Source organism: Lagenorhynchus albirostris, chromosome X (assembly GCF_949774975.1).
Source record: "Lagenorhynchus albirostris chromosome X, mLagAlb1.1, whole genome shotgun sequence".
Classification (NCBI taxonomy): domain Eukaryota; kingdom Metazoa; phylum Chordata; class Mammalia; order Artiodactyla; family Delphinidae; genus Lagenorhynchus; species Lagenorhynchus albirostris.
In genome coordinates, this window is record NC_083116.1 from 18429412 (window position 1) to 18573590 (window position 144179).

Here is a 144179-nt window from a genome sequence, read left to right on the forward strand (position 1 = left end):
TTTTTAACATCTTTATTGGAGTATAATTGCTTTACAATGGTGTGTTAGTTTCTGCTTAATAACAAAGTGAATCAGTTATACATATACATATGTTCCCATATCTCTTCCCTCTTGCGTCTCCCTCCCTCTCACCCTCCCTAACCCACCCCTCTAGGTGGTCACAAAGCACCGAGCTGATCTCCATGTGCTATGTGGCTGCTTCCCACTTGTCACATTGATTTTTAAGTTGAATTTAGAGATTTATAGGGATCCTGTACTCACATGAAGACTATTTCAATTCCTTCTCTGTTTGGGGATTTCAGGAAACATTACCCATCTCAGTACCATGAACGACAGTGCAGGTCCTCACCAGACCTCTTCTATGATGTGTCAAAACAAGTAAGGTTTTTGAAAATTCCTTCTTCTTTATATAAATGTAATACATGCACATTTCAAATGCTTCCAGGAATTAATTCTGCCAGAATCTCCCAGTATGTAAAAAGGTTACTCTGGTCAAGTTGTGTTAGCCTCCTGGGGAGGTCTGTCAACTCAGTCTCCAGCCAATAGAAGACCATTGGGTAAACTGGTGTGTGTGCCTTATAGACTGGAAAGATCTGGCACGTCTTTAAATTGCAACCTGTATTGCTAACATCTTGCAAAATGCAGATCCAAACGAATTTCTATGGCTTTGTATTTTTAAAACTAAAAGCTGCTTTTTTACCTATGAAAATCTTAAGGCTTAGAGGAAGCTATAAGGTCTTGGGTTAAGTTTTTTTTTTTAAGGTTTTTTTTTTTAATAAATAAATTTAGGGCTTCCCTGGTGGCGCAGTGGTTGAGAGTCCGCCTGCCGATGCAGGGGACATGGGTTCGTGCCCCGGGCCGGGAAGATCCCACATGCCACAGAGCAGCTGGGCCCGTGACCCATGGCCGCTGAGCCTGCGCGTCCGGAGCCTGTGCTCCGCAACGGGAGAGGCCACAACAGTGAGAGGCCCGTGTACCACAAAAATAAAATTTAAAAAAGTAACTTTAAAAATAAATAAATAAATTTATTTATGGCTGCGTTGGGTCTTTGTTGCTGCGCATGGGCTTTCTCTAGTTGTGGCGAGCGGGGGCTACTCTTCATTGTGGTGCGTGGGCTTCTCATTGCGGTGGCTCCTCTTGTTGCTGAGCACAGGCTCTAGGAGCGCAGACTTCAGTAGCTGTGTCACACAGGCTCAGTAGTTGTGGCGCACCGGCTTAGCTGCTCCACAGCATGTGGGATCTCCCAGGACCAGGGCTTGAACCCGTGTCTCCTGCATTGGCAGGTGGATTCTTAACCCCTGCACCACCAGGGAAGTCCCTTGGGTCAAGCTTTTAAAGTACTTTTGCTATGTAATTTTGTTAAGAACAAAGTACTATTCTCCTGGAACTGTGAGATGATGGCTTCATTTGAGTTTTATAGTATGAACCATTGCTCTCTCTTGAAAAAAATTAATTAGAGGTCTCATAAACTCTGTCTTCATTCAAGTCAGAGGCAATTTTTATCTGAAAGGCATCACAGAGGTATAATGCTGGAAGGTACCATCTATTGATTGACCATCTCATGCCATTTACAGCCCTCCTCCCCACCATTTTACAGAAAATAGGGAGGAGGCTGGAACAGGGAGGTTAGGAGACTTGCCTAAGGTCACACAGCAAATAAAGGCAGAGCCAGGACCAAAAGGCAGAACTCCTAGCTCATGAATACAGCTACTTAACCATACTGCTTGAAGTACACTGCTGGCTCAAGTAGATAGAGAATGCGGAGGCTGGGAGTGTGATGGTGTTGAGAAAGGAAAGTGTCATGTGTATTTTTCAGCACATAAATTGGGAAGTGGTACAAGTTATTACCTTTTATGTATCTATTTATCAACCCTGGCATAGAACATGGGTTGAAAGGCCTTTGTGAAAAACTACCTTTGAAAATTCAAGGCTGATTTAGATCCCTGCCCCCACCCCAACCAAATGGCTTTTTCCTTCTTTCACCAACATGTTCTTTCTCTCAAGGTGGAAGATTTGAGACTAGCCTGTGGCAGTGGGTACTACCGAAATGTGAATGGAGTGCACGCCTCTGAGCCTGTGCTGGACAGCAGGAGGAGAAACTCTGCAGTGGAGGTGACCTTTGCAGCCGAGCTGGAGCATTCCAAACCGGAGGCAGAGCCCACGTCATTACATCAGTCCCAGAGCAGTTCCTCATTCCCTTTTATTTATACAGACCCTGTCTTTACCACTGACCCCGATCCTGACTACTTTGAGGAAAGGAGTCCTCTAAGCTCCTTCCAAACAAGCTGTAAGTTTGCTGACAATCACACGAGCACATCTTCTGCCCTTATAAGCAAAGTGAGTCCAGCAAGGCAGCTAACTTACACAGATGTGCCCTATATTCCTTGTACTGGTCAGCAGGTTATTATGCCTCCCCAAGTCTTCTTTTATGTGGACAGACCACCCCAGGTGCCCAGACAGTCTCCAATCATGGCAGAGGAAAGGGAAAGGCCAGACAGCTGTCTACAGCCTACCGCAGTGAAGCCAGCCAAAAGAAGCCCAAGGAACCTCAGAATGAAGAGCTTTCAGCAAGACTTTCAAGAACTCCATGAAGCTATGGCCCAAACTACTGGCAGGGGCAACCTCAGTGTAGATCTAGAAGAGGAAGATCCAAATTTAGAAGATGCATTTGCATATAACATTCAAGAGCCAACCCCTAAACGGTCCCAGAGCCAATCAGACATGAAAACTATCCGTTTTCCTTTTGGATCAGAATTTAGACCTTTAGGGCCTTGTCCTGCTCTGAGTCATAAAGCTGACCTGTTTACATATGTGTTTGCAGAGCAGGAGTTTCCAACAGTTTTAGTGGATCAGGGAGCAACAGAAGGGTATGTAGCTAGTGAATCCAGTGATTCTGAATCAGAGATTCTTAAACCAGACTACTACTCTTTGTATGACAAAGGAATAAGTTCACCCACGGCCAGAATCCGCTTGTCTTCTGGTAGCCTACAGCTAGATGAAGAAGATGAAGATGTCTCTTTCAATACATCAAGTGCTGAAGATACGACTTTGTGAAAACCACGTAATTACTTTTTAGCTTAAAACGTGAACCCTATGAACATTTCCAGGCCAATTCCATGTTACTAACTTAGGTGAAACATAAGGAACCTTCTGCAAAAACCACTTTCTTTGTTACTATGCATTGGTATTAAGGGACTCTTCTAAGATTAGGCACTTAGCTTATGAAAGATCCAGCTCTGCCCCATTCCTCAAGCCTCACTCTTCTATTCCCTCTGAATCATTCTGGAACATGCCATTTCCTCACCAGCCCCATAGCAGAGTGAGGTGGGTATTTGTCGTCTCCATTATACATTTCCCCAAAGAGACATTATAAACGAAGGTCAGCCTCTTCAACACTGAAGAACAGTGACAGTATGGATTGACCTATAGAATTGGGTTCTGATATCATTTAGCGATTTAGTAGACTGTGAGTGTGTTGGTCATGTTGTTCTTAAACAATACTACAACTAAAGGTTTCAGTCCTCATTATTCATGTGGGACCCAGTAAAAATGGCCCTGTTTTATGTTAAAGACTTCAATTTTTTTTTTTTTTTTTTTTTTTTTTTGCGGTACGTGGGCCTCTCACTATTGTGGCCTCTCCCGTTGCAGAGCACAGGCTCAGCGGCCACGGCTCACGGGCCCAGCTGCTCCACGGCATATGGGATCTTCCCGGACCGGGGCACGAACCCGCATCCCCTGCAATGGCAGGCGGACTCTCAACCATTGCACCACCAGGGAAGCCCCAAAGACTTCAATTTTTATAACATATGTTAGGGGGAGCATGGCTCTCCTATATTTCAGGAACAAGAAGGAACACAGATCCTCTCAACAGAACACAAGTTTATAATTAATCTAGGACTTGGCAGAATTCTAAACCTCAGGAATTGAGGAGTTGATCAATTTCTAAAGCCAGACATCTGCCTGATGGGGATAATATGATGTTTGACTTACTCTCTATTCTTAACTAGCTGTAATATGTAGTGAAAGATAAAAGTTAACATGTTTATGTAATCTCTCCTGTAAGCATTTTTTTGCCATACCTTGTTGTGTGCATGTAGGCAAGGAAATGAGATGAATAGCATTTTAATAAAGAGTGATGGAAACCCATTTATTTGAAAATTAAGTTGTAAGTATGAACTTCATTTTGTTTCAGTCAGTTTCAGAAGTAATTGGCTCTAGCCTATAATTAAGGGAAGGGACATTTAGAGAACAAGGAAAAGGAGGGAAGCAGGTAAAAATGTATAGTCAGGGATGGAGAAGTGGTAGAATTGGGGTAGCTGAAAAAAAAAGGATAGTACTCCAGGCTGAGTTAATGAACTAAAATTCTATTCTTTTTTTTTTTTTTTCAAAATTCTACTCTTGGCCGATTCAAAATTTTTCTATTATTTCCCTTGGAAGGTATAGCATTCTATTTGAGAACTTTATTTTCTTTATTGATTTTAATGGTAAGTAAAACATATTTATAAGATAATGTTAGGTAGTGACTTCAAAGAAATGATGCAATTATGTAAGCAAGCTATTTTTATATATGACTGAATGGAGAAAAGATGGATAGAATAGTTTTCTTACTCTCCTAGTCCTTACACCACAAAAATCCCTTTGAATATACCTCACTCTACCTCTTTCCAACATGCTAGCACTTTCCTTCCTGCTCCTGGAATCGAATCCGGTAACTCACAAGTCTAGAATAGCTATTTAATAATAAGAATATATTGAAACCCAATCACCTATATATTAATCCTATAGATACTCAAAGCTATATTAAGTTCATCTTTGACCTTTTCTCTAGGAAAAACTCAAATTCTTTTAGGATTATATGCTATTTCTCATCTCAGTTTCTAGAAATCTTTGTGAAATTTGTTTCCCCCAGAGAAATACAGCGTTCAAATCTGTATAAAATTTCCTAATAAAACTATAACTAGGGTGACCATAAAGTTTATTGTGTAACCTAGGAAGGACATTTTTGAGTGAAAGAGGACTCTATTAATAATTTTGTCAGGACGGGAGGCAGAAATCAGGACATATTCACTGGAGCTATAATCAATGTTTAATAAAATGTGAAGAATACCTTCTAGTTTCCAATGGAAACACTGGTGTAAAAGTTCCAACAATAAATGAAAGGGGACAGGAGAAATGATTTGAAACAATTAAAATACCACACCATACCCCCACCTCAAGAAAACTAACACTGGGGACCAGGAAATTTAAATATTTATTTTTAACCCCCCGCAAAACACTGAAGTTTGCTTACCCAGAAACAGTTTACAGGACTAATAACTATAATGAATAAGCAATACAATTTTCTATCTATGGTGCAGCTGTGCTGTACAGTTTCAAATAATCAATTTAAAAATTTGTTGCTTTTATTTTTACAAAAATATTCATTTGATACATGATATGAGCTGCAAAATTACCACCAGACCTCTACAAATTATAAACTGTAATTGAGTTTCAGTTACATAGCAGGTGAAAAATTTAACTGAACTATTACTTCAAAATACAATGTGTTAAAAGTAATTATTACAGTATAGGCACCAATGACAAAATTTTCTTGGCATATGACACAAAAACAACTTATTCAAGTGTCTGTATTATTACAAAAAAGGAAGAGGTAATGGCCACTTTGACTAAAAACTGTATTCTTCACTTGAAGAAAATCTTTCTTCTAATATTTGGCAATTATTCAGGTTTATTAAAATGACTTTTGTGCAAAAACCAAATTGTTCAGACCGAAACGATAAAACATTAACTATCAAAACTAATTAATATCAATGATTCTACAACTACTGAAATATAGCCCCACTTCAGAACTTAGGCAGGCATAATATATATACTGGGCTTAAAAGAAAAAGGTATTACCCATGTAACAGTACCATAAATATAACTGAAAATTAACTGTACAGTCTAACTTACCTTTGTACAGACAGAAATCATCCTGTACTATGGTTATTTTCATATGAACTAGAAAATGCTTATTTAAATACCCTTTCAAAAATGAACAAATGATGTTTATGTATTGGATAGTTATGAGGAAAAAAAATGTATAAATAGTTTATAGGACATTTTATGACCATGACAAAAATATGCTGGTGTAAATTATATTCATACCTGTTGATCAGGTATTTATAATCACATGATAATCAGCTTCTTTTAAGCTCCCCAAATCCAAGCATATAATATGCGATTTGAGTTGATTTTAAAAATGAATTAAAAACTAATTCTTCTGGTATTACCAAAAATCCATCCTTGGCTAATTAGTACTGCTTTAACTTTCCAACCACGTTAAATAAGGGTCAATTGTGTCTTCTATAAGAGAAAGTAAATACTGCACACCAAGAGGTACCTCTGTTGCTACATGTTGCCTCTAAATGTTTCAAACACAGGGCTCTCAGATGTAATCATCATTGAGCTGCCTGGAATATCATACCCACTTGGGAGAAGAGTCAATAGTTTTCCAGGTTTCATTTCTAAGAGCTTATTAAAAACTTCTGCTTTGGGCTTCCCTGGTGGCGCAGTGGTTGAGAATCTGCCTGCTAATGCAGGGGACAAGGGTTCGAGCCCTGGTCTGGGAAGATCCCACATGCTGTGGAGCAACTAGGCCCGTGAGCCACAACTACTGAGCCTGCGCGTCTGGAGCCTGTGCTCCGCAACAAGAGAGGCCACGATAGTGAGAGGCCCGCACACCGCGATGAAGAGTGGCCCCCGCTTGCCAAAACTAGAGAAAGCCCTCACACAGAAACGAAGATCCAGCACAGCCAAAAATAAATTAAAAAAAAATCTTCTGCTTTAAGAACGTGTGACTTGTTTCCGCCTCCCCACCAGTAGTCATTTTTAGAATATGCTTGTGTTTTAAAAAAAAGCTTTTTGAGGCTTGATGATTACAAAAGTTGAATATTTAGGATGACTTTGAAAGACCTGTATGTTTCATAACTGTACAGTTAACTAAAGATCAAAACATGAAAGGTATTCATCCTAGTAACTTAAGTAATAATGATACCTAAAAGCAAAACTGCATCTCAACATTTACTAGAATACAGGTGAAACTATAGTATTAAAAGTTATCCCTTACAAAATAATCTCTTTAAAATATAAAATGATAAACACCATCACAAAATAGTTGAATAGCTTCTTCCAAATCTTCAATGTCGCAAAGATCCAAAAGGCACGTGGAGCTCATGAGTTAAGCATTGTTAAGCTTGAAGTAGCTTTGGTGGGTTTCTCTGGGTCCATATGAAATAGAAGCCACTAACAAGGAGTTTCTTAGGGGGATTCATCTGCTGAACACCTATAAAATTAAGAAAAACTTAAATTGATATATAACTATGCATGTGTCTATTTTACATCTGTATGAACTCTGCAATGAAAGAATTGATTCAGCAAACAAAAATTGTATTGCGTCTCATCATGTAAACGTTAAAATGTAAAGCAGTTCAAAAATCCCTTCTGGATCTGATTTTACAACTTCCAATTGATTTGTTTGCAAATTGGAAAAGAGGGGAGGTTTCCACTAAAAACTAAGGGATTTTAAGAGGGGCTTTAGCTGATGAGTATAAATAGGCTTTATCAGCCAGAAAGATCTAGGAGATTATGTGTTTTACAGGCTGTATGGTTTGTTCCAACTTGATCCCAGCGGCATCACAAATACAAAGGAATATAAAGATGCACTGAGACGCAATATAATGGGATTAAGGCTAAGATTAGTAGTGCTTTTTATAACTTGCTTGAGCTAAGGAGTTGTGTTTGTATATGCATACAAAAGTCTTGTTTTTAAAGGGAATTTAAAAATTAAATGTAAGAACTTTATTGAATGTGAACAAAGTTAAAGCAACAGTTCAAGAGGCAGTATAGAAACTGAAATCAAACATAAGAACCTTTTAGAGTCTTCATTTGAGTTTCTCTACCTAAAATCCTTAACTTTTCTTATGGGGGTTAAACTTAATGAACTTTAGCACTGAAACAATGTGAACAGCAGTGTAGTAAGAGTAGTGGCAAGAATGAAAGCATTCCTCAATGGTATTTACAAGGGTCCAAATAAGAATATGTCCCCTGACCTTTTGTCTGTACTCCTACTAACAGGGAGAGGAAAAAAAAAAAAAAGCCAGGCCATTTCGTTCAGTGGAAAACTACCTTGTAATGCCCGAAGATAATAATTCCAAAAGCTAATGTTTAAGATGGGCAACAAACAAACAGTTTTCAAGCATATGACTATTAAGAATTGACTTTGTTAGGAATAAACAGAATGACTCAATCAAGTAGGTAATTATATTATCACATCATAAATGAACATGCAACAGAAAATGTCAAAATAGTTTTTTTAAAATGACATTTCAAGCTTACTTTTGAAATTTTTCAATTAATTTCTTCACCATTTTATCTGTGATGCCAGGGCAGGCAGCTTCAGCCACAGCAATACTTTTCTCCAGTTCTTCGATTGCCTGATTCCTGCTAGCATTATTCTCATCCTGCTGTTTAAGCTGAGAAAGATCAATAGCTATAACATTTAAAATTATTATACTTCTTAAAATAGATATCCAAAGCTAATGAATCTGTACTTACTTCAGCAAATGCAGGTGTGATTATCATAGACAAACAGCTCAGGGTTTGTACAAGATCTTGCTCCTTTGAACAAATATTATAGATTATACACATGACATTAAAATAATCATTCATGTGCATTCATTGGAATCCTCCTCCCAAAAGACCCAATACAGGGCAAGTTTCCATGCTTTCTTCCCATCACTAATTCCCATCCGTCATCCAGAAGTTCTCTAACTTAGAGGATTACAACTGATATACATGATTCCACTGGGTTTAGATATCTCTAGGTAAAATGCATTTTAAAACATACCAATGGCCACTTAAATGACTTCTATGACCTTTTCTTAATTAGCTCAAAACGAATGGCAAATGAAACCTACTATGGACACAGTGAGGTAGATGAGCGTTTAGGGGTATTAAATTCTAACAATTTTTGGCCATCATACTCTCACTATATAGTTCGAAAAAGTCTACCAAGAGGAAGTGATCATCTCCATATACATACTGCCCCATTCTGTAGTTTCTTTGGATCAGGCTTCTTTCGCACGGTGGTAAAGCTCCATTCAGGATGAGTATTATTTTCCCTGCTGGTGGATTCCCTAAAGAGATTGCCAAAGATACTTCTATAAGTTCCTAAATGATACAGCTTGGTGAAAATACCTAATCAATGCAGCCAGACTCCGAACGGAGAACTGTCCCGATGTATAAAAAATCATTTGATCTCAGTTTCGAATCGACGCTGCTTTTTACTGAAGAGTAGCAATGGTTCTCAACTCTAAGTGTGTACCAGAATCCCACGTGAAGGTCTCTTACTATATATAAAGCCCTGCCCCAACCCCTTCCCACTGACTAGATCAGGATCTCCTGTAGTGTGGTTTGTGATTTTTTTTAATTTTTATTTTATATTGGAGTATAGTTGATTTACATTTTTGAAAGGCTCCATGGGTGACTCTCATTGGGCAGCTAAGGCCAACAACCATTAGAACAGAGTAAAAACAACTATCCTGGTATTTTTCAGACCTTTTAAAAGTTGGGCGATTTCTCATAAATGCAAGTAGTATATCTAAAGAAATTTGGTGTTGCCTTTGTGTCAATTCAGCTAGCGAAGGAGTAAATTAAATTATGGACTTAGAGGTTAAAATGTTAGTATAAATGCTGCAGTTAAAAAACAATGCAACTTTTTAGGGTGTACAAATGAGATATAAATGAATATTTCAATGTCCCGGTCTGATCACGGTTTGGTACATGGCCAAGAGCTGGGAAACGTTAGTTCTCCAGAGGGATTTTGCAGGTTGCCATCAAAGTAAGAGAAGACATTGCTCCTCATCACTTTGGGCAAACTAGTAAAACACCTTAAATCGAATCTTGTTCCAAAATTTTGTAATATACTCAAGTATCCACTAGGGGTTAGACCGAGACCATTTAAAACTAAAGCAATTCACTTCTAAGAAAAAAAACGTGTTTCCAAATTCATTGTACTTCACAGACGGTGATTTTAAAAGATTTTCACAGTTTCTAAAGTCAGACTTTAGAATAAGGTTTATATTTTATGCTAGAGAAAGCATATTGGATCACAGTTAAAATATATGCAATATTAAAATGGGCTATCTACATAAAAATTAAATAATTGGTACATACGAATCAGAGCCCTCAGAATCAGATTCGTCATCACTGTGTCCTTCCGCCTTCCATCTCTTAAATCGATCTATCAGTTCAGTCAGATAAGAAGTCTTCTTTGAATTTTTTACAATGAATTTATGTTTCAGAAGTTCTTTAGCTGTAGGACGCTAAGGAACAAAAAAGAAAGGATGCATGAATATTTCTAGGCTCTTTTGATTGCAAGGAGTGATAAGAAATCACTTCAGCTATTAAGCCGAAAGGTGTAAAAGTATGTCTGCAGATATGAGGATAACGAAAATGCCACAGGACAATAGCTAATTCTATTTTTGAAGTGGCTCAAGGCAACCAAATTAAATTCACTACTTTGGTACCAATTTGCTAAAGCCCAATGGGCAAAAGGTGGCCTACCTACTAGCAACAGGCAGCAGGGCTTTCTTAAAAGCAGAGAAACACATGGCAGGACTTTGATAATTAAGTAAAAATTTTAAAACGTTTCAAAATAGTGCTTTAAAATACTTTTATTATATTTACTGTAAATTGGAAAAAAGAGTGAAAACTAGCAAGGCTGTAACTTTGTTAATTATCTGCACATACCATATGACCCCCTTCTTCATCACACATTAATTCATATCGCATCTAAATACAAACACCAGGTGCTGCGGGGGATACTTTTCCCCCTAGTATTTTATTACTATGAGAATATCCATTAGCAACTTAAAAATTGTCACATCAAATTCAGTTCTTGTATATTTCTAGTTTCTCGAAGTCATCGGGCAGCTTTATTTTAAAAACAGTAGAACAACTGTAATCAACTTTGCCAAGTAAATGAATGGAGCTCATTAGACTTCAGGAAACGTATACAACTTCATGTTGGAATTTCTGAACATTAAATTAAAAATAGTGAAACGCAAACAACTTTTCATGAAAAATGAAAACACAGTTGAATAAAAATCATTGTGAATAGTTATACATATACTTTCATAATGACACCCTAGAAAATGAACTTTATTTCCCACTGAAATAGGAAATGATCAACAGAATAAAGAAGAAGCTAGGGACCATAGAAAAAAGAGAAAAAGATGCAGGGGACGGAGAGAAGGAACTACGGATCTTGTCAACAACTAAACAAAATTAGCAACATAGAGGGAAGAATCACGTTCCTGGGTGGATCTTAGACAGTTTTCACAGGCACTGTATTCCTCACTGTTGAACAAACCACACTGGCTCTATGTAGATCTGATCATAGAAAATAGTAGTCATAGCATATATACTCACAAATGACGGATCTTTGTTCAGGCAAGCGTCAATAAACTCCTTAAAGGATTTAGTAAAGTCTCCGACAAGAGTTGGAGGATTGTTTTTTGGAATAAGAAACAGAACTCTCATAGGATGCATATCGGAGTTAGGTGGCTCTCCCTTGGCTAGTTCAATAGCAGTAATTCCCAGTGACCAAATGTCAGCCTAAGGTAAGGAGGAAAGAACAATTACCTTGAAATTCCATTCCAACATAATGCCACAAAATAACCTGTGGAGTCTAACGGTCATACAATATGAAAATGTCTCAAGAAATGTGATGTTAATAAATTTTTATTAATATAATTCATTTATTTAAAAAATGATCAAATATTCTACTTTGTGCCAGGTACTGTATTCTAGGCACTGAGGACTCAGGTGGTGACCAAACCAGACAAAATCCCTGCTCTCAAGGGGCTTATGTTCTAGTAGAAGAGACAGATAAATAAATAGATAATAGGATGTCAGATGGTGCTAAGTTCTGTGAAGAAAATAGTAAATCAGGATAAGGGAATAATGAATAAGGTAAAAGGGCTGCAAATTTACACAGGATGGCCAGGGAAGACTGTTCTGTGTAGGTAATGTTTAAGCAGAGACCTAATTGGGAGAAAGGCTATTCCAGATAGAGGGAGAGGCAAGTGCAAAGGTCCTGAGGCTAGAGGGGACTTGCTGTGTTTATGGACCAGCAATGAGGCCACTGTGGCTGAAGCAGATAGAAAATAGAGGGCCAATACAAATTAATTAAAAAAAAAGTGGAAGTGAAGAGAGATCAAAAAAAAAAAAAAGAAAATAGAGGAGAGTGATAAGAGATGAGCCAGAGGTAGACAAGGGCCAGACTGTAGAGAGACACATATGTGATAGTAAGAACTTTGGATTGTATTCCAAGTAGGATGAAAGGCCACTGAAGGGAAGAAGGTCCAAATATTACCAGCAACAAGGGAACGTATGATTTACCAGCAACAACTGACGTGACTCTAGCTTTAGGAATACTTTAAAAGGAAGGAGTATTAAGGCAGTTTATTAAATAGGATAGTATGCTATATAAAACTTAATATTAAAAACAAAATAGTTTGTACAGGTAACACTTTACTTTTGAGTCATAAGCTGACTGCTGGATAACTTCAGGAGCCATCCAAAATGGTGTTCCCACAAAGGTATTTCTTTTAATTTGTGTATCTGTCAGTTGGCCAGCAACTCCAAAGTCAGCAAGTTTCACATCTCCTTGTTCTGAGAGCAAGACATTGGCAGCTAGGAGGGAAAAAGAAATGAAAAAACCCTCAGCTTCCTCAGAATGCATCTGTTTTTCTCAGGTTCACATTAGACTTCTGTATACCTTTTATGTCTCGGTGAATTTTCTTTTCTGAATGCAGGTAGTCCAGACCTTTCAAAATTTCCTTTAGCATGGTAGCGATCTGGAACTCATCAAATGGACCAGCTCTCAGCTTAGGGGGAAAAACACATACATACATATACATGTAAAAGTTTGGAACAATGAAGTTCGAACTTGACATTCTCTTTGAAATAAGAGAATCGCTTAGATATATGAAGCAGTTCTGTTTATTAAACCAATATTTAAACAAATGAGAAAATTTTAAAAGGTGAGGAAAGTTAAGTCAAAGGGCAGAAAGGGTTTTTTAATGATTAAGTTTAATCTTGAAAGATAGTACAACCTATATACTAGCTCCAAATCCTAAGGTTCTTAAATATTTACATCAAAGATCTAAGAAACATGCTTAAATAATGACAGAACTAGCTTTCTTTTTCTCAGATAGGAAAAAAGAGATCAGCTACTTAAATTTTGGCATTTGCTGTTTAAAACTTATTAAATATTTACACCGAACTGATTTTTAGATCAGACGGTCCATAAGATTTTTGCAGCAACCAAATTTGATCATATAGGTCAGCTGTAGCACAGTTCTTAGCATTTGTGTATTTCAAAAACATTGTAAAGCATAGAGCCTTTTTTGAGACTCAGATTTAAATTTTAGCTAGGAATATAATAATTAAACTATTCAGACTTTCATTGTAAAAAAATATCAAATCATGGAGGGATACGTTTTTTCAAATAAATGTAACACATTTCCCTGTACTAAAGCCAGTAGTTTTAACTGCAATACAAGGAAAGCAATGATTAGGTTTCAGGAGAATTTGTAATGGAATATCTGAAAATCTCTCCTTAAAATAAATGGTTATTTTAAAATTCTGGTACCTCATAAAGCACAAACAGTGGACTGTACAATATTATTACAGGAAAGGGTGGGAATCTAAAGTCAGAGCTGAGGTAGAGTTCTGTTTGCTGGAAGGAGGGAAGAGGTGGTGAAAATCAAATATTGCCCACTATGCCTCACACTGGGAGGGATTCACAGCTCTTTGGCACCTTCTGTATTTCATCTTTCATGAATGCCATATTTATTCTGAATAAAGGGCACTTTCATGTTGAAATTTAACAGCTTAAAATAGAAACCACACTTCAGTCTCACCATTTAATATTAACTATGCTCTGGATATATAGTATACTCCAGGGATGTTCATAGTTCAATAGGTGCCTTTCCTAAGTAACATTATCTGTTTACTTTCAAATATATCAACTTCCACCCCAAAAGTTTCTTTTTAAACAGCAGTGATTAAAGTCATCTAAAAGGTGAAAATGGCATATTATTTTATTGATTGCTGGCAATGAAATTCTGAGGTACTACCAAATAAGTTAAAGATAAATGTCATACTACTTAAGATTAGTACTCAGTATCACTGATTATAAAATGTTGACAGGGCCAGAGGAGGTATACCCTCAGTCACTTAGGAAATTGGGCAAGGTCCATATAAAAGATACTAGCTATCATTCTGAAGGATTTCTAAAAGTGCCCTGGATAATACAGAATTTTTAAAATATATTTAAGTAAAAACAAACAGAAAAGTGGTCCGTCGCTTATCTGGTATACTTAGGTCCAGTTTAAAATTCAGTAAAAGTAAAATCTCACTTAACTGGGTACCGGAGGGGGATGGTAGGGGCGCCTGGGTGGCAGGGAAATGGGAATGGGGTGGTGGTAGAGCTGCGTTTTTCTTGTTCACTATCAGACAGAAAACTGTCCCAAACCTTGTGGTTAAAATGTTTCCTTAGCCATGATGATAATGATCAGAAAAGGAGAAATAAGGGAGTTGGAAAGAGAAGGAAGGTAAAGTAGATGGAACACAGATTGCTTTTTTAAAAATTTCCAATGCAACCTTGGGAGAGATGACGCAAGATCTTGGTCGACTGTCCCTGGAGCGCACAACTGAGCTTCTCTCCAAAGACTGAAGACCATATCACGTCTCTAATAGCTAACACTTCTGCCCCCAGGGCAGTGTACTGGCCTTGTGTGATTTGCCTCTGTTGTCAACTGAGGATATTCAAGAGAGGGACATTTTCCCTTTCAGAGACTATCTACTTGTGGGCTTGGGGGTGTTCCCCATACTCTTTTGACTTCCAGCCAGTCCCTAATGCACCATGTTTTGTTATGCTTTCTCTTACAGTTAGCATATTGTTTCCAACTTTTTCCCTTGGTGCTCATGTTTTATTCTCTTAACCTTATTATATGTGTTTTTGTTGTAAGTCACTGCAATTCTATTTGGAAAGAAGTAAGGTATAATCAATTCAATAAAATAACGTACAGTATGCTCAAAGTCTGTTCACATACAACTAATTATTTTTGTTAGAATGGGAGGGAATCTTGAGGTATACACTATATAATGTTGACATCAATACTGGTCATAATCATGTTCCATTAGTCAGGCACCAGTTTAAGGGATGAACACTCTACCCAGCATCCCTCCTGATTTCTCTTGTCCCTGGTAGCAGTGCCCTTCTCTAAGCCTGATCCTTTCTTAGATTCCCCCAAATGATAGCATTCATTCGTACAGGACTATATATGAAGAAGAAGTAGCACATTTTCTCATCACTTGCTCTGCCTACAAAGTCCAGTCAAATGAGGTTTATAATTAAATCACAATATCATTAAGCGTTAGGGCTAGAAAAACAGATTTAGAGAGATTACTCATCTAATTTCCTCATTGAATATTTGAGGCACAGGTTAAATGGCTTGCCCAGTATTAGCCAGCTAGTCAATGGCAGAACCAGGACTAGGATCTAGGTCTCTTGATTTTAAGAACATTTTAAGTTCATTGAATTTATGCTAATAGGTATTTGTTGTATTTAGGTGGAGATCAGAATGGCAGAATAAGATTATGATCTCACAATCATTTCATTCAGAGATTTCATAAAACTGACCAAACTACTACTGGGGATACAGATTGTATTAGTTAGGGCTGGGCCAGTGTCCAGTGCTTCACATTGCTATCAGAAATCCGATGAAAGCAGTGCACTAGCTTTGCCAATGCCTACAAAACAGGGAAGTGACATGGTGAGCACTTTTGGGGGCAGTTAACTGTGATAAATTTGGAAAGGGTTCTTAATATTTAAGAAGTGGAAGGAGGCTCGTGGAGCAATTGTGAGGCTTCTTGTGGAGCTAATGAAAAAATTATTGTGTAATCAAACCACGTGACAAGAGAAATAGAGCTGAGATCATTTAACGGCAAGAGGAGAATGAGACCTGACTCCATAGGCATGAAGGATTATTATCCAAAGAAACACCAGTTATGTTCTCTCACTAGAGAGGAGAGAGAAAGAAAAAAATGAACTCTAGCTTTAGGATATAAGAATTACATTAGACACAAGGAAGGATGACCTAACTCAGCAACTGATTAAACTGCAATGAATTCCTAGAAGATGAGGCTCTACATCAAGTTTAATTACCATTTCTTTAGAATGGTTTAAGTATGGTTCTGTTTAAAGGGAAGAAAATCGCTTATGGTCATTTCTGTTCACAGGATTATCTGAAACTTTGGAGTCATTGGCAGTCAGGATGAAAGCCTTTAAAAAATATTTGATTACTTTCAGTCAGAAAAACTCATCTCCACTTTAAAATATAAGAATTAAAATTACTTTTAGAAACAGCAGACTCTATAATTTCAAAGGCAGAAGCATATTATATAAAAGTCATATTATATTAAACATGGAAGAGGAGCTTAGTGCAAATTCTTTGTTTTATAGGACATCCAAGTCCAAGGAATTTATGTGTCTGGTTCACAGTCACAGATTTAGTTATAAATAGAGCCAGCGCTAGAACCTCAAACTCCCACAGGCCAGCCCAGTGGTAATTCTACTACACAAACTTGTCTCTAGTCATTCATATTGCATTTTAAATACAATGTCATATTAATAAAGATTTAAAAGGCGGGGAACAACACTGACAGAATCACACCACTTGGGGAAAACAACCAGTGTTTCTCAAAAACATTTCATGCACGAACATATCTTCATTGGTTAGAACTTCTCCCGCATACTGCAGGGTTGTAGCAGCCTGGTCCCTGCCCACTAAAATGGCTGTGGCACTTCCAAGTCATTGTGACAAAGATGCCATCACATTTCCAAATGACCTATAGAGGGGCAGAGAGAACTCTGCAGAGAGCTGGGTCTGTAGGCCTTCTTGGTCAGAACCCAAGAGCCAATTTTAGAGAGAGTTATCTGAATGATATCTTTTTTAAAAATCTAAGAACACTGAGTCTTCTCAGGGATAAGCATGTAAAGTAAAACTCTAAACTGACGGCAACTGTCACACGCTCATTCCTAATTTGGGGGGAATTTAATTTTATTAAGCTGTTTGCATTTCTTATATACTTTAAGAATGCCAGCAACGTGCAGAAGCCTGCAATATAGCTGAATCTATATAAGAGTAGTAGTCCTGAAGACAGAGTGAACATATTAACTAAACACCTGCTTAGCTTGTCCAAAAACCATTGCTTACTCCAATTAAAAGAAAAAAGTGCAAGTATGGATATATGTGTGTAATTATTTAAAAATACTTACAAGATCCAGTGCTGAACCGCCACCCAGGTATTCCATTATTATCCATAATTTTGAACCCTGCAAAAGCCATGAAATAGTTTAATAATTATAAACCTGAGCCAAGTAACATACTAGCATAAATGTTAAATCTGACATACTAATGTACTGGTTCTAAAATACAGGTTTAAAATTAGTTGTTTGGAACTCAGAATATATTTTTCCATAGACTATTACAGATGAAAGTCAAGTTCTGAGTCTTGGCCCTCCCTGAAACCGATTTACCATATGATATAGCTAAATAAATAACACATTATTGTTCCTTATTGTTTAACTGTTAGCAACTTTTATAAAACCCAGAAAAAACCATCGCTTTAAATTATTTTGAATAATGATACTGAAAGGAAAAGATAGTTACACTAAAGAATGAGGAGGAAAAAAAAAAAGAATGAGGAGGTAAATAGAGACTTGTAGAAATTTTGAATGGGGCTTCTGGGTACTTCCCATGTGATTTTAGAGTTTGAGGACACTGGGTATTGTGCCTTATTTTAGTTTTTGTTTTAATGTACTTTACAACTTTTACCAACCAGGATTAACGGGGATTTTTCGTACACATATGGAACCTAGAAAGAACATTGACCCCCCTCTCCCCAGAGGTAAATGGATAAGAGAAAGGGAGTGTGTAGCTTAAAAAGCATTATGATTAATTCACGTAGAATTAACTTCACTGTAAGTTGTACAAGAGGAAATGGAGTTCATAGGGGGAACACGTGTGTTTGAATTACAAAACAGGTGTACACACACACACACACACACACACACACCATTCAACTACATCAGATAAAATTTGGAATAAATCATTAAATCATTTTTCTTTCAGCTATACTTTGAAGTACGGAAGACATCTCTCTCTCCATACCATTTCATGAGTGGTATTCTCTCAATTACTGTAGGACCACAGAATTGACTGAAAGCGGAATGGTTGGTTTTGCTAAACTGGCCAATAGCCAAGTTGTGAATGGATTGTGTTCCAAAAGTCCATTTTTAAGTAAGATGTTTGGAATTTGGAAAGCAAGCATTTTCCCATAAAAATAATGCCTAGGTTCCTGGAGCAGTGTCCTCCAAAAAGACAATTTAACACAAAGGTATCCATAGTATAGCAGAAAGGATACCAGAGACACTACCATTTATACCATAACAATGTTTCTAGGGGAAAATATATTCAGTGTCGTGCTTCGATTTGGGATGCCAGGAACACATCTCTCACCTTTACAGTCCCAGCTGTGGAATGAAGATTCTCAAGCTGTTGCCAGTAGTCCTCAAACTCCAAAATCCCTGGGAAGTACTCAGGAGTTCCATTCAAAATTTCCAAGTGTCTCCATGAGACTGGGGCTTTATTATGGCAGAGAATGGACTCCAATAACATGATGATGAGTGTTTAGGGGACACTGTAGTCGGGGGGAATGGGTTGTGGTGTAGGGTAAGGGTCCGGGGAGGGAAGGCTCAGTTAAATTAAGATGCTGACATTATGTAGAATGTATAAGAGAAAGAAAGGAACAATGTCCCCCGCCCATCTTGACATCAACTCTCTCCTGTCACAGCAGGCCAGCTTGAACTGAGAAGAGAAAGAGTGGTGTACACAGTAGGCAGGAGAGGAAATAAATCCCCATAACAGTGGGAGAGGAGAAGAGTTCCAGGAGTGGTTCATGTAACTTGTTTCCATGTATAGAAATTAGGACTCAGAACATGAGAACTGTGAACCTGATGAGTCTTCCTATTTTTTTCTACAGAAGAAAAAAGTGTTTCTCACAATGCCGTACAGCCTGAGAAGTTTATCTTTTGCCACGTTTTTTTTCCTAAGTACTACATTCTACCTCATGAATTCAGAATGCTTCCCATTCACCTGACATTCAAAGAAAAATAAAAAGATCTTATAAAACATGTTTATCTGTTTTGCAGTTCTGCATGAATGAAAGCGCCTGTTTTCCAAGTTAAAAACAATGTGTGTCTTTTTTTTGGTACCGATTCAAAACAGAAACCTACCAAAATGTATTCATAGAAAGCTTAAAAAGTCAGTAAACTTATGACTAAGCAAATTCCCGATCTGAAAAGAAGGCTTCCTCTTTGCAAGCGAGCTATTCAGTGGAACTAGGACTCTTCTGAAACAGGCAGGGAACCAGAGCTGCCTCATAGCTTTTCTGGCTGCTTCCTTCTGATTGTCACTTCTGCAGACAAACCTCACTGGAGGATGGTCATAGGTCCAAACATTCAGAAGACTGCGAGGCAGGCAGGGGAATTGAAGCGAGGCCTGAGTGGGCACAGGCAGGAATGGCGAGCCAGTGGGGCTCCTCCCTACTCAAGGAAGCTTAACCCACACAGGCTCTTACTTGTTCCTTGTCCACAGCAGGTCTTAATGAAAACACCAATCACAAACCAAACCCAAGCAAAAAACCTAGACGCTGTGTTTGTATTCTTTTGGGGGACTACAATTTCTATCTTTGATTTCTGGTAAAAGATGTCTGTGTTGGAGAATGCAAATATGTATGTTTGGTTTGTTCTTAAATAATTTAAAAGACTAAGTTGATATCTACATACTGGTTTACAAATCCAAAAGAGTCAAATGACTCTAAACCTCTAAACCATAACCATATATCTGGCACATTTAAGTATAGGAAGTCCCTGAAGGAAAAATGTCACTTCTCCAATTATAAAATGATCCAAATGTTTTAACAATGGGTTGGAGGAGTTAAGTTTAAAGTCCTGCAGCAGGGACTTCCCTGGTGGTGCAGGGGTTAATAATCCGCCTGCCAATGCAGGGGACACGGGTTTGAGCCCTGGTCTGGGAAGATCCCACATGCCTCGGGGCAACTAAGCCCACGCGCCACAACTACTGAAGCCTATGCGCCTAGAGCCCGTGCTCCGCAACAAGAGAAGCCACCACAATGAGAAGCCCGCGCACTGCAACGAAGAGTAGCCCCCGCTCGCCGCAACTAGAGAAAGCCCACACGCAGTAAGACCCAACACAGCCAAAAATAAATAAATAAATAAAATAAAGCCCTGCATCAACATGGGTGGTCACTTAGGGGTTAAGAAATGGCTCTCTGTTCCAAAATTCAGAACGCCTAAAGAGTAAGTACTTCAAGAAATAGTTACAGATGTAGAAAACAAAGTTATGGTTACCAGGGGGTAAGGGGGGAGGAGGGATAAATTGGGAGATTGGGATTGACATACACACACTACTATATATAAAATAGATTACTAATAAGGATCTACTGTATAGCACAGGGAACTCTACTCAATACTCTGTAATGGCCTATATGGGAAAAGAATCTTAAGAAGAGTGGATATATGTATATGTATAACTGATTCATTTTGCTGTACACCTGAAACTAACATAACATTATAAATCAACTATACTCCAATAAAAATTTGAAAAAAGAGTTAAGTACTTCAGAGTTATACTGTTTACTGGGGAGAAGTTGGAGCCTAGTTTTAACAAATCACTGGTGTCTGGAGTATCAACTCCATCACCCCATGGGGCCTTTGAATTTGCCACTAAAGCAGACACTTGGCTATAGGGGGGAGAAATGCTACTGTGGAACTTGGAATTCATTTGCTCATAGAAAAAACGTTTAAAAAAACATTTAAAATACCCATTATATATATTTATGAGATAATTATTGAACATAGATCAAGTACATGTTGAATTAAGTAGGTTGGTCTATGAAGCAGATAGCCAATCATAACACTGACCACATAAACCAGCATGTGTAAGTAAAATAAGCCAGTCACCAAAGGGCAAATGTTGTATGATTCCACTTATATGAAGAGTCTACGGTAGGGAAACTCATAGAGACAGAAAGTAGAATGGTGGTTACCAAGGACTACGGTGAGGAGAGAATGGGGAGTTATATAGTTTAATGGGTACAGAGTTTCAGTTGAGGAAGATGAAAAAGTTCTGGAGATGAATGCTAGTGATGGTTGCAAAATCACATGAGTGCATGAAATGCCACAGAACTATACATTTAAAATGGTTAAAATGGTAACTTTCGTGATATATATTATACCACAATAAGAAAAGAAACAGAATGTGAAATCTTATATAACTGCAAGGAATAGTAGAGATCATCTTGCCAGATACTTTACCACCTTGGAATCGTTTTCTTCCAGTCTAGAATGCCTTGTCTATACCCCACCCTCACATCCCAAACCCTATCAAAATCATACTCAAGACCCACTTTAAATGCTATTCCCCACGTTTTGGGTTATTGCACTTGAGGTATCTACCCACAGATAAGTGGGAGATATGAGACAAGTTAGATATACCTATCTGGGGCTAAGGAGAGAGGCTGAAACCAGAGACATGAATTTAGAAATTGTCAGAATAAAGTAGATGAGACCGACCAGGGCAAATATGCAGAATGAGAGGAGTGCACAGAGTAGTGACGGAAAAATAAATATCTGCTGAATTGAATCTAATATGGGGCTTCTTAGAGGTGTATTATAGGAAGTTTAAAGCTATTCTTATTTTGAGAGAAAAAACCACTGTACAAGGAGGAAATATTTCCCTCTCCAATTTCCTTCAAGTTTTATAAGAAAACTATGATTTTTAAAAATTAAAGAATATTCCAGAAATATTCCAGAAACATTCGCCATACTTCGGAAATAAGCACACACAAAAGTCTCAGGAAAAATAATGAGAAGGAAACAAAACTGTACAGACTCTATTCTGGAATATTTTACTTCAATCATTCAATTCTTTTTTTTTAAATAAATATCAGTCGTTGTGGTATGTGGAGGGGGGCATATTTCCTTAACATAAACAGAAATCTAAAAGCAATTTTCAGCAGCAAATAAAGGCATGATTCAAGTTCTATTCAATGCCTGAGTGAGCTTCATTTTAAGATTTACATCGAACTAGAAAAATATTTAAAGATTATAAAAGATTCTTCCAATGTTATGAGATCAGAAGGGAAGGGTTTGCTTATTTTAGCACTCGTCATAAAGACTAACTTTGTCTGTCAAGAAAATCTGCAGTGAAGTAAAATTAAAGGAAAATATTGTGGTCATACTGATGTGTCTGTCTGGTTTTTACTCTTGTTTTTAAAAACGAAGTTATACAGTGAGCTCAGTCAAAATGAATACCTAGTACATTTCTGCATGTCTCAAGGAAAGTGCTACAACTACATACAGTTGCAGAGAGCATATAATTTTCTCTCAAGTGCAATAAATTTTCCTCCAGCTAACAGTGAGGGTCTTGGTTATGTCCTGTGTTAGGACAACCTGAGAAGAACCTGTATCCTACTTTACTCAATTAACTTGACTCACAAAATCTCCCGTGTCATCTGAAACGGAAGGATGGGCCACAACAAGAACATAAGTCGATTGATGATGCAGTTCTCCGATGGTACTTAGAGGATGTAGCCTTGATTTCACTGACTGAACTAAACAGAACCCTGTTATATTTGATGTGATTTTAGTTTAAAACAATTTAAGCCTGTGAAGTCACACTATGGTTTAATATAAATGGAAAATAAACAAGTGGTCAATTTAAGAAAGTAATTTAAATAAATGGTATTAAAGAGTTATAAAATCGTATTTCTTTTTCTCTGTGCATATATATGTATATCCATATAGAGATAATATGTGTGTGTACAGATAATCTAGATACAAATGTAATCAGTAGCAGCCATCTGTGAATTTCTACAATTTTATCATGAAGTAACATGTTCTTCAAAGTAGGCTTTCTCATCATGTATTTTAATTAATGACGGGTAAACGAGATAAAAATAATGCAGTTTAATTCTGTAAGAAGACATCTTGGATAACAGTTTTGTATCACTAACTGGCCTGAGAACATTCAACAATCAAGATTTGGAGAAAACAAACTATCAGTTGGATTTATTAAAAGAGTAAGTATTTTTTGGGTGACCAGTACATGTACACTATGAGGAAAATTTTTTTAAATGTGAAATCTTAGGAATAAATAATAAAAACAGAGTTATAATTCATTTTCCATGTGAGTACTGAATATGAATAAAGAAAGGTTGTAAGCAAACAATAAAACTCAATACCATGTCAGTACCCATTTTCAATATAATATACAATAGCGCATTTTAAATAGGGCTTCTTTAATATAAGTCAGTCACCAAAACTAGCTTATCTGATACAGGTGCCTAAAAATAGCAAGTGTTCAGATTTGCTCTAGAGTGGGTCTGGAATTACAAGGATTCAATCCAGAAAGAGTAAACCAGAATAAGCAAAACACACATACACATCACCACCACCAACAACAAATTCCCTGGGCTGCCTACAACCCCGCCTGCTATGGAAATTAGAAGGGAGACTTAAAACCACTGAGATTGAATGACCACCCCCATAGGATTCCTAAAAAGGAATCTGACCCACTAAATAAGCTTTTTAGGAAAGAATATAAAAGCAAAGTGAACCACAAAGAATCAAGTAATTAGGTATACAGTAAAATAGAGTAATGGCTAACACTTAAAAGTATATTGTATAGGAGCTACCAGCAGTATCACCTCCTCTTGGAAGCCTTTCCTTCATACCATCATGGAAAAAAAGGGTAGAGGTGACCATTTTCTTATTTATGCCTCATCTGTACCTTGTACACATTCAATCACAAAATCTACACTATTTTAGTGCAATATGAGACTGTGAGCTCTTTAATGGCAGGAGTTGTTCACTTTTACATCTCCATAACCTAGTACAGTGTGTGACACATAGTGACTGTTTGGCTATTTAATGATTCATTCTACTATGCATTAATGCCACAGTCACCTAATTCACGTACTATTAGAATAAATTAGGCTCTATGGGGAACTCCCTGGCAGTTCAGTGGTTAGGACTCTGTGCTTCTCCTGCAGGGGGCCTGGGTTCAATCTTGCAAGTCGTGCAGCGCAGCCAAAAAAAAAAAAAAGGTTAGGCTCTGTAAAAAGCCAGGGAAATCGATGAATTTCTATATCAGTATTAACTAATATAGATAGTTTATCCTAGGGTATATTTGATCAGCAGAACATAAAAAGACAGCATCAATTTTTGTGCAGGCCAACAGCCTGATGGGTTATAAACACACCCTTTTGGCCTAGAGATAGATGGACAAACAAACAAACAAACAAACAAACAAAAAAAACCTTCCCCCTTGTAAGCTCTGAAAATCAAAGATCTAACTAATACTGCCCTCCTTTAAAAAATATCAATATGGGGATACATTTTTTAAATTTTAAGATAATTTAAACTCTAAGCTAGATTTTTCTAATTATGTATTGTTTTATATTTCAATAGACACAAATCCTGACTCTATAAATATGGAACCCAAGAACTCGGGTTTTAGTCACCAAAGAGTTTTCTGTGATGCAGTAATAACTCCATCTGCTGGAACTTCAGGTGTCTGCTAATTCCATAATCCTAGAAACTAAAAATCCAACTTTTTTTTTGGTGGGGGGGAAAAGATATTAATCTATTTAATTCCATTTCAACAAATATTTATCATGTACTTAAGATGTGCCATGCTCTGTGCTAAGGGATGTGAAAACCAAGACGGGTTGAACTAAACTCCCTGCTGTCAAGAAGCTTACAACCTAGAGGGAGAGAGAGATGTGTAAATAACCACCATAACTCAATGGAATAGTGACATGCTTACATATGCCATCCATTCTGAGGTTGAGACAGACTGGACCGTTGAGAATAATGTGTTAAAAGCCCAGGGAGAAAGCTCTTTCCAGGCAAAGGATACGTCTCAAGGCTCAGCTGCCTTTCTGTTCCTCCATCAACCCAAAAGTTCAGGTGTGGAAAAATGTTGCAGCTGAGTACTGGGATGCATTCAGGATACAGCTGCTAAATCTAAAACCAGCCTATTTTGGCACTACAAATGGAGCTGAGTTCTGTCTGGAGGCCAAAGGCTGTCAAATCCTAATTTAAGACATTGCCTTTCGAAAAACAGAGTTAAAAAAAAAGAAATACTTATAATGAAAATACCTTATGACTTAAATAATCCAGCGTACACATTACCTTTAAATATGATCCATAGTATTTTGTTACATATGAGCTGTCACACTGACTCAAAACAGTTATTTCTTGCTGAATGTCTTCAATTTCATCTTCGGCTTCCTCAAGGTCTATGATTTTAATAGCAACCACTTGCTGGGTACGGTTATCAATACCTTTGAACACTTCTCCAAAGGAGCCTTTTCCAATGCGTTCTAATTTTGTGAACAGTTCTTCTGGATCGGCTATATTATTCTAAGGGGGGGCGGGGAGAGAAAGAAAGGAAAGAGCACAAACATTTTGCATCAAGTTTTTAAATGAAGGAAAATAAATCACATAAGACAATACCACATTTAAAAAAAAAAAGCATACAAACTCCCTTGACTCTCCGCACGTGCTTTGTTAGAACAACTGTATCCCAAATGGCCAACTAGTCCATATTCTATTGGATCACCCACACTAAGTGGGCTTAGCTGATCCTGCTAAGGATCACAATCTCCTATAGCAAATGTCTCTGGTGCACACCAAAGGGCCAGACTCTTTAGAATAAAGCAGCTGAATATACACAATTTGCACATTAATGCAATGGTAGTGATAATGAGAGAATACCTAATCTAAGCTCTAGGTAGGTGAGTTGTTAAAATTCTTACATTCCACCAGCAAAATGTTACCTTTTAAATCTCTCTCTCCAACTTGGACATCCTAATCACTGCACCTATACTTCTAAACCACCATATAAACAACACAGAGCACAAAAGATGCAAGAATCTACGAGTCTTTTTTTTCTTCTTTACTTGGGATCCTATCTGTATGTAATGGTCTCATCAATGGCTGAAATAAGATTCTATGCTTTTATCATGATTGCAAGTACTCATAAGGAAATGGTAATATGTTGAACTTTCACAACACATCTCACAGTAGGAATCCAGAATAAATCAATATTTTGCTACAACAAAATCTGAATCAAGCATAAGGTTTTAGGTTAACAGATGTATAGGCATGACTTAGATTTATAAATTCACTGCCCTTTCCTGATTCAGAAATATCCTTTATCTAACAGTGTACAATTCTGAATTCAAATTTTACTCCCACAAGATAACCTTTGACCTTACTTAAACTCATATTCCTGAATATATACTACTGATCAAGTAGAAAAAAAGATTTCCAAACCTCACAGAAATGGCAAGTTATTAATTTATTATTTTTTATTTATTTTTTCATGGGAAGGTGTTTTATTTTAAATATAGCAGTGTATACATGTCAATCTAACTTATACTTAAGTGCTATATTAGTCCAGACCTAAAACCTTACTTTGAGTTCCTTCAAAATATAGAAGGATGCTATATAGTTCTGATGAACTGTTTATATTTAATTTGTTAATTGGACCTAGATTATCTGTTCATTTATTACAGTTGAACCTGGTCATCAATTTCAGGGGACAAATTATTGAGATAGCATGTTCCCTTATATCTTCTTTTATTAGACAAATAGATCATTAAAGTTTATTATTTTTCTGTCAAGTTTGTTGCACCATCATCACCAAATAGACCCAGTAAACTGCCTGCTTTTGAGTAACTTAAAAACTTATGACTGATTTTAAAGAATTTCGCCAATTTTTCTTTTTTCAACCAACCTAAATGACAGTTCGCACATGACCTGCTAAATGTATAAGCTTCCCCATTCTCCTTGATTGGATTTTTTCCTATTTCTAAAAGACACTTTCCAGGTATGCCATAGTCTCTTTGATATGGCAAGCTACTTGTTTTATCCCCACCCACCTCTAGTATTCACATGGGACAAATACATCTTCAGCTGCCCATATGAGCTTTTAAAAATAGTTTAGGCTTCGTAGGTTGCAAATGTTTCTTTAATGCTAACATTTTGTTATAATACCTTCTCCAAAACTTGCGTACCATCGTTATTGATTTACTTGGTGCTTAATTTCTTACCAAGACATTGTATAATAGCTAACCCACAAGTTACCTCTTCCTACTTTTGGTGATGGTTCTTGTCTTTCTAGTACCTTGCGGCAAAAATACTCACCAAATAGCTCAGTGATAGGTTCACCACCCTGTAACTTCCTAAATTCAATGAATTTGGAAAAATAAAAAGAGCAAATCTTTCAGTTTTTCTGACGTAACTACAAAATAATCTAAAAGTTATAAATATACCATTGATTAAAAAGTAGACAGTACTGAATATGTACTTTCCGATAACACATTCTGGACTAGGAGGTATATTAACTCTATGATGAGATTTTTTGTTGTTGTTGGAAGAAACAAAGATTAAATCCTAATCTTCTTAATTCGCGTTTTAAAAGGATTTGACTGAAACAATCAACCTTAGGGAGAACACAGCTGTTCTTGATTTCTATAATAAATGGGTTCCTGAAAGTATGTAAATCAAAGATTTAAAAATCAAGTCACATTTTGAATTTTAAACATGCTCTGAAGTGAATCCTAACTCATCAATAAATATAATTTAAGATTTTCAATCAAGGAATACCAAGTTGGAAAAAGAGAAAGATCTCTCATTTACACAACATTTGCACTTCCCAATCTTTTATTTTGGGACTAAAACTTCTCATGCAAAACCCCAATTTTCAGAGTGGAGGGAACCTTGAAAACAAGTTTTCATTCATATAACCTCATCTCCCTGACTTCCTGAATCTGGGGTAGATAATACCTAAGTTCTAACTCCCCATTCACCACGTCGCCAGCTTCTTAAACCAAAGTAAGACATATTTCCTTTTGGTTTTTCACGCAAGGGCAAAAGTCAAGTAAATAAATGGTAAACACTCCAAGCAATGCAATTTAAAAATCACCTTTATAAAGATGCTGGCTTGCCCAATCATTCATATTCACTCTTCTTTAGAGCCTCTAAGAAAATCAAGTCAGCTCCCTCTCAACACAAATCAAATAGTCTCTTAAGAATATTAAAATTTCTAAATCTTTCTATCTCTATTGCAAAATTAGTTTACTTCTATATCTGTGTTTGCATTGCCTTCTTAAAGCCATAGCCCAGGAAGGAGCTCTAAGTTCTGCAGCAGCAAAAAGGATGAATGGCTAAATTAATGTCACATTGATTTACAACTAATGGTAGATGACTTATACATGTTGCACAAAAATGCATCTGTGAAAATGAAAACCTCAGAGATCCATCTCAGGACATTCTCATTATTCCTTGACCTTCATCACCTGTCCTTCCTTAGCTTGGATTTGGACTCTTCAGCTATAGGTAGATTGTTACAAATTTAAGTCTTAGACAGTACCATCGTCACTAAAACAGCAAAGATAACAACAACATTTTAGTATGGAAATACTCTGAGGAAGTCCAAAGGGGAAAAATGTAGGATGATCATCTTACTTGTCTCCTGTGGAAAGTCAGGGGCAGATGGGAGGGAGATCAAGATGGCAGAGTAGGAGGATGCTGAGCTCACCTCCTTCCACAAACACATCAAAATATATCTTACATATGAAGCAACTCCTGCTGAAAACAACCTGGAGCCTGACATAAAGGCTCTTCTACAACCAAGGCTATAAAGAAAGAGTTGCACAGAGTTGGGCAGGAAGGGAGGAAAAGCGATCTGGTTGGGACAAGTGCCCAAGGAGGGGACACACAAGAGGCAGGGGATATCACAGCCTCAAGGATCCTCTGTGGGTAGTGATGGGTTCAAGCCACATGTTGGGCCTGACTCTGGGAAGACGAGTCCCCTTAGCTGGTTTGAAAACCAGTGGGACTTACCAGAGGGCTGTAAGAAACTGACACTCCACTCATGAAGAGCATGCACACACTTGCTTACTCCCAGGGAACAAGGCGGAGGAAACAGACTGAAAACTACCTGGAGCTCTGGCTGGTTTCCCGCAACTGCCACAGCCTGCTCCCCAGCCTGCACCGGGTGCCCACTACAGCCTCTCTTGCTCTGGTGCAGCTCTCCACTGCCACAAAGGCTGCTGCTGCCAAGGAGAGTGTTCACACTTAGAGAGAACGGAGCTGCCTCGGACCCAACCCTGCCTCTGAACAAGGGGAAGGCAGCCATTACCAGCATGTACACGAGGAAGCAGCAGATTGAAAATTGCCTGGGGCTCGGACTAACTTGCTGGGACTGTCCCAGCACTTACCCTGGCCTGTCCCACAGGCCCCCTCTAGTACCTGTTGCTCCAGTGCTGCTCTCCACTGTGGCAGAGGTGCCATTGCCAGGGGGGTGGTGCACACACTTAGAGGGAAAGGAACCAGCTCGGACCTGACCTTCAGGGCTTCTGCTCCAGTACCTTGGGCACCAACTCTGCCCCCAGTGAGGCGGTGACGGCCGCTGAGCATAGAAGAAGCCCTGGCTCTGGCTCTAGCCCTTCCATCTCCAGCACCACCTGCTACCAAGCTGATAGCTGCCAGCACACCCTGGGGGAAGATGTGACTCTTGCTCACGTCAGATCTGGCTCTCCTACCATAGCCACTGGGCACATGTAGACTGTATAGGGATGCTCCCACAGAAGCGTCAGATAGGTAACTCTATCACCTAACTTCATAGAGACAGAGAAAGTTAAACAAAATGAGAAGACAGAAGAATATGTTTCAAATGAAAGAACAAGAAAAAAAACCTGAAAAAAATCCTAATGAAAGAGAGATAATTAATTTACCAGATAAAGAGTTCAAAGCTTTAGTAATAAGAATACTAGCTGAACTTGGGGAAAGAATAGATGAACACAGTGAGAATTTTAGCAAGTAACTAGAAAGTATAAAAACAAACCAGTCAGAACTGAAGAATACAATAACCGAAATGAAAAATACACTAGAGGGAAGTAATAGAAGATTAGGTGATACAGAAGAATGCCTAAGTGATCTGGAAGATAAAAGAATGTAAATCATGCAATCAGAAGAGCAAAAATAAAAATGCATTTTTGAAAATGAGGATAGTTTAAGGGGCTTATGAGACAACATCAAACATACTAACATTTGCACTGTAGGGGTCCCAGAAGGAGAAGAGAGAGATAGAAAGGGGTAGAAATGTAGTTGATGAAATTATGGATGAAAAATTCCCGAAGCTGAAGAAGGAAATAGATTTCCAGGTACAGGAAACACAGAGAGTCCTAAACAAGATGAACCCCAGGAGAACCAGACCAAGAAATATCAGACTTAAAATGGTTAAAGTTAAAGATAAAGAGAGAATTCTAAAGTCAGCAAGAGAAAAATAAAGAGTCACATACAACGGAACCCCCAAAAGGCTATCAGCTGATTTTTCTGCAGAAATTTTGCAGGCCATAAGGGAGTAGCATGATATATTTAAAGTGCTGAAAGGGAAAAACCTACAACCTAGGATACACTACCAAGCAAGGCTATCATTCAGAATTGAAGGAGAGATAAAAAACTACTCAGACAACCAAAAACTAAAAGAGTTCATCAATAGTAAACTGACCTTAGATGAAGTGTTAAAGGGTTTTCTTTAAATGGAAAAGAAAAGGCTACAAGAAGTAAGAGTTTATAGGAAAGGAAAAATCCCACTAGTAAAGGAAAACATATAGTAAAGGTTGTAGACCAATCACGTAAGTAAACTAGTATGGTTTGTGAACACCTAGAGGGGTGGGATAGGGAGGGTGGGAGGGAGGGAGATGCAAGAGGGAAGAGATATGGGAACATATGTATATGTATAACTGATTCACTTTGTTATAAAGCAGAAACTAACAACAACAACAAAAAAGAAATGAACTATCAAGCCATGAAAAGACATAGAGGAACCTTAAATGCACATTACTAAGTGAAAGAAGCCAATCTGAAAAAGCTACATACTATATGATTCCAACTATATGACATTCTGCAAAAAGACAAGCTGTGAAGACAGTAACATGATCAGTGTTTGCCAGAAGTTAGGTGGGAGGGAGGGATGAATAGCTGGAGCACAGAGGACTTTTAGGGCAGCTGAACTATTCCACATGATACTACAATGGTAGATACAAGTCATACATTTGTCAAAACCCATAGAATGTACAATACCAAAGGTGAACCCTAATGGAAACTGTGGACTTTGGGTACTAATGATATATCACTGTAGATTCATCAATTAACAAATGTACCCCTTTGGGGCAGGATGTTGATAACGGGGGGAGATACTGTGCACATGTGGGCATGGGGGTATAGGAGAACGCTCTGTACTTTCTGTTCAATTTTGCTGTGAACGTACAATTGCTCTAAAAAGAAGTTTATTAATTTAAAAAAAAGACAAAAATTGTAAAATCAAGTACAATGATACAAAGGTAAGAGACAAACACAAAGATGTAACATATGTCATCAAAAACACACAATGTGGGGGAGAGGAGTAAAAAATGTAGATCTTTAAAATGTGGTTGAACTTAAATGACTACCAGTTTAAAACAAGTAGATATAGTTATAGGCCAACATATAGGAAACTGATGGTAAGCACAAATCAAAAGCCAACCATAGATTTAAAAAAAACGAAAAAGAAAGGAACACACACATACCTGTTGTAGATTTAAGAAAATCTACAAACCACAAGGGAAGAAAGGAACACACACAAGGGAAGAAAGGGAAGGAAGGAACACACACAAGGGAAGAAAGGGAAGAAAGGAACACACACATACCTGTTGTAGATTTAAGAAAATCTACAAACCACAAGGGAAGAAGAAGAAGAAATGAACAAAGAAGTACAAAAACAACCAGAAAACAAGTAATAAAATGGCAATAAATAGATACCTATCAATACTTACCTTAAATGTCAATGGACTAAATGCGCCAATCAAGAGACATAGGGTACCTACTGTATAGCACAGGGAACTCTTCTCAATACTCTCTAAAGACCTATATGGGGAAAGAATCTAAAAAAGAGTGGATCTATGTTTATGTATAACTGATCCACTTTGCTGTACAGCAGAAACTAACACAACACTGTAAATCAACTATACTCCAATAAAAGTAAAACAAAACAAAACAAAAGACATAGGGTGGTTGATTGGATAAAATAACAAGACCCATATATATGCTGTACAAGACACTCACTTCAGAGCTAAAGACACATAGACTGAAAGTGAGAGGCTAGACAAAGATATTTTATCCAAATGGAAATGACAAGAAAGCAGGGGTAGCAATACTCATATCAGACAAAAAGACTTTAAAACAAAGGCTACAACAAAAGACACAAAAAGGATGATAAATGGATCAATACAAGAGGAGGATATTAAATTCATTAACATGTATGTACCCAATACAGGAGAACGTAAATATGTAAGGCAAATATTAACAGACTTAAAGGGAGAAATTGACAATAATACAATGATAGTAGGGAACTTTTAATACCCATCTTACATCAATGGACAGACAACCAAGACAAAAAATCAACAAGGTAACAATGGTCTTAAATGACACAATAGACAAGTTGGACTTAATAGATATCGACTTACATGACATTCCATCCCAAAAGAGCAAAATACACATCCTTTTCAAGTGCACATGAAACATTCTCCAGGATAGATCACATGCTAGGCCACAAAACAAGTTTCTCAACAAATTTAAGAGACTAGAAATTAGATTAAGCATTTTTTCCAACCACAATGGTATGAAACTAGGAATCAATTACAAAAGAAAAATGGGGAAAACACAAACAAGTGGAGACTAAACAATATGCTACTAAAAGACCAATGGGTCAAAGAAGAAATCAAAGTGGAAATCATAAAATACCTCAAGACAAATGAAAGTGGAAACACAACTTTCAAAAATCTATGGGAAGCAGGGGAGACATTCAAGATGGCAGAAGAGTAAGACGTGGAGATCACTTTCCTCCCCACAAATACAACAGAAATACAACTACATGTGGAACAACTCCTACAAAACACCTACTGAATGCTGGCAGAAGACCTTAGACTTCCCAAAAGCCAAGAAACTCCCCACGTACCTGGGTAGGGCAAAAGAAAAAAGAAAAAACAGAGACAAAAGAATAGAGACAGGACCTGCACCTCTGGGAGGCAGCTGTGAAGGAGGAAAAGTTTCCACACACCAGGAAGCCCCTTACTGGCGGAGATGGGGGGTGGTGGGGTGGAAGTCTCAAAGACAAGGAGGAGAATGCAGGAACAGGGGTGCAAAGGGCAAAGTGGAGAGATTCCTGCACAGAGTATCAGTGCCAACCAGCACTCACCAGCCTGAGAGGCTTGTCTGCTCAACCACCAAGATGGGTGGGGGTTGGGACCTGAGGCTCCAGCTTCTTCAGAGGTCAGATCCCAGGGAGAGGACTGGGGTTGGCTGCATGAACACAGCCTGAAGGGGGCTAGTGTGCCACAGCTAGCCGGGAGGGAGTTGGGGGAAAAGTCTGGACCTGCCTAAGAGGCAACAGACCATTGTTTTGGGGTGCGTGAGGAGAGGGGATTGAGAGCACCGCCTCAACAGGCTCCAGAGAGGGGCACAAGCTGCAGCTATCAGCGCAGACCCCAGAGACGGGCATGAAATGCTAAGGCTGCTGCTGCCGCCACCAAAAAGCCTGTGTGCGAGCACAGGTCACTATCCACTCCTCCCCTCCTGGGAGCCTGTGCAGCCCGCCACTGTCAGGGTCCTGTGATCCAGGGACAACTTCCCCGGGGAATAAACGGCACGCCTCAGGTTGTTGCAACATCATGCTGGCCTCTGCCGCTGCAGGCTCGCCCCACATTCCGTACCCCATCTTCCCCCCAGGCTGAGTGAGCCAGAGCGCCCTAATCAACTGCTACTTTAACCCCATTCTGTCTGGGCAGGGAACAGACGCCCTCAGGCGACCTACATGCAGAGGCGGGGCCAATCCAAAGCGGAACCCCAGGAGCTGTGCGAACAAAGAAGAGAAAGGGAAATCTCTCCCAGCAGCCTCAGGAGCAGCAGATTAAATCTACACATTCAACTTGATGTACCCTGCATCTGTGGAATACCTGAATAGACAAAGAATCAACCCAAATTTGAGGCAGTGGACGTTGGGAGCAATGATATATACATACGTTTTTTCCTTTTTCTCTTTCTGTGACTATGAGTATGTTTCCTTGTGTGATTTTCTCTGTATAGCTTTGCTTTTACCATTTGTTCTAGGGTTATGTCTGTCTGTTTTTTATGTTTGTTTGGTTGTTTTTTTCTTTTTCTAATTACTTTTTACTATTTTTTATTTTTAAAAACTATATTTTTTAAGAAACTTTATTTTGTTTTTCTTTTTCTCTTTCTTTTTTTCTCCCTTTTCTTCTGAGCCGTGCGGCTGACAGGGTCTTGGTGCTCTGGCTGGGTGTCAGGCCTGTCCCTCTGAGGTGGGAGAGCCAACTTCAGGACATTGGACCACCAGAGACGTCACAGCTCCACGTAATATCAAACGGTGAAAGTTCTCCCAGAGATCTCCATCTCAATGCTAAGACCCAGCTCCACTCAACAACCAGCAAGGTACAGTACTGGACACCCTAGGCAAAACAACTAGCAAGACAGGAACACAACCCCACCCATTAGCAGAGAGGCTGCCTAAGATAATAATAAGGTCACAGACACCCCAAAACACACCACTGGACGCTGTCCGGCCCACCAGAAAGACAAGATCCAACCTCATCCACCAGAACACAGGTACTAGTCCCCTCCACCACAAAGCCTACACAAGCCACTGAACCAACCTTAGACACTGGGGTCAGACACCAAAAAGAATGGAAAGTACGAACCTGCAGCCTGCAGAAAGGAGACCCCAAACACAATAAGTTAAGCAAAATGAGAAGACAGAGAAACACACAACAGATGAAGGAGCAAGGTAAAAACCCACCAGACCAAACAAATGAAGAGGAAATAGGCAGCCTACCTGAAAAAGAATTCAGAGTGATGATACTAAAAACGATACAAAAGCTTGTAAATAGAATGGAGAAAATAAAAGAAACGTTTAACAAGGACCTGGAAGAATGAAAGAGCAAACAAACAATGATGAACAACACAATAGATGAAATTAAAAATTCTCTAGAAGGAATCAACAGCAGAATAACTGAGGGAGAAGAACGGCTAAGTGACCTGGAAGATAAAATAGTGGAAATAACTACTGCAGAGCAGAATAAAGAAAAACAAATGAAAAGAATTGAGGACAGTCTCAGAGACCTCTGGGACAACATTAAACATACCAACATTCGAATTATAGGGGTCCCAGAAGAAAAAGAAAGGGACTGAGAAAATATTTGAAGAGATTAGAGTTGAAAACTTCCCTAATATGGGAAAGGAAATACTTAATCAAGTCCAGGAAGTGCAGAGAGTCCCATACAGGAAAAATCCAAGGAGAAACACACCAAGACACATATTAATCAAACTATCAAAAATTAAATACAAAGAAAAAATATTGAAAGCAGCAAGGGAAAACCAATGAATAACATACAAGGGAATACCCAAAAGCTTAACAGCTGATCTTTCAGCAGAAACTCTGCAAGCCAGAAGGTACTGGTAGGACATATATAAAGTGATAAAAGGGAAAAACCTACAACCAAGATTACTCTAACTAGCAAGGATCTCATTCAGATTCGACAGAGAAATTTAAAGCTTTACAGACAAGCAAACGCTAAGAGAATTCAGCACCACCAAACCAGCTGTACAACAAATACTAAAGGACTTTCTCTAGGTAAGAAACACAAGAGAAGGAAAAGATCTACAATAAGAAACCCAAAACAATTAAGAAAATGGTAATAAGAACATACACATCAATAATTACCTGAAATGTAAATGGATTAAATGCTCCAACCAAAAGACACAGACTGGCTGAATGGATACAAAAACAAGACCCGTATATATGCTGTCTACAAGAGACCCACTTCAGACCTAGGGACACATACAGACTGAAAGTGAGGGGATGGAAAAAGATATTCCATGCAAGTGGACATCAAAAGAAAGCTGGAGTAGCAATTCTCATATCAGACAAAATAGACTTTAAAATAAAGACTACTACAAGAGACAAAGAAGGACACTACATAATGATCAAGGGATCAATCCAAGAAGAAGATTTAACAATTGTAAATATTTATGTACCCAACACAGGAGCACCTCAATACATAAGGCAAATGCTAACAGCCATAAAAGGGGAAGTCGACAGTAACACACTCATAGTAGGGGACTTTTAACACCTCACTTTCACCAATGGACAGATCATCCAAAATGAAAATAAATAAGGAAACACAAGCTTTAAATGATACACTAAACAACATGGACTTAATTGATATTTATAGGAATTCTATCCAAAAGCAACAGAATACACTTTCTTCTCAAGTGCTCATGGAACATTCTCCAGGATAGATCATATCTTGGGTAACAAATCAAGCCTTGGTAATTTGAGGAAAATTGAAATCGTATCAAGTATCTTTTCTGACCACAATGCTATGGTCAATCAAAGGAAAAATTCTGAAAAAATACACACACAAGGAGAAAAAATAATAAACTACCAAGTAAACAAGATATCACTGAAGAAATCAGAGGAAATCAAAAAATACATAGAAACAAATGACCATGGAAACACGATGACCCAAAACCTATGGGATGCAGCAAAAGCAGTTCTAAGAGAGAAGTTTATAGCAATACAATCCTACCTCAAGAAGCAAGAAACATCGCAAATAAACAACCTAACCTTACCTAAAGGAATTAGGAAAAGGAGAACCCAAAAAACCCAAAGGTAGCAGAAGGAAACAAATCATAAAGAGCAGATCAGAAAGAAATGAAGGAAATGATAGCAAAGATCAATAAAACTAAAAGCTGGTTCTTTGAGAAGATGAACAAAATTGATAAACCATTAGCCAGACTCATCAAGGAAAAAAGGGAGAAGACTCCAATCAACAGAATAAGAAATGAAAACGGAGAAGTAACAACTAACACTGCAGAAATACAAAGGATCATGAGAGATTACTACAAGCTACTATATGCCTATAAATTGGACAACCTGGAAGAAATGGACAAATTCTTAGAAAATCACAACCTTCTGAGACTGAACAAGGAAAAAAGAGAAAATATAAACAGACCAGTCACAAGCACTGAAATTGAGACTGTGATTAAAAATTTTCCAACAAACAGAAGCCCAGGGCCAGATGGCTTGACAGACGAATTCTATCAAACATTTAGAGAAGAGCTAACACCCATCCTTCTCAAACTCTTCCACAATATAGCAGAGGGAGGAACATTCCCAAACTCATTCAACGAGGCCACCATCACTATGATACCAAACCAGACAAAGATGTCACAAAGAAAGAAAACTACAGGCCAATATCACTGAACATAGATACAAACATCCTCAACAAAATACTAGCAAGCAGAATCCAACAGCACATTAAAAGGATCATACACTATGATCAAGTGGGGTTTATCCCAGGAATGCAAGGATTCTTCAATATACGCAAATCAATCAACATGATGCACCATATTAACAACTTGAAGGATAAAAACAATATGATCATCTCAATTTTGACAAAATTCAACACCCATTTATGATTTAAAAAAACCCTCCAGAAAGTAGGCATAGAGGAAACTTTCTTCAACATAATAAAGGTCATACATGACAAACCCACAGCAAACATCATCCTCAATGGTGAAAAGCTGAAACCATTTCCACTAAGATCAGGAATAAGACAAGGTTGCCCACTCTCACCACTTTTATTCAACATAGTTTTGGAAGATTTAGCCACAGCAATCAGAGAAGGAAAAGAAATAAAAGGAACCCAAATCGGAAAAGAAGAAGTAAAGCTGTCACTGTTTGCAGATGACATGATACTATACATAGAGAATCCTAAACATGCTACAAGAAAACTACTAGAGCTAGTCAATGAATTTGGTTAAGTAGCAGGATAGAAAATTAATGCACAGAAATCTCTTGCATTCCTATACACTAATGATGAAAAATCTGAAAGAGAAATTAAGGAAACACTCCCATATATCATGACAACAAAAAGAATAAAATACCTAGGAATAAACCTAACTAAGGAGACAAAGGACCTGTATGCAGAAAACTATAAGACACTGATGAAAGAAATTGAAGATGATACAAACAGATGGAGAGATATACCATATCCTTGGATTGGAAGAATCAACATTGTGAAAATGAGTCTACTACCCAAAGCAATCTACAGATTCAATGCAATCTCTATCAAACTACCACTGGCATTTTTCACAGAACTAGAACAAAAAATTTCACAATTTGTATGGAAACACAAAAGACCCTGAATAGCCAAAGCAATCTTGAGAAAGAAAAACGGAACTGGAGGAATCAGGTTCCCTGACTTCAGACTATACTACAAAGCTACAGTAATCAAGACAGTATGGTACTGCCACAAAAACAGAATTATAGATCAATGGAACAGGATAGAAAGCCCAGAGATAAATGCACACCCATATGGTCACCTTATCTTTGATAAAGGAGGCAAGAATATACAATGGAGAAAAGACAGCCTCTTCAATAAGTGGTGCTCGGAGAACTGGACAGCTACATGTAAACGAATGAAATTAGAACACTTCCTAACACCATACACAAAAATAAACTAAAGACCTAAATGTAAGGCCCGACATCATCAAACTCTTAGAGGAAAACATAGGCAGAACACTCTATGACATGAATCGCAGCAAGATCTTTTATACTCACCTCCTAGAGAAATGAAAATAAAAAGAAAAATAAACAAGTGGGACCTAATGAAACTTCAAAGCTTTTGCACAGCAAAGGAAACCACAAACAAGACGAAAAGACAAACTTCAGAATGGGAGAAAATATTTGCAAAGAAGCAACTGACAAAGGATTAATCTCCAAAACATACAAGCAACTCATGCAGCTCAATATCAAAAAAACAAACAACCCAATCCAAAAATGGGCAGAAGACCTAAATAGACATTTCTCCAAAGAAGATATACAGATTGCCAACAAACACATGAAAGAATGCTCAACATCATTAATCATTAGAGAAATGCAAATCAAAACTACAATGAAATATCATCTCACACAGGTCAGAATGGCCATCATCCAAAAATCTACAAACAATAAATGCTGGAGAGGGTGTAGAGAAAAGGGAGTCCTCTTGCACTTTTGGTGGGAGTGTAAATTGATACAGCCACTAAGGAGAACAGTATGGAGGTTCCTTCAAGAACTACAAATAGAACTACCATACGCCCAGCAATCCCACTACTAGACATACACCCTGAGAAAACCATAATTCAAAAAGAGTCATGTACCAAAATGTTCATTGCAGCTCTATTTACAATAGCCAGGTCATGGAAGCAACCTAAGTGTCCAATGACAGATGAATGGATAAAGAAGATGTGGCACATATATACAATGGATTATTACTCAGACATAAAAAGAAATGAAATTGAGTTATTTGTAGTGAGGTGGATGGACCTAGAGTGTGTTGTACAGAGTGAAGTAGCTGAGAAAGAGAAAAACAAATTCTGTATGCTAACACATATATATGGAATCTAAAAAAAAAAAAGGTTCTGAAGATCCTAGGGGCAGGACAGGAATAAAGACGCAGACCTAGAGAATGGACTTGAGGACACGGGGAGGGGGAAGGGTAAGCTGGGACAAAGTGAGAGAGTGGCATGGACATATATACACTACCAAATGTAAAATAGACAGATAGTGGCAAGCAGCCACATAGCACAGGGAGGTCAGCTCAGTGCTTTGTGACCACCTAGAGGGGTGGGATAGGGAGGGTGGGAGGGAGATGCAAGAGGGAGGAGAATGGGGATGTATGTATATGTATAGCTAATTCACTTTGTTATAATGCAGAAACTAACACACCATTGTAAAGCAATTATACTCCAATAAAGATGTTTAAAAAAATCTATCGGAAGCAGCAAATGCAGTTCTAAGAAGCAAGTTTATAGTGACAAAAGCCTTCCTCAAGAAAAAAAAATCTCCTACAGCCTAACCTACAATCTAAAGGAATAGAAATAGAACAAACAAAGCTGAACGTCAGCAGAAAAAAGGAAATAATAAAGATCATAGAAAAAATAAATAAAATAGAGCCTAAGTAACAATAGAAAAAAATAAATGAAACTAAGACTTGCTGTTTTGACAAGATAAACAAAGTGATAAACCTCTACTAAGAGGAAAAGAGGACCACAATAAAACAAAATACAAAATGAAAGAGAAGAAATTACAAGTGATACCACAGAGGTACAACAAATCATAAGAGAGTACTACCAACAGTTATATGCCGATAAATTGGATATCTAGAAGAAATGTACAAATTTCTAGAAACATGCAACCTGCAAAGGCTGAATTAAGAAGAAACGGAGAATTTACAGACTGATCACTACTAGTGCAACTGAATTTGTAATAAGAAAAACTCCCAGCAAACAAAAATTCAGGATTGGATGCCTTCATAGGGTAATTCTACTAAACATATAAGGAAGAGCTAATACCTATCCTTCTTAAACTATTCCAAAAAACTGAAGAGGATGGAACACTCCCAAATTCGTTCTGCAAGGTCACCACTACTGTGATACCAAAACCATACAGAAACACTATAAGAAAAGTTTAGGACAATATCGTTGATAAATACAGATTCAAAAATCCTCAACAAAATATTAGCAAACCAAATACAACACTTAAAATGATAATACACCATGATCAAGTGGGATTTATTCCAGGGATGCAAGATTGGTTCAATATTTGCAAATCAATCACTGTAATATATCACACTAACAATAGTAAGGATAAAGATCAAATGATCATCTCAATAGATGCAGAAAAAGCTTTTGACAAAGTTCAACATCCATTCATGATAAATACTCTCATCAAAGTTGGTACAGAGGGAACACACATCAACATAATAAAGGTAATTTATGACATACCCACAGGTAAAATCATACTCAATGGTAAAAATCTGAACATCTTTCCTCCAAAATCAGGAACAAGACTAGGATGCCCACTCTCACCACTTATTTTTTTAACGTCACATGGCCATATGTTTTTTTAAAAACATTTATTTTATTCACTTCTTTTTTTTTTTTTTTTTTGGCTGTGTGGGGTCTTCGTTGTAGCACGCAGGCTTCTCTCCAGTTGTGGCATGCGGGTTTTCTCTCTCTATTTGTGGTGTGTGGGCTCTGTAATTGTGGTGTGTAGGCTCCAGAGCTCATGGACTCTGTAGTGTGCAGGCACACGGGCTCTCTCATTGAGGTGCACCAGCTCAGAAGTTGTGGCACACAGGCTTAATTGCCCCGTGGCATTTGGGATCTTAGTTCCCCAGCCAGGGATTGAACCCACATCCCCTGCATTGGAAGGCAGATTCTTTACCACTGGACCACCAGGGAAGTCCCTCTCACCACTTCTAACATAGTATTGGAAGTCCTAGCCACAGCAATCAGATAAGAAAAAGAAATAAAAGGCATCTAAGTTGGAAGGAAAGAAGTAAAAACTGTTACTACAATATTTGCAGATGACATGAGACTTTATGTAGAAAACCCTAAAGTCTCCACCAAAAAAATAAATAAATAACATAGTTAAGTTACAGGATACAAAATTGTATACAGAAATCTGTTGCTTTCTATACACTACTAATGAACTATCAAAAAAAGAAATTAAAGAAGCGATACCACTTAAAACTGTATCAAAAAGAATAAAACACCTAGTAATAAATTTAACCTAGGAGGTGAAACTCCTATACTCTGAAAACTATAAAACATTGATAAAGGAAACTGAAGATGATACAAAGAAATGGAAAGATATCCTGTGTCATGCACTGGAAGAATTGCTATTGTTAAAATGTCTATATTACCCAAAGCAATCTATAGATTTAATGCAGTCCCTATCAAAATATCCATGACTTTTTTTTTATAGAACTAGAACAAATCCTAAAATTTATATGGAACCACAAAAGACCCTGAGTAGCCAAAACAATCTTGATAAAAAAGAGCAAAGGTGGGCTTCCCTGGTGGCGCAGTGGTTGAGAGTCCGCCTGCCAATGCAGGGGACATGGGTTCGTGCCCCGGGCCGGGAGGATCCCACATGCCACGGAGCGGCTGGGCCCGTGAGCCATGGCCACTGAGCCTGTGTGTCTGGAGCCTGTACTCCGCAATGGGAGAGGCCACAACAGTGAGAGGCCCACGTACCGCAAAAAAAAAAAAAAAAAAAAAAGAGCAAAGGTGGAGTATCATGCTCCCTGACTTCAGACTGTACTACAAGTCTACAGTAATCAAAACAGTATGGTACTGGAATGAAAACAGACACACAAGTCAATGGAACAGAATAGAGGGCCCAGAAATAAACCCACACATTTATGGTCAATTTGACAAAGGAGACAAAAATATACAATGAGGAAAAGATAGTCTCTTCAATAAGTGGTGCTGGAAAATTGGACAGCTACATGTAAAAGAATGAAATTAGAAAATTTTTCTCACACCACATACAAAAATAAACTCGAAAGGGATTAAATACTTAAATGTAAGACTGGAAACTATAAAACTCCCAGAAGAAAACAAACATAGCAGATCACTCTTTGACATAAGTCATAGTATTTTTTTTAGATCTGTCTCATCAGGCAAAGGCAATAAAAGCAAAAATAAACAAATGGGATGTAATTAAATTTAAAAGCTTTAGCACAGCAAAGGAAACCACTGATAAAAAGAACAGGCAATCTACTGAGTGGGAGAAAATATTTGTAAATGATATAACTGATAAGGGGTTAATATCCAAAATATATAAATAGCTCATCAACTCAATATCAAAAAAACAAACAACCTGATTTAAAAATGGGGAAAGGACCTGAATATACATTTTTCCAAAGAAGACATACAGATGGCCAACAGGCGTATGAAAAGATGCTCAACACCACTAATCATCTGGGAAATGCGAATCAAAGCCACAATGAGATATTACCTCACACCTGTCAATATGGCTATCATCAAAAAGACCACAAATAACAAATGTTGGCGAGGATGTTAAGAAAATGGAACCCTTGTACACTGTTGGTGGGAATGTAAATTGGTGCAACCACTATGGCAAACAGTTTGGAGGTTCTTCAAAAAACTAAAAATAGAACTACCATATGATCCAGCAATCCCACTCCTGGGTATATATCTGAAGATAACAAAAACATTAATTGAAAAAGATATATGTACCCCAACGTTCAGAGAAGCATTCTTTAAAATAGTCAAAATATGGAAACAACCCAAGTGTCCATCAATAGATGAATGGATAAAGAAGATGTGGTATATGTATCCAATGGAATATTACTCAGCCATCAAAAAGAATGAAGTTTTGCCATTAGCAACAACATGGATAGACCTGGAAATGGATGGACTTAGTGAAATAAGTCAGAGAAAGATGAACAGCATATGTTATCACTTATATGTGAAATCTAAAATCTAAAACAAATAAATATATATAACAAAACAGAAATAGACTCACAGATATAGAGAATAAACTAGTGGTTACCAGTGGTGAGAGGGGCTAGGGAGGGGCAAGATAAGGGTAGGGGATTAAGAGGTACAAACTACTATGTATAAGCAACAAGGATATATTGTATAGTTCAGGGAATTATAGCCATTATTTTGTAATAACTTTAAATGAAGTATAGTCTATAAAAATACTGAATCACTATGTTGTACACCTGAAACTATTATAATATTATAAATCAACTATAATTTTAAAAAAAGAAAAGAAAAGGAAAGTCAGGGGCAGATGGAAGAAGGCTTCTTGTATACTTAAATCACAGAATTAGAGGGCTGGAAGAACTCTCTTAAAGGCTTTCTAAGTACTCTCCAGTCCTGGCTACACATTAGAATCACCAGTACATCTTTTAAAATGCAGATACATAGGCCTCATTCCAAAACTACTGATTCAGAATCTCTGACACTAGGGCCCATGAATCAGTATTTGTTTAAAAAAGTACTCCAAACTATTTTTTATCTAGTCATTTTGGCACCAGTCTTAAAATCAGCATTTAGGAACCACTGAGCAGATAGATCTGAAATTTGAATCCTTCATTATAGGGAACTCATTATCCCTATTTTTCCCAGGCAAGCATGTGGCTCTCTTCTAACTCTGCACACTAAAAGTGGACATCTTGGAGATTAAAATAAAACCAAGAGGACTTTGGTATTTACATATACATACCTATATTTTAAAAATTAAGTCCTGCTATACTCATTCTAAGGACACCTCGAATAAAACTGTAAATGTAACATTTACCCAAACTCATGCAACATATCCCATACTCCTTATGTATGTATTCTTGAATAATTTTTACCCAATACAGTCTATGTAATAATAGGGTATATAATAAGTTATGATGTATTTGATGGCCATTTTGAGTTAACAGTCAATATTGACAAAGAGTAAAAGTTTAGGTCTAGTTAGCTTCTAGAAAATGGGTACAAACTGTGGAGGGGGGTGTAGGGGCAAAAAAATTTTTCCTCAGCCCTCTTAGGGCCTCTGCCTAGGTTTGAAACTTAAACTAAGACAGATGAACAGAAGAAAAGAATATAATTTAATAAAAGTTTTAAATGACACTGGAACCTCCATATGGAAATGAAGACTGAAAGAAATGGTTAAACCTGTGTGTTTTTATGCTAAGTTTGATGAAGAGTGGAACGTCGGGGAAAGAGTGATTGGGCAAAGGGTATGAGCTAAATACAGCAAACTGTGGGAAACTTAGCAACGCCTGTTTGTTCCGATTCTTTTTGGCGCCACCTTGTCTTTGGAGATAAGGATGCTCCTTTCCTCTGGGCATAGGGAGAGCACCTCTCAAATGAGAGTTTTCTGACCTGCTTCAAGGCAGCAGTGTGGGGGAGGTCTTTCTCAAACTCCTTCAACTTAAAATATTCAACATGCCAAAGTGCGTATTTTGGGGTTAGTGTGTCCTGAACCCCATCAGGGGACATTAAGAATAGGTGATTAGAAGAAACAAGAAAACTGTAGGCCAAATTAGAATTAGTCTTGGGGTTCTAGCAGTATGAAGACCTGGAAAGCCAAAGGTAGGAAAGAACCAAAGATAAAGAATCTAGTTTCTTTGAATCTGAGGTAGCTATGTAAGCCCTCTAGTCTGGAACTGAAAGTGAAAACATAATAGATTCAGAAAAAAGAAGATAGATTTCTCAGAGGTTTTTACCAAGAAGGGTTGAGTTCAGGTGAAAGAACCTTCAGAAACCGAGAACCAAAGTCAGCAAGGCTGACCTCAAACTAGGTTTTGCACTTGCCTCCCAACCTTAGTAAAATCCATACTATGAGTGCTCTTGACTATAAAATACATTTTGCACTTTACAAAGAATCATCTGTGTATTGGCCTATCAGTGACTCACTAATGAGGAGGGGCACACAGGAAATTATGAGCAAAGAATGTGCTAATGCTATCAAGGCTTAGAAAGGAATATCTCTTACTCATTCCAGCCTCTCAAGTGGTAACAACCAGAAGGGATCTGCAATGAACTCAGGATGCCCTGACAATCACAGAGAGTAACTAAAAACATTAGCTTAACAATGTACTAAAAACTAGAGATATACCCAGTTAGCTGTCTCTTTAAGTTGCTCAGATTAGTTCTCCTAAGTTAAAGAGGAAATATTTTTCTAGATTACTTCCACGTCTGTACTATTACATGTCATTTAACAATATGGAATGCATAGAAATATAAGTCTTTCTCTAGTGGTTCCATAAGCCTCAAATTCAATTCGTTTTATTATGGTATGTTAAGATTTTTCAAATGCCCTATGAACACTGCCTCAAAAGTCTGTTGCGTGCTTCCTAATCAAGATATTGCCAGAAGAAAAAAGGGAAAGATTAAAAATCAACAGCCATCTACCCCTTAACACTACTTGCGTTCAATACCACAGGACACTATCTGTCTTTTTAAAGTGCTATATATGATCTAAGCACAATTGACTTCTCTCTGGATAGAACCATAACAGTCATAGGCATTTAGAGCTGTAAGGAAATTGTCATTTAATGCAACTCCTTATCACCACCGTCAGCAACAAGCATTTATTGTTTGCCTGCTGTGTCCTAGGTTAATACCACCAAACAGAAGCTGCGAAATTTAAGGCCATTTATGTCAAAATGATGGTAGATGTAGGGAGAGATTAAAAACGGAAACAGAAATCCTGGAATTAAAATAATTATAGAATCTCTGAGATGAACAGGAATTTAGCAAAGAATGAATTTAGCAGGATAAAAGGAATTTAGATTGATCCAAAATGTATTTTTACAGGGAGAAAAACTGTAGTCTAGAGAGGTTACAAATTGTTCAGTGATATAAGGCAATTAACTAGTGGCAAAGCTCAAACTTGAGCCCGTCTCCTGACTCTTAAGTCTAAGTTTCTTTCACTACAGCTTGTAACCTAAACTATACCCTTTTGCTATAAAACCAAAATTATTTTCCATCATGAACAGATCACACAGCTATCCAATGTCTACATACTAATATCCCTACATTTAAAGAAATTGAAAAAAAAAGAATTTGAAAAAAATTTAAACTTAGAAGAATTTGAAAAAATTTAAAATAGGACTTTCCTATTCTTTGAATACGATTTCTTATAATTTTTGAACGACTATGCAATTGACTGATCCCTGTATATAGGCACAATTACCAAACAGTTCATATTAGAGCCGTACAGTATGTAATCTTGACTTTCTGACAAGGTTACTATACTTGGACCATTTTTCCATGTCAATAACTAGACTGGATTGGGGTAGCCTCTAAAGTGTGGGAGGCAAGGTAGCAATGGTATTCTATACCATGATTCCCATAGGACCCAATGTCCGGAAGCCAACAGCTCCAATTCCAGCTTTATCAGTGATTTATTGTAGACTTCAGTAACCATTGACACTAAGGTTTTCAGTTCTGTTCAGAAAAAAGACCCTCAAACTGATGAAATTATCCAAGAATAAAGACAATACTTTTGTGCTAGGTTTTATATAGGCATAGAATTGTTCAAATGACCATGTGAATACTCAGATTACTTTAATAATGAGAAGGATAAAGCAAACTCCTCATAAATTTTTCTAAATTTTTGAAGAATGTGATGTTAGCAGAGTATTTCTCTACCTTACCTCAGGTTCATATTACAAGTATCTGATGAAATTTTATGGAAATCTTAAGAGACCTCTGTGATTTATATTTATGAAGTAAAATATTTAGCTTCACTACATTTTGCATATAACAGAATAAGAACTAAGATCAAAATTAATTATGTCTGTATGTGTTTCAAATTAAACAGAAGAATTGAGCTTAAAGTCAAATCTCTTGAGGTGGTCAGTCGTTTGAGTTTGTATTTCCATGTCTGTGAGAGCTCAAAATACTTGTATAAAGAAAATGTTCCTAGTTAACCTATTCTTATTGAATACCCACATCTCTCAAAGGTAATTATAACTTGCTTTTGCAACATAAAGTAGAAGTCAAATTATTTGATTTTATGTACATAATGACATAAATGAAATGTAGTCAGAGATATAGTTAAAACAGCCCTGGGCTTCCTTGTGGTCTTCAGACAGCATTTTCTAAACTCACAGTTGAGTCCTTGTCTTTACTCACCCACTTAAAAGGCAGTTTAAAGATGGATGAGGCAGCAACAAGGCAGCCCTGGTTGTAATAGCAAAGCATAAAGTCAACAATTTAAACTTTCAGCAATACTGTGCACAGCAACAAGAAAAATGTGCTCATACGGCAAAAATAAAATTAAATTTATAAGTACTTTTTCATCTTCCCTTTATTATTCCTGTTTTTTGGGGGGTTTTAATTTATTTATTTTTGCCTGTGTTGGGTCTTCGTTGCTGTGCGCAGCCTTTCTCTCTAGTTGAGGCGAGGGGGGCTACTCTTTGTTGTGGTGCGTGGGCTTCTCATTGCAGTGGCTTCTCTGGTTGCGGAGCATGGGCTCTAGGCATGCGGGCTTCAGTCATTGTGGCTCACGGGCTCCAGAGCACAGGCTCAGTAGTTGTGGCGCACGGGCTTAGTTGCTCCGCAGCATGTGGGATCTTCCCAGACCGGGGCTCAAACCCATGTTCCCTGCATTGGCAGGCTGATTCTTAACCACTGCGCCACCAGGGAAGCCCTATTATTCCTGTTTGTAAATGCACCTCATTAGCAAAAATACTTAGAATGCAAATATTTTAGTAAAGGATAACTCTGTTGAAATTATTACAAAAGATTTTGACATAGCTGTTTGAAGAGTTTCACCTGATTAATAATTCTGAGTCTACTTCATCTTTAAGAACAAAAGAAAAATTTATAATATTCCTTCATCTTAATTCCTCCTACTCAAGAGAGGATAAGAGAAGAGCTTCCTCTGCCCCCTAAGTTGCATTCTTCTTTTTACCCAACCTCAGATCAGAGGAAAAGAACAATGAAGTAAGCAGGACACATTCTGGGATGTGAAGAATGCAATTCTTTACATAAGTTTGCAGGACAGTCCAATGTACAATCCGGTAAAGAAGAATGAAACATTTCTTTGATTCTATTGTCACTTTACCACATGCCACATTTTTCTCAACAAAGCTGAACTACAGAAAGACTGAGAAGAAATTTAATTATAGCTTCCTCCATCTTAGAAATCCTCAAGCAAGAAACAAAGTCATAACAGGCAGCACTTTTATTAGCTCCATTTCCCAGATCTTTAAATTCCTATTATTTTAATTGAGAGTAGAAATGTCAGATTATTTTGTTCAGCCAGGTAAATCACCTTTGGATCTAAGACCTCTTAAATTAAAGGAAATAACTAATTTTGTCTTTTTGACTAACTCTCTGGGAGCTGAAGTTCCCTTAAACCTTTAATTATATCCATAGGTAAAGGGAAGGAAACATCCTGCAAACAATCACATTCTTCTTTCAATAACCAAAAGTCAAGGCTATCATCAAAATAAATGCTGGACGCAGATTCCATTGCATCATTTAGCTCATTTCTCTCTGACCTCACAGCCATTCCAAAGGAAAAAAGGAGATCTGGTTTCTTATAAGTATTACAGAGGTAAACAGCAGAAAGGTCAGGCAAAATTGGCATAATTTTGCTTATCCCAGAAATTACACGAAATCAGCGATTAAATGTCGGCTTCACCATCTGTATAATGAGGGAGAGAGGTGGGCTCAGGGAACTGTTAAGTCCCTTACTGTTCTGACACTGTGAATTAGTGAAGCATTAGAAGCCAAATCCCTTTGTTCCCCTCCTTCTATCACTAGCAGTTGCCAACTCTAGTTTTGAAGCAATCATTAAGGTAAGGGATGAACTGGCATTGGCCACATGGCCAACTCTACAGTGGTATACAATGGCTCAAATGAAAAGTATATACTATCCCATTGTTCCAGTAAGAAATTCAGAATTAGAGTAGGCTGCATTCAAGTTCCAACTCTCTGATACTATAATGAAGCAGGCTCAGAAGCCAAGGATGGATGGATAAAGAGTAGCAGAGTGAACTACAATCCAGACTGACCTCTGGCCCCTCACACTGGCCATGGCCCATTATACATGAGCGACTGCTCCAAGGAAGACAAGGGGAGCCAGGAGTTCAGCTCATACAGGACCTAAGGTTATATTCGTCTTCCTCTTCTTTTAATTGTAAATTCATTCAGAAAGTAAAGTGGCATGCAGAAACGAATGCAGTTATATTTGCCCATATACAGAACTAGAACATCCAACAAAACTAAAGGACCAAAGGGAAAATTTCAGGGATATCTTACCATATCTCAAACCCAATGCTTCAGTAAGTAGTAGCTTAGACGTACAAACAAATGCAATGTTCCACTGGGGCACAATTCTACTTTCTTATGTTTGAGCCTTTAGGCCATGCCATTTTCGCAGTCAACAACACCCTACATCTCCTCTGGAAATCCACATCTCTAATTAAAACAAACAAACAAAAAACCACCTTCCGAACTCCCCAGGGGAACCTGATCACCCAAACAAATTCCATTGTTTCACCCTCTGCCCTCCCACAGCCCTTTGCTTGAGCCTCCGTTACAGCACGCATTTCATTATTTTTGCATTCTCTTTCATTGCCATGACTTTTCTACTGCTATTTTCTAATGAGTAAGCTCATTGAGGTTGGGGCTCTATCTCACTAAGCACCAGGTACCCTCACAGCACCCAGTACAGTCCTTCGTATACTGTGGCTCTTGAATGTTTTTAGGGTGCTTACCTGGGGGCCCTCCTAAGATGAAATCTTTGGCATGAGGTTATCCTTCCATTTGCAATTTGAATTGACTTTCAGTACAAGGAAGATTACATTCAATAAACTGAAGGATGTTAAAATAGATATGAGATTCTAAGTCAATCCCTACTCTCACATGTGATTGACATAATAAAAACTTTCCAAAGTGACAACTTTGAGTTTTTTCCTTTCTACTGGGGAGCTCTTTGGGTTGCAAAACAGCAATTCTTTTTTTTTTTTACATCTTTATTGGAGTATAATTGCTTTACAATGGGGTGTTAGTTTCTGCTTTATAACAAAGTGAATCAGTTATACATATACATATGTTCCCACATCTCCTCCCTCTTGCATCTCCCTCCCTCCCACCCTCCCTATCCCACCCATCCAGGTGGTCACAAAGCACCGAGCTGATCTCCCTGTGCTATGCGGCTGCTTCCCACTAGCTACCTATTTTATGCAAAACAGCAATTCTTGAAATAATATGGAGCTATACTCTAAGGAGAGTTGGTAGGAACCATACACACAAGGATGCACCTCAGTGGCATATGGAAATCTGATTCTGGAAGCACATCTGTAATCACTATTAAACAGAGCCACATGACTACTGTATGTCCTAGAGAGTCTCGCATGATGTCATACATTAATGCAAAGATTAGAGGCCTCAAAGAGCTACAGTCTATGTATCACTCTGCCGAACATTTCTTTTAATTTAGTTGGGCTGAACACATATAGAAATGCACAATTCGATCAAGGATCGGGTTTAACCATAAACATTAAGGTTAAAGTTAAAGGGATTATTACTGACTAGACAGGATACTGTATAAATATGGCTTGGGATTGATAACAAGCTCTAACTATAAAATACTCATTTGGAAAGGAAGACAAGGCTATACAATGAGAGGAAGACAAAGATTCTGCTAATATATAAATGATAAAATGGGCCATTATTTAATCAAACCCACACAGGGCACTTTAACATGATGGACACTGAGAGCCTCATTTTATGCTATCCATACTAGAGGCAAAATTAAAGGATGTCATTCTAGCACTTTCAGAAATAAACACCTTTGGATAGAATCTAAGGCAGAGGCCCCTTATAGCAAATATCAAACTATCACGGATAATGTTATAATGAATCTTCAACACACTTATTAAAATGCATTGAATTAAAACAAAATTGATTTGCTCACTGTCTATCTTCCTTCTCAATGTGGAACTCCAATTAAAATCAATAGGTTTGAAACTTGTAAGCACAGCACTAAATTATTAACACCATGAGTTCTTTTAGAAAATTAACACTGAAAAAGTGGAATTTTACATAGACTTACCTTTTCATTCTTCATGAGAAAGTGGTTGCAGTATAATTTCCTTCCAACATTTCCCTCTTTAATCAAATCTATACTTTGAATGAATTTAATCAAATAGTATTTGCAAGGAGTTACCCAATGGAATCTTAGGACTAAGGAAATTTATCTCTTGGGTCCTGCTGGCTTTAACATTCTTTGATCCCAAGAAAATGATACCGATGGCATGATGTGTCAATAGCAAAAATTTTAATCTTGGCCAGCCCTAAGAATGGAGCAGAGAGGAGATTATAGAATGCTCTGAAAGAATGTTCCCTAATTTCTCAACAATCCATTTCCCACTTTTCATTTCCCCAAAGTGAAAAATATCATCACAATGTGTGTTTATGTGTGTGTATGGGTGCATGGCTAAAAGAATAATGTTTATTATTTTTTACGACCTATCTACTTCTTTAAAAGAATTGGAGCAGTGCATTAATAAATAGGAATGCACTCAGAAACGAAGTAAAGTGGGATGTGTATGTGTAACTGTTGTACCTGAAAACCTAAGCTAAGAAGAACTACTACAAGGGAGTATAAAGTAGTTCTGTGCCCCGCACCATGATACACTCAACATCTATGAGAAATCAGCTCACATCAACAAATTTGTTACATTAACAAAACAGGGTCTGGATTTCAACATCCTCACTGATAAGGATTTTGTCATCAGTATTCCCTTTCCTTTGCACAGGGGGTACCAGTTCATTTGAAAAAAAGAAGTCCTAAATATTTCCAGTTTCCCATAGAATTTCAGCTTAGAGAACTCTTCTTCTTTTTATTATAAATTAATCTCTGCCTAGAGTTCATCAGCTTTTCCTGAACTAAAGTTTCTCAAACCCATCTCCATCCTACCCTACACCCCACTGTCAATAACATTTGTGAATGTTCTAATCCCTATCCCTAAAGGTACAGATTCATCAGTTTTTAATCCCCATTGATTTGTGCTGACATTGCTGAAATCTATTCATGTCACCAAAGCACAATATTAGAAAAATAAATTTTCAAATAAAGGGGAAAATGCTACTGAAATTATGAGATACCTACTAATATGAGTTGAATTTTTTAATTTTTAAGAAATACCATTATAAACATAAGGCTGTTTACATATTCTCCATAAAACCATGGCTAAGGTAATATATTTTAGTAGTTGGAATAGATGGTCCTGTTCACTTTGCAATCAACTTAACGAAACTGTAATTCTCCAATAAGGATAATCAACATCCAGTACCAAATTTGAATACATGTACAAAATCTGATTTTGTCCTCCAAAAAATATGCTATACAATCTGTTTAGAAACTTTAAAGGACCATAGGGTTTTAGAACTGGAAGTGATCTTTATAAAATACTTGGCGGTTTTGATTTTATAATGAGTGATTTCTAGCTGGGGATGGGGTGGGGGGGGCAATGACAAACAAGTAACCTCAGGATGCAGACAAATGGCAAAGTTCCTTAATTAGTTTTTGAACTGCCATAGCGAAAATAATCTTGATGAGCAATTCAAAGTAATTAGAATGCTTTGAACAGTATGCTACCCAAAAAGATCTGTGATCTACAACTTGAGCTGACTGGTACCCTATCATTTTACAGCCCTAACCAGAGATAAAGTACCATTCACCAAACAAATCTTTATGGCCCTCCCCAAAAGGACCCACAGAAGATTTTGAAAAACACAACCTTAGAAGTCCATTTGTCTTTTCTTGTCTTGCCTAATTTCATTCCCTTCCTTTCTTTCCCTTCTTCCCACCCAGTCTTAAAGCCAGCTCAGCCATCCAGCGATGCCTTTCCTAACCATCTCAGAAGCCTCACTTGACTCATCCATCCTAGGAATTTCTGACAGGTTAGTAGGGAGCCACTGAAAGCTTTTAGCAGATGAGTGAAAAAATAAAGTCTGTGTTTCAGGTAGTTTCATTATTTCTGCACATTGCCTTGGAAAGTTGTCAGCACAGCTTTCCAAGTGTATTTAGTGACAGAGGCCAGAATGGCATGATAAAAGAAGGGATGATGTCTGACATTTCCCAAGAAAAAAACACTGCTAGAACTTCATGATTAACTGAATATGGAGATAAAGGAAATCAGCAGCAAATTACAGATAATTCCTGCTGGTCTTTTTCTCCCTTGATAATTTTGTGATTGACCAATATATGTTTTATGGCTGATGGCACCTCTCCCACTAAATCAAGTAGTTAAGTGGCATTTGGTAGAGCCTAATTACTTCATATGCTATGATCTAATCATTTTAATGCAGTTTTGATTAAGTACTATTCTCCTTACTGCTGACAAGGTACCTGAGATGCTAATTGTAGGGTGAAGACACTTATTCAGTACAAGGAGGAAACAAATGTGATTATATCTGACGCCTAATTCTCTCTATTCACTTTCCTTCTCTAATAGATATAGCTCCTTAATTTAAAATAGTGATAAAAGCAATCAGTGCCCTTCCTCATAGTCCTATAAAATTCAGTCACTTTTATTTTTTTGCTATAGAAACTAAGAAAAATATTAAAATATATTTGTATATACATACACATAATTTATCGTTCATTTTCTGTTACCAACAGAACTTTCTATATCACTCAACCGTTAAAATTTTTGTCTAGAAAACAAATAAAAATGTATTTCCCTATTAACTATGATCTGGAGTCTTTCCTTGAATTAAGCATTACAATAATGGGACCAATATACAAGTCAGTTACCTCAAAAAGAGAAACTTTCCTATTATCTTACTGTATACCTAATCCCAGAGAAAATACTATATAATGCTTCCTTTTTTTAGATCAGCAATTCTCAATGAGGTTCCACACCCTAAGACAGGGCTTGGCAAACTTTTTCTGTAAAGGGCCACGCAGTCAATGTCTTAAAGGCTTTGTGGGCCAGGTACAGTCTCCGGTCTCTGTCATATATTCTTTTTTAACAACTCTTTAAAATGTAAAAAAAAAATTTCTTTTTAGCTTTCAGGCTACACACAGACTGCAGGCAGGATTTGGCCCTTGGCTATAGTTTGCCAACTGCTGCTCTAAGGAATCTACTGTGTGTAATAAATAAACTCCTCTCTAGTGCATCTAGAATGGTTTTAGTTGTGTCCTTCTTGGGAGAATTGAGAAAACATTAACTCATACCATTGTCTCTGTTTTGTGGTGCAGAATGACAATTGCAATTGAGAAAGGCTGCATTAGATTAACAAAGCTCCAAAAACACTACTGGAAGAAGGTGATCATTATTATTTTAAAAAAATACAGGCATTCAAAAATATTTACAAGGGAGAGGGGAAAATGCAAAATTTCAAGGAAACTTCCTTTTGTACAAAACATAAGCCAAACATTACAGCCTTACTACCTCTTAGTAGAAAATTAATTACACATAGTAGAAAAGTAATTACACATTAATTGCCTCAGGAGAAAATTAATTACATCCAATTCAAAATTTGCTTGGAATGAATACATGATCTCTTATCTTTTATAAATAATAGCCTAGGTCCAGACTCCTGAGCAGAATCCCCAAAGCTCACAGTTTTACATTTGAGGAGATGTGTGCAGGCATTATTTCACAGTATAAAGGAAGAGAATACACTACATTCTTCATTCTAGTAATTAGGAGACGACAATTTAGTGTCCTACTAGGAAAAAAGAATTAAATTCTCAAACTTTGGAATCACTCGGCCATATTAAATAAGAATATTCTTTTACAATATATGGATCATCTTTTGAGTTAAAGGGGTTTTTAAAAAATCATCTAAAACCGTGCTTTATCTTTCAATCAGGATCATACTTACACTATGACTGCACGACACACTGCCATTAAAGAATAACACACAAGAGTAATCAAATTAAATTGCTTTGGGTTATACAGATTGACTCTCCCCAAAAACCCAGGCACGTGGATGGACAATGGGAGAAAGCTATCTCTATCCTGGAAAGTGGGGAGGGGGCTGCAATCCCTGGGCAAAATACAATGTTGTTGTTGGTTTTTTCCAAGTATGAAGACATTTATACCTTTTAAACTATTGGAAAGTTAAAAGCCAACAATAGAATAATATAGTATTTGGTATCCATAAGTCTTCTTAGAAAAAAGTAATTGGACTACAAACTTCTCTAGAATTCTTCTCCCAGCCAAGACATAAATCAAGTGGTGCTAAAAAGTGATTAAGCAAACTTATTTAAAAGTAAATCTGAGATGCTACACAGCCTTGAAATGCTCCAAAAAACTGTTTTAATCATTCCCTGAGGGAGAATTTTAAGGCCAGAACCTACTGGAAAAGTAACAATCATATTGATTCCAGTCATTTGGAAGAAAGATTTCTTCTCTTTAGCCTCCCCTTCCCCATCCCCAAATAACAGTCCAAATTAGTCAGATATAATCCAGTGATAATCTGGCACTTTTCCTTGTTAATGAAAAGTATTCATTTTGCCTACAGAGGGAAAAAAAGGCCACCCAAAATGACTCCAAGTGTCTAGAAACAATTTATTGGTGCAGTACACACGCCACCAAAATTGCACATCGTAAACAGAAAAGCAGCTGAAATCACCATCCCTATGATGTCAGCTCTTCCCCCTGATCTTTCACAAGCTTTCTCCCAACCACAAAAGACTCTTTACATTTTCTTGCCATAACAAGTCGATTACGTAAATGTAACTTTTATCACAGAAGTCATAAGCAACAAGAAAGAAATGAATTACTATTACCTCCCCAATTTCCTTTTCTGTTAGCTTTTTCTCCTCTCTGCAGAAAGTAGAGAAATTTCCCATTCTAAAAAATATAGAGAGAATTCTCAATCTTTAAAGCAAAAGACTACTTTTTCCCTTCCTAGGAAATACTGTCTTTCTCTTCTTCCAGTGTCCAACACCTTTTCCCTCACCTACATTTTCTGTCTGCTCATGTGCAGCAGAAATCCTCTGGTATTATGAAATTCTACCTTCCCAAAGCACGGTTTACACTGCAGCCTCCAAAACGATGTCTGAACCTCAGCACATAGAAGAGCCATAGCAACAGCGGTGATAGTTTTTTTTCACTTGCTATTACCAGAAATCACAGTCCGAAAAGATGACGATGGAGGTGTCACCTATGCTAAAACCTGATTCACTATTTAACTAGTTAAATCCCACGTTTTCATTTTATGTACCCTTTGGGAAGCCTGTGACAGAGTAAAAAAAAGATCTTTCAGTGACAGTCACCATTTTTCATGAAGAGATAAATAGTTAAAAAAAAAAGCAGCTCTCCTGTATGAGATTTTGTTTGCCACTAAAACAGAATCCAATGCCCTAACCCCCTCCATTCCCTATCACCTTAGAATCTAGTGTAAAGTACCTATAACAATTTTAGCTTCAAAATAAGAGCTTAGACAATGATCACAAGTTTCTGTTAACCAGAAGTCATTTGTATACTACTCACATGCCTCTGATTTTACTAATAGGTAAACAGATTTATATCTATCAAAAGCAGTTCCTTTGATGCAATGATTCTCTGTAAGACTATTCTACAGGAGAAATTAAGCAGAGAATTGAGAATCTTGATAAATATAATCCTACGTAATGTTCAATCCAATTCTAATTCACTAAAACAGCTTAACACTGGTACTGAATTTCATTAAAAGTTGTTTTCCATGACCTGTTTCCTGTATGGAATAGACTGCTGTGAGTCCAATTTCTTTAAGGATAGTAATAGTTTAAATATTAAAGACAGAAAAAGGAACTAGTGACGATAAAACTGCAACGTGTAAAATCCTGATAACACTGTTATGTATTTAGTCATAGGTACGTATATGCATATGTATTTACCTTTTATAAATACATATTTAAAGATTTTTATAAATCTTTCTAAAGGTGGTAAAGAACTCTATATATTTACTATATAATAAAAATATTTAGCAAATCCATGGATACCATAATTTTTACTGAGTACATAATTTTTACATCAATTTTACTGAATTCCTTTTATATGCAGACCTTCTTTTTTTTTTAACATCTTTATTGGGGTCAGACCTTCTTAAATGACATTACCAAATCATCATTTTCTGCTTCTTGAACTTAGTGACCATCCTATCTTTTACCCATTTTTATTTTGACAATGCACTTTTCTACTTTTTAAAATAGTTATGTCTAAATTTGGTACAGCTGACTAAAAACTCTACTGGCCAATGTTGAGCCTCATTTTCTTGAATAGATCAAAAGTGTTTTCAAACACAAAATATACTTCATGTACAATATACATTTCATGTGCATATACACACAGCCCCCATCAATTTTCCCCAATGAAAACTTAATTTACCGTCCAAAATAATGAAAAATGGGTCACAAAAGTAACTAAGTATCCTGGAAAAGAGATAGCTACCCCAAAAGAGGTGAGAGGTATAAGGTAAACATACCAGAATTTTACACCCAAACAAATTGTATTGCCTAAAGGGGGAGAAAGTCCCCTAGGTACTCAAGGAACTTATTTTAATGGTAATTAAACATCACCTAAAATGTGTTTAGAGGTACATTTCTACACATGTTTTTGAACATCCTCACTGGTGGCACATCTTCGATTCTGAAGGATAATTTCGGTTTTGTTAGCTGTGTGTTCATTTTAGAAATTGAAAAGTGACTTAGGTCCAAGACTGGTGAATGAAGTGGGGAATCAAGTTTGCTCACATTGTTTGGTGTTGGCAAACTCATTAAGTAGGTCCATTTGCTTCTCTTATTTTCAGTTCTAATCCTTTGTTTAAACTGAGCTCTGAGCTTTCCTACATGGCACCTGTTGGCAAATGGCAATATATTAATCTGACAGGTATAGAGAATATTTTAGAGAGCAGAAGCTGGAGTCAGAAAGGCCATTTAGGAAGTGGTTTGATATTTCCTTAATGATTCAGAAGTAACTTCCTCTCCCCTCCAAGAATTTCCATATGTAAACACAAGGTGGCTTTGGAATATGATAACTTTGAATGGGTATTTTTGACATAATAGTAGCTCAGAGTTATTACATCCGGGTTTTGTTGGGGGGGAATACAGAGTGAGGGAAAGGGATTCTGTACAACAGAATTGATGAGATGTATCAAAATTGGAAAAAGTCTTTAAAATGTCTATCTTTGGGGTAAATGGTGCCACTTACTGGCATTTAGGAAATTGGCATTTTATTTCACTTTAGCCAAACTGCATTTTCACAAGTATAAGCATAAATAGATTTCATGTTCTTAATAAAAGTGTTTGCATTTGAAGAGCATTTACTGAGCTGTCAAACGTACCTGGATCAAGGAGCACAGAAGTGGGTGACGGCGAGATTTTGGAAGCTACAAAACTTAATACAAAATTGAGTTCAGCTTCTTGGAAGGATGATTGAAAATCATGTTATTTTGATTTCTCACAATTTCATCTACTATGTCTCTCCATGTAGGACCTCCCATCTCCATCTTCACTGCTGAACAAACCTGTTACTAATTGCTTCTGCTTGGTTGTGTGGCCAGTGCTTCAAATTCAAGTTTTAAAAATAACCCATTTTCTCCCAAACTCAACAATATCTTTGAGTCTTTACTCTCCCCTCATGTTTTTGCCCTTCCCATATCCAATTAGTCACCAAGGTCTGTCAAGTCTTCCTTACATGGTGCTCAGAGTGGTCCCCAGACCAACGGAGCAGCTGGGAACTCATTAGAAAGGCAAATTCACGGACACTGCAGACCTACTTGAATCAGAAACTCTGGAGGCAACCTAAATGTCCATCGACAGATGAATGGATAAAGAAGATGTGGCACATAGATACAATGGAATATTACTCAGCCATAAAAAGAAACAAAACTGAGTTATTTGTAGTAAGATGGATGGACCTAGAGTCTGTCATACAGAGTGAAGTAAGTCAGAAAGAGAAAAACAAATACCGTATGCTAACACATATACATGAAATCTAAAAGAAAAAAAAGCTTCTGATGAACCTAGAGGCAGGACAGGAATAAAGATGCAGACGTAGAGAATGGACTTGAGGACATGGGGAGGGGGAAGGGTTAGATGGGACGAAGTGAGAGAGTGGCATGGACATATACACACTACCAAATGTAGAATAGACAGTTAGTGGGAAGCAGCTGCATAGCACAGGGAGATCAGCTCGGTGCTTTATGACCAACTAGGGGGGTGGGATAAGGAGGGTGGGAGGGAGACGCAAGAGGGAGGAGATATGGGGATATATGTATACATATAGCTGATTCACTTTGTTATACAGCAGAAACTGACACAACATTGTGAAGCAATTATACTACAATAAAGAGGTTTAAAAAAAAAGGAAAAGAAAACAAGAAACTCTGGAGGTGAGGCCTGGCAATCTGTGTTTTAACAAACCCTCCAGGTGGTTCTGATACATGCTCAAGCTTGACCATCACTGCCCTAGATCACACCCTTAACAGCTAAAGCCTGGGCTATTACAACATCCACTTATTATATCTAGCCTTTCCCTCTCCAACCCAGCCTGTTAGGTTGGAAGCCTAATGTAATCTTCCAAAAACAGACAACGAGCCATTGCTTTCATCAGTTCACTTTCTTGATTAAAAAACAACAACAAAAACAACAACAACAACTTGCTGTAGACTGAGTTAAAAATAACTGTCTCAGTCTGGCATTCAAGGCCTTTCATAATTTGGTCCTAACGTAGTTCATGGCAACAAGCACCTACCTCACACCTCTGTTATGGAAGGAACCTTGTGTGTGTCCCTTTATGCCTTTTCTCCTGCCTGTCTCCCACTCTCCTTTAAGGGTCTGTTCAGGGATGTCCTGCCTAGAAGCAAGGTAGTGCAGTGACAAAAGCACAAGTGCCTAGCATAAAGGCATTCTATAAATGATAATTCCCTTCCTTAGTCTGATGTTCCTTGGAATGCTGCTATGTCAGTTTCTATCACATTTGGGATTCATTACTATTGCTCTGCATTGTTAGATACCTAAATGTGTAGATGTCTAATCTCTTCAGTTTCAGTATAAACTTCTTGAGGTCAGGGACTCCTTTGTGCTTTTTGTATCTCAAAGATAGGTATCAAGCACTATGTCCTACACAATGTGGGTCTTCCAAACTTTGCTGCTAATAATTTTCTAGCTTAAATCACACCTAGCTGTTTCATGAAGACTAAGCGTGTAAAGACATTAAACCTGGATCACCAGCGTCCAACTTGGGAAAGTCTAATATATTACCATTAACTGACAGGCACATAGGAAGGCTCAGAGCAAAGTTCAAACAAAGGATTTGAAATAAAACTAGAGAAGCAAACAGGACCCTAATTAATGAGCTTGCTAACTGTTCTTCCCATGGGGTTGGTAGCACTTAAAAAGCATACATTTGAAATATGCTTCTTTCCCTGAGGCTGCTAGACACACTGACTGTAGTCTCCTTAACCACAAGAGGTCAAAGTTCTATTTTCTATCCCTATACTTAGTAGCATGTGTGCATGCTTTGCTGATTGGTTTCTTTTATGCTTCTACTTAAAGTTAAGGCAGGCAGCAGGAAATTGAGACCAGGGAGGCCAGAAACTTTCCCAGCTCTAGGGGGCAACGATAATGATGAACCTAGCTCTGGGAAGAAATTATGACTTTATGGTTTCTACTGGCTCAGCTGCCCCAAATTTTCTTGTATTAATAACAACTTATGCCCCACTTGATTATCTATGTTGCCCATCCCTTCCCCATCACCCACTGCTATGTTATTTATACTATACTGCAGCAAGCAGTTAAATCCTAGCTTAATATAACATACTGTAAAGTGATATGTCCCAAAGCCAATGGCTTAATGGAAAGCCGGGGGAGGGGGATGAAAAGGCACTAACAGAGCAAGTCAAAAATGCATTTTCAAAGAAAAATCTGGATGCGTCTAAATGTCCTTGAAGTCTTTACTCCACCTGCCAAAAATTCACTCCTAGGATTGTGTTACTAGGCACTATTGAAATCTGGTAGAGTAATTCACTAGTGTGCTTAGAAATTCCCTAACATATCTAGTATGGTATGGATTTCAAATCCAGTAAAAACTTCATTAAGTTGATACTGGGAAGCTATTTCTATAATTCAAAGCAACTGTTATTCTTCAGCTAGACACTCTATTGTTCTGTAATAAACAAATTGAAAAATTCAATGATAGTTGATTTGAACCCTACTTTTTTCAGTCCTTTACATTTTAAATTGATAGGGTTTTACAGATTTCTTTTCCTCACTTTTTTATAAAACAGGTGAAAGGGGAAGAGGGGAAAAAATACCACTACGAACACACGATCTCTGTTACAAGGATCTTAAAGAAAGGTTGAGAAGTTTTTATCTGTAAACATTTTTCACGAGAAAAAGATAAAAACACAATGCCTTGGATTTCCTCAGCAGCACATTCTTGAAGGTACTTGATCAAAAAGGAGGAGAGTGGACATTTTTAAAAAGATAATTAGAATATTTTTAACTCTTACACCTAAGCTGTCTATAGTTTTGTTTACTCTAGTCCCCAGGAAGTATGAACCACAATTTTGTTCATATTTTGCTAGAATATCCAAAGCTGTCATACCAACGGCTAATCCAATATTTTAGGACACGAATCATTCTAATCCATGATCATATGATAAACGAAGGAAAAGAAAGGCCAGCGGGCTGCTGTCAGAAGTATGCTGGAACAAGTCCAGAAAAGGCTGAGGCAGAGTATAGCTCTATCCCCAGTAAGGTAAATGCTGGTGAGAGGTAATGGGGAGAGACAAGCAGGAATAGAGGAGAAGGATGGGATCTGCTCTGCACTAGGTTTCCTGGTTTCTTTGAATGTGCATTTCAGAAGATCTGCTTGAAATATATGGGATTTGGGGGAGGGACAACAAAGAGGATGATGGGTAGAGTTGGCCAGCAATATGCTCTTCTGTTTTTAAATATAAATTTGAAGTCATTTTCCTATTGGAGAACTCTTCCTATTTCATAGGATTGTTGAGAGGAATTAGTTAATATCTTATTTAAATGTTTGCTTTCTGTGGTCCCTACCATATAACACCTTGGTCTAAAGTGGCAGATGACCAAATGAGAAATGTACATAAGATGGAATGAAAATTTTAGCTGTGCATATTTTATTGATTTTTGTTCTTTTAAAAATGAGTTACCTCATGGCATTCCTCCAGAGACATTGTTTTATATGTACCTGTGGTAGAAATTCTTTGGGTCTTAACTACAAGAAATGAAAAGGAGTTTGTTGCATCACACCTAATAATAGTGTTAGTTTTTGTTCTCCTAACTCTGCTTTCTAGCAACAAATGAGTAAAACCACGACTCTTTCAAAAGATACAATTCATTCAAAAATTATCACCAAGCAGTTTGAAATTCTACTATTATATTTCTTTTTAAAAGGCATTACTTCCTGTAACATGTGAACATCCATGGGAGAGGTCACATAGTGAGCCATTAATCAAAAACACCTTAATATCAGTGAAATGTATCAGATTCTTTCTAATGTGACGGCTGGGACAGAGAAGTAAAGAAGTTTCTTTTATTTATTTGTTTGTATATTTGGGGGACGGGGGAACAAAGGGAAGGAACAAGAGGTTATTTCTCCCAAAGCCATAAATTTGTCTGAAATCAGCCCTAGTTACTAGGAAAGCAATGAGGGCTCCTTTTTCTCTCAAAGGTCTTGCAAGATGAGAATGAGAGCTTCAGTGTGTGGACAGCTGATTAGTTACAAGTATATTTTGTTAGACCTATTACATGTAATATATTAAAATCATTTTACTAAGTATAAAATGTCTACATTGTACACACATAAATTAGCCTTCATGAGCTAGAAGAATTCAAGCATTACACAATATATTTACAGAAACAGAATGGAAAAAAGTCAGAAAAGTCTAGTCTATATGTACTGCACTCACTAGCCTACACTTTTACATATAATTCATACCTAACGGTATAAATAAAAGTAAGATACATGGTCCCTGCTTTCAAGAAATTTACAACCTAGTTTGGGAGACAAGTATAACATATATAATTAGGGAAAATCTAAGGCAGTATATAAATCAAGGACTGGACTGTCTGCTACTGACAAGGGATATAACAGGTGCTTGGAAATGGGAGTGTTTTCTGTAGCCTGGAACATTCAGAGAAAGTTCATGGGGAAAGCAAGATGGAGACCTTGAAAATCAGGTAGCATTTGGCCAGTCAGTGATTGCTGAATTGCAACTGGCATGGTAGAACAAAAGGGATTTCTTGTTGGGGAGTAGAAATAACTAAGTACAGATCTGTAGAGAGGAGCCAGATAACAGAAAGTCTGGAAAGCTGAGCAGGAGACTTTGGGTCTGGTGGTGGTGGTATGTGTGTGGGTGTTTTGGGGGGGTGGGGAGACTGGATTTCACTAGAAAAACATGGGTTGTCAAGCAGGAGTGAGAGGGGATAATGACAGTGTTTTCATGTGATTAGCCTAGCATTGTTCTGTAGGATGAACTGCCCACATACATCATAACACCTTTGATGAAGGAGTTCAAAATATACTCCACAGATGATAGCTAATTCATCCTAATAGCACTCACTGAGGCAAAGGAAATGCAGCTTTTATTATTCCCCATTTTGTAGATGATTTGCTCAAGGTCACTGAATAAATGAAAGGCAGAATAAAAAAACACAGTATCACAATGTTCAATGGTTCCTAGGTACTAGCTAAATTATATTCTCTCATTTTCTATAACTCAAGCAAGGGAGGTACATGATGGACATTTGTCCTCATGTGCCATTTTTAGACCCTCATGAGTGTTCAAGGCACATGTCCTACCATGCCCAATTCCTGTTTACTCTCCGTTCAGCCCCCAGCCTGCTTACCCCATACCCTGCAACTACCTCCAACTCTCCCAGCTCACAGTTGTCTTTGATTATTCTGTTTCAGCTGCTCTTCTGCCACTATCATTAGCATATTCAACATCTCTGAATATGCTTCCCACCAACGAGGACAATGGTTTGGCTTTATCTATGAGTGCAAGCATTGCTCTCTACCTCTTTCCACCTCAAATTGCAAAGGTGATCAGTCCTTTCAGAAGGTGGAAGGAAGGTAAGAAGCCTACATACTAGATTCTGACACCAAACTGAATTCTTTCTCCAATTTAGGTTTCATGATGAGAGTTAAATTAAGAAGTCCTCCCACCCCAGTTAACTCCTTCCCGATCCTGACACATTTTCTCATCCCTCCATGCTTTTTTTTTTTTTTTTGCGGTACGCGGGCATCTCACTGTTGTGGCCTCTCCCGTTGCTCTGGATGCGCAGGCTCAGCGGCCATGGCTCACGGGCCCAGCCGCTCCGCGGCACGTGGGATCTTCCCGGACCGGGGCATGAACCCATGTCCCCTGCATCGGCAGGCGGGCTCTCAACCACTGCGCCACCAGGGAAGCCCCCCCCCATGCATCTTAAGTCACCCTTCCTTTTCTTACAAGCCAACCCTCCACCTATGCTTCCTGCCTCACAAGGGCCCTCACTTCCACATGCTCTCTGGCATTATGACCTTTCCCTCCTTGGTGGCTCCCACCCTTCAGTTTCAAGTAAAGAAACTGGCATATAGTAAATGCTCAGTAAATGTCTGATGAATGACCAGAGCTCCAGATCTATATCTTCAAGTATTCGCTGGACATTTTTAAAAACAGCTTTACTGAGGCATGTTGAGATACAAAAAAAATTGTACATATTTAATGTATACGATTTGATGGGTTTGGACATATGTATACACCTTTGAAACCATCACCACAATCAAGATAACAGACATACAGCTCTACATTTTTATTTTGTCATCCCACTGTTACCTCGAACTTCACAAGCCTAGAACAGAAATCATTAATGTTCTACTGGATCTGGCTCTTCTCCCTGACTTTCCGATTTCTTTTGGATGTACCATAATTGTCCCAGTTGCCCATATTCAACATCACAAAGGCTTCGATTCTTCCTCCTGTAACTAGCTAATTACAAGTCTGGTAATTATATTTTCTACCTCATAGTACTAAGCATAGGGAAGGCAATCAGTCAATGCAAGGTCCATTACATCTGTACAGATATGAATACCTTGTTGAAATAGTCTCAGTAGATCAAACTGCCTCAAGTCTCTCAATCCTCCAGCTCATCCATTCAACCAATCTTAAGATTTCTCTTCCTATATACAACTTTGTTTGTTGAGCCTCCCTTACTTAGAAATGTTTAGTGGCTAGTCTGAAGGCCAAAACCCTTCCCTAGCATTCAAGAACCACCATAATCTGGACGCAGTCAAGTTTTCCAATCTTACTCCCTATTATTTCTCTAGTGTAATTCTTCATCATAGGTCAAGTGATTTTATCCAACGCTCAAAGATCGTGTGCGTGCACACACTTGTTCAGGGTATTTCCCTGCTTGGAAATGCCCTCCCCAATATGGATCCTAAAAATCCTTTGGGGGCAAGCCTTCAACTCTTCCAGTCAGCAACTTCTATTATAGAGTAAGTATCACAGATTTTGCATTATTTGATATTTCATGTGCTAGATTTATCTCCCCAACAACATTTTAAGATCTTTAAGGGCAGACATCATGTAGTATACTTCTGTATCCTTCCCAGAATCCAGTAACTAGGTTCACCAATGCAAGGCAATGTTTTCCAATTCTTAGATAAAAGTCTCCAATAAAGTGTTCATTAATCCTTAAACTTCATTTCCATATCACATCTCAAATAACAACCATTTACAAACTGTACCACCCTGATCATATTTAAAGATACATGAAGACTAATGTTTAAATTCTTTAGCAGGAAGTTTAAAAAATTCTTTCACAAAAGGCATAACACAAAGCATAACATAATAATACTTAGTACTCTAATTCAACATTTAACCTTATTCTCCCACCCACATTTTATGAAAGATTTAACACCCAATTTAGAACACTTGTCTTCATAAATACTAATGCAGGTTCTAAGGGGAAATATCTTAAACTTAAGTATGATTTACAACTGAGAACTTCAAAGAAAAAATATGTTTTAAATCATTAAAGAGTAAATATTTGAGTGGAAAGAAACAGGTTTATTGGCTTATTTTTTTAAGTTGTGCTTTAAATATTTTTCAAGAGTTTAGCTCCTGGTATGGAAAATTAGTTATATACTAGAGAAGTAAGCACAAATTAAGTACCCAAAAAATTCATACCCTCCACATTTGGTGTAATATGGCAAAAAGTTCATTACCACAATATTAAGAAATATTAACAATATGAGTCTGAATAACTAATTCACAAGGAAGGGTTTGAACTGGACCAAATCCTGGGTTTTCTTTCGTCACTCCAAGTTTCTTTTCTATTTTAAACTAGTGGCAACAGAAATTTCTTTGTTTGAAAGTCAGGAATGCTGGAAGTCTTAAGTGATAGAACAGGTAGCTCGACTTCACGTCTCTCCTCAGGGGGGAGAAAAACACTGTGGATAAAGTAAATTTGTTTTTATTTCTGGAAAAATCATTTTTTCCATCAATCTTCATAATTCCCTAAAATAAACTGTTAAAAAGTTATAGGCCGGTCGACCACTTCACCCAGATTTGTGGAAATACTATACATGAATTTCAAGAACACATGGCTAACTCACGTTTTCTTACTACTCTATAGGTCTAAAAGTTGCCCCTCTTTCACAAAACTCGAGAAGAATTCTACAAGCTCGTGATATATTTCTGCATCTCATCTGCAATATTTTTAAACAAAAGAATAGTCAAAGTAGTAGCTCAAGAGTCGCACTGCATGCCATCAAATTTATTTTTAGGATACTCCACAATTTTAAAAGTGGAAAACTTTTGTGTTGCACCAAATGCATAAGAACCACATATACAAAGAAAATGGAAATAAGAAGTTAAGAATTTACCATTTCATTCAGACAGAGAAAATGACAAATAAATATTCCTCTCCTCTTTTCTAATATTGAGATGATTGCCCTCCCCAAATCAGGGTAGACAAAGTAATCACAACTTTGGGCAGACATAAAGTGAAAAGCAGAATTTATCTTTCAAAATATGTGATTCACATTCTAAACCACCTTAATTAAGATTTTAAAATTCAAGAGATAGGGAGCTCAGATAATGAAACAAAGCAGGGAGCCATAATAAATACTGAACAGCAAGCAGTTCCTACACCATATAAATCAAATAAAGACAAATCAAATAAGGACCAGAAACCATATAAATCAAATAAAGTCAAGACAAATGAAATAAAGACCAGAAACCATTTTCTCCTCAGCACACAGAGTTCCCCAGAATCACAAACTTGATGAACGGGAGGCACTCAATCTGCTGACGCACGCACGCAGGCAGCGCGTGCACACAATGGAGAGAGAAGTACCGAGACCCTCAGAGACAAACTACACATCCGTAACGTTCTACTCTTCACAGAATGGAAAGGAGAGCACGGTGGGAAAAATTTCGCACTTTCTTCCACATCAGACAGAGCAAAACTGTAGTTAGTAATGCAAATTACTAATTCTCTTGATATAATCAAAGGCAGAACTGAATGAATGGGGTGAGGGGCAGTGGCTGGGGGAAAGAGGGAGGGAAGAAGGGGGGTGGCGTGAGAAGAAGGAAGTTTGAGGCATTTTGTAAAGCTTGAATGGATCAACCTATAAAAAGGCCCTAATATTTCTCATTTCCCTTTTTCTTCCTTTCTTTTTTATTAACTACACAGCGACTTCCTGGGACTCAACCCAGACTTGCCCTATATTTAGCTAAAAGGCCTGGTGCTTAGGAGACACAGGCGTCCTAGGTCAGATATATGTCCGACACAAACGGTCCTTTTGGGGGAAAGTATTTTAAAAGTCCCCTTTTTTGTGTGACCATGCATCAAATGTAACCAACTGCTTTTTAAAAAAAATGAATTCCATTAATTAATTAGTAAACTGAGGCCCCAATCCATAGCACTTGAATTTCTACTAGAAACATAAGCTGTTTACTACTCTAAACATTTTTTCTGAACGTAGAAAAAGTTTGCTTTCACATTTTTAGAAGGTAATGAGGCTTAAGTGTTTCTAGTCTCTGACCTATTCATAAATAGGTTGTTTAGGCTGTCTAGCAAAGGAAAAAAAATAAAATGTGAACGCTTAAAAGTCAGTAAACTTGGATAACATTTAGTAGATAACTTGAAATGCACCGATTTAAAAACATAACAGCATAAAAAGTGTGTGGCCATAGCTTATTTCTTCTTCAATAAAATGAAAATATAATGGGAGAGAGCTGGGAAGATGTCGAGTAAAAAGTTGGGTCCCAGGCAAGTAGTCCCTTGTTCAGGACAAAAAGCTTCCTTTAACCGCATTGCAACAGACCTCCTGTGGGAAAGGCAGGGGGCGGGGCGGGGGAGTCATCACCTCCGCTACTCTAACTTAGGACCCTGCATTTCTCACGCCACCCTATGGGCTGGACCAGGTTGGGGGAGCGAGATACAACTTGGCCCTGAAGCAGCAGCACCAAAAGGGGAAAAGAAGTCACCTCGCTCTTTGCTCTACGCATACAGGAAGAGCCCAATTCAAAGCCGCCACCACCGACACCCCGTTGCCTTGCTCCGCCCCAACTTGTGTCGTGTGTGTGTGTGTGTGTGTGTGTGTGTGTGTGTGTGTGTGTGTGTGTGTGTGAGGGGGGAGCACCACTTGCGTTTTACCCCACGATTTCCGAGACACCTCCATCTCTCCCAAGTTAAGTGCTCCCACCTCCAACCCCCAACCGCACCACGCTCAGCCGGCGCAGGTGTCTCGCTCCGGGCTATTTTGTGCACCCCCCCTCGCCCCCCAGCATCCCCACCTCGCCGCGCCCCCAGTCCCTCCGCGCGCGGCCGGCGCAGTGCACCACCTAGCTTACACGCCGGGAAACACTGAGAACGCTCTTCCCGGGTCACCTGGCCGGAGCGCCCGGCCCGGCTTCGGGGAAGCCCTGGGCCGCCTCTCGTCGCCCGTGCCCAGCGCGGAGCGCGCCCCCGGCTCCCGGGCAGTCACGTGGACGGCGGGGGAGGCCCGGGCGTCCTCACCTGCATCCCGGGCACTTGGACCGCCACCGGTGAGTGGGCCATGAAGGCGAAAGCAGCTCCGCGCGGCTTCGGCGGCGGTGGCGCCTTGGGCTCCGACTGGCTCCGACTGGCTCCTCCTCCGGGGGTAGGTCGGCGGCCCTCCCAGGCTTTTCGACCGGGGCCTGGAAGGACACATACGAGTGGGGTTACGGGGCGGGTGGCGCGCGCGGCCCGGGGACGGGAGGTGGGCGGTCCGCGGCGCTGCTCCCCGAGACTCAGTCTACCTTTCTGGCGCCGGCCCGCCGCTGTGGCAGCCGCCTCAGCTGCTGCTCCCCCTACTGAACGCTGGGCACTGTGTGTGGCGGTGGCCGGGACCTGGGCTCGAGTGATGCCGCTCGTCTGCTCCTCGCCGCTTTAGGAAGAGGAGGTGGAGGCGCCCCAGCCACCCGCCTGCTCGCCGGGCCGGGGAGGCGGTTGGGGGCGGTTCCGCCGCTGGCCCTGCCTCCGCCCTGCAGCCGGGCGGTGTCAGGAGAGCTAAGGCTCCGCGCAGGGAAGGGGCTCGGCTGGGGTGGTTGGAGCCCGAGAGGAGGGAGGCTTTCCCGGCCCACGGAGAGGAGAACCCGCGGCCAGGGGGGCCTGGAACACGGCTCGGCCTGGAGAGAGAAGGGAAGAGTTCGGGTGACCCTCGGGGTCCGAGGGCGTCCCGGACGCGGCCACGTTGCAGGCAGGCGTGCAAGGGCTCGGGCACACGCGGCCTCGCAGAAGTCTTGAGTTGAAACTTGGCGGGTGTTGGAAGTCCTTCTTGACTCCCCGATCTGGTCGAGGGCGGGGACGCAGAGAGCCGCCGAGTCGGTGGACCCCTGCTCTTTCCCCAGCTTCGGGCCGGGCCACTGGGCGGGTCCGTGACCACTCTCCTCTTTCCGGATTCCCCGCCCCCAGACAGGCTTCAGGTGACTTAGAACTGAGGCTACCCCTACCTATCTCTTGGGCTGTCAGTTGGGGGGTTTGGTGAGGGCGACCAGACTGGGGCTTCTCTTCATCACAAGTTCTGCACATGTAAGAGAGAGGGAAGTTGGAAAACAGATGGTACATCGGCAGAAAAATTAATGAGGAAATAGAGGCATGGGAAATGAGATTGGGTCATTAGATGGGCGTATTATTGAACTCAGCATACACAGCAGTGGTTTTAGCAACTCCCTGCCTCCACCCCATTTGAAGTTTCACTCCAGCAGGGAGACAGGCTCTTTTAAGAATAACCTAACAATAACAACCGCTATAATAATAATAGCAATTATGGTCATCTCATTATGAAGGAACCTTTGAGAACCCACAAGGGGTTGTAATATGTAATACAAGTGCCAGTTTAAAATGAGGATGGAGTTCCCTAACTTGCAGGTTGTTGTAGGTCTGTACCCAACACAGTGTTGGGACTCCGGCAGACAATAAATGTTTCTCTTGTTCCTTTAGAATCTGTCTCCAAAGATAGCAAATTATTGTTATCACTATAGTTATTGTTAATGGGTGCCATTTTCTTTGTGCCAGGGACCACTAAGTGCTATGTATATGTTACCTTATTAAATCTTTACAAGGGTCCCCTGAGGTCACATTGCTTTTCTTCCATTTTGCAGAAATGCAGAAAAAGGCTCAGTGAGGTTAAATAATTTGAGCCAAATATCACATAATTAAGAAGTGGTAGGGCTGGGAATTCAAACCCAGGTCCTTCTAACTTTTAAGATCTGTTGTCTTAGCAACTGTCAAGTAGTATACAAAATAGTATTGTTAACTATAAGTCACCATGCCATACATTACATCCCCAGAGCTTAGTAATCTTCTAACTGGAAGTTTGAACCCTTTGACCACCTTCACCTACTTCCCCCATCACCCTCCCCTGGCAACCACCAATCTACTCTCTGTTTCTATAAGTTTGGTATTTATTTAGATTCCTCATATAAGTGAGATCATACACTATCTGTCTTTCTCTGTCCGCCTTATTTCACTTAGCATAATGCCCTCAAGGTCCAACCATGTTGTCACAAATGGTAGGATTTCCTTTTTTATTGCCAAATAACATTCCATTTCATGTATATACACCACATTTTCTTTATCCATTCAGATGGCAAAGGATATCATCCTCAAGTCCAGGCCCTCACCACTTCTAAACTGATGATAGGCCACAATCCAGTCTCTATTTCCCACCAGCCCAGTTCACACTTAATGCCAGCTTGACCAGAAACCTGCAGTGCCATCTAAACTTTAATGTCCATAGAAATTCCCTGGGATATTTTTAAACTGCAGATTTTGACTTAGCAAGTTTGGAGTGGCCCAAGATTCTGCATTGCTCTCAATTTCCCAGGTGGTGCATATAGTGCTGATTCTTAGACCACACTTTGAGTAGCAAGGGTCTGAATCAAGCTCCATCATTTAAGGCTCATCTCAAGTCCCACCCCCACTGACTCTTCCTCATTGATCGAAGCCCTCCTTCAAGCTCCTCCTATTGCATGTTGGTGGAAGCAGCACTCACATTGTAGTTCTTTCTTTTTTTTTTTTTTGCGGTACGTGGGCCTCTCACTGTTGTGGCCTCTCCCGTCGCGGAGCACAGGCTCCGGATGCACAGGCTCAGCGGCCATGGCTCACGGGCCCAGCCGCTCCGTGGCATGTGGGATCTTCCTGGACCGGGGCATGAACCCGTGTCCCCCGCATTGGCAGGCGGACTCTCAACCACTGCGCCACCAGGGAAGCCCAGTTCTTTCTTCTTATTTCATGCATTTCATTTGCTTCTCTTACGTAAGAATTATTCAGATAGAATGTCAGCTTTCTGAGGGCAAGATTTTTGTCGGTTTTGTTCATTGCTGTATCCTCAGAGCCTAGAACAGTGTATGGCACATAGGAAGCCCTCAATAGATATTTGTTGAATGAATGGATGGATGGATTTCCTTTGAACTCTTCACTGAGGTTGGCATAGTGCTAGTTGGTATAGTGTTTTATTGATGGCCTGGTTTAACTCCTAGGCACTGCTCTTGCTGAATCTTTAAATTGTTCACTTTACTATATGTTACATCTTTCTTTTTTTGTCTCCTAAATTATTTTCCATTACTTTAATTTCACAACTACCTAAGAGCAAGTTGTGTAATTTTAATAAATAAGGTAAGCATATCTAAGAAGTGACTTTTCTTGACATGATTCTGGGCCAGAGTTATGTAAGCCTGTGGAAGACTGAATGGTAAATTTTGAGACCTGAACTATTGAGAAATTTCCTTAAAAACACTGCTTTTGAGATCTTAGTGAACTTTCTGATCTTTCTTTAGGTTTCCTGCTATTAAATAAACTGTTGTTGTTATTATTGATAGAGATCACTTGAGCTTTTATATGGAGTTCCTTGTAGTTTGCTTATGCTTTTTCACGTGTCTGTTTCTTAATTTAAACAAAATGACAAGAAATTCAAATATGCTTTTGTTATTCCCCCCCAAAACGGCACTTGAATATTTTTACTCCAAAATGTCAGCCTAGAATCTAATAACATATTACAATGTGTTCCCACAGCTTGAGGGGAGACACCACATCTTATGTTCTGAGTAGCCGCATAGAGTGTGACATAGTGTATCAGATCGGATTTGGTACCTGCTTGATTGATATACCTGAGTGGGTATGAATACTTAATAACCACATAAATAAAGCAAAATTATATGCAGATTAAGCAAAGTCAGTGAATTCCAAGTTAGACTGTACCCTTGAACCCAATAAGAGTTACTCATTTAAATTTACAATCTGTGGCTTCGGTTTCCTGACATTTGTCATACCCTCAATATTAAATATTTAACTTTTCCCACATTTATAAATATTTACTGAATGGACTGGGTTCATAGCTAAAGTGTAGAAATGGCCAAACTTTAATTTAGGCAATAGTGAGGTAATGCATTAGGGCCATGGTTCTCAAACAGGAGCAAATTTGCTTCCTGGAGACGTTGTTGGTTGTCATGAATTGGGGGGAAGGGTGCTAGTGGTAGTGGGTAGGGGCCAGAGATGCTGCTAACCATACTCCAATGCACAGGGCTGCCCTCACAACAAAGGATTAGCCTGCCCAAAATGTCCATGGTGCCAAGGTTTGAAACACCATGCTCTATACTCTTTGCATTAGGGTTTACTAACCAAGTGACAGACTTTTTTTTTTAAGTTTTTTTTGATGTGGACCATTTTTTTTAAACGTCTTTATTGGAGTATAATTGCTTTACAGTGGTGTGTTAGTTTCTGCTTTATAACAAAGTGAATCAGCTATACATATACATATATCCCCTCCCTCTTGCATCTCCCTCCCACCCTCCCTATCCCACCCCTCTAGGTGGACACAAAGCACCAAGCTGATCTCCCACATATCTCGCGGCCAAAAAACCAAAACGTAAAACAGAACCAATGGATGTGGACCATTTTTAAAGTCTTTACTGAATTTGTTACAATATTGCTTCTGTTTTATGTTTTGGTTTTTTGGCCACGAGGCATGTGGGATCTTAGCTCCCCAACCAGGGATCGAACCTGCACCCCCTTCATTGGAAGGCGAAGTCTTAACCACTGGACCGCCAGGGAAGTCCCATAACAAGGTAACAGACTTAAGAATCCTTGTTCCCTGAAGATTTTAGTTCAATGTGGTGGCTGGGGCTAAAACAAAGAAACAAACAATCCCACAAGATATTGGGCCACATCAAGGGGGTACCGGAAACAAAGCAGTATTTTTATGCCACCTTTGTGTAGACCATAGATTATCTTCCCCCAAAGAGTGAATACTACTTAATGAAAAATACTATTGAACAGAAAATAACCTTAAGCAAAATTTAATGATTTGTGTTAAAAAATGTAATCATGGAGCATGTTCTAATGTACCGGGCATTACCTAGGAACCTTCAAATATGTTACCTCATCGAGATAAATTTGACCTCTTACTCCACTTTATAAAATTTAAAGGTAGGGTTTCACATTTTAGACTGTCACATTTTGAGACTCATCACTACATTAAAATGTATAAAGTGCATATATGTCTGAAGTGTAAGAGAAGTTGATATAATTATCTGAATTTCTTTCAATTATCTGAATATTTGAAACTAAAGGAAATTATCTGGGTAATTCTAGAACCTCACCATCCAGTGATAGGAATATTTTGATTTAAGCTACTAGACTCTATTGATATTTGGAAATATAACATTCAAAGGTTCTTTTCTTTTCTTTTTCTTTTTTTTACAAAAGCATACGTGATACTGTAACTCTCCTCTTTACTTTACTCTCTGTGGGTATCAAATTGGAAAGCACGAAATAATAGTTCTTGCAGATGTTGTAACCTCGCTGTTGTTCCAGCAAAGCATCCCAAAGAAAAACATATTGAATCAATTCTTGGTCAAGGAGCATTAAACCTGTGTAATTGCTTAATTCTGCTAAATAACCTTGCACCTTTGGGGGCTCGCACAGTACTCTGCCATAGTATTATTTATAACAAAAAACCTAGCATTTAAGACTCAGCACAGCTGAATTTTCTTGCTAGCTTTACTTCCTGACACTACTGAGGGGAGTAGAGCAACGGAGGAGGTGGGTGGAAGCAGATGCTGCTTAAGCGGTTTCCTGCTTAGAACATTTCTTTACATGTACGCTTACTCACTTTGCAATATTTGCATTTAAGTATGAAAAGAATTGAGCTCATTACTTCTTGCCTTCACCAATTGGTTACAGTACTGAGAGGCAGATGTGGCCCGAACAATTTCATTCACATGTAGAGGTAGGAGTCGAAAGATAGCACGATAAGAAATAACTTCCTGGTTCTAGTTTTGCTGCCTGCCTTAACTCTCACACAATTGCACTGTTGATCGTTAGATGGCTTAGACCCAAGGTGAAGGCCCTCAGAAGCCTGCCGGCACTCACTCACAGTCTCCTCAATGATGACAGACCACTGCTTGCTGTACCATTCGTCCTATAATTGAGGTTTGTGTTGCCATAGGGGTACATGAGGAGACTGGGGAGTTTCTTAGGAGAGATTCTTTGGGAGACTAGGCTCCTTGTAATGAAGTCAGGTAACTTCTTTGTATTCTCCAGAGTGCAGTTTTTAGTCACAGGAGAACCATTCATGTGTTACCATGAAATGATGCTAGACAACCAATTTGGGTGATACTTTTCCCCTCAGAATTAACTTTTTTACATGTATTGAATTGACCACTTGTTCTTTAATTTGTACGTTTCTCAAGAAACAGTTCTAGTCTAAGGTGGCAGTTAAAAACAGGAAAAACAAACTGGCAGTTGAGACCGAATAGGAAGTGACTATGCCATCAGCTCACACTGAGGAAAAGGAAGTTGTTGCCAGGACCTCTAAGAAAGGCAGTTGTGTAAAATTACCCTTCAACTTGCTTGCTGAGGTTCTGTCACCCTGTGGTAAAAGCTCCCATAGTTTTGTTACATCTGTACTCAAGAGAACATGAACAGAACTGGAGAATAGCAGGCAGCCCTTGCAGGACTGTTATCAGGGACTACCAGAAGTTTCTGGGGCAGAAACTCAACATTGTAGACAAGCAGAGCTCCCTCTCTACTCATTTTTTTTTCTGTGCCAAATAGATATTTTAAGATTAGTTAAAATTCAGTATGTTCCACCGTGAGGCCCACTAGAAGGGTCCAACTATAGACTGCAACAGGGGATTTTTGCTGAGAAATCGAAGGCAGAACGTTTTCTTATACTTTTACTTGGGCCCCAGAGCCAGGCTAGGCCACACCACCTTACCCTTTTTCCTTTAGTTTCTCTTCCCTTCTTTGCTTTCTCACATATTTCTCGAGCACAGTACCAGGAACTGTGCTTAAGTGCTGGGAATACAAAGAAATGCAAGGAGTTTGCTTTCTTGCAAAAAATACAATACAAAAACAAGAATCACTCAGTAACCTTTAAAAATTGTATAAAATTTAAAAAAATAAATAAAAAACAAGGAGCACTCAAAGTGATGTATAATGATAGTAGCAATAGAATTTTTAAAACTGTTACAGCAACTGGCACCAGAGAGCAGTTCATTTTACCTGCGTAGATCCTGGAAGGCTTCACAAAGAAGGTGATATTTGAGCTACGCCTTGAAAAATGGGTAGAGAATTGGGAAAAGGGAGTGGAGAAGAAAGGGGATTCCACATAGAAGGAACAACATGAGCAAATGCCTAAGCGAGGCATGTGTATTCCCATCACCTGATGACCTGGTTAAAATACAGATCCTGTGCTCCATTTGGACAGATTCTGATTTTGAAGGTTTCAGATGAAGAAAGGGCATTTGTATTTTATTTAAAAAAAAAAACACTCCCCAGGTGATTATGATGCGTCCTCTTGGTTATGAACCACTAACTTAGAGGAATGACAAGCTTTCTTTGAGGACGAGCTGGTAGTTTGGTCTAACAGGCAGAGGCCTGTTACATGAGGCATTCCCAGCAATGAAGTTGGAAGGAGGAATGGGGGACAGACTGTGAGGCTTGTCTGCCATGCTAAAGACTTTGGACTTGATCCCATAGGCTCCCAGGAGTACTGACTGGTTTTAAGGAAGAGAGGAATTTGCTCCAGATTTGTATTTTTTTAAAAAAACTCTCTATTTAGTACATAAAAGACAGACTGGATATGGGAGAGACTGGAAGCAGAGGGACCTATTAAGATGCTATTAGGAGGCCATTGTAAAAGTACAAGAGAAGAATTGAACTAAATTAACGGCTGTAGAATAAAATACCTAGGAATAAACCTACCTAAGGAGACAAAAGACCTGTATGGAGAAAACTATAAGACACTGAAAGAAATTAAAGATGATACAAACAGATGGAGAGATATACCATATTCTTGGATTGGAAGAATCAACATTGTGAAAATGACTATACTACCCAAAGCAATCTACAGATTCAATGCAATCCCAGTCAAATTACAAATGACATTTTTCACAGAACTAGAACAAAAAATTTCACAATTTGTATGGAAACACAAAAGACCACGAATAGCCAAAGCAATCTTGAGAAAGAAAAACGGAGCTGGAGGAATAAGGCTCCCAGACTTCAGACTATACTACAAAGCTACAGTAATCAAGACAGTGTGGTACTGGCACAAAAACAGAAATATAGATCAATGGAACAGGATAGAAAGGCCAGAGATAAACCCATGCACTTATGGTCAACTAATCTATGACAAAGGAGGCAAGGGTATACAATGGAGAAAAGACAGTCTCTTCAGTAAGTGGTGCTGGGAAAACTGGACAGCTACATGTAAAAGAATTAAATTGGAACACTTCCTAACACCATACACAAAAATACACTCAAAATGGATTAAAGACATAAATGTAAGGCCAGACACTATCAAACCCTTAGAGGAAAACATAGGCAGAACACTCTATGACATAAATCACAGAAAAATCCTTTTTGACCCACCTCCTAGAGAAATGGAAATAAAAACAAAAATAAGCAAATGGGACCTAATGAAACTTAAAAGCTTTTGCACAGCAAAGGAAACCATAAACAAGATCAAAAGACAACCCTCAGAATGGGAGAAAATAGTTGCAAACGAAGCAACTGACAAAGGATTAATCTCCAAAATATACAAGCAGCTCTTACAGCTCAATATCAAAGAAACAAACAACCCAATCCAAACATGGGCAGAAGATCTAAATAGACATTTCTACAAAGAAGATATACAGATTGCCAACAAACACGTGAAAGGATGCTCAACATCACTAATCATTAGAGAAATTCAAATCAAAACTACAATTAGGTATCACCTCACACCAGTCAGAATGGCCATCATCAAAAAATCTACAAACAGTAAATGCTGGAGCGGGTGTGGAGAAAAGGGAACCCTCTTGCACTGTTGGTGGGAGTGTAAATTGATACAGCCACTATGGAGAAAAGTATGCAGGTTCCTTAAAAAACTAAAAATAGAACTATCATATGACCCAGCAATCCCACTACTGGGCATATACCCTGAGAAAACCATAATTCAAAAAGAGCCATGGGGCTTCCCTGGTGGCACAGTGGTTGAGAGTCCGCCTGCCAATGCAGGGGACATGGGTTCGTGCCCCGATCTGGGAGGATCCCACATGCCGCAGAGCGGCCAGGCCCGTGAGCCATGGCTGCTGAGCCTGCACATCTGGAGCCTATGCTCCACAACGGGAGAGGCCACAACAGTGAGAGGCCCGCGTACCGCAAAAAAAAAAAAAAGCCATGTACCAGAATGTTCATTGCAGCACTATTTACAATAGCCAGGACATGGAAGCAGCCTAAGTGTCCATCAACAGATGAATGGATAAAGAAGATGTGGCACATATATACAATGGAATATTACTCAGCCATGAAAAGAAACGAAATTGAGTTACTTGTAGTGAAGTGGATGGACCTAGAGTCTGTCATGCAGAGTGAAGTAAGTCAGAAAGAGAAAAACAAATACCATATGTTGACACATGTATATGGAGTCTGAAAACAAACAAACAAAAAAAGGTTCTGATGAGCCTGGGGCAGGACAGGAATAAACATGCAGATGTAGCAAATGGACTTGAGGACATGGGGAGGGGGATGGGTAAGCTGGGACGAAGTGAGAGAGTAGCATGGACATATATACACTACCAAACGTAAAATAGATAGCTAGTGGGAAGCAGCTGCATAGCACAGGGAGATCAGCTCGGTGCTTTGTGTCCACCTAGAGGGGTGGGATAGGGAGGGTGGGTGGGAGGGAGACGCAAGAGGGAGGGGATATGGGGATATATGTGTACGTATAGCTGATTCACTTTGTTATACAGCAGAAACTAACACACCATCGTAAAGCAATTATACTCCAATGAAGATGTTAAAAAAAATTGTATGAAAGGAATTCTGGCTAAGGACAAAGTTGTTAATAAAAGAGTCATCTTTTGTAATTTAAACAACTCTGAAATTCAAAAATAAAAATAAGAATTATGGGGAGAAAAAGAGAAGCACATGTGATCAACAACAGTTTTATCATATTCTGTATTATATTATTATGATGTACAAATCAATAACTTAATTAAACATTGATACAATTAAATTTTTAAAATAAATAAATAAATTAATTAATTAATGGCTGTGAGAATGAAGAGGAAGGGATAGATTCCAGAAATAATTTGGAGGTGAAATAAACAGCATTCAGTTGATTGGATGTGGACAGGACCGGAGGGAGAGGTTTAAAATGCCAGAGACATCTAGCTTAGAGAACTGGGTAAGCGTTGATGCCTGGAACTGAGCCAGGGCATACAGAAGGAGGACCAGGTTTTGGGGAAAGATAAGGAGTTTAGTTTGGATACACTGAGTTTGAGGTGCCTGTATGACATTTAAGTGGAGATGTCTAGAAGGCAGTTGAAAGTAACAAGAGGTCAGATTGCAAATACACATCTGAGAATTGCAAAGAGAAATGCTTTGTAACCTCATGGTGAGGTGTCAATAGAGGGCATAAAAAATAGAAATCAAGTTGGACCCATTCACCTCCTATTTAGAAAATCACTTCTTGAGTAATTTTTCTATGTTTTGGTCTGGTTAAATGCTGCCTGTGCCTACTGACATTATATCTATCTCAAAAAGTATACTATTTTCTTCAGAGTAATGATTGTTAATCTCATGTCTATAAGATGGTATTACTAAATATTTCTGCTGTGTCCCTGCATGCGTAGATTGCCTTTTGAATGCATGATAATGACAGTAAAGAAAGGAATGGAGCAAAGGACAGAAATTATGTGAAGAGATCTGAATGCTATGTTGCCAGGTTTTCTGGGATGGTTTTCTTGCATGCAACTGTAAAATAGATTATTGTGCGCCAGAACGGTTTGTATTATATTTCCCCTCCTACACTCAAAAGAAAATGAGGTGGGAGATGACATGCATGCCTGGTTTCATGAGGCCAAGTCAGTGTCTTCTACAATAGAAAGAAAAACAGGAACAATTTATTGCAATCTAAAGCACAGATTACTGGCAAAGTCATGATGTTTGCCTGCTGTGAAAGTGCACAGCAACCTTAGTTAATACTGCTTCAATTTTTCAGAATCATTCATGCCATTCTGGTTCTTCCATTCTTTCTGTGCTATTGACCTTTTATGAAACTTCACACATCCCTATAGTTTACCGTATGTGAAGGTAGGCATTCAAGTGGCTAAATGCCAACTTGAAATTCACATAGATAAATCATGCTTTTCATATAAATTGTGAAAATAGTGGTAGACATTTACAATCTGAGATCATGAAAGCAGACACAAACAGAGTATATTTTAAATGTTTTGTACAATGCATTTTATTATGTGTTTGGGTTTTTCTCAGGTGTTACAAGAAACTGAAATATACCAGCTCTTAAATTTTAAAGTAACTTTTGCATCTGACAATATACAGATTCCTGCTATGCAAATATAGAGAAATGAGTGCTTACTAAGTTGTGAAGGATGGATTTAGTTCATGAAACATATACTATAAAGAGATTATTTTCTTCTTTTTTTGCCAGACTCTCAAAGCATAAAAAGGTTATTGCTGTATGGAAAGGTCACTTGTATGAACAATGACAAAAGAAACTGTGTCCGGGTTGTAAAATGCTGGGTTGTTGAATATGTTTCCTACTAGAAAAAAAAAAAAAGTAAGGTAATCAATGTGAGAATGCATAACAATACACTTCAATATCACTCTTCTACTTTGGCTCTGCACATAGTAAATTAGGTATAAAGTAGTTCTTTCATTGTCCTTTTTAAAGCAAGAAGCTCAAGCCAAAGTCATATTAATGTAAATTGAGGAATTAAAGCTATTATTTATATAGTGCTCACTATTATTTATATAGTGTCAGGCATGGTTGCAAATTATATATACACCCACGTAATCCTCAGCATGACTCCATGAGCTAGGTACTACTATCATAATGTCGTTCCCATTTTACAGTTGATGAAACTGAGGCACAGAGAGATTAAGTAACTCATCCAAGGTAGGGCTGGCAGATAAAGTACAGGATGCCCAGTTAAATTTTAATTTTAATAAGCGACGAATAATTCTACATGAGACATGTACTTAAAAAGTATTATTTTCTGAAATTCGAATTCAACTGGCTGTCCTGCTTTTTTATTTGCTAAATTTGACAACCCTACCAGCCAAGGTCATATAGTTATTAAGGAGTGGAGCCAGAATTTGAACCCAGGGAGTGTGACATCAGAATTCATGCTCTTAACCACTATGCTTTTACTGGTTATAAGGAATGCAGGGTAGAGTGCTTTATTATCTATATGAGGAATATTGAAAAATATCATGACTCATGAATACCTCACGGGCAGGATCATAGATTTATAAGTTTGAATTTATTTCAATTTACTCTAATTGTTACTATTATTTGGGCACAGTATTTATAGTGAGACTTTTTGTTCTAAAACTAATAAGACCTATAACATTTTTGAACTAATTTTTTCTTCAGTGCTCTCCAAGGAGAGAGACTAAAGAAAAAGTGTGATTCAGTGTGATGTGTGGAATTAACTGATCAGTACTGTTATTCCAAACACCTTACTCTTCCTTCAGAAAGCAGCTTCGTGTTGTTTATAAAGAGTAAGAGCTTTTTAAAAGAAAAATATGTGATATATTTACTCACACCATTTTCTTCTCTCTTCTTTTGATATTTTTACTCTAGAATAGATAAAGGGGCATCAACTTTTTGCAGGGTAATGCAATTTAATGGAAAAAACCTGGGCTTTGGAGCCAGACAGACCTTATTGGCTGTGCAAACTTGATGTCTGAGCCTCATTTTCCTCATCTAGGAAACGGGGATTATTAATGCCTCTTTCAAGTGGTGATGATGAGGCTTAAATGAGATAATGAACATACACCGCTCTAATGTGGTATCTGATACAGAATTGACACTTTACAAATAGTGGTAGTTCCTTTCCCCTGTACCTCTGCCTCTTCCCCTGAGCCTCCACTACTGTCAGCAACCCTCATGAATCTTTGAAAATCTTCTGCTTATTTATGAAAGCATTTTGACTTGCCCAGAGGTTACATAGCAATCAGGGGTAGACTCAGGTGGAATCCAGAGTGCGTAAAATGTTTTTCTTCTTTTTGTGATTTGTTTGAATCCCTAAAATGTTTAGTTTAGAACAGAAGACTGCAGTGTGATTTCTGCTCTTAGAAATCCATTGTGAGGATTTTGGAGGTGCTCTTTTTCCCCCCTACATTGAGAATGTTCTTAGAGTTTCAGAGTGGGGTTTATATACTTCAGTTTCATGGGGAAAGTCACCATGGACATCTCTGAGGGACACAGAGAGGCACAAAAAGAAATGGCAAGAGCAGGGAAATGATGTCATTAAAGCATTTTCCTGTGTATACATGTGTACACGCATGTGTTGAAGCACGAGGTGGTGATGTGTGATGAGGGAAAATACAAAAGTTACTATAATAAAATCAGATGCAGTTATGGTCAAATACAAAGTCATTATAATATTGAAAAAAAATCAATTCGGGAAGGTGCTATACAGTGTACTAAGTAAGAACATGGACTGTGGAGCCAGACTACTGAGGTTCAAATCCCAGTCTTGTTTACGTACTAGCTCTGTGATCTTCAGCAAGGTGTTTAGTTTTCTGTACCTCAGTCTCCTCATCTGTCAAATGTGGGTAATAAAAATACCTATCTAATCGAGTTTACTTAAGACCTTAAATATGTGCTATTTTTCCTTTAAACATTTATTGAAGTATGCCATACATACAGAAAGTTGCACAAATCATGTGCTGAACAGCTCAATGAAATTCCACAAAATTAACACACTCATGTATCTGTCACCCAGATCAAGAAACAGAACGCTACCCACACCCCAGAAGTCTTCTTGATGCCCTCATCCAGTCAATACCTCCTCCAGCCCCAATGTGTCCATCTCCGTGTCTTCAAACCTTGTGGATTCGTATTTTCTACCTTTGAACTTTAAATGAGGATCTATGTGATGTGCTTAGAACAGTGCCTGGCACATAGTAAACACAATATAAGCTTTCCAAAGTGATTTTAACCATAACAAGAAAGAAGGTATGTTTTGGGGGTAGAATTCTTAATAGGAATAAGGAAATCAAAAGCAAACTTGTGAGCTAAAGGAAATGACAAAGTTAAATATAACAAGCTTCTTTAAAAAATATTAGAGTTCTGGAAAACATTTTGTTTCTATAAATTATATCTATTGTGTATTCCATGGTAAGAAAAATACATTCCATTTGAGACATCAGAGAGAACATATGCCCAAACATTTTAACACAATCCAGAATAAGATTTTTATTCAAATTGTTAAAAGATTAATAAATGAAAAACGAGTTTGGCAGAAGCCTTTTCGGGCCTCAGTGTCCTCATTGTAAAATGAAGACAATTGGTCCATCTCTAAGGTTCTTTCCAGCACTGACATTTAATGATTATATTTAAAAAATTTCTTAAAAAGCACAATCTGGAAATCTCCAAGCCACTGTTTTATAGACAAATAATAAATCTAGAGTCACAGTTAAACATCACCTTTCAGAAGAAAGGCAGCAGGGTTTCTATGAGAGAAAATCATGTCTGATTAATCTATTAGCACTCAAGAGAGTAAATAACGTTATGGACAAGGAGAAACCAGGGGATAGGATCTACACAGACTTTTTAAAAATCTTTTGACAGGCTTCCATACTGTTGACATTTTTGTTGCTGTTAAATGAGTCCCTATGGGACTTGGGGAAACATTTTGCCATGGAAGGTGAGCTAACTTACAGAATGAAATGGAGAATAGGAAAAAGTGGGTGCTTCTCTGGATGGAGAAGCGTCAGCATTAAGATTCCCATGGTCCCAGGCTTATTTAAATGTTATAAGTCGTGTAAAATAAGGTGTACACAGTGGTATTTCTGTGTTTGTAGCTGGCGCTAAGCTCTTCTCAGTAGTGAAGGGGTAAGCCAACATAGGATAAATTGCAGGAAGATGTCTCAAAATTGGGGGAGTAAGAAAAAGAAACAATAGATTACTTCAGCAAGGTAAAGCATTTACAGAAAAAAATTCCTAACTATACAATACGAATAATAAGATCTGTTGTTACTTGTGGCTCTGGAAAGAGACCCAGGAGTTGTAGATATTTCTAGAACAATTTCAGCTGATGGTGCCATTTTGGCTGGAAAGGTCAACAAAATGCTGTGCGTCAATAGAAAACAGACTAGAAACAGAATAACACATTATCCTATTTTTGAAAAAAAAATTTAAACCTTCTGCAGCCACATCTGGAGCAGAATATTTAATTCTGGGGGTTTTAATTTAAGAAAGGCAAAATGTACCTCAAGGTGGTATAGAGATGGGCAGCAAGAATGAAGGAGTGAAAAGGAGCTGTACTGAGACAGACTCAGTGTTAGGATTCTTTAACCCAAAAGGATGAAGATAGAGGCAACGGCCAAAGTTCACTAATAGTGCTTATTTAGTACTCACTATGTGCCTGGCACAGGTCTTAGCACTTGATGTTTACTGAATCATTCAATACCTATTAACCCTATAACATAGGTCCCACTATTATCCTCATTATAAAAGCATCATGAAGGATATGTACAGAGTAAATAGTGATCAAAGCTATTCACTGGCTAGAGCTCAGCACAGACCTTAAACCTCAAAAGAGTCAAATCCAAGACAAGCAAAAGGAAGTGAGACTTTACACAGTGGGCAGTAAAACCTAGGGAACTCACCACCTAAAGCAACAGTACAAGTTGAGCTGAAAAGAGATTCCAAGAAGGATTTAGACTATATTTATAGAAGATAAAACCAAAATAGCTTATGAAGAGAATCTTGTGAAATGTCCTTAACCTTTGAGGTTGTCATAAATGAGGACAGCCACACCCTCTCTCCTACTGCCAACGTGTGTCTGAATCCCCCTGTACAAATTCTGGGCTGGATGGGTCAGAAATTTGGCCAAGTGTGGCTTTTCCTTTTAATTATGATGTAAGTAGGGGAATGGTACATGAATTCCCTGTGCGTATTTCAAGATGATTGTAATTTATACTATACTTGAATGTTTTCATTGATAACTTAAACTACACATAATCCTATTTTAAGCAAAGCTTTGCCCTGTAGAAATGGATCTTTTTCAAAAAATTACGTGCAGAAGAATGAATTGCCACACAGGAGCAGGTAGAGGGTTTTTGCTTTAATATCCACCCTCTAGTCAGTGTTTATTTTGGGTTATTTCATGCCCATATATCTTAAAGATATTACATTTCAGAGAAAATACATTGCATGCAAGGAAAAACAAAAAAAATAGCTGAAAAGAATATCCCTCTGTAAAAACCCTCCCATGAAAACTTACATAGTACCTTCTCTGTCACATCAGTCCTCATGAAACTCAAGCACAGACCCATCCAGTGTTGCTGAGGGCTTCTTCGGTCTTGTTGGTATAACACTGCTAGACTCCACAGAATACACCAACGTTCTCCCTTGGCTTGGTGACCTCTACCTTTTTGAAACACTGTGTGTGTGCCGGGCATACCATGAAAAAGAAACAGAGAAGAAAGTCTAGGAGTGAATGTGTAGTTCACAGAGAACTAACCTTATCTGTGGGAAGGAAGTATGAAAAGAAAAATGAAAAAATATTGGAAAGCTGAGAAACAGAGGAAGGTGAAAGGGACAAATGAAAAGATAGCATTGTTCTGAAGTATATTATACAATTAAAAATTGTTTGGGGAGTTCCCTGGTTGCCTAATGGTTAGGATTCCAGGCTTTCACTGTTGTCGCCCAGGTTCAACCCCTGGTTGGGAAACTGAGATCCTGCAAGCCACACAGTGCGGCCAACAACAAAAATAATAAAAATTAAAAATTTCTTTAAAAAATTGTTTAAAAGAGAGATAGGACTAAATGTGGATCTAAATGGTAACATGGATAATTGGGCCATAAGCAAAATGGCGAAGCTGACCAACCCCTTGAGCTATTCTACTTCTCATAGCAGAGGCTCTGTGCTCTCCTCACTCCCCTCACCCTGACCCTGTGTGCTCTGGCTGCCCAAAGCTCATTTCGACAGCTAGCGGCTAAGCCAGTACTTCCCCAGGCAGTGCCCCGGTGCTAGGCCACTCTCACCTCTCTTGGTCAAAATGAATCTGTGTTCTGCCCATCTTGTTACCCTAGCTTGAGAACATTTTCAGCTTCATAGAGAATACTTATTAAATGCAGCTCTCTCTTTACTTCTAGTGGCAAGCAGAGATATTTTGGGAGCAGAGGCCTCCTGACACCCTCAAATATCTGGTGGAAAGCCAACAGTTTTTGTCTAAATCAGGTAACCACAGTGACCTTACGTTTCCTCATCTGTAGAATGGAGCTAATAATACCCTTCCTTTCTATTACAATTGACAACACTCTGACACACATTGACCTGTTTGGTCCTCAAAGCCACCCTGTGAGGTAAGGATTATTTCTCCATCTTACAGACAAGGGAACTGAAGCTCAGTGAGGTTAGGTAACCTGTCCTGGGATAATATGCGAAAGGGCTAGTGCGGGAGGAGAGAAGTCAGCTAGCCAAGACAGTGAGTTGATACGCGATGATAAAGCTGGTGATGGAGCCACGTAGCTGTGCGGAGGCAGTATGGAATCAAGGGTGTATGTATGGACTTTGGAGTCACAGACACCTAGGTATGAACCCTGGCCCTGCCTCATTTTACCTGGCATCCCTTGGGCAGGTCACCTTCTCTGAGTCTACATTTCCTCATTTGGAAGATGCAGATAATAATGCTTCCCTTATGGACCTGTTGTGAGGATAAGGTGAAACGCTGAGTGTAATGTACTTAGTACAGTGCAAGGCACATGAGAAACATGCAAAACATCTGGAAGCTTCTGGAATCATTAGTGGTAGTAATACTTGGTGAGTGTGCTAGCCCAGAACATGAAGTCCACTGGCCCAAAGGTAGAGTTAGCCACTAGTAAGCAGGCCGTCAGCAAACAGAACCAAACATGGTTGGCACAAGGAAAGAAAAAGGAGACTGGTCAAGGCTACCTAGGACTAGGTTGCAGTTTCCTTAGAACAGTGGTTCCCAAACTTGAACCTGTACTAGAATTACAGGGCTCATTAAATGACAGATGGCTGGGCCTTACTCCCAGAGTGTCTGATTCAGAAGTTGAGGATGGGGCCTGAGAATCTGCATTTATAATGAGTTCCCTGATCTTGGGAGCCCACTTTGAGACTCATTGTCACAGAATAAAGAATCCTGTCCAGTTCTAGGCATCAGAGTCTCCTTGCTTGTGTCTCCTCTTTCTATCTTAATAAAAATTCACCTGAAAAAATGCCAACCTGGTTCTGGTAAAACAAAGGGAATTGCCCATAACTGGTCCAGGGGAGCTTAGGCAATTAGAGGACTGCTGGAAACCAGGGATGGTAGTGGCAATGACTGCCCCAGTTAGAGGATGGGGAGAAGTCTTACAGCAGAATAAAGGTCAAAACTCAGATGAGAAAGAATCAGAGACAGCTGTGATTACTGAGCCCTTCCCAGCTTGGATTTCCTTCGCAAGATTTTTCTTGCCTAAGCTTTTTATCCCTTTTGTAACTACAACTGTATTGGGGGTAATGGGAGAAAGATTCACTGTATTTTCTTTATGCACTTTTCCTACTCCCTTGTTTTATTCTTTGTCAACCACAAGGCTAATGTGAACTTGGAGAGCCTAGAGCAGCATGCACAGATTATGGCAGTCAGAGCAAAAAGTTTAACAAAATTAGACATGTCTCTTGAAGTAAAGTACGTGCTATGTGCTCTGTATCATGTTACGGCAAATTTGAAAACCAAAGGCTGTGTTCCAAGTCACCACCTGGCAGCTGTCAGTAACAAAGCCTCTGCTACCTGTTAAAGACAGTTAATGAAGCAGTCTGTATTTATAAATTAGAGGATTTGTCTTTGAAAATAGTAACCTAATAGAATGAGAAAGATAGATAGCCTTGGATTTAGACTTCTGGATTAGAAATGTGTCCCATGTATTTCCAGAAGGTGAAAGAACTTGTGCTCTTACATATTGAGAATATATATATTTCTACTGCAAATCTTAGGAAAATGAAACACGAATAGGAACCTCTGCTATAATTCTAAGAATGTAAGTTTCTTCAGCTCTTGACACAGAGATACTTTGGACTAGGGATTCCATATACGGTGTCTGGGCCTGTTCAGTGCCTTCAGCTATCAGGTATTTGCCTGTACCAACCTACCCATATTACATGAAAACAGGCCTTGCTCATTCTTTCAGAATTCATGGCTTCTGTCCTGAGCCATTCACCCCAGCTTATCTCACACTCATTCCTACCTCTTCCTCAGTCTGCTCTAATGTCTGATCTCGTGACTCATTTTTCCTCTTACCGCCTTACCTCACCCTAGGACCTGGCACTTGGTGTACTTCTCCAACTTGAACCTTTTTGCAGTCCTCTTTGGCCAGTAATCAGATTCCCCACTTGACTAGACTTCTGTTGGCATCGATGTATGAGTGCCGCATGGGGACCAACCCATTCCCTGGGACTTTTATCCAGGTCCCCATGAGAGGTACCCCTGCCCCATACACCACATCCTGGGAACAGAACTCAGATTTGAGAGATTTGTGACGCCTTGATACTGCTCTCAGAAGGAACAGAAAACAAATGGAAATAATTTGATTGCCCAATCACTAGGTACAGAAGAGTTAACTGAGTTTCTCTATTATATACATAAGGAAGAAAAATGATGGTTTATAGTATGTACTGTTTAGTAGTTCTGAATTCTTAGTTGTGAAGAATTACTATTTTTTCCCTTTCTTCATACTCACCTCCCCCCAACAGCCCACCCATTGATTGATCGCCAAAACTTTTCTTTTTTCTTTGTACCGCTGTTGAAAATCATTTAACCATATATGCAAGGGTTTGTTTCTAGACTCTGTATTCTGTCCCATTGGTCTGTATGTCTGTCCTTATGCCAATATCACATTGTTTTGATTACTGTAGCTTTGTAGTAAGTTTTGAAATCAGGAAGAATGAGTCCTCCAACTTAGTTCTCTTTCAAGATTGTTTTTGCTGTTTGGGATTCCTTGAGATTCCATATGAATTTGAGGATAGATTTTTCTGTTTGTGCAAAGAACACCATTGAGATTTTGATAGGGATTGCACTGAATCTGTAGATCATTTTGGGTAGTATTGGCATCCTAACAATATTAAGTCTCCCAATTCATGAGCATGGGATGTCTTTTTTTTTTAACATCTTTATTGGAGTATAATTGCTTTACAGTGGTGTGTTAGTTTCTGCTTTACAACAAAATGAATCAGTTATATATATACATACGTTCCCATATCTCTTCCCTCTTGCGTCTCCCTCCCTCCCACCCTCCCTATCCCACCCCTCCAGGCGGTCACAAAGCACCGAGCTGATCTCCCTGTGCTATGCGGCTGCTTCCCACTAGCTATCTACCTTTCGTTTGTTAGTGTATATATGTCCATGCCTCTCTCTCGCTTTGTCACAGCTTACCCTTCCCCCTCCCCATATCCTCAAGCCCATTCTCTAGTAGGTCTGTGTCTTTATTCCTGTTTTACCCCTAGGTTCTTCATGACATTTTTTTTCTTAAATTCCGTATATATGTGTTAGCATACGGTATTTGTCTCTCTCTTTCTGACTTACTTCACTCTGTATGACAGACTCTAGGTCCATCTACCTCATTACAAATAGCTCAATTTCGTTTCTTTTTATGGCTGAGTAATATTCCATCGTATATATGTGCCACATCTTCTCTATCCATTGCATTACGCGGGCCTCTTACTGTTGCGGCCTCTCCGGTTGCGGAGCACAGGCTCCGGACGCGCAGGCTCAGTGGCCATGGCTCACGGGCCCAGCTGCTCCACGGCATGTGGGATCCTCCCGGACCGGGGCACGAACCTGCCCCCTGCATCGGCAGGCAGACTCTCAACCACTGCGCCACCAGGGAAGCCTGCCAAAACTTATTAATTCTATTCTCCATAATGTCTCTTGAATCCATCATCTCCTGCCTGAGCTATTTGCGATAGTATCCTAATAACTGGTCTCCCTGTGGCCAGTGTCTCTTTCTCCCCTGGTCCTACTCTCCCATGCCCCTCATCCCCTGCCAATCCATTCTCCACACTTCCGCCAAAGTAATCTTTCTAAAACATAGGTCTGATCCTGTTACTCCTCTTCTTAACATTTTCATTCCCATATGTGTATCTGATTGTTATTATATACATATGATTCTGGGTTTCTAGAAGATAGACTCTTCCAATTAGGACAATAATATTGATCCACCATGTATTGTGCTTTAGAGTGTTTTCACAACTACTACATAATTTTTGAAAATTAATCCTATGACTTTAGTATTGTTTTATCTCTATATTTGAGGAGAGAGTATAACTTTTATATTTAGTGAATGGTCCACAGTATGCAGTGGATATATTAAAAATTAAATATGTACTGGATCTATTTGGCTAAGTGAGTAGATTAGGTACTCTTAAAGAAAAGTCAAAGTTTCAGTTCCAGAGAATGAATTTGTTAAATCTTATTCGGATGCTGGCAAATCTCAGTTGTTTAGAGCATGCAATTACTGAGGTCAAAGTTGGTGGTTCAATTCCCATTTGTTTAAGTTAGTCTCATTCAGTTTCATGGACATAGTCTGTAACCCTAACCTCAGCCAGCTATTTCACAATTGCAGGTCCCAATGGAACATGGGTAACAGAATATGGATAACTCTACAGCATGACTCCATCCCTGTTACTTGAAAACTCAAATATAATGGTAACTCCTCAGGGTTATATAGATTTTTGTATATGCAGTTATACAAAGAAATTTTAGTAATAACCATCTAGACGAAGAGACAGTATGATTTTCCCAAATAGTACTTTGAGGACCCTTAAAGAATGCTCCATAAATATCTCATTCCAACAGTAGTTTCCTAATTATACACTTCCTGTCTAAATGCTAGTTTCATCTCTACTGATGACTCAGGTAACAATTATTAATGTAGCTTCACATAAATCCTGTAACAATTCCACTTATTAATTTCTGCATTCTCGCTTAAATGAATACCAAAATACTGTACATATCATATTAGCTTCCTCATTCACAGAGGTGTGAAGCTGGGATGAGCATCAGACTCAACCTATGTACCCATGACATACAAACTACCTATATGGTAGCACTGAGAAGACCCTGACCTGAAATTTTCAGGTTTCCTCTTATTTACTCTGGGTTAAGGTAAGAATCCATTGTTAACATGCAAATATCTCTGAGAGAAGTGATAAATTGTTCTCAGTCATTAGCACCCAGGTATGAATTAATTTATCAGATCCCTTCCACTAACACTTAATTAAAAGAGGCATCTTAAGGAAGACACCTGACTGGTATATTTTGATGGGAAGATAGTAGAGGCAAAGGTTCATATTCCCAAAGGACAGATTTAGATCACGAGGACACTATAAAGGCACAGGATGGGACACATAGGGGTGAAGTAGGAATGGTCCTAGAAGAGAGAAGTGGAACAGTGCTGTAAGACAAGCTTCTCTTACATCCCCATTTGGCTTTAGGCCAGCAGTAATAAGAATACATGAAATAGTATTATATTAACAGCATCCAATAATGGTTAAGAAACCAAGTTCTGGTATCAGACAGACTTGGGTTCAAATTATAGTTCTGCCACTTTCTAGAACTATAGAAAGTTCTAGAACTATAGTTGTGGTCTTAGGCAAGTTTCCTAATCATTCTGAGCCTCGATTTGCTGATCTTTGAAGGTAATAATAGTACCTACCATACAGGGTTGTCTTGAGAATTAAATGGGATAGTTCGTGCAAAGCACTTAGTGGAATTTCTGAGACATACTAAGTGATCAAGAAATGTAAGCTATTACTATATAAATAAAAATTTAAGGTTGCTTATTCCCAGTATATATAATATATTCTCAGTTGGAAGGCTACTTTTAGTGGAGATGGATTTATGCCACCTCAAAATAAAAACTCTAGAAAATGTCTTTGATGCTAGAAAGAAATAAACCTGATTAAAATAACATAAGAAATAAGCCCAAGAAATACATGAAGACAGAAGGGTCCCTATGTTCCAACAGAGACCTGAAAGCTATACTTTAAAAAGATGAGGTCTAATCAAATGTGTAGAGTTGACAACTGAATTAGTACCATGAGAACTCAGAACAGTGTAGAAGGTCAGCAGATGTAACAAAGTTGGAAGCAGAAGCCAACGTTACTTATTCACCGAGAAACTGTGTAAGATGTCTGGTCAACCTGTAAAAACAAGATGTAGTTTCCCTCACAAACACAATTTAGAGGAAGAGAATGAAGGTGCAGCTCCTTTCCAAGATAGGAGTTTGAGGGCAAGACATCACTGATGACCAACTGAAAGGTCATGTTTATTATTATTTATGTAGACTGTTAATTGACAGTTCAGAGAAAATAACATTTGTGTTTGTGTCCTCCTTGGGCCTGAGGACATTTTTCTTGTTCCAAATCCGCTGATTAGCTGGCATAAACAAATCTCACATCACCAAGTTACAACTGTTGCTTTTTTAGGAAATAAACAAAGAGTCCTTACCTATGTGACTAAAAGCAGACCAAAGCACTAGGTTTGATGGAATGTTAAAAGTATGGCTGTTAACTGTCACCTGCATAATAACCCCTGACAGCCATTTCCTGCTTGGCAGCATAAGGAAGCGGGGGTGCTGGAGAGTGTGGGTGATTGACTTGTCATTATGACTTGAATAATCCCTTCTGCCTACCTGTCCTGAACAAGCAACACTTTCTTTCATTATGAGAGACACAGTGTCAGTAACTGGTTCTAAGGGAAAAGGTCATGATTTAGTTTTGTTGGATTCAAGAAATGTGAGTTTTCAAGTCAACGGAAGAACAATTAACATTTGTATATGGTACCTTCCAGCGTATAAAGCATATTTTCAAACATGACTTTAATTAACTCCTACAATAGATATGTGAGGTAAGTCATAGCTATTTTTGCTTCTACTGTGAGTACACTGAGTTTCCAGGGTGAAAAGCCTTGTCCCAAACCTCACAGCTGTTAAGTGATGAACATTCCAGCACTGACTCCAAATTCTAGGCTCTTGACATCCCACCTAATCTTGATTAACATTATCTCCATCTACCAGGGTTCCTGGTCTATAATCCTTGTGTCTGACTTCTCCTTCAAACCCTTTCTTCTACTAGTCATGAGCTGCTATTCATTTCACCTCCATAGTGCTTCTCAAATCTATCCACTATTGAAACTCCTATCCCCATTTCCATGGCCCTAGCCCAAGCCACCATTGTTTTTAATCTGGATTATTGCAGTAGTCTCCTAACTGGTCTGCTTGTGATCTTCTGCTCTGTCTGTTTACAGCCACATGTATGTTGCTGCTAAAGTGGGCTATTTAAAAGTGTAAATCTGAACATGACACTCACTTGCTTAAAACCCATCAATGGCTCCTCAACACCTTCAGAATGAAATCCTAATTCCTTAGCCTGGCCCTGCCTCATCCCTTTCTTCCTCTTCTTTTCATACACTCTATGCTCTGGCTAGACCTAGCTCTCTTCTCCTCCTTGAACCTCTCATGACCTTTCTCTTTTCTGTGTTTTTCATTCTATTGGAAAAATCTCTTCCTCCTGTTGTCTACCTTATTACGTGGGAGCAGCCCATAACAAATGTCTCCAGTGAGGTATTCTAACCCTGACGTAGTCCTTCTATTCAACTTCATATAAACTCCTGTTATGGCATTTAACAACTTTAGTTGTAACTATTGATTTACATGTTCATCCGATGCACTAGACTCTGAGACAAGGGCCAAAGACTTGTCCTGTGAAACATATACCCAGCCTTTTTGCCTTCCACAGTGTTTGGCACATAGTACAGAGTAAAAAAAAAATATTTTTTACATGAAACTCATAAGCAATGATTAATTATCTACCATATGCCCAACTCTGTGATACGTGGGAAGGTCCTAGGTCCAAGCCTTACTGAAAAGAGTAGAATTACTCAGTTCATTTTGCCGAGGAGCAACATAAGGCGTTTTATAATTGAGATATTGTGTGGCACTGACTAAAAGTCCACAGCAGTTTAGAAGAAGATTTGAAACTAGGGAGGCACCTCTTTCCTTTAGAAATGATGATTACTTATGAAGGGCCAACAGCAATTGAATATTTGCCATCTGGCAACTGTCACAGTACTCATTGTAAGTCAGATTTAATAAACCCAAGTCCTTTTAAAGGTGAAGGTGTTTTGTGTTATTTAAGGAGAAATACCATCCCCCAGGAGACTGACTCAAGGAAAGTACTCAGAAACTGAAACTAAATTCCTCCAAGTGTTAGGAGGCAGAATTCTACCTGTCTGGGATGTGACACAGTTGGAATACTTTCTTTAAGGCAGTTCAGATCCATTATTTTCATTGAGGAGAAAGCACACTTGCTTTTCATTTAATCAAAGTTTGAATAAATCAGGGTGGACATTTGGTGCTACCCATTGGGCGCCCTTTCCTAGGTTAGCACTGCTGAGTCTCCACTTACTCTCAAGCAGAATGTGATGCCAGTGGTTGTGGCTTGCACCCTCTGTAATACTGTGACACAACCTGTAGAATATTTCCCTCCACTATCAGTTAAGTTAGCTGACTGGGAAGCTACATGCCTTCCCTCAAAAGTGATTTTGAACAGCCCTCAACCTCCACTACATACAGTTGAAAATAGTTGTTTTCATTGAAAAGTGTGGGGCCTTAAGTGTTTTCCCAGTAAAGCTGAAGTAAATCAGAATTTTCTTTAAAACATGTGTGCATTGTGGAGCTCTAAATGCGAGATGTTATTCAAGAAAACCAAATCAACAAACCTTTACTGAGTATTTGCTATGTGTAAAGCCCTGTGCTTATTGCTGTGTGGGACATGTGGAAGCATAAATCAGGGTCCTTGCCCTTAAGCTGTTTAGTTAGGTGGTAGAGGAATCCCTTAGCTAGATCACGGATGGGAGGAAGAGGTGAAGTTGACCCTTAGTTGGTATGTTATGAACTTAGTAATTGAGGCATTTAAAGAAAACAGAGCAGACAAGCTATGATAGGAGAATGTAGGTCGGGGGACAGAGATTGGCTGAAGAATTAAGAAAGGAAAAAGGAAGATTCAGAGCAGAGGATCCTAGATGCATGGTGGTGGGTAATGCCAGGCAGAGACTCCTAAGGCAGAAAAACACATAGGAAGGTTCATGGAGAGAGCAAGACCTGTGTCGTGGGCTGGAGTAGGAGGTAAAAAGAAGCAAAATTCGTAGAGCAGAGTAGTCAGAATGTGCCAGTTGTGTTGGTGATGAAGGTATAGACTGCATACGTAGAATTGGGTTCTACCAAAAGCAAATAGGTTCCATAAAGGGTTCAAACAGAACAGAACGTTAGGCCTCCAGAAACCAGAATGAGAACCAAAGATAATAGCTCCATGCTGGACTGGTGGGTGGACTTAAAGTGAACCAACCTGAATCCCATCACTCTAAGGAAAGGCCTATGGATTAGAAAGGAATGCCAGGAGATGGATCCTGAATTAGAATCCACGCATGGCTTATATCTGTGCAAAGTGAGCCACGTGAACTGTACCTGGGAGAAACTTTACTGGTACATAGTATAGAGCTTGGAATGTCTTTATATTGGAGCGAGGCTGAGTTATAAATTACTTGTGCTGGTCCTCAGTGGACAAGGTGGGGAGACGAATGCTACTGGAAAACCTGGACAGTCTGGTGAAAATGGGGAATTTATAACGCCAAGTAAAGAAATCTCCAGCCCCATTACACATGGCATCTTAAGAGCCTGAGATATGTCAAAGTGGGGGAAGCATGCCTGAGGGTCTGAAATCCCCACGATTTGATTCTATCTTCCATGGCCTTGAGGAGACAGATCTTTTAATTGAACTAAAACATTATTACCTTGGAGGGTAACGCTCTATCTGATTCATTAGTTTTGTCTCCAAAACTTCTTTCAACAAACGTTGAGGGCCTGATACAATGCTAGGGTACACATGTGTATAAAACCTAATCATCCCTTTCAAGAAGCTCACAGTTTAGCTGCGCTTAGGGCCTTATGTGAGGATGGTACAGGAAAATTCGTCTTAGGAGGAGGTTAGGTGGGATGAGGTTACATGGAGGAGAGGGAGGGGGATAGGAAGAGGGGGAGGGGGAGGGGAGGGGGAGAGGGAGAGAGAATGTGCAGACAACTAGGAAAAGTTCAGGGCTTGGAGCTCTGTGAAGGCTGAAAACCTAAGCATCTGGGGACAAAGGAAGAGGATCATAGCAAAAGATAGGCTGGGATGGGAGGATGGTAAATTCTGGGGATTGGAAGACAGATAACAAAGCCTATAAGGAAGAGAGAGGACCAAGCCAAAACTGGAACTAGAAGAAACTAAGTTTTCTGAGTCTAAGTTTCTGATGGATAGAATGTCTGTTGTTTCAATATAATGCCTCTAGTGTGTGTGTGTGTGTGTGTGTGTGTGTGTGTGTGTGTGTGTGTGTGTGTGTGTAAGAGAGAGAGAGACAGAGACAGAGATAAAGAGAGAGACAGACAGAGAGAGAACTTGAGATTCTGTCAAACTTTTTAACCATTGGTACAGGGTGGAGATTGTAACCACTAAAACAACTAGAGCAACTAGACCAGTGAGCCTAAATTGAACTTTAAAAAAGAGGAAGTGAGGAAAGTTTGTTTGTGAGCTTTGTGGCAGGAAATCCTGTGACTAACCTTATTTCACACATCTCACATTATTCAAAGGGATCTGAACTTTCTTAACACCATTACTTAAAATGGAAGGGGCTGTCTCAGAGGTACTGATGTCTGAGAAGAGCTGACCCCCTTGCTAAATAACCTAATCCAATACAGGTTGCCCTTTACTTGTGAAGAGATGCTTCAGGGAACATGCCCCCCCGCTAGTATTTCCAATCAATAGAGTAATGCAGCATTAACAAATGGAATTCAACTCTATTGGGGAAAAATGCCAATATATTGGAAACAAAACCAACAGGTTATCCTTCTTTACCTGTAGAAATATTTTTATAGGGCTAGTATCAACCACTGTGTATGTGCTATAGTAATATTCAATAGCACTGGTGGAAGTATAGACTATGATGAGGACTGCAGGGGGCTGAAGAGTCGGTGAGGAAGGGAGAGGGTGATGGTCAGGGTAAGACAATTACAAAACAACAAGCACCCAGGCAAGTGATGACATGTTCTTCTGCAAGGGCACACTAATAGGAAGGAGCCCCTATGCTGGGCCGGGCTGGCCTATTAGCAGGGAGAGTTAGGATTCCAACCACCTGGAGCTTTCATTTCCAGCTGAAGGTGCAAGTGTAGCAAGAAGGGGGGTCTCAGACTTATCTTTTTTTTTTTTTCTTGCGGTACGCAGGCCTCTCCCTGTTGTGGCCTCTCCCATTGCGGAGCACAGGCTCCGGACACGCAGGCTTAGTGGCCATGGCTCACGGCCCTAGCCGCTCCGCGGCATGTGGGATCTTCCCGGACCAGGGCACGAACCTGTATCCCCTGCATCGGCAGGCAGACTCTCAACCACTGCACCACCAGGGAAGCCCTCAGACTTATCTTTTATCAACCATGAGTGAAAATGTACTTCAGGCAACACTGAAGCCCTTGGCATTTTTTTAAATTAATTAATTAATTTTTGGCTGTGTCGGGTCTTCGTTGCTGCACACGGGCAAGTGGGGCTACTCTTCGTTGTGGTGCGTGGGCTTCTCATTGCAGTGGCTTCTCTTGTTGTGGAGTATGGGCTCGAGGCACACGGGCTTCAGTAGTTGTGGCACGTGGGCTCAGTAGTTGTGGCTCGCGGGCTCTAGCGCACAAGCTCAGTAGCTGTGGCGCACGGGCTTAGTTGTTCCGCGGCATGTGGGATCTTCTGAGACCAGGGCTCAAACCCGTGTCCCCTGCACTGGCAGGCAGATTCTTAACCACTGCACCACCAGGGAAGTCCCGCCCTTGGCTTTTTCATATTTCAGAAGTGTATATAAAGCACGCTCAGTTTTCTGAAGACAATACAAAAAGAAAGTGTGCAAATTGTTGACAATATATGCTGAGGGCTGCCGCACTTCAGGCCAAGTGACTGCATTTTCTAAACAGCCAGTGGGACCCTTGTTACAGTACATCATATCACTGCTCTGCTTGATGGAGTCCACAGGACTCTCACCAAGAGTCTAGTCTCCCTTTCAAATAGAATTATATATCTAGAGGTGCAAAAACCATGCCAATACTCATCTTCCCACCTCCTGTCCGGGCCCTGTATCTCTGTGGGGGATATGCTGCACAGCTGCATGTCTCTACAGGCAGCTGAGCCTTAGAAAAGGTCAGAATCCTATTTACAGGCCTGACTTGCCATTTCACTCGTGGACTGATGAGGGCAGGGTTCTTTATGTACTGTCTGAAATGGTTTGGGGAAACCTGCTGTGTTCAAAGAACTCAAACAAAAGGCAGGATGAGTAAATAAGTTAGATATTTGCAGGCACATGCTGGAAACCAGGCCTCCAGCGGAAACAGACATACTGGTGGCAACCTCTCAGGGTACTGTGCCTCCTTATTAGGTTCACACTGGCCAGCACCAGATCTGAGGGGCCAGGTCAAGGTTGGAGACCCCAGTAAGCTGAAGTAAGTACTCCCAGCTGGTCTGGAGAGCAGGGACTGGAGGCTGGGGCTGGAATTACATCTGCACCTGGTTCAGGCAAGGTTCATGAAGCTGAGACAAGAGCCAGGCAGAAGCCAAGAAATGGGGGAGGGGGATATTCCAGACCAAGGGAATACTGTGAACAAAGAGGCAGGAAGGCACGGAGCACTTCTGAGTAATAGTTAGGATCTTTTGTCAGCGCCCAGGAACATCGGAACCTGAGGATCTAGAAATCAAGCTTTAGGACCCAGGAGAACACCTGGAAAATTGTCCAGGGCTGGGAAGGTGGGGGGGAGGTCAAAGAAGAAGCTTCTCATCACTGACTTCAGAGGAGAGAAAACGATGGCCTGAAATCCTGGTGATTGGGTTGATTATAGTTTCAAACTTAGGCAAGGGCCTTGGGCCTGGAAACCAGTAAGGAAACTTGGGACTCAGTTCAATCCAGTTATTGAAAGCCTACTATGTGTAAGTCTCTCTGCTAGGTTCTGAATCAGGAATGTGACAATTTGGAACTCAGTGGCAACATCAAAAGTATAAACCAGGGGCTTCCCTGGTGGCGCAGTGGTTGAGACTCAGCCTGCCAATGCAGGGGACACAGGTTCGTGCCCCGGTCCAGGAAGATCCCACATGCCGCAGAGCGGCTGGGCCCGTGAGCCATGGCCGCTGAGCCTGCGCGTCCGGAGCCTGTGCTCCACAGCGGGAGAGGCCACAGCAGTGAGAGGCCCGCATACCGCAAAAAAAAAAAAAAAAAGTAAAAAGTATAAACTATGCCAGATTTGGTAGTGTCAGAAAGCCAGGTGTATGGAATGTACAGACCTGATTGGGCATATGATGTGCTTTCCACTCATTATGAATATGACAACTATAGTTTATGAATCCCAGATCAGACACATGACTTAAGGATTTTGTCTCAGGACTCTATTTATTTATATAAAGTTGTTATAAATTATTATAAGGTTTAAACATTAAATCACATTTAGTTCTACATTTTACAATTGATCTTTATTGAAAGTAATAAACACACATGAAGAGAAACACAGTAGACAGTGATAGAAATGTATATGAGTGAGAAGCAAAGAGGTAAATTAGAAAATGCAAGCGCTTTGGAATAGAAAAACATGATTTCAGATCCTATCTATACCATTTACTAGCTGTGTGACCCCGGAAGCATTACTCAACCTTTCTGTGCCTCATTTTCCTCATGTGTAAAATTGGGATTAAAAAATAATACCTTCAATAATTATTGTGAGGATTAACTGAAATAATGTACATAAAACATTTAGCAAACTGTCTATACTTAAGTACTCAAAAATGACAGTTTTTACTTTTGCTGTTGATTTTGTCATTCATTTATTGTTGAAGCTGTTAGCATATTGTTCCATTTATACTTTCTTTTTAAATGTATTCAGCTTGTTTCAGAAATATTTATCCTTAATATTTTCAAACAAATCTTGGCAAGCATTTCTGTATTCCCTTGGATTATTCAGAGAAAGTTCATGTTTTTTAGTGATCAAGAGCGGCTTTTTCTCATCCCCTTATTTTGCCAATTTGTGAAAATGGCCCTTGATCCCAACATTCCTACTTCATAGTAAAATGATGATTTTCCACATCTCTTAGATTTAGAAGATTGATATTCTCAAGAGAAAATTATGTAAGTACATTATACTATATCAGATCTATAGTTACTTTCTCTATATCCCATTTGGCTGATAAGTACTCATTAGGGTGTGACTTAAGATCCAAAGGTTCATTACAGAGATTATTGTAAGACAAAATAGCAAAAACACTTTGGGAAAGATTCTGCTTCATTCATGGTTCTTTATCAACTGACTCAAGGGTAATCATGGAATCTTAGCTTAGGTTCTCTAGGAATCAGACCCTGAGACAGGGATTTGAATGAAAATGGTTTGTTCGGGAATTGCAGGTAACACCTGTAAGGGAATGGGTTAGCTGTAAAGAAAATAAAGGCAGTCAGTAAAGAGTATGCTATTGATTTACAATGTTGTGTTAGTTTCAGGTATACAGCAAAATGAATCAGTTATACATATACATATATCCATTTTTTTTCTTTTTTTCTAAACATCTTTATTGGGGTATAATTGCTTTACAATGGTGTGTTAGTTTCTGCTTTATAACAAAGTGAATCAGTTATACATATACATATGTTCCCATATCTCTTCCCTCTTGCATCCCCCTCCCTCCCACCCTCCCTATCCCACCCCTCCAGGCGGTCACAAAGCACCGAGCTAATATCCCTGTGCTATGCGGCTGCTTCCCACTAGCTATCTACCTTACGTTTGTTAGTGTATATATGTCCATGCCTCTCTCTCGCTTTGTCACAGCTCACCCTTCCCCCTCCCCATATCCTCAAGTCCATTCTCTAGCAGGTCTGTGTCTTTATTCCTGTCTTACCCCTAGGTACTTCATAACATTTTTTCCCCTTAAATTCCATATATATGTGTTAGCATACAGTATTTGTCTTTCTCTTTCTGACTTACTGCACTCTGTATGACAGACTCTAGGTCCATCCACCTCATTACAAATAGCTCAATTTCGTTTCTTTTTATGGCTGAGTAATATTCCATTGTATATATATGTGCCACATCTTCTTTATCCATTCATCCAATGATGGGCACTTAGGTTGTTCCCATCTCCGGACTATTGTAAATAGAGCTGCAATGAACATTTCGGTACATGACTCTTTTTGAATTTTGGTTTTCTCGGGGTATATGCCCAGTAGTGGGATTGCTGGGTCATGTGGTAGTTCTATTTGTAGTTTTTTAAGGAACCTCCATACTGTTCTCCATAGTGGCTGAACCAATTCACATTCCCACCAGCAGTGCAAGAGTGTTCCCTTTTCTCCACACCCTCTCCAGCATTTATTGTTTCTAGATTTTTGATGATGGCCATTCTGACTGGTGTGAGATGATGTCTCATTGTAGTTTTGATTTGCATTTCTCTAATGATTAATGATGTTGAGCGTTCCTTCATGTGTTTGTTGGCAATCTGTGTATCTTCTTTGGAGAAATGTCTATTTAGGTCTTCTGCCCATTTTTGGATTGGGTTGTTTGTTTTTTTGTTATTGAGCTGCATGAGCTGCTTGTAAATTTTGGAGATTAATCCTTTGTCAGTTGCTTCATTTGCAAATATTTTCTTCCATTCTGAGGGTTGTCTTTTGGTCTTGTTTATGGTTTCCTTTGCTGTGCAAAAGCTTTTAAGTTTCATTAGGTCCCATTTGTTTATTTATTTTTTTATTTCCATTTCTCTAGGATGTGGGTCAAAAAGGATCTTGCTGTGATTTATGTCATAGAGTGTTCTGCCTCTGTTTTCCTCTAAGAGTTTGATAGTTTCTGGCCTTACATTTAGGTCTTTAATCCATTTTGAGCTTTTTTTTGTGTATGGTGTTAGGGAGTGAGCTAATCTCATACTTTTACATGTACCTGTCCAGTTTTCCCAGCATCACTTATTGAAGAGGCTGTCCTTTCTCCACTGTACATTCCTGCCTCCTTTATCAAAGATAAGGTGACCATATGTGTGTGGGTTTATCTCTGGGCTTTCTATCCTGTTCCATTGGTCTTATCCATTCTTTTTCAGATTCTTTTCCTATATAGGTTATTACAGAATATTGTAAATCAACTATACCTCAATAAAAATTTTAAGAAAAAGAGTATGCTATTGAGCCAGCTACCACAGTGGGGGACTAACACTTAATCATATAAAGAACCTCTGGAAAATGGTGCAACACATACACCTCAGAATTATCCCACTCAAGAGGCAAGGGAGCTGAAGTATTTATACACCAACTTACGAGCCACATCTTAGCACTCCTGCGGTGTGTTAATTCACTGGCATTTTTTAGATTGCTGCACATATAGGCAGCATAGAGATCTACAGTTCTGGGAAAAGAGTCCTCAAGCAGTCATGCAGATACTGGCAGTTAGAACTCATCCCAAGCACATGGAAAGGACTGAGGGACATAGGTGGAGCTCCAACAACACCTGTTATAGCAAGGGAAGCTGAAATGGGCTTTTATTCCGTGGGATGAAGGGCTACTGGGCTAAGGTTTGGTTTAAGCTCCGACTCTGGTTCTGGCTCTTTTACTCTGTTGCCTTAATCTTTTAATCTGCTTCCCACTGACTGACATGTATTTTCTTGGTACCAGAGTAGAAATATCTAACAATTGAGGATGAAAGGAATCAAGCTGAGAGAGAGAGAGAGAGAGAGAGAGAGAGAGAGAGAGAGAGAGAGAGAGTGAGAGAGAGAGAGAGAGAGACAAAGAAAAGAGAGCTGATACCTGTTTAACCTTGTGGAAGCAAGAGACTGCCTGGAGAGGAGGTCCCAAGAGAGAGGCAGACTTTCCACCTCCTAAGACAATGGACCAATAGTGTCCTGGAATGTGAGGACTCTACTGCTGTGCTACTCTTCTTCAGTGTGGAAGGGGGTTGCTGGGAGAAGGGAGAAGTTGGTTAACATTTGTTAGGATTTGTCTTCCTGAGGTCTACGGTGGTAGCTTTCACACTGCACTCCTGGGTATAGTATGCATTTGCCATAGTTTGGTTATCAGCATTGAATTCCTCTTTCTTAATAGTTCTCAGTCTCCTTTTGAGGAATTTCCCATTGCGTGTGGTCCCAGTAGGAGACAGTACTTACCTTTCATTGCAGTATCCCAAGGGCTGGAACCTTGCTCACCACAACTCTTTGGAGCCATGGAGCAGGCATGTAACTGTCAGAAAAAAATCCTAGAATTTCTTAGTACAATTATGGAAAACTTGGGACGTATGATAGCAAGTAAATTGAAATCAGAGGTTGAAAGAAAGAAGCTTCTTTACTTCCATGGATTTTATAAGTGGAATGTTTCTGAGTTAAACAGTAAGGGTCATCTGGACGGTTTCATCACACTGGGAGAAGGAGTGATGATGGTGATAATGATGATGGTGATGGTGGCGGTGGCTACTAGTTACTGAATGCCTACTCTTCACGGGGCCAGACACTTCACATGGGTGATAAAATTTATCTTTACAATGATCCTGTGGTCTAAGTGCTATTATGGACCTCCATTTTTCAGAAAATGGAAATTGAGCCTGGGAGAAATTAGGTAACTTGCCAAAGATCATACAGCTAGTAAGTAGGCTTTAAATCCAGTCCTATCTGACTCCAGACCCTGAGCTCTTTACTGTCATGCTGGGCTGTTACTTCCCATAGCCAGCAGTTCAAATACGTAGTTGGAATGGGCTTCGCTGAAACATGAACAGAAAGTTGAAAGGAGGGCACTGTTAAATTAGCTGACCACAGAGTGTGACCTGGGAAGGGAGGCTGTCATGACCAAATCATGTGGTCACGATTCAGTGTTGCAGGGAGGGTGACAAACTAGGGAGTGACGGAGACAGTATGGAAGACTGATGTGATTAGATATGGAGACTGCTGTGTGGATAGTGGCATGTGCTGTTCTATGGCTTACGTGGATTTAAAAGAGCTAGCTTCTCTATCTGCTGCAATTATCTTCTTCAGTATTCTGTTGATTTCCTGATTTTACAAAACCCACTGGAATGTTGACTTCACAGTTTTGTTCTCCTCCTACTCATTCAAGTACAATTGACATTAAGCTTAAATCTCTGTTTTTTAGACATCCTCATACTATGAATTCCATTGGGGCAAAATTCTGATAATGATTTGGGGTGTGTGTGTGTGTGTTTGTGTACACATGTCCATGCGTGCTTACATGGTATGTCCCAGCTTATTTCTCTTTAGTTTCATATATCTCTATTGATAGGGAAGTTATATTCAAGAATGCTCAGTTCAAATATATGTGATATTGCATGCTTGAGGGGCTCTAATAATGATGATTTGCATATTTCAAACATAAAATAATGAGCTTAAGATTCTTTTCTTCTTTCATCTAAGAGTTTCTAAGGGTTTAGAGAAGTTGTTTCTGAGTATGCAATGACAACATGAGAATTATGGCTTTATGCTGGGTTGTGCAAGTGTGTGTGTGTGTGTGTGTGTGCATGCATGTGTGTGTGCATGCACTCATGCATGAGTACATGCGTGCATGCTTCTCCCCATCCCTGTGCTTTGCTGTGATTGAAACCTCACAGAGTAGCCCCCAGCAGGAAGCTGGCAGATACCCTGAAGGCTACTAGTAGTGTGATATTCTTAGAGTTGTGAAAAAGAAACTTGAGAAATCATGATGAAAAAAAGTTTTTTAATCTCCTTGGGCCTTAGGGTCTATAATAATATGGATGGATATAAAATTCACGCAGGTGTCTAACCTCAGCATAAATTGGAAAGGATTAGACACAGTACTCCTCCCCCACACATATTCCTTACAAACACTTCCCAGGATCCCTTGTTTACATTAGTTGTTGGGAAAATGTGTTTTCACATGAGGGGCAGAAAAGGTTAGAGGAGAACGAGTGTATGTTCAGGTGTCTTAACAGCTGTGTGAGGGACATACTTGTTTGTAGAAGTAGGTTGTTTGCCAAGGTCCAAGGCCCCTACCTATAACTAGCTGTACCTCCCAGCCACACTGTTGTTGAGACTCCAGACTGATGAGAGTGAGCCTTGCAGGCTTGCAAACTGGCTAAGCCCCAAATCAGAGGTTCATTATTGTTGAAAGGAACCATAGGGTTTATCCAAATTACTGAGATAAGGGTCACAATGGGGACCAAATCCAATTTCCTATTTTGGGAACTCTGTGATGAGAAGGGTAAGCTGCCAGGAGTCTTATTTATGTAAGGACACAGGACACGTAGGCCTCCTGGGATAAATAGTGAAGGCTCTCAGCACAACAGGATTAAAAATGTGAACAAAGAAGGGGAGACAAAGGCTGTTCCAACAGTGAGGGTTGACGGGAACTCACTTGAAAGTAGGAAAGGATTGAGGTCCCTGGGCTCCTTCCTGTGACACTAGCTTGGAAGCATTGAGAAATGCACTAATGGGACTCTGGAGGGCAATGTTCACATGCCCTCTGGCCTGATTCTTCAGACCTTATAGCACAGCAAAGGAAAGAACAAAACCCAGAATAGTCAGGACACCTTGCCTTGCACAAGATCGTATGCACCTGAGACTAGATCAGGTTAGGCTGGTCAAGAGAGTGTTACTGAAAGGAAGATATGCTCCCCATTGGGGACCCCTGTAGCAGTAGTGGTGGGAGCAAGAGTAGCAATGGAGTGATGACAGTTGCATTAACAGAGTGCTGGGTGCAGTTAGTGGTGCGCCACAGGTATTAATAGCAATAACACCACTTCTCGAGGCTTACTATGTATCAGGCCTCTTTCATACTTTATTACCAATCCCATGCGGTAGGTACTAGCTTATCTCCGATTTACATATGAGAAAACAGAGTCAGAGAGAGTAAGTATCTGGCACAGGGTCATATAACTGCTGAGTGGCTGCCCAAGTTCAAAGATTTTAACTTCAAACCCCATGCTTTTAATCACTGAGCTATATGGTAGCAAGAGTTATCAAAAAGAACATGATGCCTTCCCTGGTGGCGCAGTGGTTAAGAATCTGCCTGCCAGTGTAGGGGACACAGGTTCGAGCCTTGGTCCCAGAATATCCCACATGCTGCGGAGCAACTAAGTGCGTGCGCCACAGCTACTGAGCCTGCACTCTAGAGCCTGCGAGCCACAACTACTGAGCCCGTGTGCCACAACTACTGAAGCCCGGGAGCCCAGAGCCTGTGCTCCGCAATAAGAGAAGCCACTGCAGTGAGAAGCCCGCGCACCACGACCAAGAGTAGCCCCCACTTGCCGCAACTAGAGAAAGCCAGTGTGCAGCAACGAAGACCCAATGCAGCCAAAAATAACTAAATAAAATAAATAAATTCATAAGAAAAAGAACGTGAGCTCCCTGGTACTAGCCTTGGAGTTCCAGAACAGTTCTGATTGGAAACTCTAAGTGGAGCTCACTGAAAGGCTGCTATGATCCAGCAGAAGAAAGACCCCATGATGTGATCCTTGGTTTCTCTGGGATCTGCTTTGTCCATGGGGGAACTAAGGCCAGTGCAGAGCAGAGGTTCTCAACAGGGCTAGTACTGCCTTCTAGAAGGGGTTTTGGAAATTTTGGGGAACAGGCTTGTCTTCTTGTGTATTTCTGCCCAAGACTTTACATATAGAAACAAGTATTGCTTTATAATAAATCATTTCCCCTTTTCCCTCTTTTATATCACAGGACATTATTTTTTTATTTTTAGTTTTTAAACACATGTGTAGATGGGTTGAATCACCTATGTTTTCCACTTCAGGATAATGGCAGGAGTTAATTTGTTTTTCTTATTAAAAAGAAGCACTAGGTTAAGAACCACTGTTGTAGACTGTTTATAACGGCCCCTCCAGTTGTGATAGTCTATGTTCAAATCAGTCTTGGGGCAAGTAAAGCAATGTAATGCCCAGTATCAGTAGTATTGCAATGACCTGACAGCTGAGGGCTGCCTCCCTGCCTCCCTGATATGGATGTACCTGGATTGCCTACACCTAGGGCACCCTGCTGATAAGGTTCTCTTGCCACCATCTAAGGTCACAGAAGTTGCTCCACGAACGATCACATAGCGTTGGACTTTGGCCTCTTTCTTTTTCTCTGCAGTACAAGCCTCTGTCTGCATCAAGAGGCTACAGGGAGGACAATCTTTGCTACTCTGGGCCAGAGGGATGGTATAACAGAGGAAATCCATTAAAACAAGTGACAAGTATGTCTCCTGATTTCCCTTAGTTTAGCTCAGGTCACATTGATTAGGTTCAGACCATAGATTTTCTGTTATACGCATCTAGCTCCACCCCTCCCATCCATGATGGTGGGCTGTTCCTTACTCCTAATTTAGGGGACTCGCCATCCTTTCTTCTTAGGCCAGCCCGAGCCATAACCCTTGAATTTCAGCCTAAGACTGCTCACTGGGCAGGCAGCTAAACTCAACTCCACAGTTGTGTCCTTCCAAGGCTTCTGCTAACATCTCTTCACAAGTCTCTCCTTAGAGGCTTCCTCTTTAAGCTCTTCCTTAGAGCCTGCCTACTAGAGTGGCCTACGAAGCTACTTCCTCTTCGAAGGCCTTTCTGAACTACCCCTAACTCACTGCTTGCCCCAGTCATTCCAGCCTGAATCAAGCAAATCAAGATGTGACCTCAGTTTCTCTGCACAGCATGTTTTCTCTCTGGCATGGGCTCCATTGAGTTCAGTCATTGTATCTCCATCATCCTCCCAAGCAGGGGCCTTCTTAGTTGTCTTACTGGTGACTGCACATGGTATCCAGGAAGTTCCACGAGAATAAGGGTACATCTATGATGTTCACTGTCATATAACTCCAGCCTGCTAGCACAGATCCTGACACTGAGGGAGCACTCAATGAATGTATTTCAAGTCACTGACTGACTGTGAAGTCCCTATGTCCACTTCCTATTAAAAGTAGTGGGGGGGGGGGCTTCCCTGGTGGCGCAGTGGTTGGGAGTCCGCCTGCCGATGCAGGGGACGCGGGTTCGTGCCCCGGTCTGGGAGGATCCCGCATGCCACAGAGCGGCTGGGCCCGTGAGCCATGGCCGCTGAGCCTGCGCGTCTGGAGCCTGTGCTCCGCAACGGGAGAGGCCACGACAGTGAGAGGCCCGTGCACTACAAAAAAAAAAAAAAAAAAAAAGTAGTGGGGGGACTTCCCTGGTGGTCCAGTGGTTAGGACCCTGCACTTCCACTGCAGGGGGCATGGGTTCAATCCCTGGTTGGGGAACTAAGATCCTGCATGCCACGCAGCACAGCCAAAAAATTAAAATTAAAAGTTTTTTTAAAAAAAGGTAATGGGGACCACGGTATCTGCCTGGACCCTAAATAACTATTAAATCCAGGATTTCCTATAAGGAGCCATGGATACTAATCAACACTGGGATCTAGTCTGGTTCCCACGAGGAGCCTAAAAATCTCATGGCCTAAATTCACAGAATCTTTTTCCTACATCTATTTCTAGACAGTTCCACTACCCCAAGGAATAGTCCAGCAAGGCCCACACCAAGCATTTGCAGTAAACAGCTTGACTCGGAGTTGGGTGAGAGATGAGAAGGGGCACTCCTCCATATGCATTCCTGTCTCTGCCGAGCTGGGAGTGAAGGTCAGCTTAGAGCTTCACTGCCCTGGTCTTTCAGAGCTGCCCACAGCTTGGAATTCAGTTTAAATAGGACTCTCGAGTTAAAATTTGGTTCAAGCCACACAGTGTCTTTTTCTCCTCAGAAAATGGGAAAATAAGACTGGCCTATGAGTCACACATGGAAAGTGTTCATCATGATGCTGTGAAAAACTATTTCCAAAGGGCGTCCAGACACTGCTGTTGTTTCCACTCTGCCCTAGTGGCCAAGGAGGGTGATGTGCACCCTCAGAAGAGGACAGCAAAATTTCCTCCTGCATAGGGCCCTGCTGGGGTTAACAATGCCCTCCTCACTCCGCTTCCTTAGAGTATAGCCACAGGAAAGTTAGTGAAACCCGTGACCTTCGGCAAGGTAATTCATGCTCTGGGCCTCAATTTCTGCATTTTTAAAATAAAGGAATTGGGCCTATTGAGGTCGCAGCTCCTTGAAAGAGACAATATGGAGAACATACGGGCTTTGAAACAGATAAAAGCAGATTTCATTCACATCTCAGCTACTCAGTGGCTGTGTGACCCTGAGCAAATCAATTAACATCCCAGCCTCAGTTTCCTTATCTGTAAATTGGAGATCAAACCTACTTCATTAAATGAGAGAGCATGAAAGAAAACACCTAGCACAGTGCTGGAATGCAGCAATTATTAGTTTCCTCCTCATCTCCCTTCCTTATTTTGTCCCTTCTCTGTGTGGCCATAAATTACTATCAATGGAATATTTAGAACAAGCATGGTGGATGCCACCTCCCTGTGCAATGTCTAGACACTTATTTTAAAAAATTTTTTTACTGGGGTATAGTTGTTTTACAATGTTGTGTTAGTTTCTACGGTACAGAGAAGTGGAGTTCCCTGTGCTATACAGCAGGTTCTCATTAGTTATCTATTTTATACATATTAGTGTATATATGTTAGTCCCAATCTCCCAATTCATCCCACTGCCCTTTCCCCCCTTGGTGTTCATGTGTGTGTTTTCTACATCTGTGTCTCTATTCCTGCCTTGCAAACCAGTTCATCTGTACCATTTTTCTAGATTCCACAAATATGCGTTAATATATGATATTTGTTTCTCTCTTTCTGACTTACTTCACTCAGTATAACAGTCTCTAGGTCCATCCACATCTCTACAAATGACCCAGTTTTGTTCCTTCTTATGGCTGAATAATATTCCATTGTATATACCTACCACTTCTTCTTTATCCTTTCATCTGTTGATGGACATTTAGGTTGTTTCCATGACCTGACTATTGTAAATAGTGCTGCAATGAACATTGGGGTGCATGTGTCTTTTTGAATTATGGTTTTCTCTGGGTATATGCCCACTGGTGGGATTGCTGAGTCATATGGTAATTCTATTTTTAGTTTTTAAAGGAACCTCCGTACTGTTCTCCATAGTGGCTGTATCAATTTACATTCCCACCAACAGTGCAAGAGGGTTCCCTTTTCTGCACACCCTCTCCAGCATTTGTTGTTTGTAGATTTTCTGCTGATGCCCATTCTAACTGGTGTGAGATGACACCTCACTGTAGTTTTGATTTGCATTTCTCTAATAATTAGTGATGTTGAGCAGCTTTTCATGTGCCTCTTGGCCTTCTGTATGTCTTCTTAGAGTATGCCTGCTTCCATTCGCAGTGGAAAGTGAAGAGGGCACTGCGTGCTCTAGATCACAAGGAAATTGTCTTCTGGGAACACATGGCCATGGACCCAGAAGCATTACCCCAGTTCCTGTCTCAATAAATATATTTTCTCAGATACAGTGTAATATATCCCACTTTCAGGTGATCAAAACTGTAAGATTAGAATTTGCTCTCCCAGTCACTGGTGTATATAAATTTGGGAGACTGGGATCCACTCTATTGACCAAACGTGAGAAGTCAGAGTTTCCCTTAAATCCATTTCAACAATTTTGATTTCTGGACGTATCCAACTAGGAAATATAGAGTGAGTGTCATCAAATATACTTACATAGTCTTATTACCCATGGAATGTATATCCTTGTTGATTAGAGTAGATTATGAATGCCATAAAAAAAACAGGGCTTGTTTGTATGGATTTTAGTAATTCCCCATTGTATATGCTTTGGTGCTCTTGCTATAAATAGGAAGTGTACATTGTTCAATTTCTGACTATTGGGTAGTATAATTTTTTGTTGTGGTGGTGTCAGATGTTCCTTTATTATAAAAACTTTTTATAACTTCTTTATTGGAGTATAATAGCTTTACAATGGTGTGTTAGTTTCTGCTTTATAACAAAGTGAATCAGCTATACATATACATATATTCCCATATCTCTTCCCTCTTGCGTCTCTCTCCCTCCCACCCTCCCTATCCCACCCCTCTAGGTGGTCACAAAGCACCGAGCTGATCTCCCTGTGCTATGCGGCTGCTTCCCACTAGCTATCTATTTTACACTTGGTAGTGTATATATGTCCATGCCACTCTCTCACTTTGTCCCAGCTTACCTTTCCCCCTCCCCGTGTCCTCAAGTCCATTCTCTAGCAGGTCTGCGGCTTTATTCCGTCCTGCCCCTAGGTTCTTCATAACATTTTTTTTAGATTCCATGTATATGTGTTAGCATACGGTATTTGTTTTTCTCTTTCTGACTTACTTCACTCTGTATGACAGAGTCCATCCAGTCCATCCATATCACTACAAATAGCTCAATTTCGTTTCTTTTTATGGCTGAGTAATATTCCATTGTATATATGTGCCACATCTTCTTTATCCATTCATCTGTTGATGGACATTTAGGTTGCTTCCATGACTTGGCTATTGTAAATAGTGCTGCAATGAACATTGTGGTACATGACTGTTTTTGAATTATGGTTTTCTCAGGGTATATGCCCAGTAGTAGTAGGATTCCTGAGTCATATGGTAGTTCTATTTTTAGTTTTTTAGGGACCCTCCACACTGTTCTTATAGTGGCTGTATCAATTTACATTCCCACCAACATTGCAAGAGGGTTCCCTTTTCTCCACACCCTCTCCAACATTTATTCTTTGTAGATTTTTTGATGATGGCCATTCTGACTGCTGTGTGATGATACCTCATCGTAGTTTTGATTTGCATTTCTCTAATGATTACTGATGTTGAGCATACTTTCAAGTGTTTGTTGGAAATCTGTATATCTTCTTTGGAGAAATGTCTATTTAGGTCTTCTGCCCATTTTTCGATTGGGTTGTTTGTTTTTTAATATTGAGCTGCATGAGCTGCTTGTAAATTTTGGAGATTAATCCTTTGTCAGTTCATTTGCACATATTTTCTCCCATTCTGAGGGTTGTCTTTTGGTCTTGTTTATGGTTACCTTTGCTGTGCAAAAGCTTTGAAGTTTCATTAGGTCCCATTTGTTTATTTTTGTTTTTATTTCCATTTCTCTAGGAGGTGGGTCAAAAAGGATCTTGCTGCGATTCATGTCATAGAGTGTTCTGCCGATGTTTTCCTCTAAGAGTTTTTTACTGTCTGGCTTTCCATTTACGTCTTTAATCCATTTTGAGTTTATTTTTGTGTATGGTGTTAGGGAGTGTTCTAATTTCATTCTTTTACATGTAGCTGTCCAGTTTTCCCAGCACAACTTATTGAAGAGGATCGCTTTTCTCCATTGTATATTCTTGCCTCCTTTATCAAAGTTAAGGTGACCATATGTGCATGGGTTTTTCTTTGGGCTTTCTATCCTGTTCCAGTGATCTATATTTCTGTTTTGGTGCCAGTACCATACTGTCTTGATTACTGTAGCTTTGCAGTATAGTCTGAAGTCAGGAAGCCTGGTTGCTCCAGCTCCGTTTTTCTTTCTCAAGATTGCTTTGTATATTTGGGGTCTTTTGTGTTTCCATACAAATTGTGAAATTTTTTGTTCTACTTCTGTGAAAAATGCCAGTGGTAGTTTGATAGGGATTGCATTGAATCTGTAGAGAGCTTTGGGTAGTATAGTCATTTTCACAATTTTGATTCTTCCAATCCAAGAACATGGTATATCTCTCCATCTGTTTGTATCATCTTTAATTTCTTTCATCAGTGTCTTATAGTTTTCTGCATACAGGTCTTTTTTCTCCTTAGGTATGTTGATTCCTAGGTATTTTATTCTTTTTGTTGCACTGATAAATGGGAGTGTTTCCTTAATTTCTCTTTCAGATTTCTCATCATTGGTGTATAGGAATGCAGGAGATTTCTGTGTATTAATTTTATATCCTGCTACTTTACCAAATTCATTGATTAGCTCTAGTACTTTTTTGGTAGCATCATTAGGATTCTCTATGTATAGTACATGTCATCTGCAAACAGTGACAGCTTTACGTCTTCTTTTCTGATTTGGATTCCTTTTATTTCTTTTTCTTCTCTGATTGCTGTGGCTAAAACTTCCAAAACTATGTTGAATAATAGTGGTGAGAGTGGGCAACCTTGTCTTGTTCCTGATCTTAGTGGAAATGATTTCAGTTTTTCACCATTGAGGACGATGTTGGTTGTGGGTTTGTCATATATGGCCTTTATTATGTTGAAGTAAGTTCCCTCTATGCCTACTTTCTGGAGAGTTTTTATCATAAATGGGTGTTGAATTTTGTCAAAAGCTTTTTCTGCGTCTATTGAGGTGATAATATGGTTTTTCTCCTTCAATTTGTTAATATGGTGTATCACATTGATTGATTTGCATATACTGAAGAATCCTTGCGTTCCTGAGGTAAACCCCACTTGATCATGGTGTATGATCCTTTTAATGTGCTGTTGGATTCTGTTTGCTAGTATTTTGTTGAGGAGTTTTGCATCTATGTTCATCAGTGACATTGGCCTGTAGTTTTCTTTCTTTGTGACATCTTTGTCTGGTTTTGGTATCAGGGTAATGGTGGCCTCGTAGTATCAGTTTGGGAGTGTTCCTCCCTCTGCTATATTTTGGAAGAGTTTGAGAAGGGTAGATGGTAGCTCTTCTCTAAATGTTTGATAGAATTCGCCTGTGAAGCCATCTAGTCCTGGGCTTTTGTTTGTTGGAAGATTTTAAATCACAGTTTCAATTTCATTACTTGTGATTGGTCTGTTCATATTTTCTATTTCTTCCTGGTTCAGTCTCAGAAGGCTGTGCTTTTCTTAGAATTTGTCCATTTCTTCCAGGTTGTCCATTTTATTGGCATAGAGTTGCTTGTAGTAATCTCTCATGATCCTTGGTAGTTCTGCACTGTCAGTTATTATTTCTCCTTTTTCATTTCTAATTCTATTGATTTGAGTCTTCCCTTTTTTTTCTTGATGAGTCTGGCTAATGGTTTATCAATTTTGTTTATCTTCTCAAAGATCCAGCTTTTAGTTTTATTGATCTTTTCTATCGTTTCCTTCATTTCTCTTTCATTTATTTCTGATCTGACCTTTATGATTTCTTTCCTTCTGCTAACATGGGGTTTGTTTGTTATTCTTTCTCTAATTTCTTTAGGTGTAAGGTTAGGTTGTTTATTTAAGATGTTCCTTACTTCTTGAGGTAGGATTGTATTGCTATAAACTTCCCTCTTAGAACTGGTTTGCTGCATCCCATAGGTTTTGGATTGTCGTGTTTTCATTGTCTTTTGTTTCTAGGTATTTTTTGATTTCCTCTTTGATTTCTTCAGGTATCTTTTGGTTATTAAATAGTGTATTGTTTAGCCTTCATGTGTATGCATGTTTTACAGATTTTTTCCTGTAATTGATATCTAGTCTCATAGCATTGTGGTCGGAAAAGATGCTTGATACAATTTCAGTCCTCTTAATTTTACCAAGGTTGGAGTTGTGACCCAAGATATGATCTATCCTGGAGCATGTTCCATGAACACTTGAGAAGAAAGTGTATTCTGTTGTTTTTGGATGGAATGTCTTCTAAATATCAATTAAGTCCTTCTTGTTTAATGTATCATTTAAAACTTATGTTTCCTTATTTATTTTCATTTTAGATGATCTGTCCATTGTTGAAAGTGGGGTGTTAAAGTCTCCGACTATGATTGTGTTCCTGTCGATTTCCCCTTTTATGGCCGTTAGCATTTGCCTTACGTATTTAGATGCTCCTATGTTGGGTTCATGAATATTTACAATTGTTAAATCTTCTTCTTGGATTGATCATTTGATCATTATGTAGTGTCCTTCTTTGTCTCTTGTAATAGTCTTTATTTTAAAGTCTATTTTGTCTGACATGAGAATTGCTCCTCCAGCTTTTGTTTGGTTTTCCTTTGCATGCAATATCTTTTTCCATCCCCTCACTTTCAGTCTGTATGTGTCCCTAGGACTGTAGTGGGTCTCTTGTAGACAGCATATATATGGGTCTTGTTTTTGTATCCATTCAGCCAGTCTATGTCTTTTGGTTGGAGTATTTAATCCATTTACATTTAAGGTGGTTATCGATATGTATGTTCCTATTACCATTTCCTTAATTGTTTTGGGTTTGTTATTGTAGGTCTTTTCCTTCTCTTGTGTTTCTTGTCTAGAGAGGTTCCTTTAGCATATGTTGTAAAGCTGGTTTGGTGGTGCTGAATTCTCTTAGCTTTAGCTTGTGCGTAAAGGTTTTAATTTCTCCATTGAATCTGAATGAGATCCTTGCTGGGTAGACTAATCTTTGTTGTAGGTTTTTCCCTTTCATCACTTTAAATATGTCCTGTCACTCCCTTCTGGCTTGCAGAGTTTCTACTGAAAGATCAGCTGTTAACCTTCTGCAATATTGCCTTTAATGTTATTTGTTGTTTTTTCCCTCGCTGCTTTTAATATTTTTTCTTTGTATTTAAGTTTTGAAAGTTTGATTAATATGTGTCTTGGTGTGTTTCTCCTTGGATTTATCCTGTATGGGTCCCTCTGTGCTTCTTGGACTTGATTGACTGTTTCCTTTCCCATATTAAGGAAGTTTTCATCTCTAATCTCTTCAAATATTTTCTCAGACCCTTTCTTTTTCTCTTCTTCTTCTGTGACCCCTATAATTTGAATGTTGGTGCGTTTAATGTTGTTCCAGAGGTCTCTGAGACTGTCTTCAATTCTTTTCCTTTTTTTTCTTTATTCTGTTCTGCAGTAGTTATTTCCACTATTTTATCTTCCATGTCACTTATCCGTTCTTCTGCCTCAGTTAATTTGCTATTGATTCCTTCTAGAGAATTTTTAATTTCATCTATTGTGTTGTTCATCATTGTTTGTTTGCTCTTTAGTTCTTCTAGGTCCTTGTTAAACTTTTCTTCTGTTTTCTCCATTTTATTTCCAAGAATTGGATCATCTCTACTATCATTTCTCTGAATTCTTTTTTAGGTAGACTGCCTATTTCCTCTTCATTTGTTTGGTTTTGTGGGGTTTTACCTTGCTCCTTCATCTGTTGTGTGTTCCTCTGGCTTCTCATTTTGCTTAACTTACTGTGTTTGGGGTCTCCTTTTTGCAGGCTGCAGGTTCTTAGGTCCCATTGTTTTTGGTGCTTGCCCCCAGTGGGTAAGGTTGGTTCAGTGGGTTGTGTAGGCTTCCTGGTGGGTGGGGCTGGTGCCTGTGTTCTGGTGGATGAGGCTGGATCTTGCCTTTCTGGTGGGCAGGACCATGTCCGGTGGTGTGTTTTGGGGTGTCTGTGACCTTATTATGATTTTAGGTTGCCTCTCTGCTAATGGGTGGGGTTGTGTTCCTGTCTTGCTAGTTGTTTGGCATAGGGTGTCCAGCACTGTAGCTTGCTGGTTGTTGAGTGGAGCTGGGTCTTAGCGTTGAGATGGAGATCTCTTGGAGAGCTTTCACCGTTTGATATTATGTGGAGCCAGGAGGTCTCTGGTGGACCAATATCCTGAACTCGACTCTCCCACCTCAAAGGCACAGGCCTGACACCCGGCCAGAGCACTGAGACCCTGTCAGCCACACGACCAGGTACATGGGGAGCTTCTTGCCTTTTGGGAAGTCTGAGTTCTTCTGCCAGCATTCAGTAGGTGTTCTGTAGGAGTTGTTCCACATGTAGATGTTATTCTGCTGTGTTTGTGGGGAGGAAGGTGATCTCCATGTCTTACCCCTCTGCCATCGTGAAGGGCTGGGTAGTATAATTTAATGGTTCAGAAGGCAGTTCTGGAATCAGACTTCCTGAGTTTGAGTTACTGCTCTACCATCTTATGAGCTGCCTGATCTTAGTCAAGTTAATTAACTTTGCCTGGGTTCCTTCACCTCGAAAATAGAGATGATAATAGTACCTGCCTCACATAGTTGTTGTGGAAATTAAATGACATAAGGCATATGAATCACCAAAAACTGTGTGGCATAAAGCAAACGCTCAGTAAATGTTAGGTCATATTAGGACTATCATTAGTGTCAGATCAGCATCACTATTATTATGAGGAGCCTTTGTGAGGGTATAGCTAATTTACTATTAGACTCCAGCCTGTTTTATAAAGTGGAGTTGTGGGGAAATGCTTATAACCTTTATTTGCAATGAAATTTTTAGCAATGAAGTAAAAATTTACCCCCAGATTTTTTGTTCATAGCCAGATTGAGGCTTGTAGTAGATCTTGGTCTAGTTGAACTGCTATCCCTACCTTTGTAATCTACAAAATCCACAAAATCCATTCAACATATTTAATGAGCACCCACTGTGTTTCAGGCAGATTTGTAATTTTCTACTTTATCATATAGTTGTATACTTTTGTGATATATGGTTCTACTGCCCATTGCATTAAATAATCAGTTTTATTTTGAACAATGTAAACATTTCTTTTGGGGTTTGGGGGAACTAATACATATCTGTACACTTTCTAATTGAGGTTAGAACCAATGGAGAGAGAGAGAGAGTGCCAAGGGTCAGGCAAATGTCAATCAAAATAGTCAGTTTTACTATTCATACGCTGATGCGAGAACCTAGCTTAGGTTTGAGGACCTCACCAATGCTACCTTCCTTGCCTTTAATTGAAACTACCCCTCACTTTCCTATGGGAAAGTGGAGCAAGAATACCAGAAAGCACCTTCCTGTGCAGGCAGGCAGATCCCAAAAGAGAAGAGAGGAGGATGCCAAGGCAAAGATGCCCAGGTTATTCATCCATGCTCACCAATTAATTATGTCCCTTCTCCGATGGGGAGCAATGAGTAAGAAGTAAGGAAAAAGGCCAGGAGTGATTAAGAAATCTCTTCACATGGAGTCCTGAAGTGGGGGAGATTGTGTCCTCCCAAGTTTCTCTAGCTTTTTGTTGTCAACCACTAAATATATGGCCAACCAGGGATAGAGCTCTCCCCTTTGGGAAAGGAAATCAGTGGCTTTTTGAGATTCTCTGCTTCATGAGCCACTTTCCCAATACCACTTCTTACTGGGGGTATCCTACTAAGATTAATGGTGGGCGATGTGGATTTTTTTGCTTCCAGAAAAGGTTAAGAACCATACATTAATTATATGTAGCCTGCAACCTGGATGAACATGGCTGGAGAAAAACCCACAACCCTGGGGAGTTATCTCACTTTATATTCAGGGCAATGAACCTTAAGGGGACCCTTAACTGCTGCTGCCAATTATAATACATTTCCCTAGTCCATTCACTCTCCCACTCTCCTAGACAACTTTTTCATACCTTGTCCTCTTTCCTCAAACTCCAACATCTCCTTTCTCACCCTCACTCTCAGCTGATGGTCTTGCTTGCTATTTCACTGAGGAAATAGAAGCACTCATCTGAGTTTTTTTGTAAGGTCGTATCATTATATTTAGCCACCTACTGGCATTTGTGCCCATTATACTCTTGCCTTCTTTCCTGTTACTATGGATGCACTGCCCCTGCTCCTAGCAAAGACTCTCTCTTTGTAAACCAGAACCAATGCCTTGTCCCTGATTTAAGGACATTACTCCAACAGTTTTTCGTGCTCCTACATCATCATTTTTTCTGTCTTTACTGGAGTTTTCCCATACTCAAACAGCTCTCCTATACTAAAAACATAACAAAACAAAAACCCTCAAAATCCTTCTTCCACTTCCTCCCTCTAAGTACTTTCTCTCTCTCTCTCTCTCTCTCTCTCTCTCTCTCTCTCTCTCTCTCTCTCTCTCTCTCTCTCTCCTCATTACAGCAAATTTCCTTGGAAGCGTTTATCTATATTCTGTGTCTCCAATTCCTCTCCTCCTGTTCTCTCATGAACCCATTCTAATTACTCTTTCGCCTGTATTCCACAATCGAAACTGCACTTATCAAAGGCATCAATGACCTCCTCATTGCCAAATCCAATGATTGATTCTCGGTTCTCATCTTATTTGTCTTATCAGCAGCATTTGACATAATTTATTACTTTCTCCTCCTTGAACTTTCTCTTCACTTGGTTTGCAAGACACCACATTCTACTTCTCTGGCTGTTGTCTCAAACACCTTTGCTACTTTCACCTTATCTTCCTGACCCCTAAACACTGCAGTATCACAGGGCTTAATCTTGGGACCTCTTCTCTTTTATAAGCACTATGCTCATGCTGGTAACTCTTAACATTTATAACTTCAACCAGGACCTTGCTATGGAACTCCACACTCATATATCCAGCCACTTACTAGATCTCTCCACTTGGATGTATAATTGACAACTCTGACCTAACATGTCAGAATTCCTGATCTACTCCCCTAAAAACTCCTTTTCCTAGTCTTCTCTGTCTCAATAATAGCAACTCCATTCTTATAGCTGTTCAGGCCCTTTATACCTTGAAGTCATCCTTGAGTCCTGTCTTTCTCTTACAATCTTAGAAACAAAAAAGCTTCATCAGCAAACCTTATTGGCTCTAACTTCAAAAGATATCCATAATCCAATCTCTTCTTACCACCTCTACTGCTACTACCTAGTGGAGCCTGCATTATTGCCATAGCGTATTAGCTGCTCTTTATGCCTTTTCTCTTGCCCTTCATCTTGCCCCCAGAGTTTATTTCCACATAGTAGCCAAAGTGATCCTGTTAAAACTTAAGTGATGTCATTCACCCCTCTGCTCAAACACTAAAGGCTTTTGATCACCCTCAGAGTTAATGACAAAGAAAGACAAAGCCATCTCTCCACTTCAAGGCCAGCATGATCTGGTTCCCTGCTCCTCCCTTTGCTCACTCCTCTCCAGCAACACAGGACACATTGCTGTTCCTCAAACTCCCAAGGCCTTACCTCAGGGCCTTTGCACTTACTGTTCCTTCTGCCTGGGACACTCTTCTCCCAGATATCTTCATGGCTTGCTTTCTCATCTCCTTCAGATCTTTGCTCAAGTATCACTCGCTCAGTGAGGCTTTCCCTGACCACCCTATCCAAAATACAACCACTTTTCCCCCATTATTTGCTTCTGCTGAGCACTGATTACAATCTGACTCACTATATATTTTACTCATGTGTCTTGTTTATTATCATTCTCTGTCTCCTCCTCCCAGATTATAAGTTACTTGAGGTATGATGGCAGGGATTTTTGTCTGTTTCTTCAGTGCTCTATCCTTAGTAATATGGCACATAGTATATACTTAATAAATATATGGTTTATGAATGAACTCAAGGCTTAAAACCTTGGAAATTCAAATTCTGACCAAATGGAGTAAAGGGATTCAGATTTACCCTCCTGCTTGAAACAACTAAAAGGCCACACAAAATATGTGAAACAATGGTTTTCATCACACTGAGTATCAGGCAACAAAGGACAGAGATCCATGAGATATGGGAAACAGTAAGGTTAGCCATATGATAGCCCTAACTCACCGCCTTGAGAGAGATTCCACATGGTGCCAGGAGGAGGAACACAACCAGAGACTGGCAGGCTTGCTGAGTTGAGGAAATGGAGCTTAGAGTCCTGGGAGACCAAGGTGGTGGGGCAGAGTACTGGAGATGAAAGAGCTGGAGAGACAGAGTGAGAGAGAAACATGATAGAGATCTTCAGAGGGTCTCTTCCATGTACTCAGTAGTGTTCCAATCAGCACATTCATATTTGAAAAATAACCAAGGTCAAGGAAAGAACCATTTGAAAGGATTAGAAGTAACAGTGCTTGGTCCTCATGCAGGCCCAGGATAGTGCCTGTTCCCAACCAGTTAGACTGGAAAACTTCATAATTCACAGGTCATTGAGTAGAGTAATTAGAAGGGTCTTGCCTCAACAGTGGGGAAGAATTAGCTCTAGACTAAACACTGCTCTGAACCTGCCCAACAAATCATAAAAGCAAGACCCAAAAGGATGAAACTGTTCCCCAGTAACTTAACTGTGTCCCAGAACAAAGTTCAAGAATATTTATAGGAATACAAAAATATACAGCACCCAACAAGGTAAAATTCACAATGTCTGGCATCCAATCAAATATTACCAGGTGTGCAAAGAAGCAAGAAAATTCAACCCACAATGAGGGAAAAAATCCATCAATCAAAATCAACCCAGAACTGACACTATAAGAAATGTTAAAAATTTTCCTTCAGGCAGAAGGAGAAATGATACCAGATGGAAATTGGGCCTATACAAAGGATTGAAGAGCACCAAAAAGGTAACTAATGGGTAAATACTCAGGAATTTTTGTTTTCTTATTATTTAAACTCTTTAAAAGATATTTGGTGGTTTAAATGAAATAATAACAATGTAAAATTGGATGGATAACATATGTAGAAGTGAAATGGATGACAGTAACATAAAAGCCAGGAGAGGATAAATGAAAACTCAAATGGGAGACATTTCCCATGATGATGTTAACTATGGTACTATTTTTACCTAAGATTTTGAAGGTTCCAGACTTTGAATGTTTCTCTGCAGTAGTGGAGTATGCTTCAAGTGTTGCATCTCCCTCTCTGGTCTTTTCTGAAAGGTTCAGCTAAGTTTCTAACAGCTGAATTTACTCCTTAAGGTTTTCCTCCTTTTCTTCTCTGTGTGCTGGATCCTTTCTTTTACTTTCTCTTTGCTTTCTGACATAGAAAAATTTTTAATATACTCTTCTAGGTTCTCCCTTGTGGGGTCTCTCTTAGTAAGATATATGGAACATAAATTATGTTTCTTCCAAACGCATCCACTGTGCAGAGAAATATTGTCCACTTTTGTCTCCTTAAATTGCGTAGTCCCACTCAGGAGATATTTTCCCGTCAGAACCAAACTCTATTACTGCCCTTGGCTGGATCCCCTTTAATATGGTTCATCTTTGCTTTGCCTCTCCTTAGAGCCATAATCCATAAATTTCACTAGTGTATTTCTTTAGGATACAGAGAGTTACTTCTTCTTATCTGCAAAACCTCTGTCATCCTGAAACTTACACAGTAATTCCTGAGATATTTGATGCTGATTCTCCTTGTCTTTTCCTCTCAATTCAGTCCAAATTTTCTCAAATCACTTCCTACAACTGCCTTTCTCTTCAGTGGTGTCTCACAATTCTTTAATTGTTGTCATGCAAGTCTCTAGTTGCAAGTTGCTATGGTTCTAGCAACACACATTGTGGCTATGATAGGATTTATTGAGAATATAACTTATACGCAAAGGAGCATAAGGACCCCATATACTATGGAGTATCTATTGCACTGAAGGATGTGCCTGAGCACACAGAGCTTGCAGACACTAGTAGAAGAGACTCTGCTGCCATGGGGCTTCCTGGATCAGGAATTATTTTTGAGGAAACTTTGAGGCTTAACTAGGGTGTTTGCATACCAACCTGCAGGTGTCATCCTCCAGCTTTCTCTTTAAGCTAGCTCAGTCCTTCAGAACCAGTTCACCTTTCCAGGTAAAGATGATAAAAGGGAGCCAGCATGACTTTAAAGAACAAAGATTTGTATCTTCTCAACATGGACTCACTAGTTAGACCTGGGTGCATATCCTTTTCCCTTTATAAATGTCTCATTTTTCCTACACATATATATCTAGCCTATCTTCTAAGATCTCAGCCTTTTAAAAAGACATTTCTCTTGTCCTTTAGCTTAAATCAGTCCATCTTCTTTTGTCTTCCACTTTTCTTTTACTTGAGTTTAAGGCTGAAGCATATATTTTAGACTGTGTCAGGTCCTCATTGATTTCAAGTGAAACTGATTTCTAGAAATGGAATATTACAGGCACAGGCTTTCTTTCTCCTTTTTGTTTTTTGAATTTAATTAAATTCATTTTTGACTTCTCATGCAGTAAAATTGACTTTTTTGGCGTATAGCTCTGTGAGTTTTAACACAGGTAATTCATATAGCTATGACAGCAATCAAGATATAGAACAATTTCATCATCCCCTAAAACATTAGCATCCTTGCCAGCATTTGGTATTAGTAATTTTCATTTGAGCCATTCTAATAGGTGCATAGTAGTATCTCATTTTTTTTAACTTGCATTTCTCTTATGGTAAATGATGTTGGACATATTTTCATATGCTTATTTGCCATCCTGTATCTTCTTTGGTATAAAGTGTCTGCTCAAGTCCTTCGCCATTTTTTCAGTTGGGTTCTTTGATTTTGAACTATTAAGTGTAGAGAGTTTTTTTATATATTCTGGGTACTGAATATGCTTTGTTGGATATGCGATTTGCAGATATTTTCTATGGCCTGTACCTTATCTTTTCAATTTCTTATAAGTGTCTTTTGTGGAAATAATATTGTTTAACTGTTTATTGTAGTAAAATACATGTAACATAAAATTTACCATTTTAATACATGCAAGTCAGTGACATTAAGTACATTCAGAATGATGCGTAGACATTACCATTATCTAGTCCCAGACCTTTTTATTACCCCAAATGGAAACCCATCAAGCAGTCACTTTCCATTGCCCCTCCCACTAGCCCCTGGCAACCATTAATCTGATTTCTACCTCTATGGATTTACCAATTCTGGATATTCCATATAAATGGAATTATACAATATGTTGTCTTGTGTGTTAAGCTTCATTCACTTAGCACAACGTTTTCAAGGTCCATCCATATGGTAGCAGGTAGCAGTAATTCCTTTCTGTGGCTGAATAATATTCCATTTTATCGATATACCACGTTTGTTTATCCATTCATCCACTGTTAGAAATTTGGGTTGTTTCTACTTTTTGACTATTATGAATAGTGCTTCTATGAACATTCATGTATAAGTTTTTGTTTGAAAACCTGTTTTCAATTATTTTGAGTATATACACAGCCATCCTAGTGTGCACAAAGTGATTTCTCATGGCGTTTTTGATTTGCTTTTCCCTAATGACTAACAACATTGAGCATCTTTTCATGTGCTTGTTGGCCATTTGTGTATCTTATTTGGAGAAATGTCTATTCAAGTATTTTGCTCATTTTTAAATTGGGTTGTTTGTCTTTTTGTTGTTGAGTTTTAAGTATTCTTCAAATATTCTAAGTACTACTACCTTTATCAGGTATATCATCTGAGAATATTTTCTCCCATGTCATGGGTTGCCTTTTTCTCTCTTGATAGTTTCCTTTGATGAACAAAAAATTTAATTTGTTAATTAATTTGTTAATTAATTTGTCTGCTTTGATTTTACTTTTGGTGCTTGTGCTTTTGGTGTCATATATTAAAAACCGTTGCCAAAACCAAAGATTTACCATTATGTTTCCTGCTAAGAGTTTTATACTTTTAGCTCCTACATTTAAGTCTTTAATCCATTTTGAGTTAGTTTTTGTATATGGTTTGAGGTAAGGGTCAAATTTCATTCTTTTGAATGTGGCTATCCACCTGTCACAACACCATTTTGTTGTTTCCTCCATTGAATGCTTTTGAAATCCTTGCTAAAAACCAGTTGACCATGGATATATGGGTTTATTTGGATTCTGAATTATATTCCATTGATTTATATGTCTACCTTTATGTCAATACCATACACTTTTGATTACTGTAGCTTTATAGTAAGTAGCAGTAGTAAGTATTTTTAAGTAAGAGAAATAAGTAGTAGTAGTAATTTTTTTTTTTTTTTTTTTTTTGCGGTACGCGAGCCTCTCACTGCTGTGGCCTCTCCTGTCGCGGAGCACAGGCTCCGGACGCGCAGGCCCAGCGACCACGGCTCACGGACCAAGCCGTTCCGCGGCATGTGGGATCCTCCCGGACCGGGGCACAAACCCGTGTCCCCTGCATTGGCAGGCGGACTCCCAACCACTACGCCACCGGGGAAGCCCAGTAGTAGTAATTTTTGAAACAGGGTAGTATGAATCTCTAACTTTGCTCTTTTCCAAGATTGTTTTGACTATTCTGGGTCCCTTGCAATTCCATATTAATTTTAGGATTGACCTTTCCATTTCTGCAACAAAGGCCTTTGGGATATTGATAAGGATTGCATTGAACCTGCAGATTGATTTGGGGTATATTTCCATCTTAACAGTATTAAGTCTTCTAGTCAATGAACATGGCACATATTTCCATTTATGTGGGTCTTCGTTAATTTATTTCAGCACTGTCTTGTGGTTTTCAGTGTATAAATCTTGCACCTCCTTGGTTAAATTTATTTCTAAGTATTTTATTATTTTGATGCTATTATAAATAGAATTATTTTCTTAATTTCCCTTTCAGATTGTTTATGGCTAGCATATACTCTACATTATATGCAACCAATATTTGTGTGTTTATTTGCACCCTGCTACTTTGCTTAATAGCTCAATTTGTATTTATAGATTATTTAGGAATTTCTTTTTGTAAGATCATATCTCCTGTGTATAGAGATGGATTTATTTCATTCTGTCCACTTTGGATACCGTTTATTTCTTTTCTGTGCCTAACTGCTCTGGTTGGAACTTCCAGTACAACGTGAATGGAGGTGGAAAAATTGGTCATACTTGTCTAGTTCCTGATCTTACAGGGAAAGCTTTCAGTCTTTTACCATAGAGTATGATGTTAGCTGTGAGTTTTTCATACTTGCTCTTTTCCATGTAGGAGAATTTTCCTCCTATTCCTAGTTTGTGGAGAACTGTTACCATGAAAAGAGTGTTGGAGGTTGATAACAAATTTTCTGCATCTATTGAGATAATCATGTGTGCTTTTCCCCTTATTCTATTAATATAGTATATTACAATGACTGAATTTATTATGTTGAACTACCTTTGCATTCCTGGTTAAATCCTACTTGGTCATGGTGTATAATTCTTTTAATATGCTGCTGGATTCAGTTTCTGGTGTTTTGTTGAGGATTTTTGTATATATATGTATATTTGCAAAGGATATTGATATATTGTTTTCTTATGGTGTCTGACTTTAGTATCGGGGTAAATGCTGGCCTTATAAGAATGAATTAGGAAGTGTTTCCTCCTCTTTTATTTTTTTTGGAATAATTTGAGAAGAATGGGTGTTAATTCTTTAAATGTTTGGTAAAATTCACCAAAGAACACTTCTGGTCCTACACTTTTTTGGTGGGTAGTTTTTATATTATTAGTTCAATCTATTCACTTGTTATAGAGATACTCCAATTTTTAATTTCTTTTAAAAGCAGTTTTGATAGTTTGTATCTTTCTAGGAATTTGTCTATTTCACCTAAGTTATCTAATTTGTTGACATGCAGCTGTTCATAATATTCTATTATAATCCTTTTTTGTTCTGTTAGGTTGGTTGTAATGTTCCTTCTTTAATTCGAAACTTTAGTTATTTGTGTTTTTCTCTTTTTCTTCATCAAAGTAACTAAAAGTTTCTCAATTCTGTGGATATATTCAAAGATCCACCACTGGGTTATGTTGATTCTGTTGCTTTTCTATTCTCAATTTTGTTTATATTTGCTCTAATGTTTATTATTTACTTCCTTCTGTTTGCTTTGGGTTTAGTTTGATCTTCTTTTTCTAACTTTTTAAGTTGTAAAATTAGATTATTGATTTCAGATCTTTCTCCTTTTTTAATGTAGGCATTCACAGTTATAAGTTTCCCTTTGAATACCACTTTCACTGCATCTCATAAGTTTTGGTATGTTGCATTTTTGTTTTCAGTTGTCTCAAGATATTTTCTAATTTTCCTTGTGATTTATTCTTTGACTGATTGGTTGTTTAAGAGTATGTGGTTTTATTTTCACATATCTGTGAATTTTTCAGTATTCCTTCTTCTATTGATTTCTAGTTTTTCTCCATTGTGATTGGGGAAGATACTTTGCATTTAAAATTTAGCAAAGCTTCTTCTAGGTCTGGATCAAGATGGCAGAGTAGGAAGATCCTGAGCTCACCTCCTTCCACAGACACACCCAAAATACAACTACATATAGAACAACTACCTCTGAGAGTGACCTGAAGACTAACAGAACAGATTTCTACAACTTGGGATATAAAGAAAAGGTCACATCAAGATGGCTAGGAGGGGAAGAGATGGAGACTATTCGGAACCCACAACCCTGGTGAGGTGACCAACAAGTAGGAGGGATATCACAGCTGCAGAAGTCCTCCAAGGAATGAGGGATCCAAGCCCCACATCAGGCTCCCCAGCACAGGGGACCTGCACTGGGAATGTGAGCCCCTGTAACATCTGGCTTTGAAAATGAGTGAGGCTTATATCTAGAGAGCCAGAGGGCTGTGGGACACTGAGCTCTTGAAGGCTTGCTCTGAGTTCCAGCACAGAGGCAGCAGCTTAAAAAGCACCTGGATCATACGAGAAGATGATTAACTGACTAAATTTAGGGCATATGGCAGAGGGGCAGGGATCTGGTGGAATTTTCTCTGGGGATGGTAGTGCTGGCAGTCACCATTTTTTTTTTTTACTCTTCTTCCTTCTAGCTGGCCAGATGATGGTGGGGACCATTTCTGTAACTCTCCATCAATCTAGCTAACACTGGGTGCGCAGCCCCAGCATTCCCCTGAATACCAGCCCTGCCCAAACTGCCCACCCCAACTGGCTCTTCCAAAGCAGCTCCCACCTGTCCCAGCCAGTGGATTACCCCAGCTAGCACTGGCACCACTTCAAAGTGGCTCTCGCTCTGGGAGACCAGTCCCACCCACCAGCATGCCCACACCAGTTGTGGCCTTATAGATAGCCATGCTGGGGACCAGCCCTGCCCACTAGGGCATCTACAGCAATTGTAGCCAACCCACACAGCAAGCCAGGCTGGGGTCCAGCCCCACCCCCCAGCGCACCTGCAGCAGTCACAGCCAGGCCTCACAGCCAGCCAGCCTGGAGGACCAAGCTTGCATACCAGCATGCCCAGAGCAATCACAGCCTGGCTACACAGGAGAACACATGCAGGCAACACGGGATACTCCTGGAGACCCTGGCTCTGGTGACCAGGGAGGGTTGGGCCCCACAGGACACTTTCTACATAAGGCCACTCTTTCGAGTTAGGGAGACGTAGCTGATATACCTAATACATAGAAATAACCACAGAGAGTTAGACAAAATTAGGAGACAAATCAATACCTTCCAAACAAAAGACAAGACAAAACCTCAGAAAAAGAACTAAACAAAATGGAGATAAGCAACTTACCAGAAAAGGAGTTCAAAGTAATAGACCTAAAAATACTCACTGATCTTGGAAAATTAATGGATAAACTCAGTGAGAACTTAAAAAAGATAGATAGAAAATATAAAAAAGAACCAACAGAACTGAAGAATACAGTGACTGAAATGAAAAAATACAATAGAGGGAATAAATAGCAGATTAGAGGGTGCAGAAAAACAGATCACTGGGTAATGGAAATCACCCAATTAAAACAGCAAAAAGAAAAAAAAGAATTTAAAAAACGAGGATAGTTTAAGGGACCTATGCAACAACATCATGTGTACTAACATTCACATTATAGGGTACCCAGAAGGAGAAGAGACAGAGAAAGGAACACAAAACCTATTTGAAGAAATAATGGCTGTAAACTTCTCTATCCTGGAGAAGGAAACAGAAATCCAAGTCCAGGAAACACAGAGAGTCCCAAATGAAAGGAACCCAAAGAGATCCACACCAAGACACATTAAAATTAAAATGTCAAAATTTAAAGACAAAGAGAGAATCTTAACAACAACAAGAGAAAAACAAATAGTTACATACGAGGGAACTTCCATAAGATTATCAGCTGATTTTCCAGCAGAAGTTTTACAGACCAGAAGGGACTGGCATGATATATTCAAACTACTGAAGGGAAAAAACTTACAACCAAGAATACTCTAACTGGCAAGATTCTCATACAGAATTGAAAGAGAGATGAAGAGTTTCCTAGACAAGCAAAAGCTAAAAGAGTTCATCACCACTAAACCAGCATTATGAGAAATGTTAAAGGAACTTCTTTAAATGGAAAAGAAAAGTCTATACCTAGAAACAAGAAAATTATGAAAGAAAAAAACTCACTGGTAAAGACAAACAAATCGTAAAGATAGTGAATCAACCACTATAGAGCTACTATGAAGGAGGAGACAAAAGTAGTAAATTCATCTATATACAAAATTATTAATTATGCAATATACTAAATAAAAAGATGTAAAATATGATGTCAGAAACATAAAATGGGGGAGGGAGGGTTTAGATGTAGTGTTTTTAGAATGTGCTCAAACTTAAGTGACCATCAACTTAAAGTGAACTGCCATGTACATAAGCTGTTATATATGAACCTCGTGGTAACCACAAACCAAAAACTTATAACAAATACCAAAAAAATTAAGAGAAAATGATACAAATAGAACACTAAAGAAAATCATCAAATTGCAAGGGAAGAGACTAAGAAAAGAAAAACAGAGAAGAACTACAAAAACAACCAGAAAACAATTAACAAATGGCGATAAGTACATATCTATCAATAATTACTTTAAATGTAAATGGACTAAATGCTTGAATCAAAAGCTGAATGGATAAAAATAAAACAAGATATATATACATATTGCCTACCAGATATTCACTTCAGATCTAAAGACACAGACTAAAAGTGAGGGAATGGAAAAAGATATTCCATGAAAATGGAAAGAAAAAGAAAGCTGGATTAGCAATACGTATATCAGACAAAATAGACTTGAAAACAAGACAGTAACAAGAGACAAAGAAGGGCATTACATAAAAGGATCAATTCAAAAAGAGGATATAACACTTTTAAATATTCACCCAACATAGGAGTACCTAAATACATAAAGCAAATATTAACAGACGTAGAGGGAGATATTGATAATAATGCAATAACAGTAGTGGACTTTAACACCCCCACTTACATCAATGGATATATCATCCAGGCAGAAAATCAATAAGGAAACATCAGCCTAAACAGATACATTAGATCAGATAAACTTAATAGATATGTGCAGAACATTCCACCTCAAAACATCAGAATACACATTCTTTTCAAGTGCACTTGGAACATTCTCTAATGTAGATCACATGTTAGGCTACAAAACAAGTCTCAATAAATTTAACAAGATTGAAATCACATCAGGTATCTTTTCTGACCTCAAAGATATGAAACTGGAAATCAACTACAAGAAGAAAACTGGAAAAAACAAAAATACATGGAGGCTAAACGATATGCTACTAAGAAAGCAATATGTCAACAAAGACATCAAAGACAAAATAAAAAGAATACCTTGAGACAAATAAAAATGGAAAGACAACTGTTCAAAATCTATGGGATGAAGCAAAAGCACTTCTAAGAGGAAAATCTATAATGATACAGGCCTCCCTCAGGAAACAAGAAAAATCTCAAATAATGAATCTGACCTTATACCTAAAGGAACTAGAAAAAGAAGAACAAACAAAATTCAGTGTTAATAGAAGGAAGGGAATAATAAAGATTAGAGTGGAAATAAAGACAAAAAATAGAAATTATTATTTAAACTAAGAACTGGTTCTTTGAAAAGGTAAACAAAATTGATAAACCTTTAGTCAGACTCATCAAGGAAAAAAAGAGGGCCCAAATAAATGAAATCAGAAATGAAAGAGGAGAGGTTACAACTGACACCTCAGACATACAAAGGATCATAAGAGAATAATACAAACAATTTTACACCAACAAGTTGGACAACCTAGAATAACTGGATAAATTTCAAGACACATACAATCTTCCAAGACTGAATCAAGAAAAAATAGAAAATCTGAATAGACCAATCACTAGTAGTGAAATTGAATCAGTAATAAACGAACTCTCAGCAAACAAAGTCCAGGATCACTTGACCTCACAGGTGAATTTTACCAAACATCTAAAGAAAAGTTAATACCTATCCTCATCAAATTACTACAGAAATTAGAAGAGAAAGGGACACTCCCAAACTCATTCTCTGTGGGCAACATTACCCTGAGAGCAAAACCAGATAAAGGCACTACAAAAAAAGAAAAGTACAGGCCAATAACTCTGATGAACATAAATGCAAAAATTCTCCAAAAATATTAGCAAACTGAATTCAACAATTCATTAAAAGGATCATAGGCCGTGATCAAATGGGATTTATTCCAGGGATGCAAAGATGGCTTAATATCTGCAAATCAATTGATGTGATACACCACATTAACAAAATAAAGGATAAAAATCATATGATCATCTCAATAGATGCAGAAAAAGCACTTGACAAAATTCAACATCCATTTATGATAAAAACTCTCAACAAAGTGGGTATAGAGAGAATGTACCTCAACATAACTAAGGCCATATATGAAAAACCCACAGCTAACATAATACTCAAGAGTGAAAAGATTAAAATTTTACCTTTAAGATTAGGAAGAAGACAAGGATGCCCACTCTTGCCACTTTTATTCAACATAGTATTGGAAGTCCTAGCCACAGCAAGCAGAAAATAAAAAGAGATAAAAGGCATCCAAATTGGAAAGGAAGAATTAAAACTGTCACTCTTGGCAGATGATATGATACTATATATAGAAAACTCTAAAGACTCCACCAAAAAACTGTTAGAACTAATAAATGAATGCAGTAAAGTTGCAGGATACAAAATAAATATACAGAAATCTGTTGTGTTTCTATACACTAATAACAAACTATCAAAAACAGACATTTTTTAATTCCATTTATAATTGCATCAAAAAGAATAAAATACCTAGAAATAAATTTAACCAAGGAAGTGAACGACTTGTACTCTGAAAACTATAAGAAATTGATGAAAGAAACTGAAGGTGATGCAAAGAAATGGAAAGATATACTACGTTCATGGATTGGAAGAACTAATATTGTTAAAATGTTCATACTATCCAAAGCAATCCACAGACTTAATGCAACCCCTGTCAAAATACCAATGACACTTTTCACAGAACTGAGACAAATAATCCTAACATTTGTATGGAACTGCAGAAGAGCCTAAGGAGATAAAGCAACCTGAAGAAAGAAGAACAAAGCTGGAGGTATCATGCTCCCTCATTTTAAACTATACTACAAAGCTACAGTAATCAAAATTGTATGGTAGTGGCCCAAAAACAGATAAATAGATCAATGGAACACAATAGAGAGCCCAGAATAAACCCACCCTTATATCAATTAATTTAAGACAAAGGAGCCAAGAATATACAGTGGGGAAAAGGCAGTCTCTTCAATAAATGGTGTTGGGAAAACTGGACAGCTACATGCAAAGGAATGAAACTGGCCACTTTGTAACACCATATCAAAAATAGACTTAAAATGGGTTAAAGACTTAAATGTAAGACCTGAAACCATAAAACTCCTAGATGAAAACATAGGCAGTAAGCACTTTGACATCAATCTTAGCAGTAGTTTTTGTATATATCTCCTCAGGCAAGGGGAAAAAAAACAGAAATAAATAAGACTACATCAAACTGAAAGTTTTGCACAGCAAAGGAAACTATCAACTAAATGAAAAATCCACCTACTGACTGAGAGGAGATATTTGCAAATGATATATCTGATAAGGGGTTAATATCCAAAATATACAGAGAACTCATATAATTCAACATCAAAAAAACAAACAACCCATTTAAAAAATGGGCACAGGATCTGAATAGACATTTTTCCAAAGAAGACATATACATGGCTAACAGGCACATGAAAAGATGCTCAAAATCACTAATCATCAGGGAAATTCAAATCAAAACCACAATGAGTTATTACCTCACACTTGTCAGAATGGCTATTATCAAAAAGACAACAAATAACCAGTGTTGGTGAGGATGTGGAGGAAAGGGAACCCTCATGCACTCTTGATGGGAATGTAAATTAGTGCAGCCACTATAGGAAACAGTATGGAGATTCATCAAAAAATTAAAAATATTAATAGAACTATCATATGATCCAGCAATTCTATTTCTGGGTATTTATCTGAAGGAAACAAAAACACTAATTAGAAAAAATATATTCACCCCTATGTTCATTGCAGAATTGTTTACCATAGCAAAGATATGGAAGCAACCTAAGTCCCCATAAATTGATGAATGATTAAAGAAGATGTGATATATATATATATACAATGGAATATTACTCGGCTTTAAAAAAAGAATGATATCTTGCCATTTGTGAAAACATGGATGGGCCTAGAGGATATTGTGTTATGTGAAATAAGTCAGACGGAGAAAGACAAATACCATGTGATTTCACTTATATGTGGAAATCTAAAAGCCAAATGAACAAAACAGAAACAGAGTTATAGATTCAGAGAACAAACAGGTGGTTGCTAGAAGGGAGGGGACAGAAATAGGTGAGGGAGATTAAGAGGTACAAACTTCCAGGTGCAAAATAAATGAGTCACGGGTATGAAATGTACAGTGTGGGGAATATAGTCAATAGATATGTAATATCTTTGTATGGTGACAGATGGTAACTAGACTTATCGTGGTGTCCATTATGAAATATACAGAAATATCAAATCACTGTGTTGTATAATGGGAACTAACATAGTGTTGTAGGTCAATTATACTTCAAAAACAAATAAGCTCATAGAGAAATAGATCGATTTGTGGTTACCAGTGGCAGGCGGTGGAGGAAGTGGGAATTGGATAAAGACAGTCAAAAGTTACAAACTTCCAGTAATAAAATAAATGAGTACTAGGGATATAAAGTACAACATGATAAATATAATTAACACTGCCGTATGTTATATATGAAAGTTGTTAAGACAGTAAATCCTAAGAGTTCTCATTAAAAGAAAATGGTTTTAAAATTTCTTTAATTTTGTATATATATGAGATGATGGATGTTCACTAAACTCATTGTGGTAATCATTTGATGATGTACATAAGTCAAATCATTATGCCACACACCTTAAACTTATAGGGTGCTGTGTGTCAATTATATTTCAATAAAACTGGAAGGAAAGAAAAACAAGGCTAGTTTGACTTACAACTCAAACAAATGCAAAATGCTTTTTCTCGATTCAACTATTTTGCTTTAACATACATCAGAAATACTTTATGTACTCTTCCCATTTTGTCACATGGGATATTAAGAAAAATGTGCATTCAAGGGTTGATATTTTAAAAAATTAACTGCTTCATCAAGGACATTCTTGAGTGAAAACTTTTTCCCCCTTCAAGGGCATGGTGGTGAATAATACAATGACTAACTAGTACAGTTTGGTGCTACTGCCCTGATTGGTAGTTTTGCCCACTATTGTTTTGTACCATCGGTGCAAATGTCAACACAGTGAAAAAGAAAAATGACTTCTTAGAATTATTATGAAAAGAGTCTTGACCCTGTGGACCCCTGAAAGAGTCTCGACCCTGTGGACCCCTGAAAGAGTCTCAAGAACTGTAGACCACACTTTGAGTACCACTACTCTAGCATTGAGTAGCATTAAGAAAAATAATAACTAACAAACTGATAGAAGGTAAAGAGAAATAATTTTAAAATGCTTAGTAAGGCAAGAAAAGAGAGAGAAATGAATGTACATAGGTAGAACACATAGTACAATGGTAGATTTAAACCCTTAAGGTCAGTTCTTTCTTTTGTCTCCCATACAGGTAGAACGCAGCAGGTACTTCAAACCATTCTCCCAATGTTTCCAGATAGACTTCCGTCCTAGGATAAGTGCAATTTAGCCTTAATCTGAGACTTCTGCTTCAAATGAGTGGAATGAACAGTGGGAACTAAGATCACTAAAGTTATTTGAGCAATAGGTTTAGAAAGAAATATGGTAGAAAATAACCCCTACTTTGCTAAATGAAGATGGCAACTCACACCCATTTACTTGAGAATGTAGATTCAACCCTGCAGGTGAAGATCTAAGATGCACACATAGTATGTCAAAGAAAGGAAAATCGTTTGAGTACATAGTGCCTCAAGCTTCAGGAGAATTTTGTGATTGGCATACTCATTTGCTTTCTATTTAGAAGCAAATCGAAGGACAAACAGGATGAGGTAAGGAGTCATCCTCTAAATTCCCCTTCCCCAAAGACAAACTATCTAGTTCATTGAGTTGGACACTGCTAGGGATTCATCAATAGTATCTTCACTGTCCATCTCCATTGTACAGATGTGTCTATCTCATTGACTGGTTGTCCATCAAATCTGAATCTAATCTATCTCATTGACAGGCCTTGTCTCTCACAATATGCCTTCATTAGTTTGCTGAGAGGTGTTTGTCATTTATTTTGAGCTAAATCACAGATCCATCATAGAATTATAACATAAAAGAGTTAGAAGTAATCTTTGCAGTCATTTCTTCTAGCCCCTTACCTGGTAAAGAAATATCCTCTACAGTAGCCATACCTAGATGCCATTCAGCAGGTTCTTAGATACTTCTGATAACAGGGAGCTCACTAACTTGTGAAACAGGCCAATTCACTTATAGTCAGCCCTAGTTCTTAGTTAAGTTCTTCCTTATATTGAATCAGGATTCCTTGGAATTTTCATCTCAGCCTAGGCACCCATTCAGATGTTCATAGAATAAGAATAAGCCTACCATTTTTTTCCAGATAGCCTGCTACTTTGGGGTTAATATTGTAATTCTTTGTTTCTGATCTTATATTTAGATTTTCTTTGGAAAACTAGGTACTGATGCTTTTGGTAGGTGACTTTGAAGAGTCTGTGTAGGGGGTGAGGAAGAGAGAAACACCTGCATCTATATGATAGCATCATTGTAGTGGACTTATTTGGATGGCTACCTAACACCCACTCTCCCTTTTCAGATTTTATAACAGACCCCTGATTTTATTCAGATGTCCATCATCCACTCCCCAATCACACTAACCCAAGTGACCCAGGGGAGGGTGATCTTGTCCTTAGCTCTAGGAATGGGTCTTGATTATTTCAGTCAATAAAGGTAATGCAAACCTCCTTCCAAGTGATTGGCTCAGAAATAAAAATTAAGCTAATAAATGCATGACATACACCTAGCAACTATTATTGATACAGGAGTAGGGTTGTGGCTTTGATTCAATCAGTTTGAAGGGAAGTACTCTTTATTTTATGATCAGGAGAAAGATTTTTCTCTCTCTGTCATTGAACATGAACAAGGAAATGTATCTCCCCAGTAGCTTTAGGCAGTCACCTTGTGACTGTGAAGGAAGCCAGCCTGTGCTCAAAGTGGACACACACAGAGGAAGGTTGAGTTGAGAAAATTAGAGAGAGATAGAACTGGGGACCTGATTGCACCATGCCCAGAGTCCATACCGTGTTTGGATTTCCAGTCAAGTGAGATAAAATTTTCTCTTATTATTTAAGTTGTTTTATGTTGGCTTTTCTGTGACTTGTAGCTCAAGACATACTAATACAACCATCTACTTCCTCAAGGTGAAGTTTCTGACTCTGATGTAGAATGGCAGGGTTAACTCCACTGGGTTGGTGCAAGTGGGATAGAAATTGAGGTAAAAGTAATGGGGCTTTTTTGACAGAGGAGTACAACCAATTATAAATTTGGACTTTGGGTATATCCCTAGGTAATTTTCTTTGGCCTTAATGCTAAGGAAGGAAACTAGCATTTGTTGAATGCCTGTTATGTGCCAGGCACTTTCCTATATGCCAAGTCATTTAATCCTCACTGTGAAGCAGGTACAAGTTTCCAGTGTGGAAAGTGAGGCTCACTGAGGCTAAATGAGTTGCCCAGGATCACACAGCTAGTTGGTGGTAGAGTCAGGATCCAGTCTTGACCTGGTTGCCTCTAAGTCCAGTGCTCTTTCTGTCACATTCTTGACAGACAATTCTTTCCAGACAATTCTAGTCCCTATGCCAGAGAAAGCTGTTCAAAGTCTTAGACAGACTCTTTTTCTACAATGTTAGTATTTTGTAGTAGTTAAAATATGGAATATGAACTCACATAAACATTGGCTCGAATTCTAGTACCAATTATTCAGCTCTATTTTTGTGAAGTTCTTCTTTACATTGAAGCAAGCCTACACCATTCACTGTCTTTTTGACCTTGCATGAGTTACCCTTTCTGTGCTTCAGTGTTCCTCCTTTGTAAAATGAAGATAATTACTTCACGGTGTTGCTGTGAGGATTAATGAGGTAATGCTTGTGAAGTTCCTGGAATGTAGTGAGTACAGTGGTGAATCAAGAGTGAGGGGGTAGGAGACTACCTCGGAGTGGAGGAGTATTTTATCACTGATTTTATTTAGGATTTGCAGGTCATGGTGATAAAAGGCATATCAAGTTTCAGTCAGTTTTCTTTAAGTTCTCTACAGAAAAGTCACTCCTTTACTGCCTGTAATGGGGACATAACACTCTTAAAGCCCTGATCTTGGTAGACCTGTCAGTGAATATATGCCATCCACTATTATTTTTAAGGCCACAAACAGGAAGAATCTTACAGTGAGGATAGGAGCATCAAACAAACTTAGTCTTTGCTGTTTAAAGGGCATTCATTTCATTAGGTGTAACCTTTGGCTTCGATTATTAGTTGGATTTTTAAAACTTGTAGTTTGATTCATATAGTTCTTCTAGTAGAAAGGAAGCACTGTGTATTAAACAAGTATTATCTTCCCTCCCAACCATAGGATCTTTTTTTTTTTTTAATTTGGCTGCGCCAGGTCTCAGTTGCGGCATGCGGAATCTTTTTTAATTGCAGCATGCGAACTCTTAGTTGTGGTATGTGAGATATAGTTCCTTGACCAGGGATCAAACCTGGGCCCCCTGCATTGGGAACGCAGAGTCTTAACCACTGGACCACCAGGGAAGTCCCCCAACCATAGGCTCTTAGACATGAGATTTGTTCAACATTCTTCAATGTTTAGGGAATGTCTTTTTGCCCTGTTTACAATGGAAGTTGCATGGGGCACAATAATAGTCAAATGGATTTATGTTGGCAGGGGTGGGTAGGGAAGGCTCTACATACATAATCTTATTGAATTTTCAAGATAACCCTGTGAAGTAATGGTTGAGGTAAGGGTATTATCTCACTTTTGCTGAGGAATAAACAGATTTGTGGATGAAGTGTAATCCCTTGGTAACGGGAGAGGGGAATTTTATTTCTCTGGTCTCTCACTTTCCAAGATAGGTGAGGGCTACTACTTTGCTTGATACTCAGAAATGCCTTTCAGTTATATAGTGATGAAAGCCAATATGTGATTCAGTTTGACTGGGCTAACAGAGCTTGTGATTCATTAACTGCTTTGAATAATTTCCCACTCCCAGTAGACCATGAGGCCCTTCAGAGCCAGGGCCTATACTATTCATCCCGATATTCATATTGTTTAGTAGGGTTTTGTGTGGTATTCATAGAAACATTAATCTTTAAGTAGTGGGGGACTACGTAGGAGAACAGAAATCTTCACGTCATTCTTCAGGCTTAACCCCTCCAGTTTCTCAGATACTGGAGCTTCTCTAGACATCAGTGAGAGCCCAGCACTGCCTGAACTATATTTATGCCCAACTTCCATACCTACTTTTGCCAGGACAGATTGTCATGAAGGAATTAAGTCAAAGGGACCAACTCTCTTAGGCCAGGAGGAGGAGAGACTAGTAGAACATAGCGTAAACTTTCATGAAAGGTTGGATCTCTACAGGCAAAAGGTCACATGGTCAAGGCTCAGGCCTTTCTCCTGTAAGTCATCAGGCCTTTCCCCCCACCATGCCAATTGGCTTCATGTAAAACCAGGCCTCTGATATCTACACCTTTTTCACTCTGTCCTGAACTACATGCCCTAACCTGCCTCACAGTCTCTGCTTGCCAATTTATTCCTGATCTTACTGGTTTCTGACCTTGTAGCCTATCTTTCCCAACAGTTTCATCAACATCTAATTTCAGCACTACTTCCTCAGCTCTGACCTTTATATTATGAGTTTGGCCATGATATGAATTCTTTGGTTATTCCATCGTTGGCTTTTAAGCACAAGAGAAGAAGCTACTGGTAGTGAAAGCCATCTTAGAAATGTAAAGGCAAAACCTCATGGGATCATGAAATGAAGATTATTGGAGGCCTCTGGAAATCTACAGATACCACAGGATCTGTTATTCTGAAGTTCGATTGCAAAATCACACATACAAGATCATACCATCTGAAAGTAAAGATAGTTTTACTTCTTCCTTTCCATTCTGTATGCCATTTTTTCTCTTTTTCTTGCCTAATTTCCCTGGCTAGAATCTCCAATATAATGTCAAACAGAAGTAGTGAGACTAGACATTTTTTGGTCTTGCTCCTGACCTTACAGGGAAAGCTTTCATTCTTTCAGTCTTTAAGTATGATGATAGATGTGGGGGTTTTGTAGGTGCCCTTTTTAGGTTGAGGAAATGTCCTAGTTTGTTAATTTTGTTGATATTAATCTTTTGTATTTTTAATTTTTTTTTGGCTATGTTGGGTCTTCGTTGCTGCTCATGGGCTTTCTTTAGTTGCGGCAAGCGGGGGCTACTCTTTGTTGTGGTGTGTGGGCTTCTCATTGCGGTGGCTTCTCTTGTTGCAGAGCACGGGCTCTAGGCACGTGGGCTTCAGTAGTTGTGGCTCACTGGCTCTAGAGTACAGGCTCAGTAGTTGTGGTGCACAGGCTTAGTTGCTCCGCAGCATGTGGGATCTTCTTGAACCAGGGATCGAACCTGTGTCCCCTGCACTGGCAGGCGGATTCTTAACCACTGTGCCACCAAGGAAGTCCCAATTTTGTTGATTTTTTTTTAAAAAAAACAAACTTTTGGTTTTGTTGATTTTCTCTATTTTTTTCTGCTCTCTATTTCATTTATGTCTGCTCTAATGTTTATTGATTCATTCTTTTTATTTCTTTGGATTTAGTTTGCTCTTCTTTTTCTAGTTTTCTAAGTTGGAAGTTTCATTATTGATTTGAGACCTTTCTTCTTTTACAATACAGGCATTTAAAGTTACACATTTTCCTCTCACCACCGCATTAGCTTCATTCCATAGATTTTGTTGTTGTTTTGTGTCTTTTAAAACTAATTTTTATTGGACTATAGTTGATTTACAATGTTGTTAGTTTCTACTGTACAGCAAAGTGAATCAGTTGTACATATACATATATCCACTCTTTTAGATTCTATTCCCATGTAGGTCATTACAGAGTATTGAGTAGAGTTCCCTGTGCTATACAGTAGGTCCTTATTAGTTATCTATTCTCTATATATAGTAGTGTGGATATGTCAATCCCAATCTCCCAATTTATCCCTCCCTCCTTTCCCCTTTGATAACCATAAGTTTGTTTTCTACATCTGTGACTGTATTTCTGGTTTGTAAATAGGTTCATTTGTACCATTTTTTTAGATTCCACATATAAGCAATACAGTATGCTATTTATCTTTCTCTATCTGACTTACTTCATTCAATATGACAATCTCTAGGTACATCCATGTCACTGCAAATGCCATTATTTCATTCTTTTCATGGCTGAGTAATATTTCATTGTATATATGTACCACATCTTCTTTATCCATTCCTCTGTTGAAGGACATTTAGGTTGCTTCCATGTCCTGGCTATTGTAAATAATGTTGCAATGAACATTGGGGTACATGTATCTTTTCAAATTATGGTTTTTCTCTGGATATATGCCCAGGAGTGGGATTGCTGGATCATATCGTAGCTCTATTTTTAATTTTTTAAAGAACCTCCATACTGTTCTCCATAGTGGCTGTACCAATTTACATTCCCTCCAACAGTGCAAGAGGGTTCCCTTTTCTGCACACCCTCTCCAGCATTTATTGTTTGTAGATTTTTTTGATGATGGCCATTCTGACCAGTGTGAGGTGATACCTCGTTGTAGTTTTGATTTGCATTTCTCTAATAATTAGTGGTGTTGAGCATCTTTTCATGTGCCTCTTGGCCATTTGTATGTCTTCTTTGGAGAAATGTCTATTTAAGTCTTCCACCCATTTTTGGATTGGGTTGTTTGTTTTTTTTGATATTGAGCTGCATTAGCTGTTTTCATATTTTGGAGGTTAATCCCTTGTCAGTTGCTTCGTTTGCAAATATATTCTCCCATTCTGTGGGTTGTCTTTTCATTTTGTTTATGGTTTCCTTTGCTGTGCAAAAGCTTTTAAGTTTAATTAGGTCCCATTTGTTTATTTTGTTTTTATTTCCATTACTCTAGGGGGTGGATCAAAAAGATCTTGCTGCGATTTATGTCAGAGAATGTTCTGCCTATGTTTTCCTCTAAGTTTTATAGTATCCGGTATTATATTTAGGTCTTTAATCCACTTTGAGTTTATTCTTGTGTATGGTGTTAGAGAAGATTTTGGTATGTTGTGTCTTAATTTTCATTCCTCTGAAAGTACTTTTCAAATTCTCATGATTCTTCTTTGACCCATTGGTTATTTACTAATATGTTGTTTAATTTCCACATATTTGTGAATTTCCCAAAATTTATTGTTATTGAGTTCTAATTTAATTCCACTATGGCTAGAGAACATACTTTGATTTCAAACCCAGGGTGACCCTCCCCCTCTATAAGATGGACACTGGAGGAAGGTGGTAGCTTCTAGTCTTCTTAGCTTACCCCTCCCTGCATGAAATCTCTGCATTATGAGCCAGCTGTGGCAGAGGTGGTTGGGGGCAGTATTATTGGCCTCCTACACCTAGAGTAGAGCTTACACCCTACGAGTGAACGATGGGTAGCTAAAGAGAGACCCATCCTATATGCCATGCCTGGCTGGAATAGAGTTTCTGTAACATGTTGCTAGAAGGTATGAGAAACAACAGCAACCTCACCATTCTGGGTGAAACTGTATCCCCAAACTAGAAACTGGGGGAGAAGGAACCCCTAACTTCTTGGCTGCACATGCCCAGGGTAGACTTCCATAACATGAGCTGGGAGAGGAGAGAGAGTAATAGAGTGAATTGTGGCTCAAAGGTCACAGACTTACTGTTCCTGCTGAGATTTAGTAGATATTCTTGAATGAATGTTTTTTCCATTTTCTGTAGCCCTTAGGAAATTTTCCAGTGACTTTGAATTATTTTTAAAATAATTTTCATCACTTAAATTGTTGTTTGGCTGGGGAGAGGGTAAGCTGGATTCATTCCAAAAGTCCTGCTCCCCAAATACTATTTTTATACATAGAAACTTCTCTGGAAAGTCATCTTGCACCTGTCACCCTTCCTTATTTAGATAAGATTGAATGTTTTTAAAAGGTGCCCAAAGACCCAGGCTCCCTAGAAGTGGTCTAGAAGTTAAGAGATCAGATGACATGGATAGCAACCTCAGAAAGTGGCTGTGAGTCAGTGGTAGTCCAGGAATATTTCATTAAATTTTTGTTCTTGGCAAAGATCACCAAGGCACTCCTATGGTGGGGGCCAGACCACTTCTAGTGTCAATCTATATGATATCTATATGATCATGAAAGACGTGGAAGGTGAATATATCTGTTTGGCAAGAAGGAACACCCTGTTCTACCTTAAGAGTTGCATACGGCACACCTTTTAGCAATTATTACATTTCTGCCAAGTCTTGCCTCATGTGACCCTCTGTACCCAGAATTTGGAAGTAATTTTGGACATGATGAAGAGAAAAGTTTCCTGCATTGTGAATAGAGCTGAGTGACTGATTTGATGCCCCGTGTCTGTTTTCCTGCCAAATTTATATAGTATCTTCAGGCATCAAAGCTTTCTGCCAGTTTATTGACCCCAGTTCATCAAGCACTTCTCTTCCCCTCTAAAGAAAAATGCAGTGCTACACTTCTGATAAAGGACCACTTAACTGTGGTCTCTACACAATATCTGATCATTCTACTTATTACTATTAATCTTCATGGATAAACTTCATGGAGCATGGATCTTTGAACATTTAATATTTAAGGTCTTTATGATATTGCTTTTAAGTGGTGATGATAAACCCATTCTAATAAAGATAAAATAATGATTTAGTATGTTCCAGTGAAATTCCTTGGCCAAGGCCCAGCCAAGATGTCTTATGACAAAATGTCCCAGGGGATCTACAGTGAGAAACTCCCATGTAAATCAGAAATGTTTATCACTTCCTGGAATCCATTCAATGGTACTATAAGAAAACACTTCCTCCCCATTCCCCAGACCATGGAAGACAGAACTTCTATCAACTCTTCTACCTTTCAAAGATAGTTTAGAGGAAGGAGATTCTGCCCCATTTATTCTGTCCATTCATTACTTGGTTCTGCCTAATGAAGGAAGAATAACTAGTATGATTGGTGATTGCTTGACATCTGTTGAGCCACACTCAACAAATGGGTAAAGTAACAATAATTCCAAAACAGAATTAATATTACTCTTTCTCGCTTTTTCCCTTTAACTGCCTTACTCATGGATTGGTAAATGTGTAAGCAGTTACCTGCTCCCATGTATGCAGGGCCTATAACATGCCACCTTCTATATGGAAACTTGGTCAGCATCTCTCTCTCTTGAGAGCCATAGTAAACAACTTACTGAAAAGAGGGAAAGATTATATGGGCCTTTGAAATAGCAAGTCTTCAAGTTCGTTTACCTTTGCCTAGTTTCACAACCTTGATCTACTGTGGCTTTCTACCCATAAAATAAAATGAATCTAACATTGTGATGGGGGTTGTTCTTGTCCCAACAAGACTCTGACTCCAGCCACCTCTACGCCAGAGGCTGATTCAATCAAATCCTATATAACTGGTAAACAAACCTGGTGGAAGATATGATCTTATCTGGAAAGTACTGTATAATGATAAGGATGATCATACACAGCTGTACTCCTGGCAGAGAAGACCTATACCCATGAGCCTATGGCACAATATCACCACTGTGGCCCTTTCAAAATAGTGACTAAGCTTACCAAGACTTTTAGCAGT

General features: G+C 38.9%; 2 protein-coding genes across 7 annotated transcripts in view; one reads left to right on the top strand and one right to left on the bottom strand.

The window, feature by feature from the left end:
• The window catches only part of FRMD7 (FERM domain containing 7), a 54180-nt gene extending 51099 nt beyond the window's left edge, over window positions 1-3081 (top strand). The window contains 2 exon segments of the mRNA XM_060137272.1: window positions 303-378; window positions 2005-3081. Coding sequence (XP_059993255.1) covers window positions 303-378; window positions 2005-3081 — 1153 coding nt within the window.
• A 3662-nt stretch (window positions 3082-6743) lies between these two features.
• STK26 (serine/threonine kinase 26) lies at window positions 6744-70707 on the bottom strand. 6 transcript variants are annotated; one of them, XM_060137071.1, is made up of 13 exons: window positions 70658-70707; window positions 69965-70333; window positions 69702-69862; window positions 25397-25627; window positions 17393-17449; window positions 12824-12932; window positions 12581-12738; window positions 11473-11658; window positions 10216-10364; window positions 9083-9176; window positions 8596-8658; window positions 8377-8513; window positions 6744-7324 (listed from the first exon to the last, which is right to left on the bottom strand). In XM_060137071.1, the coding sequence occupies exons 3-13, from the start codon at window positions 69741-69743 to the stop codon at window positions 7300-7302; spliced, it is 1251 nt and encodes a 416-aa protein (XP_059993054.1). In that variant the 5' UTR covers window positions 69744-69862; window positions 69965-70333; window positions 70658-70707; the 3' UTR covers window positions 6744-7299. The 6 variants fall into 6 exon arrangements, with proteins under 6 accessions (XP_059993054.1, XP_059993057.1, XP_059993055.1 ...); XM_060137074.1 differs by lacking the exon at window positions 70658-70707 and having other exon boundaries at window positions 8406-8513; window positions 69965-70545; XM_060137072.1 differs by lacking the exon at window positions 70658-70707 and having other exon boundaries at window positions 8406-8530; window positions 69965-70545.
• Window positions 70708-144179: the final 73472 nt, after the last annotated feature.

Excerpts from the sequence above, each read along its gene's own strand:
- STK26 (XM_060137071.1), bottom strand. The coding sequence starts at position 69,743 with ATGGCCCACTCACCGGTGGCGGTCCAAGTGCCCGGGATGCAG. Across the intron at positions 12,933-17,392 it reads GCGGTTCAGCACTGGATCTT|CTGAGAGCTGGTCCATTTGA; the intron begins GTAAGTATTTTT and ends TTTCCCCCTAAG. Across the intron at positions 10,365-11,472 it reads TGAACAAAGATCCGTCATTT|CGTCCTACAGCTAAAGAACT; the intron begins GTGAGTATATAT and ends TTTGTTCCTTAG.